This window comes from Bufo gargarizans, chromosome 2 (genome assembly GCF_014858855.1).
Source record: "Bufo gargarizans isolate SCDJY-AF-19 chromosome 2, ASM1485885v1, whole genome shotgun sequence".
NCBI classification, from domain to species: Eukaryota; Metazoa; Chordata; class Amphibia; order Anura; family Bufonidae; genus Bufo; species Bufo gargarizans.
Window position 1 is genome coordinate 143,086,828 of NC_058081.1, and position 144,179 is coordinate 143,231,006.

Sequence of the window (144,179 nt, forward strand, 5' to 3'; positions counted from 1 at the left end):
TTGGTGGGTGGAAATCCTGGCTGATCCACGCCTGATTCATCTTGACAAAGGTCAGTCTCTCCACATTTTGGATGGACAGGCATGTTCTCCTTGGGGTAACTATGGCCCCCGCCACACTAAACACCCGGTCTGATGCCACACTACTGGCTGGACAGGCCAGCTTTCCAGGGCAAACTCTGCTAGTTGCGGCCACAAATCCAGTTTGGCTGCCCAGTAGTACAGCGGATCTTCAATGTGGGTTGGCAGGGTGCTGTCCAAGTATGCCACTACCTGCTGGTTCAGGTCCTGCTCCAAGTCTACCTACTGCTGGTGAGTAGTTTCTTCAATATGCGGGTGAAGAAAGTTACTCATCAGCGACTATAGACTCAGGCTGCTGCTGATGGACCTGGTACTGCTCCTGCCACCCCACCCCTCCCCAGCAACCATGGCAGTGGAATGTGAGCGCAGAGGGCCCCCCCGATCAGACCTGCGAGAGGATGGACAATGGCACAGATAGGCAGCGGCCAACTGAGTACATAGGATGTCTCTATAGTAGTTCAGTTTGTCCTCCCTCTCAGCAGGTGTAAAAAAGGCCCCCATTTTGGACCGATAGCTAAGGTCCAACAAGATGGAGAGCCAGAAGTCATCCCTCTGCCGAATGGTGATAATTCGGCTGTCACTACCCAAGCAAGTGAGCATGCAGTGGGCCATTTGCGCAAGTGACTCGGAGGGACTCCCTGCCTCCATCTCCACTGCAAATAACTGCAACAGTGGAGTGCGTATATATTTTTATTTTTGTACTGAAATACGCCAGTAATCGCTTTCACCACAAATAACTGCAACAGTGGAGTGCGTATATATTATTCTTTTTGTACTGAAATATGCCTCTAAATGCTTTCACCACTAATAACTGCAGAAGTGAACTGCATATATATTTTTCTGTTTGTACTGAAATAGGCCAGTAATTGCTTTCACCACAAATAACTGCAACAGTGGAGTGCGTATATATTATTCTTTTTGTACTGAAATATGCCTCTAAATGCTTTCACCACATATAACTGCAGAAGTGAACTGCGTACAGTGCTGCCCATAATAATTTTTTATGCCCCTGGCAAATTTTGACTTAGTTACTTTTATTCAAGCAGCAAGTAATTTTTTCACGGGAAATGACATAGGTGTCTCCCAAAAGATAATAAGACGATGTACAAGAGGCATTTTTGTGGAAAAAAAAACATTTCTCAGCTTTTATTTACATTTGAGCAAACTTGCTGGTTGAATAAAAGTAACTTTAAGTCAAAATTTGCCAGGGGTATGAATAATTATGGGCAGCACTGTATATATTAATCTTTTTGTAATGAAATAGGCCTCTAAATGCTTTCACCACATATAACTGCAGAAGTGAACTGCGTATATATTTTTCTTTTTGTACTGAAATAGGCCAGTAATCGCTTTCACCACAAATAACTGCAACAGTGGAGTGCCTATATATTTTTATTTCTGTACAGAAATAGGCCACTAAACGCTTTTAACAAAAATAACTGCAACAGTGGACTGTGTAGATATTTTTCTTTCTGTACTGAAATAGGCCACTAAACGCTTTCAACAGAAATAACTTCAACAGTGAAGTGCGTATATATTATTCTTTTTGTACTGAAATACAGCACTAAACGCTTTCACCATATATAACTGCAGAAGTGAACTGCGCATATATTATTCTTTTTGTAATGAAATAGGCCACTAAACACTTTCACCACTAATAACTGCAGAAGTGAACTGCATATATATTTTTCTTTTTGTACTGAAATAGGCCAGTAATAGCTTTCACCACAAATAACTGCAACAGTGGAGTGCGTATATATTTTTCTTTTTGTACTGAAATAGGCCAGTAATCGCTTTCACCACAAATAACTGCAACAGTGGAGTGCCTATATATTTTTTGTTCTGTACAGAAATAGGCGCTTTTAACAAAAATAACTGCAACAGTGGACTGTGTATATATTTTTCTTTCTGTACTGAAATAGGCCACTAAATGCTTTCAACAAAAATAACTGGGCCAGTAATCGCTTACATCGCATATAACTGCAGAAGTGAACTGCGTATATATTTTTCTGTTTGTACTGAAATACGCCTCTAAACTTTTTCACCACATATAATCGTTAATTTCTAACGATAATTTGTTTTCCCTTAGTCTTAACAGCAGCACAGATGGGGTTAACTGCCCCTGTGGACTGGTAGGACCGGCGGAATTTTTAATGAGCCCAAGAACCAATAAGCGATCTTCAGCTCCCAGAAAGGGAAGAGATCGCCCCCCAGCCCACCGTGTCTTTAACAAGCATCATGTACCTAGTGTGGGATATTTGTGTGCTGCTGTTAGGACGAAGAGAAAACAAATTATCGTTAGAAACTAACGATTCCCTTACGTCCTACCAGCAGCACAGATGGGGAGATAGCAAGAAGAGACCCTAGGGAGGGTCCTCATTCCTGGCAGAACTAAGAACTGTCTGCCCAAAAGCCGAAAACTCTGCCACCCTAGCATCTATCCTATAATGGGAGATGAAGGTGGACTCAGAGCTCCAGGAAGCTGCCTTACAGATCAACTCTAAGGGGGGAAGACTTCTCTGCGCAACAGAGGTGGAGACAGCCCTAGTAGAATGGGCCCTTACAAACTCCGGAGGATCTAGAGATTGGGAGACAAAAGACTCCCTGATGGCTTCCTTGATCCAGCGACTAATGGTAGCTTTAGACGCTTTACGGCCTTTAGACTTACCGGCAAACAGGATGAGGAGATTCTCATCTATCCTGAACTCTCTAGATCTATCCACATAGACCTGGAGGCACCTCGAAATATCCAGCGGATATCTGGCTGGAGGAGGCTGAAAACAAAACTGGTAAAGAGATTACCTGGTTAATATTTTGGAAGGTTGGAACCTTAGGTCTGAAGTAGGGTAAAAATTTCAGGAGTACCCTGTCTTGCAAGAAAATGATGTAAGGATGAATTGCAGAAAAAGCTTGTAGTTCAGAAATCCTTTTGGCTAAAGCTACAGCCAGAAGAAAAACCTACTGAAAGATCCCACTGGGGAATCGGTTTCAGTATAGTAGGCTTTAGTCTTTCAGCTCCCTTCAGGAAGCGTTTGATGAGTGGGTCTCGAGAATGCGGCCTGTTAAGGCAGGCCGAGATGGCACATATCTGAACTCTCAAGGTAGCTGGAGAGAGACCTTTATCAAGTCCATCTTGAAGGAATTGTAATATCGCAGGAAGGGGCGGATCTGCAGACGCCACCTGTTTGGAATCACACCATGACATGAAGATTTTCATGATTCTGGAATAAGCCTTCTTCGTAGACTCTGCTCTTGAATGCGACAAAGTTCTCAGGACCGACTCGGAAAGCCCTTCTATGTTGGGAAGGGACTGATCAACCTCCAGGCTGTCAGGTTGAACCTGTGCAGATCTGGGCAGAGATGAGTGTCCCACGACACCAGGGTCTGCTCATGGGGGAGTCTCCAGTATTGTCCCCGACTCATCTGAATGAGCTGGGTAAACCAGGATCTCCTGGGCCAGAACGGTATGATGGCTATTACCGAGGCCTGATCCTGACGGATTTTCGTCAATACCCTCTGTATCATGGAAAACGGAGGGAAGATGTAAGCCAGCCTGAACCTCCACGGTATCGTCAGAGCATCTATCGCCAGGGGGTTGTCTTCCCTGTACAGGGAACAGAACCTCAGCACCTTGGCGTTGAACCTGGTCGCCATGAGATCCACCTCTGGCATACCCCATCTGTGAACTAACTGCCTGAAGATCTCCGGATGCAGAGACCACTCCATGGTCGGTAAACCTCGACTTAAGCGGTCCGCTATCATATTGAGGGAGCCTCGAATATGAGTGGCAGATAGATGGGAAAGGTTTGACTCTGCCCACCGAAGAATTACCCAGATCTCTGACAGAAGGGGCAATGATCTTGTGCCTCCCTGCTTGTTTATGTAAAGGACCGCAGTTATATTGTCTGACTGGACTTTCACTGCTTTGCCCCGGATCTGAGGGGCGAAGTGAAGGAGGGCTAGCCGGATAGCTCGCATCTCGCGAAGATTGGAAGAGAGACGCCGCTCCAGAGGAGACCAAGATCCCTGTACTGGGGATCTGTCCAGGTGAGCGCCCCAGCCTACAAGGGACGCGTCTGTAGTCAATATGAGCCAAACTGGTTGGGTCATAGACCTCCCTGCTGGCAGCTGGAACCACCATCTGAGGGAATTCCGGGTTTGACCGGACAGGGAGCACTGGGAATCTAGCCCCGCAGGGCTGCCGTTCCATAAGTGTAAGACCTCCGACTGAAGCGGACAGAGGTGCCATAGCGCCCAAGGGACTGCGTCCGCAGCCGCTGACATGAGCCCCAGCATCTTCATGAGAGTCCGGATGGAGACTCGACGAGGGACGTAAAGGACCCTTGCCAGATTCTGAATCCGCGCTCTCCTTTCTAGAGTCAACTGGAGGGACATCTCCACAGAGTCGACCACGAATCCTAATAATGGATTGAAGTTGATGGGCTCACATTCGACTTCTGCCAGTTGATAATCCAGCCGAGGCGGAGGAGAAAGGAGATTGCGATCTGAAGATGGTGTGTAAGGATCGGAACTGAAGAGGCTATGAAAAGCCAATCGTCCAGATAAGGAATAATAGTCAGTCCTTGAAGTCTCAAAGCTGCCACCACCGACAACACCACCTTGGTGAAGATGAGAGGGGCAGAAGAGATTCCGAAGGGAAGAGCGGCGAACTGAAAATGCCTGCGAACCCCTGAGATCTGGACCGCGATGCTGAGGAACTTCCGGGAGGCGGAATGGATCGGGATGTGGAGGTAAGCATCCCTGAGGTCCAGAGTAGCCATGACGTCCCCAGGTTTGAGGATGTGGCTGACTGACCTTATGGTTTCCATCCGAAACCTGGTTTTCCTTACAAATCGATTAAGGAATCTCAAGTCGATGATCATCCGGAGATCTCCCGTCTTCTTGGGAACCAGGAAAACTGGAGAATAAATCCCTAGGCCTCTCTCCCCTGCCGGCACCTCTTCCAGAGCTCCCTTGGAGATGTAGTCCTGAATGTAGGACTCTAGGATCTTTTGTTTGGCCGACCCGAAGTTTCGCGTAGCGATGAATCTCTCTGGGGGGGAGATGAGATCTACCCGGTAACCGGCAGAAACTATACCCTGAACCCAGGGGTCTGTAATCTGCTGAGCCCAAATGTGTCTGAAGTGGGAGAGACGGCCCCCCACAGGAATCTGGGGGAGGGGTACGGGAAAATCTAGAGGAGATATGGCAGGGGCAGCAGGGCTTATCCAAGAGCCTCGGAGAGGCCCATAGTCAGGAGGGTTTCGCCTCCTTGGTGGGTTTGCGGGGGAGTCTTGAGGAACTACGAGACGCCCCCCCCCCCAATCTCTGCGCCTAGCCTGCTGCCCTGAACGGCCTCCGCTCTTTGATCCTGTCTGGGGCGTCCCCGAAAGGGCTGCTGGGGGAGACTCTTCCCCTTCTTGTCGGAGAGTCCCTCCATAATTTTATCCAATTCGGACCCGAAGAGCCTATCCGGCTCGAAGGGGAGCCCACATAAATTAAATTTGGACGCGTTGTCCGCATTCCACGGCTTCAGCCATAGTGGTCTACGGGCAGCTGAGACCAGAGCCATCGTTTTGGCTGCCAGTTTCAACTGCATTTGGGTGGAATCACACAAAAAATCCATAGCGAAATTGACTGACTTGAAGGTGGTCAGGATGTCATCTCTGGAAACGCTCTGATCCACGTCTGTCTGGATTTGATTCAGCCTGGAGCGTAAGAAGGAGGCTACTTCAGTGGCCGCAATAGATGTCGATGCGGAGGCAGCGGCCGCCGCGTAACCCCTTCTAAGGGTGCACCCTGCCCTCCGATCTAGAGGGTCCTGCAGACTAGACCCATCGTCTGCAGGGACCAGAGTGCGCCTGGACAACTTGGCTATCGCCATGTCCCTTCCGAACGGAACCCCACGATTCCACCAAGGGTTTAGCCATCGGGTACATAAGCTTGAACTTCCTGGTGAGGATTGGACCTTTTTTCAGGCTTTCTCCACTCTGTGCGCATCACAGAGAGAAGGGTCTCATCCGCCCTAAAGACACGCTGTGTCCGTCCGGCGGGATCGGAGGACTCCCCCATGTCAACCCCATGTCAACTCACCATGTCAATATTACAATCGTAACAGGCCAAGTGCTTTCTTTTGGCCCCGGCCTTCCGCTGTTGATCCGATTCCCTAGGGGAAGCCATCACTGTAACAAAAAAGAGACTGGTCATAACAACCTAACAACACATAGTAAGGTGGAAAAACCGTCTGGGATGCCCACCAGCACTTGAAGAAAATAGAGCTGGAAGAAAATATCCAATATCAAGAATATAAGCCAAGCACAGGAACTCTGGAGCTAGCTTGTGCAAAGCAACGCAACCAGAGACTGAATGACAGGCTCTGGGCGTTTAAAAAGGGGGCCTCCAAGAGGTAAGCCCAGATCTCTAATGGAGCCTTTATTATAGACTCAGCTATAAGTAGGGTATCTCCCTTATCTGCCCTGACAGAGCAGGATCCTGAACAAGAAGAAAGACCGAGCGGTGAGAAGAAAAAAATCCACCGCTCGGGATATGAGAAGACCGGAAGTGACGTTGCGCACCTGAGCGTCACTTCCGGAAGATGGCGGCGCCGACGCCGGAACGGCGTCTGGCAACCGAAGTACCGCTGAGCCTCCGAAAACCAGGTCGGAGGAAGAGGGGAGGGAGGTCACCCCCCCCTGAGGTACACCAGTAAAAACAGAGCCGCAATAAGCTTCTTAGAAGCAAGGCAAAGGCAAGCCAATAAGGCAGAAAACAGAAAAAGGGCAATCTCCTATAACAAGAGAGCCCCTTTCAAAAACACTTCAGCTCCCGAAAGGGGAGCCTCACGCCAGTCCACCTGTCCAAAGGACAGAAAAAAACACTGTTGGCTGGGAGCGATCTCCTCCCTTTCTGGGAGCTGAAGATCGCTTATTGGTGCTAGGACTCATTAAAAATTTTATTCTTTTTGTACCGAAATACACTACTAAAACGCTTTCACCACATATAACTGCAGAAATGAACTGTGTATATATTATTCTTTTTGTAACGAAATAGGCCACTAAACACTTCCATCACATATACCTGCAGAAGTGAACTGCGCATATATTTTTCTGTTTGTACTGAAATACGCCACTAAACGCTTTCACCGCATATAACTGCAGAAGTGAACTGCGTATATATATATTTTTTTTTAGTACTGAAATGCATCACTAAATGTTTTTACCGCAAATAACTGCAACAGTGAAGTGCGTATATATTATTCTTTTTGTACTGAAATACGCCACTAAGCTCTTTCACCACATATAACTGCAGAAGTGAACTGCATATATATTTTTCTGTTTGTACTGAAATACGCCACTAAACTCTTTCACCGCATATAACTGCAGAAGTGAACTGCATATATATTTTTATTTTTGTACTGAAATACGTCACTAAACACTTTTACTGCAAATAACTGCAACAGTGACGTGCGTATATATTATTCTTTTTGTACTGAAATACGCCGCTAAACGCTTTCACCACATATAATTGCAGAAGTGAACTGCGTATATATTATTCTTTTTGTAATGAAATAGGCCACTAAAGCTTTCCCCACATATAGCTGCAGAAGTAAACTGCGTATATATTTTTCTGTTTGTACTGAAATACGCCACTAAACACTTTCACAACATATAACTGCAGAAGTGAACTGAGAATATATTTTTCTTTTTCCACAGATATAAGCCACTAAAGGCTTTTCAACATAAAACTTGCACCCCAAGAACAACTTGCTGGAATGACAGAGCTGTATAATGGCTATTTGGATCCCCAAATAATCTTTCCCTGCACTTGTAAATCGCATTTCTAGCACTGTCCCTAGCGCCTTATGAAGTCTCTCCCTGCACTAAGATGCTGTGCAATGATTCCTCCCTATGCTTTTTCTGCACTTATAAATCATTTTTTCAGGTTTTCGTTTGACAATCTGATTTTTCCTATTGCTGTCCCTAGCGCCTTCTCACGTCTATACCTGCACTCAGAATGCTGGAAAATGTCTGACTCCAAGATGGCTGTTGTATTTATAGGGCTGTGACATCACAGGGCTGGCTGCTGATTGGCTGCATGCATGGCATTATGGGTGATCCCGCATTACCAGAGTTTCTTTCTCTATGTCCTCAAGCAGCAGCCATTTTAGGAAAAATGCAATTCGTTACTACGAAGCACGAGGAAATTTGTTGCAAATCGAATTTTTCCTGAAATTCGGATCGAATTCCACTTCGTAAGCTTCGATTCGCTCATCTCTAATCCTGGTGACAGATTCTCTTTAATTTAAGACAAGGTGCATGCCTCATCATAAATTAAGCATATCCTCCTCAAGTCCATGGGCCTATAATAAAATATCCTCCAGTTTATAGCTGGCGTAGAATTAATTCATCATATATACCCCAGGAAAAAGGCATAATAGATTATAAAGCTCTTAGATCTGATGGACCTGCCCACTCCCCACCCTCACTATGTCTCCTTTTCGGAAAGTGGTCATGGCAGCATAGAAATTAGAATTGTGATTACATTTTGTAACAATGGCATTTAAAAAGTTGCAAACCAATGGTTTGCAAGTTTTTATGCCAATTTCTGGCATGTGTGCCACTATAAATGACCACAATTGTGTATAATCTTCCTTAAAGGTTTTGTGTCATGTCGCCATTTCTAAGGCGAGATGCAGGGGTGCACCACCAATGAGGCCAGGCAGCACCAAGTAGGGGCAAGAGGGAGGGCAGCGGAAGGGCCATGGGCAATGAGCGCTTTCATTGTGGCAAAGGGTTAGGTTAAAAAACTGGCATTGGAGGGACGCCATTTCAGTTTTCGCCTCAGGCAACATAAAGACTGGGTGCACCCCTGGCGAGATGGGACTAAGCCCCAACAAGGAGGCCAGAATATGGGAGCAGCCTGGCATTCTGATGTTTCAATGACTCCCATTGCAGTGCATGGGAGCTATGGAAACAGCATCGGATGCTGATGCATGCTGTGCTGCACTGTTTTTGTAGCTCCTTTGCAAGCTACAGAAAAACAGCACAGCGCCTGCCCGCTCAGCTGTTTCCTAGCCATCTGGTGGTCAGGGCTTAGTCTCATCTTACCTTAGTAACGGTGAGATGAGACAAATCCCTTTAAGTTCCCCTTCATAGGTGTCCACATATGATAAAAATCCCCTCCCCTATTTCTGATGCCTATTAGATGTACATGGAGGGGAACAAGATGGTGCATGAGAGAACAGTGAGGTAGTTCAAGCCAGGGAGGGTTTGGGCCATAGACCCTACAGGTAAATTTCCTGGTGGGCGATGCACAGAGGCCCACCCAAGCCCTCCTCACAGTTGCCAAAAGTGATACTCTCAGCATTAATTAATGCTAGGACAATATGACTTTTTACAGTGCATTACTATAAATGACGTCTTACATTTTCTCTGTTTATAGGAGAGAACAATGTGTGGCCCCTCGCCGCCTGGCATCCTGCTCTTTACATCATGGTGCTAGTTTTATTGCTACACTAAACTGGGTTGGCACTTTATGAAATGTTTTTGTAAAACGTTGTTTATACATCCCACATGGATTTTTAATAAAATTCTACTGGTGATGCAATTATAAGAATTATTCATGGTTCTTGGTTCTCAAATAAATCAGTTCATTAAAATCACATGAGATGCAGGTCTCAGACCTAGCAGGGGGCAGAACAGGGTTTGTATTTCACTTGAAAATATAGAAGCAGCAATTTCTGCAACAAAATCCACAACGTGTAAGTGCACCCTTACAGGAGCTCTGCGGTTGGTACTGTTACACAAGCGCATTGGCTAGCACCAGTTAAAGATACCATGGCTGCCACTGTCAATGAGACACTGCAATAATCTTGTAAATACTGATATGGACCTGTGTAATTGCTTGCTAGGTGAACCAACTTAAACTCAAGCTTTTTAAAAAAGTACCAGAGACCAAAGGGGCTGTACAAAATAAAAATGAAATAGGTATTTAGGTGCACTGTGATTGGTTGTGTGAGCTAAGGCCAGTTAGGGTCCATTATACTTGAATTTGCTTCTGGTGTTTTTTTTACCAGTTAAAAAAACACCACAATAATGCCTCATTCACACATCAGTGTTCGGTCAGTGATTTCCATCAGTGATTGTGAGCCAAAACGAGGTGCGGCTCTAAACACAGAGCAGGAGCAGATCTCTCCCTTATACCTTATGTCTGTGGAGGCTTCACTCCTGGTTTTGGCTCACAATCACTGATGGAAATTACTGACCAAAACACTCATGTGTGAATGAGGCGTAAGTGCTTGCAAGTGTTGTCTCACTCCAGCAAATGGCATTTATCATGTAGAGAAAGTTAATAAAAGGCACTTACTAATGTATTGTGATTGTCCATATTGCCTTCTTTACTGGCTGGATTCATTTTTCCATCACATTATACACTGCTCATTTCCATGGTTATGACCACCCTGCAATCCAGCAGTGGTGGTCGTGCTTGCATACTTTAGGAAAAAGTGCCGGCCTATGCGCACCCCCAACCACCAGAAAGGCCAAAGCTTTTTCCTATGGTGTGCAAGCACGGCCACCGCTCCTGGATTCCAGGGTGAGTGTAACCATGGAAACAAGCAGTGTATAATGTGATGGAAAAATCAATCCAGCCAGCAAAGGAAGCAATATGGACAATCACAATACATTAGTAAGTACCTTGTATTAACTCTCTCTACATGAAAAATGCCACTTGCTGAAGTGACACAACCCCTTTAATAAATTCCGCCTGATAAGTCTAACACCTCTGGTGGCAACTTATTTCCTTTGAGAGTAAAGGGATCAGACATGCCTAGTTCTTCTTTCCCCTGACATCATTTATCAGGGGAGAGTTGGCACACCCCAACACCATTTTATAAATTGCATATAATCCATATAAAAATTTACTTTGCAAATACATTTTTTACTTACCACATGAAGTTACATCCTTTAGCATAGTCTCAAATCATCAAAGATAAATACCCCAGCATTCCTTGCTGAATACATGTCTACACATAAGCATTCAAATTTTTACACCATGCACTAAGACATGCACTATTTTAAACGGAAAAGCCAACAGGTCCGTTAAAAATAAACAGATATGTGCATGGCCTCATTGAAATTTATGGGTCAGTTTGTTATCTGTTTTACAGATGGCACACTGAAAAAAAAATTGTCCACATGAGCCCTTATAAACCTTCTCCATTCCAGTGCCACTGATCACTACGCTTTGTTTTCCTGACGGCAGTAATGACTAGCCCATACACTGCACATAACCGCTGCAGCCGATTACTTGGCCTTAGTGGTCGCGCGCTGTATCTAACGGAGGACAGTGATTGGCTACAGAATTCACATGTTATATACGAACCCGTGATTGCAGCCAAACCATGACATCATAGCTGCAGTGGCTGGGAGGATAGGAGCAGCAGCACTGGAATAAAGGCGATCAGGATGGTTAGTTTTTTTATTATGGTAATATCTTCCCTTTTAAAAAAAAGAAAATTAACTCTGACAACTCCTTTTAGTTTTTATAATAGACACTGTAGACTGTATGAACAACTCTTCTTGGATGCAGTGTAGCACTGATTTGCAGTGCAGTGCAGTGATTTAGTTGGAGTTAACATACAATCTGTTGGTTCCTGTGTTATGGACTGGCCATAGACCTCACAGGAAAATTTCCCAGTGGTCCGATGCCCAGGGAGCCCTCAGAGCCCTTCTCATTGCCGCTGGCCAGGTACATAACAATCTGATGGTCTCAGCATTAATTAATGCTAGGAGCATCGGGTACTTATGGACCTGGCCACTAGCCTCAGGTGGCCTTATGAATTCAACTATGTCACCAACCTCAGGATGGTCATACAGTTGAATACTGTGGCGAGGGTGGCAGTACTTTGTGCTGCACTCTGCTGTTTGGTTCTGCTGGGACGGTATTTTGTGCTGCACTACACTATTTCTGCCCCCACCTATATCTATTTGTCCTGCCTTCTTGTTTTGGCCTTGCCTACTTATGTTGCTTTCTTCTGTCAGTTTGGACCTGTCTACAACGTGGGGCCACTTCTAGCCTTTTTTCCAGGGCCACTTTACATTTCCTGTCGGTCCCTGGAAAGCAGAGCATGATAAGTAATGCAATTTATTGAGGTACATGTCAGTTATACAAATTGATAACATTTAAAAATGTTATATTATTGAAAAATAATTTCTAAAAGGGAATTAAAGATGTGTAGGTGTTACCACTTTACATATCTCTCTTCCTCTGTCTATATACAGTAAATTGATATAGAATGCACCTTCAGACATCATACTATTGAATCTCATACCCATGACCAAAATAGCTATAGACACAGTATGGATTTTAATATAACTGTCTGAATACCATGCTCCATTATAACCTTCCATTATCATGTGTAATTCAGCTCACGTTCTCCTACCAACCATTTCAGTCATTATCACTTTCTCCGAGCTCAGACAACGTATAGATGCCCTGTTGATTCTTTAGGAAACATATGCGTCCCTTATTACCGGTAATCCCACTCTAGCACAGCTTGCTCGTTCTTTCTGGGTCAGAGGAGTCTTTATCCCACAATGACACATTCATTAAGTATATGATGTCCTGTCTTAAGATATTAGTGCCGATGTGAGCCACAACTGAGGCTGAAGTGTACATACTCATTATTTTACAACTGCTTTTGGAAATTATTCTTTTTGTGCAGGAGTTCAGTGCAGGTTCTCAGCAGGTGCCGCCATATGCTCTTATCCATATGATAAATGTAATGATAAAGGAGATGGCTTGTGAGAATGAACTTAACATAGCGAGATAAATATGTACATTTCATTGCATGAGTTACTTGCCAGGTACAGCGTATACCGTATTAGGGGGAATCATACATTATATATGTGAAGCCAATAAGAATCCCTGTTTGATAGGACAGCAGTGAGCTTTATTTAGCTGGTGACAATATGCTCTGCATAAGCATCAACATTTACAACATGATAGAGCCGCTGTACATGTAGCCTGCATGTTCCGCTGCAGCCAGGCATGGGATTCAGCCAGTTCCCTCAGGTCCTCCATATCCGGGTGTTAAAATTACAGCGGCAGCTGGAGATGAGCACTTCCATTCCGTAGTTTAGCTCCTTAGGCTTTTTAATAGTTGGGTGGTATGTGTGTGTAGTGTATATCTGGTGTATTTATGTATGTGTACCATGTATATGGTGTATTTATGTGTGTTTCATATATTTGGTGTATGTATATGTAAATATATGTCAAGATACCGCGTGTCTGCCGTTGAGTAGGGAACCTGTTGTTAAAAATTTGAATCCCACCCTTGGCTGCAGCAGCACGCTGGGAATACAATGTATCAATGCACAACACATTATTATTATTAATGGTGCATTCAGATACTGTAGGCCACATTGCTTAGTGTACAAGAGAACTTTGGATTAATGCTTGAACTGAGCCACAGGTGCAGGAATACGAATGTCTTGACCTTTTTCTAGTCTCTTCTCACAGTCAATAAGATAGTTCACTCCATCAATGACCAGTTGCACCAGTTCCACCTGCAGGGATAACACAGGGATTAGATAATGGCTTCAAACAGTAAGAAGGTTGGGGAGATACTTTTGGCTTCCAAATCAGCTTTCTGAACAAAGCTTAATCTGACCTGAAGGTGACACTGTAAATATATGATTAAAGTGCTGTGAGGCCTTACGTGTCAGGCATTTTGTGGTAAATCTCATTCAACCCATTCTGTAGCAGTCATGTTCTTAGTTATGCGGGTAGTAGAATGATTTCTTAAAGGATTTCATGTCAGTGTAAATGTATTCTTATTTGGGGTTATTCTGCTATGTAAACAGCTAAATAATCGTTTGCCCTGCCACAAAATATTATACCTCAGATTTTCCCAAACGGTCCAGGTTTGAGATGTCGAATGTGCTACCAACAGCTGCTGTGTCCACTCCTCCTGTTCCTCTTTTTTGTAGACGGAGATTTTCTAAGATCTTAGAGAAGCGTGAATCCTAAAAATGTACAAATACAGAAAATTTACAATACACGCATAAAATATTTATTAACATGTGGTACTCATAGGCTTTGTTAACTTTCATTCCTCATCAAATAGGGAGCAATGTTTATAAAGGCTCTTTTATAAAGGCCGAGGATCAGGGCAATTATCGGGGATGAGAATTTGTATGAATGCTCCCTTCTGATAATGGCCCCAAGTAAAGTTACTGCCGATCACCCAACGAAAGAGCAAACATTTGTTAGGTGAGCACATATTTAATATGGCATGCAAAATCATTGTTTCTGGGCAGCACATTGTCCTGTGTAAACAGTGATCTGCTGCCGCCAAACAATGGATCTGTATGGGGACGAACAATCACAGTAGCGATCAATAATCCTCTGGAGATTTGATGATTGTTGCATGTAAATGCAGATATCACCTTAGCTCAACTATCTGCTCAGTATCAGGAAAGTTACGCTCTTTCCTAATAATTGTCTGGGCATCAGACCATGTAAAGCAACCCTAGGATTAATGGGTTCCCAACTGCCAGACTCCCTGTGATCTGACTGTCATCAGAAAATTCTCTTACACACTGCAAGAAATGTGAAACCAACTTACCTTGCTCATAAGAGGTAGATTGATGTGTACACCAGCACGCAGGCCAGTGCCCAGGTTAGATGGACAGGTGAGGATATATCCCAACCTTTCGTTCCACATGAATTCCCAGCCTTTCTCCTGAATTAATTTCTCAACCTGCAGAGGGATCATTTAGAACATATCACTACCCGGGAATAAGTTGTGGCACATGTTTTTGGATGTCTAATGTAAATACACAAGAGCACATCATGAAATGTATTCACCCTAGTAATATCGACCGTACCAAATTAATAACATCAAGATGTCAATAGATGCATAAACACCAGATAAAATACATCATTGACACACAGATTATTGGCGTCTAGTGGCCAGTTAAAGAGTGTCAAGTGAAGAGAGTAGGGAAATAGCAACCATGTAACAGATATAAATGTATTTGTCTTCTTTAGAGTACATATAGGTTTTTTGTGACTTGCTTTTTTTTTTTTTTTTTTTTTTTTTTTTTTTTTTTTAACGCTGCATGTTGAAGCAATGGTATTTTTAGGGTTTTTTTCATCTCTCACCTCTATAGGGAATAAAAGCCCTTAAAAAATAAATGCCATTCAAACGTGCTAACTAAAAACACACACAGTAAAAACACACACAGTATGGCATAAATATCAAGTGGTTGGCTGTAAAAAAAAATGAATAAATTTGTGTGTAAAGGAAATCTTAGGGTATGTGCATTCTGCACCCAAAAACTGTGCCAAAAATGTTGCAATTCATCTCAGTTAATTTTGTTAATTAACACAGCTCAGTTTTTTTCAGCTCATGGTTTTAAAAATCGGGAAGTGGAAAAAAGAAGTCACATGTTCATTTTTGTGCGTTTCTGTGTCGAATATACATTGCAACTTCCCATTGAAATGAGAAAGATTAAAAAACACATCAGAAAACGTGTGAAAAACTACACAGGGATAAAAAACACAATTAAAAAAATACAAGGAATTCTGAAGCAGATTCCACATCAGTTTTTTTTAGCACACAAAAAACTCCACGATAACATACCCTTACCCTAAGTTCACACCTGAGCGTTTTACAGCGCGTTCAAACGCGCTGTAAAATGCTCAACACATGAAAACCAATGCTTCCCTATGGGAATGGTTCTCACCTGGGCGTTTTACAGCGCGTACGATCGCGCTGTAAGGCTGGGTTCACACTTGAGCGTTGCGCAAACGCGCGTTTTACGCGCGTTTTTGACGCGCATTTTTATGCGCGTTTTTGTAATAGTAAACGCGCGTTTGACGCGCGTTTGTGTGATTCACTACAGTGTCCTATGGCCACAAACGCCCCAAAAGTCGCTCATGTACTTTTTGGAGCGTCGGGCGTTTTACAGCGCGATCGTACGCGCTGTAAAACGCCCAAGTGTGAACCATTCCCATAGGGAATCATTGGTTTCTCCTTGTTGAGCGTTTTACAGCGCGTAGGAACGCGCTGTAAAACGCTCAGGTGTGAACCCAGCCTAAAACGCCCGACGCATAATCAAGTTCTTGAGCTTCTTTGGGGCGTTTTGACGCGCGTTTGTGGCAAACGCGCGTTTACTATTACAAAAAAAAGCGCATAAAAACGTGCGACAAAAACGCGCGTTTGAGAAACGCTTACCCTGCTTTCACACCTGAGCGTTTCTCAAACGCGCGATTTACGCGCGTTTTTATGCGCGTTTTTTGTAATAGTAAACGCGCGTTTGACGCGCGTTTGTGTGATTGACTGCAGTGTCCTATGGCCACAAACGCGCGTCAAAACGCCCCAAAGAAGCTCAAGTACTTGATTATGCGTCGGGCGTTTTACAGCGCGATCGTACGCGCTGTAAAACGCCCAGGTGAGAACCATTCCCATAGGGAATCATTGGTTTCTCCTTGTTGAGCGTTTTACAGCGCGTAGGAACGCGCTGTAAAACGCTCAGGTGTGAACCCAGCCTTAGGTGTGAAAGCAGGGTTAGGGTAATGTCGAGGTGTTTTTATGCAGTATTTTGAGCCAAAGTCAGAAGTGGGTTGGAAAGGAATGAGAAATATAAAGGAAGGCTTCCTGCGGGATCCACCTCTGGGTCAAATAATTGCATCAAAAACTGCCACAAAAAGCTGTGTATGACACCCCCTCAGGCTTCCATCACACAGTTTTTGGTCTGCTTTTTTTGTGTTGCAAAAAATGGCAGGTATTTCATGCATTTTTAAAAGTGTTTTCTGAGTGGTGTTTTGTTTACTCAGGCAATTTTTTAATAAGCATTTAATAGCCTACAAGCCTACAAGAAAACACATGAAAAAACACTTATACCCATAGAATCTTGTGTTTTTGAAAAAAATAAACTGTGGACCCCAAAAAATCCACCAAAAGTAAAGATATTGCAACAAACAAAAAGGCAAGTTTTGTAGAGAGGTTTATATTTCAGTGCTGGCTTTCTGCTAACATCTGGCCCTAATATTCCAATCCCAACCCCACCACAAAAAATGCATGGAACAATAAAAAATTCACAGCTTTTTCTAAAAAACACAATATGTGAAACCACACGAATGTGTAAAATTATCGATTTAATGATGAGCAATCTGTTTTCTCAAATGTTTCTTTATTAAATGGGTTTCCAGTACGTTTATACTAATGATCTGTACTTCGAATAGGCCAACAATATCTGAACAGTGGGAGTCCAATACCTGGAAGTCAGCGGTGGAACTACATAGTTCTGTCCGTTTCAATGGGAGTACAGCTGCAGTGATCAACTCTGTTAACAACACAATGGACAGAGCTATGTAGTTCCAGCATCAACTTTCAGCGCCAGACCTAGTGCAGAACAACTCATTGTTAGGCTAGGTCTACACGACGACATTTGTCGCGCAACATTTTGTTGCACTAATGTCGAGCGACAATTTTTATAATGGCAGTCTATGGTGTCGCACTGCAACATGCGACATGCTGCGACTGCGACGCGACAGTCGCAGAAAATCCATTCGAGACTTTTTGTCGCACAACAAATGTCGTCGTGTAGACCTAGCCTTAAGGGTGTGGGGTGTTGGACCTAGGGTTGGACGATATCAAAAATATTCCCACGATAACGATATTAAGAAATTTATCGCGATAACGATATATATCGCGATAAATGCCCATTTAGAAGAAAAAAACACTTGGGGCCACAAGGAGACGTTATACTGTATGGGGGCAGCCACAAGGAGACGTTATACTGTATGGGGGCAGCCGGGCAGCCACAATGAGGCGTTACACTGTATGGGGGCAGCCACAAGGAGACGTTACACTGTATGGGGGCAGCCACAAGGAGACGTTACACTGTATGGGGGCAGCCACAAGGAGACGTTACACTGTATGGGGGCCAGCCAGCAGGAGACGTTACACTGTATGGGGGGCCAGCCAGCAGGAGACGTTACACTGTATGGGGGGCCAGCAGGAGACGTTACACTGTATGGGGGGCCAGCCAGCAGGAGACGTTACACTGTATGGGGGGCCAGCAGGAGACGTTACACTGTATGGGGGGCCAGCAGGAGACGTTATACTGTATGGGGGGCCAGCAGGAGACGTTATACTGTATGGGGGGCCAGCAGGAGACGTTATACTGTATGGGGGGCCAGCAGGAGACGTTATACTGTATGGGGGGCCAGCAGGAGACGTTATACTGTATGGGGGGCCAGCAGGAGACGTTATACTGTATGGGGGGCCAGCAGGAGACGTTATACTGTATGGGGGGCCAGCAGGAGACGTTATACTGTATGGGGGGCCAGCAGGAGACGTTATACTGTATGGGGGGCCAGCAGGAGACGTTATACTGTATGGGGGGCCAGCAGGAGACGTTATACTGTATGGGGGGCCAGCAGGAGACGTTATACTGTATGGGGGGCCAGCAGGAGACGTTATACTGTATGGGGGGCCAGCAGGAGACGTTATACTGTATGGGGGGCCAGCAGGAGACGTTATACTGTATGGGGGGCCAGCAGGAGACGTTATACTGTATGGGGGGCCAGCAGGAGACGTTATACTGTATGGGGGGCCAGCAGGAGACGTTATACTGTATGGGGGGGCCAGCAGGAGACGTTATACTGTATGGGGGGGCCAGCAGGAGACGTTATACTGTATGGGGGGGCCAGCAGGAGACGTTATACTGTATGGGGGGTCACAAGGAGCGCAGCCGCAAGGAGCCATTACATACAGTTATAATGGGGTGCAGCAGTCACAAAAGGAAACATTACTTAGAGTATATGGGGCAGGGGGGCAGCAGCTGCCCCCTCCATGTCTTATGGCTACCTGTGTGACTGTGACATAAGTTGTCACCGGTGACCTGTCTGGCCAGTGTGCCGGGTGCCCACCATAATTCCTTCTTGTTGGTCAACCGTCATGCTCATCATGTCAAACAGTCATGGGGGAGCCGGGAGGTACTGGAGGGAGACAGGAGTGCAGGGACTCATGATGGCTCAGGAGCATGCAGCTAGTGGCACTGGTAGGCGGCGCAGCCAGGCATGAAGGACCGACTGAGTGGGCACTGGGCCTGGGCCAAGTCATATAACTGGGGTAATAGGCAGAAGTTAGAACTGTGGAGTGACATTTTACACCTTTTAATAGCTGCCCGTCGACAGTCACTCTAATCTCTTCTCTCCGCAGGGGGTGGGTGGGACGGGAGTCGGACGGAGCGTAGCAGGTTCTTCTCTGAGTCTGACTAACTTTCCCGCCACTCGCTGCTGCTGTAGTCTGTAAGTGTACTGCGCTCAGCTCTGCTAGTCTCGGCCTGGGGGCGTGCTGATTCCGACGTTAGAGTAGACGTCGGTCGGTGGGTGGAGTCGGAGACAGCGCATTCAGAACAAGCAGGAGGAGATATAGCTAATGATGGGTGGGGGCAGCGCAGCGGTGCCGCGGACTCTGTTTTTAAAGCTGTGACGTAACGAAATATACCGCGGTATTAGGAAACGGCGATATCGCCATATCGCTGTTTTTTTAATACCGCGGTATATCGAAAAACCGGTATATCGCCCAACCCTAGTTGGACCACAGACATTCAGATATTGGCCTAAGGCCTATTCTGAGGACAGACCATACAAAATAAAATTACTGGAAATCCCTTTCAAGGAGCAGAATTAGGCCTACGGAACCAGATATACCACCTGATGGGGATTAATCCTGCCGATTAAAAAAAATACCAGTCTTTTGAAAATTGGTTATTTTCACAAGCCCTTTGGTGCACCTCAGCTCCTCAGCTTTCGGCCTCTTTCACACTACCGTTTTTTTTTTCCGTTTTGCGGTCCGTTTTTTGCGTTCCGTATACGGTTCGTATACGGAACCAGTCATTTCAATGGTTCCGCAAAAAAAACGGAATGTGTTCCGTATGCATTCCGTTTCCGTATTTCCGTTTTTCCGTTCCGTTGAAAGATAGAACATGTCCTATATTTGGCCGCAAATCACGGTCCGTCGCTCCATTCAAGTCAATGGGTCCGCAAAAAAAACGGAACACATACGGAAATGCATCCGTATGTCTTCCGTATCTGTTCCGTTTTTTGCGGAACCATCTATTGAAAATGTTAAGCCCAGCCCAATTTTTTCAATGTAACTACTGTATACTGTATATGCCATACGGAAAAACGGAACGGAACAACGGAACGGAAACTGAACCACAACGGAAGCAAAAAAACGGAACAACGGATCCGTGAAAAACGGACCGCAAAACACTGAAATGGACATACTGTAGTGTGAAAGAGGCCTTCCAGTACTGGCAACAACCTCAGTGCACTGAAGCCCTCTTTTACATTAAGAGAAAAAAGTATTTTTTTCAGGTATCAATTTAATCCCCAGGATCAACCATAAAAGGCCGGATGCCTGGTTTAAATGGGTTGATTCTTCTAATGGGTGCTCTTTAACATTTTCCTTTACCTCTTTAAGACCCTTGCAGAAACGTTCAAAGACACTTTTCATGTTACCGCCTTTCTCCATAGAGATGACCCTGGTATGATCTTCTTCATTTATCCAAATAAGGAAGGTCTTCTCGTTATTGTGCCTGTAGATATGGATAGAAATTGTCTTGATAATTAAAAATGCATTTACTATTTGTGTCTAATGTATATGGATAACCCTATAGTAGACCTCCGGTGTAAAACTCTAGCATGGCTGTTCTGACTGACAAGCGGAGAATTGGCCGGACACAAACAGCAGCATGCAGCCGATTCTCTGCCTGTCTGCCATAATGCGTACGGATCTCAGCTGGACCACATTATACCATGGTTCTCTGCTGGAACAGCCTGCCAGAATTCAAACTGGAGGTGAGAAAGTAGCCTAAGGTCCCTTTCACACGAGCGTGATTTCCGCGCGGGTGCCATGCGTGACGTGAACGCATAGCACCTGCACTGAATCCGGCACCATTCATTTCAATGGGGCTGTGTACATGAGCGTTTTTTTTCACGCATCAGTTCTGCAATGCTTTGAAATCGCAGCATGTTCTATATTCTGCGTTTGTAACGCAGGACAGGCCCCATAGAAGTGAATGGGGCTGCGTGAAAAACGCATTGCATCCGCAAGCAAGTGCGGGTGCGATGCGTTTTTCACTGATGGTTGCTAAGAGACGTTGTTTGTAAACCTTCAGTTTTTTATCACGCGCGTGAAAAACGCATCAAAACTCATTGCACCCGCGCGGAAAAAACTGAACAACTAAATGCAATCGCAGATAAAACTGACTTGTTTTAGTGCCAAAATCGCAGCATTTTCACTGAACGCACCCTGAACGCATCCGGATCAAATCCGTCACGCCCGTGTGAAACCAGCCTAAGCCTGGTTTAGTAGAACTGCAGGAGGTGCAGATGTTGCACCTACAATACTAGGTCACGCAGGGCCCTGTTACAGCTATGTATAACCTTCAGGCTCAGACTGGCCCACAGAGGTACAGGTGAATCCCTCGGTGGGTCCGTGAGCAAGGTGGGCCCCTTGTCTTCCACCCCCTGCACAAGCGGCATATGAGGGTACTTTCACACTTGCGGCAGAGAGATCCGGCAAGCAGTTCCGTCGCCAGAACTGCCTGCCGGATCAGGCAAAACGTATGCCAACTGATGGCATTTAGTAAGACTGATCAGGATCCTGATCAGTCTTAAAAATGCCTGATCAGTCAAAAAAAATGCATTGAAATGCCGGATACGTCTTTCCGGTGTCATCCGGCAAAACGGATCCGGCATTTATTTTTTTCACCTTTTTTTCAGTCTGCGCATGCGCAGACCGGAAGGACGGATCCGGCATTCCGGTATTCTGGCACTAATACATTCCTATGGGAAAAAATGCTGGATCCGGCATTCAGGCAAGTCACCGGAGATAAAACCGTAGCATGCTGCGGTTTTCTCTTTTGCCTGATCAGTCAAAACGACTGAACTGAAGACATCCTGATGCAAACTGAACGGATTACTCTCCATTCAGAATGCATGGGGATATACCTGATCAGTTATTTTCCAGTATAGAGCCCTTGTGACGGAACTCTATGCCGGAAAAGAAAAACGCAAGTGTGAAAGTACCCTAACACAGTAGACTTACTGCATTACATATAGAGAGGCAGCGTACAGCACCTCCACCAGCCTAAGTTCATATAAAAAAATTGGTAGAATATTTTAAAAAACTACCCAGTTTATTATTATAGACAGGTTCGTGTGGCTGAGATGACTTCTAGGTACAGAGGCAGGTCAGCCAGTATCCTCCTTTCCAAGGAGGCAGCAGAGACCCCTGCAGAGACTGCTATGTAACCAGGTAATATTTGGATGTATTCCTATGGTGGGCTCCAGACAGCCCAGTCCAACACTGATAACCTTCATTTGTATGGAGGCCAAATAGGGCAGATAAAGACTCTTGTGAAACTCTACTGTACCAACATATGCAGAGTTCAATGTGGCATGTTCCATTGGATGCCATATGCGGATATGCTAGGCAACACACTGCAGCTCCATACGTCTGTGTATGGACTCTGAGATGACTTACTGCCCCTTATACTAACAAATAGTGCCTAAGGGTTCAGAAGAGGGATACTCATGCCCCTGTACTATCTGAGTGTAGAACAGTGACGCATTATAGTCAATTGACCAATTCAGTGTGCACTATTTTGGTCTGATTTTAGTGCAAGATTCACCCATTCCAGCGAATGGATCGCTTAAAAAAATGTACAGCATATAATGGACCCCATCCATGTGCGATCAAAAAAAAAACATCATCCTTTTTTCGAACATAGACGAGTTTTACATTTGTCATCTGAATCTCGCCAAGTATGGATCAGTTGGCTTTCTAATCATAGCTGTTCTCCTTCTGCAGAACATATTTACTGTGCATGGCTGGGGTGTACAGAAGGCTGCAGCTTACTGCAACAATAAGGACGCAATATACATCTTTATCATGCAACTGGAGAGAAATTCTCTAAGACATATGGAAAACTAAAGAGGATCTGTTACAAATATACAAGGTTCTCCTAACATACAGCAATGGTGCATACAGCAGCATCTCACCAGATTCCACGGGCATCAGGCCAGTCACGTGCCATCCCTGAAGCCGTTAGTAGTGGTGATACAGGCTTGTCAAAGAGGAAGTGATCCTAGAAAATAAAAATTGGTTAGTTTTTACTCTGTAAAAACTGGTAATTTTGTCATAAAGCAAGAAAGCTGCATTGTGTCGATAGAAGGTGTATTTCAGCATATTACAAAGAAACGAATATTGTATAATAAAAGCTTCCCATGAGGTCCCGATTTTTTTTAAATTTTCTATATTAACAAACATGAAGTGATTTAATTAATTTGTCTGTAGAAAGAAGAGGTACATCATGTCCTTATGTAGTTTACTTTCCTGTGCAAAAAATGTAATTATTTTTAAAACACTACTATTACAGTAGGTCAAGTTCACAACTTGGGTAATGTGTCAATTAGGTTCATGTTTTCTGCCATAGAAACGTTGCAAATATTGGTGCAAGGGCTGTTTTGTGCCAAAACCAAAAGTTGTGACATTATACATTTTCTGCCACACTTGGCACTTAAACAAAAAGGGCAAGGGTGGGCGCAGCTGGTGGGTCACTTACCCATATGTGCATGAAAAAACTGACCCACATTACGTCTGAAATCTACACATCTATAAATTTCTTCTTCTGCCTCAAAGAACTGCAGATGTGCCAGAACTATTACCTGGATTTATAGGTGTTGTATAGACATATAGTCATCGATGTAAACAATGGCTGCTTTTATTCTATTTATCTCTATATAAAGTGGTACGTGAAAGTTTGTGAACCCTTCAGAATTTTCTATATTCCCGCATAAATTTGACCTAAAACTACATCAGATTTTCACACATACCATAAAAGTAGATAAAGATAACCAAATCAAAAGTCAAAAATATTATACTTGGTCATTTATTTATTGAGGTATATGATCTAATATCACATGTCCATGAGTGACAAAAGTATGTGAACCTTTAGGATTAGCAGATAATTTGAAGGTGAAATTAGTGTCAGGTGTTTTCAATCAATTGGAAGACAAGCAGGTATGAGTAGGTGAACTGTTTTATTTAAAGAAGAGGGATCTATATTTATCTGGTCTTTATTGTTTTTGGAACTGTATCATGGTACAAACAAAGGAGACTTGTGAGGCCCTCAGAAAAAGAGTTGTTGATGCTCATTAGACTGGGAAAGGTTACAAAACCATCTCTAAAGAGTTTGGACTCCACCAATGCACAGTCAGACAGATTGTATAGAAATGGAAGAAATTCAAGAGCATTATTACCTCACCAGGATTGGACGACGCCAAAAGAAAGGCGTGTAATAGTTTGTGAGGTCACAAGAGAACCTATTGTAAACTCTAAGCAACTAAAGGCGTTTCTCACATTAGCTAATGTTAATGTCCACTAATCCACTGAACAGCAATGGTGTGCATGGCAGGAATGCAAGGAGAAAATCACTGCTGTACATCTGCAATTTGCTAAAGAATACCTGCACAAGGCTTACGTCTACTGGAACAAGTTTTCATAGACCAATGAGGACAAAATAGAAGCTTTTAGTTTAACTGAGAAGTGTTCTGTATCTCATCCCTTTTGAACCATGTTAATGGTAGGATCATTGTTTAGGTCTGTTTTGCTGCAGCTGCGCCAGGATAGCTTGCCATCATTGATGGAACAATGCATTCTGAATTATATCAGAGAATTCTACAGGAAAATATTAGGACATCTGACCATGATATGAAAATCAAGAGAATGTGGTCTTGCAGCAAGACAACAACCCTAAGCACACAAATCATTCTACTAAAGAATGGTTAAATAAGAATAAAGTTTTGGAATGGCCAAGTCAAAGTCCTGACCCTAATCCAATCGAAATGTTGTGGAAGGACCTGAAATGCACAGTTCATGGGAGGAAACGCACCGATCTAACATAAGTAAAGTTGTTTTGTATGGAGGAATGGGATAAAACTCCTCCAAGCCAATGTGCAGAACTAATAATTCCTAGAAACATTTAGTTGCAGTTATTGCTACACAAGGGGTCACACCAGATACTGAAAGCAAAGGTTCACATACTTTTGCCACTTATAAACATGTGATATTGAATCATTTTCCTTAAAAAAATAAATTACCAATTCAAATATTTTTTTATTTGGTTATCTTTATGTTTATCTTATTTTTAGGACTTTAACTTTTAGGAATTTATTATTTTGGAAATCTGATCTGGTTTTAGGTCAACTTTATGCACCACTGTATATTGTAATTGTTTTTTTTTATTTTTACTAGAAAAAATATCTGAGTACCCTATGTGTACTTGTACACGTAGTGTAGACTAGCAAAAAAGTATTGTGTAGAGTGTTAACGAATGGAAGATGCACAGCGTATAGGCAGCTCAAATGTAATTTGGTTCTCTGTAAAAAAGAGGCTCTCCATAAAGAAATCATCAGAAATGTGCCATCTTACATCTATTAACTGTTGCTGTTCTTTTTCTGTCATGTCACTCAGTCTGTAGTAGCGTCCAGTCAGGTCTCCAGTAAGACCACTGAGGGCATCAGCTGCCACTCGCTCCACTTCCCTCCTCTCTGCTCGGGTACATGCTGGAGGCAGGCTGAGACCTCTGATACTTCTTCCAGTGCGAACCCGAGATGACAGTACATAACGTTCATCAAAGTGGCCAGCTTTAATCTGCCAAGAATGAAAAAACAGACATAGGGTATTGTTAAAAGTTCACCAATATAATGCCTTCCAAAGCGATTTGATGACATGGGGAGAATAAAGCTTAGTCATGTGTGATTACAGTCATACAACATTATGATATACTATGCGGCACATTTATTAAGACCGGTGTTTAAAATTCCAGTCTTAATAAGCCACCATAGCTGGTGGTGAATCCGCCAGAGTTATTTAGAGGTGCCGGCCTCTTCATAACTTAGGCGGATCCTCCGCCAGTTCTAAGGCTGGGTTCACACCTGAGCGTTTTACAGCGCGTTCCTACGCGCTGTAAAACGCTCAACAGGCAAGAACCAATGATTCCCTATGGGAATGGTTCTAACCTGAGCGTTTTACAGCGAGTATGATCGCGCTGTAAAACGCCCGACGCCCCAAGAAGTACATGAGCTTCTTTGGGGCGTCTTGTCGCGCGTTCCCGTACATAGACTTTAGCGGGAACGCGCGACAATGGGCGTTCGCTTGTCTCTGTATGCGCGATTGCAAACGCCCGTACAATCGCGCATACAGAGCGCTCCATCGCGAACGCTCAGGTGTGAACTCAGCCTTAATGTAAGACTGCTTCTGAGCTGTCTTACATTTAGACCTTTTTCTACGGCTAAACCAGGCTTAGAAATTGGTAAATGAGATGGGCCAGCTGGCCTGTTCCCTTCCCCGCCCACGCCATTTTTTTTAGACCTAGTGTGAGCGGGGAGAAGTCGTAATGTGTGCCTGAAATGCGCCTAATATAGGCGTATTTCAGCTTAATAAACTACCCCCTGTGTGCATTTTCAAGATTATCAGTGAATGGAAACATGGTTGTTCATAAATGTTTCCATTCAACAAAAACAAGCACAGATCTTGAAAGCTGCAGAATAATTAATCTTTACTTTTGACTGGAAAATCTACAAATCTGCATTTTCTAGATCCACCTACTGTATGATGAATGAATCCACTGTGGTAATATTTAAGAAGAATTTAGCTAATAATACCTTGCTGGCATCTAAATCTGTGGGGTGTTTCATGGTTCTTGGATCATACCCGTTGTGTCGCTCCTTTATAACAGGATCAAAAATATCTGCAAACACCTGAAACATCAAGAGCACAACATTTAGAACAGTCTTGCAGATGCTGGGTTGCTGATCTTAGAGCATATCTGAATATATACCGTAGGTCAACATATCTGCATAATAAATGGTATGCTACATCCAGATATGTCAAGTTTACAGCTTTGCTATGATGTTTGCTTAGCTACAGTATATATACTTTGCAGAGGTTTGGGTGTGTTGGATAAATGCTTTAGAATCTCCTGATTTTCTTGCTTTGCTGGCTGTATAAAACTTTATTAAAGGGGTTGTCCGGGTTCAGAGCTGAACCTGGACAGCCCTCCATTTTCACCCAGGCAGCCCCCCTGACATGAGCATCGGAGCAGTTCATGCTCCGATGCTCTCCTTTGCCCTGCGCTAAATTGCACAGGGCAAAGGCATTTTTCTGAGTTCCGGTGACGTACCGGGGCTCTCTATGGGGCTGACAGGAACCCCGGTGACGTCACCGGCACTGATGGGCGGGATTTGGCTCTGCCCTAGCCAGTAAAACGGCTAGGGCAGAGCTAAAGCCCGCCCCTCAGAGCCGGTGACGTCACCAAACACACCGCTGGGCGGAGGTTACCGCCCGGCAGTGTGTTATTGAAAACACAAGAGCCCGTGCCCTGCGCGATCTAGCGCAGGGCACTGGAGCGCATCGGAGCATGAGATGCTCCGATGCTAAGCTCAGGAGGGCTGCCGGGGTGAAAAAAAGGGTATGTCCGGGTTCAGCTCTGAACCCGGACAACCCCTTTAAGTATATGGTGTACTTCACGGTATGGCTCTCTTCAAGTGCTAGAGACCCATAATGTACTCAACTCATCATCCTCCACCCTTTTCCTTCCCCTTTCACTCTTGCCTTTCTCCTTCCTTTTCTTTTGTTTTCTTTCCTTCTCCGCCTTTAGCTTTATAAACTATGGATCTAAGGCCAAGTGGGTCTATGGATTGTTTTTTTGGATACATGAAAACTGACTTGTCATATGTTTTTCCTGTGAACCCATATTGTACCTTCATGTCTCAGAATTGTCTTGATGCTATAAAGGGCGCCTAGTGTGTAGGCGTTTCTTTTGCTGTAACGTACTTCACATATTTTTCAAAATAATAAAATATGATTAAACATATATACTTTGCAGCCTGTTTATTATGAGCAGTAGGATATTTTATGTAGTGCGTATTACCAGACATTGGTGACACATCACCAATCACTGTGAGGTGTGAGAAAGAAGGCGGACATGAAATCATTCAGCTACTACTAGAGTATATAGTAGCAGACATAATCAGTTCTGAAATGTCATCTCAAAGACATTGGTACAAGAAGAAGCAAAACTGCTGCACTTGTGAGTTGTTCCAGGGTATAAGACATAAGATGGACTTAATGTTAGGTCTGTTAGGCTTGTTTCACATTTGTGGCACAGCCTTTCGGCAGGCTGTTCTGGCATTGAGTGCCGATAATCAGCCGGATGAAAAACGTTGCGTGCAGCAGTTTTTTTTTTCAGCCGAATTCCGTTGGACCCCAGGTAACAGGGCCGGCGGGAGTTTTGTTATCATCTGGCAATGCTGGATCTGTAGAACTCCGGCAGGCTGTTCCGGCAGAGAATGCTGTGCCGCAAATGTGAAACTAGCCTTATGGTATACAGATATTGGAAGCAGGTGCTAAAGAGAGGCAGGTTAGACTTTTAAAGATAAAGAGACATTGAATAACATATAATCTGAATCAGGGACCAAGTCAGATCTCAGTTTCTCATGGCACCATACAATCCCAGACAATACAATGAATAGAAACCTGACATTTTACCAGGGGTGTGTAGACTTTTTATATCCACTATAGATCCTCACCCCCATTCCCCTGCTATACACCCACAAACTGCTGTGGAATCCATTTCTGCTAAAGGCCTCTCCATCCTCCGTGTACGCACAAGAGTCCTCTCAATGCACTCTATGGTTGGTTTATGGGCGCACAGTAGGGGAATAGGGGTGCGTATTGACATACAAATGACTGCTCTGCAGTCAGCGGCAGGTGTCTATACATGTGTTACTGTACTTATTAGGACTTGCCGGAGGTTACAGATTCCCTTTAACCCTTTCATGACCAAGGGTCATTGATGCCCCAGTGTCCAGGTCAAAATTTACAAATCTGACATGTGTCGCTTTATGTGGTAATAGCTTTGGAACACTTTTACTTATCCAAGCCATTCTAAGACTGTTTTCTCGTGACACATTGTACTTCATGATAGTCATATATTTGAGTCAATATATTTCACCTTTATTTATGAAAAGATCCCAAATTTACAAAAAAAATGGAAAAATTCACAATTTTCCAAATTTCAATTTCTCTGCTTCTAAAACAGAAAGTGATACCTAATAAAATATTTATTACTTAACATTCCCCATATGTCTACTTTATGTTGGCATCATTTTGGAAATGTCATTTTATTTTTTTTGGATGTTAGAAGGCTTAGAAGTTTAGAAGCAATTCTTACAATTTTAAAGAAAATTTCCAAAACCCACTTTTAAAGGACCAGTTCAGGTCTGAAGTCCCTTTGTGGGGCTTACATAGTGGAAACCCCCATAAATGATCCCATTGTAGAAACTACACCCCTCAAGTTACTCAAAACTGATTTAACAAACTTTGTTAACCCTTTAGGCGTTCCACAAGAATTAAAGGAAAATGGAGATGAAATTTCTAAATTGCACTTTTTTGGCAGATTTTCCATTTTATATATATTTTTTCTTTAACACATTGAGGGTTAACAGCCAAACAAAACTCAATATTTATTACCCTGATTCCGCGGTTTACAGAAACACCCCACATGTGGTCGTAAACTGCTGTACGGGCACACGGCAGGGCGTAGAAGGAAAGGAATGCCATACGGTTTTTGGAAGGTAGATTGTGCTGGATTGGTTTTCTGAACGCCATATGTTTTTTGTTTTTCTGCCGATTGTCTTGTGCAGGAGCTCGTTTTTTGCAGAAAGTGTTGAGGTTTTTTATTGGTACCATTTTTGGGTACATAGGATCTTTTGATCATTCATTATTACACTTTATGGGGCAAGGTGACCCAAAAATTGGCTGTTTTGGAACAGTTTTCATTTATTTATTTTTACAGCGTTCATCTGAGGAGTTAGGTCATGTGATAGTTTTATAGAGAAGATCGTTACGGACGTGGCAATACCTAATATGTATACGTTTTCTTATTTATTTAAGTTTTACACAATAATAGCATTTCTGAAACCCAAAAAATTATGTTTTAGTGTCTCTATAGTCTGAGAGCCATATCTTTTTTATTTTTTGGGCGATTGTCTTAAATAGGGAATAATTTTTTGCGGGACGAGGTGACGGTTTGATTGGTACCATTTTGGGGGTCATAAGCCTTTTTGATCGCTTGCTGTTGCACTTTTTGTGATGTAAGGTGACAAAAATAGCTTTTTTGGCACTGTTTTTTTAATTTTATTTTTATGGTGTTTATCGGACGGGGTCCATCATGTGATATATTTATAGAGACGGTCGTTACGGACGCGGTGACACCTAATATGTGTATTTTATTTTATTTTTTCATTTTTTTATAGGAAAAGGCAATGTCTTTTTTTATTTACATTTTTTTATTTATTGATTTATTTTTACTTTTATTATTTTCACTTTTTTTTTTATCAGTTCCCTCTTGGATCTTGAAGATCCAGTGGGGCTGATAGTTGTACTATACTTTGCAATGCTCTTGCATTGCAAAGTATAATACTTCCAGATTGCCTGTAGGTGGCAGCACTGGACACCTTTGCCATGGCAACCGGACGCTTTTGCAAAGCGTCCGGTTGCCATGGCAACCATCGGGTGCTGCAATCACATCGCTGCAGCCCCGATGGTGGAGAGAGGGAGCTCCCTCCCTCTGTTAACCTCATGGATGCCGCGACCGCGGCATCCACGGGGTTACAGGAGAGTGTCAGCATAGAGCTGACACTCTGCTGATGGCGGCGGCTCAGGAATGGAGCCGCCGCCATCACACACAGAATGGGGAATCGGGGGCAGCGCTGGAAGGGAGGGGGGATAAGTCGGGGGGTACAAACTACAGGAGGGGCGGAGGGGCGGCTAGAAAATTAATGCAGGGGGCGGGGAGGGGGCGGATCGCATGGCAGGAAGTAGATGAGGGCACAGATCGGCGAGGCACAGTGGGGCATCATGGTCTTAAAGCGGCACAGATCGGGGGGGGGTGCATGAGGAACACTATCGGCTTTCAGGCTCTGATCTGCAGAGCGCAGATCAGAGCCTGAAACCGGCATTTTAACACTGCCGCGACCCGATTGGTTAGTCTGCACAGACTAACCAATCGGATCGATTGCCGGCAAGGGGCCACTCTGATTGGTCCCTTGCCGGCATTACTGCACTGTATGCTGTCCGTGACAGCAGCAGGGCAGGGGCAGAAGCTTTAATCCAAGCGCTTTGCAGCGCTTGGATTAAAGAGCTTGTTTGACGTTTATATACGTGGTAGCTGCACGGGGTATGTGCAGCTATCACGTATATATACAGATTGCGGTCCTGAAGGGGTTAACCTAGAACAGGACTATCGTAGAAGCAGTCATATATGACATGAAAGTCTAATTTCTTTCTAAACCTCTTTGTAAGGGCTCAATCACAAGACCGTATGTATTTTGCTTTATGCGCAAATACGAATAATGTCGGTATTTTTTATTTATTTTTTGCTGACTCATTGCCCCTAGAATCAGACAAGCTCTATCTTTTAGATCAGATAAACAACAACACACATGTACGTACATAACAAAATATTTTATTAATTCATCACAAAAAGACAAAACCTTGGACATAAATAGATATTTATAAAATTAGCAGCAATAAAGTGGCGGCACTGCGAATCAGCGCCCCACCAAGGTACCAATCTGGAACTATCCCCCAAGCACCCCTCACCTCTTAGCCTGAGTAAGCCAAATGGCTAAAGTGAGAAAATTTCTCATACACAGGCCAGGTGAAGGCATGAACTTTCAGATGATAGTACAATAGCATGCAGCATACATCCAACACCTAAAAAATTACAACCCCTTTACTTATTTCTATATGTGTTGTCCATGCTGGTTGTAATTTTTTAGGTGTTGGATGTATACTGCATGCTATTCAGCGGCTGTTGGGGTGTAATACCCACATATGGCATTCATCCACATTTACAATATGGCTAACATGGCAACAATTGTACCATCATCTGAAAGTTCATGCCTTCACCTGGCCTGTGTATGAGAAATTTTCTCACTTTAGCCATTTGGCTTACTCAGGCTAAGAGGTGAGGGGTGCTTGGGGGATAGTTCCAGATTGGTACCTTGGTGGGGTGCTGATTCGCAGTGCCGCCACTTTATTGCTGCTAATTTTATAAATATCTATTCATGTCCAAGGTTTTGTCTTTTTGTGATGAATTAATAAAATATTTTGTTATGTACGTACATGTGTGTTGTTGTTTATCGGATCTATAAGTTGGTGCTCACACCGGTTTTGAGAGGTATATCGGTTATAATAAAGCTCTATCTTTTGTAGACTAGACATACGGATACGGAAAGCACATGGATATCTTCTGTGTGCTTTCCACATCTGTATGTTTGTTCCGCAAAAGACAGAACATGTCTTATACTTGTCAGCAAAATGCAGACCACGGACCCACTGAAGACAATGGGTCAGCAGAAAAAAAACTAAATACAACACGGATGTCACACGGTGTCATCCGTATTTTGCGAATTGCAAAATACATATAGTGGCGTGAATGGCCCCTTAGGCATCATAAACAGCAATTTTATTCTGTGTCCAATATACATTTTTTGCAGATCGTATGCAGACCTATTGATTTCTATGGGTATGCAGAAAATGCAGACAGCACACTAATGTCATTGTGTTCTGCCCGTATCCGTGTGGCAGTTCCACAAATTATAGAACACAACCTATTCTTGTATGTTTTACAGAACAGAATAGCCATTTCTACTGATGGATGTGAGAAAACTGTGGAATACACATGACCAATATCCGTATTTTGCGGATCCGCAGTTTGTGGACTGCAAAATGGATACGGTTGTTTGCTTGAGGCCTTAGTAAATCTCTGAAGCTTTTATACAGTATGTACAGTGTATAAAAGTGATGGCTTAACAATTTGTTTTTCATTAACAACACTGAATTGATTAAATGTGCTGTAAATGACGGCTAAGAAGGGCCTCCATGACTTCTGCAGTGATAATGAACTAGACTTCTACAGTATATCAAGCTATTAAGATTCAACACCGTCAGAGAAAAGGACTGCTAATAATATTACATTACCGTTGCTTTAAAAAGCAAAATCGCATGTTGCTATGGATATTTCCTAAGAAGAAGAAAATTGTCGACTCAGGCAGCCAGTTACTTAAAGGATTCTTGTGATTATATCAACTTATTTCCTATACACAAGACAGGGGACAAATATTAGATTGGCGTGGGTCTGACCAACGGGACTCCAATTGATAATGAGAATGGAGGTCCCATAACCTGAAATGAATGGAGAGGCAGGTCCATAATGTGCACTGATGCTCCATACATCTCTATGGGACTACCAGAAATTGCTGTACTCACCTATCTCTGACAGCAACATAGAGAATGAAAGGAGTGGCACAGCGCAAGCTCAACCTGTCACTCCATTTATTACAGGGTATGGGGCCTTATGGTCCTTGGGCATCATTGATTGAATACTTATAACCTCTGCAATGTGACAATGGGATAACTTGATATGACCCAATACCCCTTAAAGACATCAGACACATCAGACTTAATTTGATGCTTCAACCAAAAATGAGTTTGTTGGGAGAAATTTAAACCTGGTGTTTAAATTTCTGCCAACCTTAGGCTACAACAACAAGCAATCATTTTAGCTGACTGATGACAGATGATCATCGTCTGAGAAGAATTTGGCCATAGTTGGATGTAAGATATTTCTTTAAAAGAGTGTTCCCAGAAAGAGCGGACCAAAGATCGTTTGTCCAATAATTACCCATATGGACTAAAGTGTGTATGGCTGCATTGGTGTAACGATTGTTCACAAGATGCTCATTCATTCAATGGTTGATCAATCGTAAACCTTCTATCTATTGTGTATGGCTACCTTTAAGGTACTTTCACACATGCCAAAACGAGGAGCACAGAGTCTTTCATTTATACGCCCCATCCCTTTATGATCAGGGCGGACTGGCCATAGACCCTACAGGGAAATTGATTAGACTGTGGTATTTGGTTCTGCTGGGGCAGTATATTGTCCTGCACTGTGGTGCTTGGTTCTGCTGGGACAGTATATTGTCCTTCACTGTGGTACTTGGTTCTGCTGGGGCAGTATTTTGTGCTGCATTGTGGTACTTGGTTCTGCTGGGGCAGTATTTTGTGCTGCACTGTGGTACTTGGTTCTGCTGGGGCGGTATTTTGTGCTGCACTACTGTATTGCTGACCTCACTTACTTCTGTTGTCCCTGCCTACTTATGCTGACCCTATCTACTTGTGTTGCCCCATCTTCTGTCAATTTGGACCCACCTACAACATGGGGCCACTTTTAGTTTTTTTCCAGGGATACTTTAAGTTCCAAGTCCACACCTATTTATGATCCACTCCTGACACTGCCTTCATACAGCATCGAAATGGCTTGTTTGAAATCAACCAAGTATACCATGATCATTTGTCTCCATTTGCTTTTACACCATATTAGCTGGGAGGTTTCAGTAATTCATATCCTGGCACAAATACCATACTCAAAAAGCTAGGCATTGTACATCAGTCAGCGTTACATCACTGCCTTCACCTTACTCTCTTACCTCATAGCATTCTTCATCTCCGGCTACCATGCCCACAGTTTTAATGAAGGGATGTCCAGGGTTATCTACACCAGTCTGAATACACTCATCCAGGGTGTAGCCATTAGGAGTGGACTTGTTGCAGAGCTTAGCGTAGATGGCAGGAGTCAGGTTACTTGCCATACAGTTATTGTGTTTCCGGAGGTCTGGGTACTCTGCACTATTGAAAAAGAAGGACAAGAAAAACTGAATACAATATGATGGTAGTAATAACCCTATCTATAATACTGTGTTGGTAATTTAACACACAATATATTACAAAATAGTTTTTTTTTTGTATTGCTGACCACCTTGTCTATGTATAATATTTGTGACCTCCTATAGTTATTCTGTCAGGAAACCCACTTGAGATACCTATGAGGCTTTTAGTAGATCCTGCCCATCCATGTATTAGATGGTTGGTCAGGCCGCAATCGCATCTACAGCAAGCTGATCTGGCTGCCTGATCCGACACATTGCCCACAAAGTTTTTTTGTCCAGGCAAAACCAAAGCAGCCAGATCACTGCCGGACCTTATTACAGTCATCCGCCTGTGAGCTATAGAATCTGGCACTGCTGGATCTGGCAAATCCAGAAGGCTGCCGTCTGCGGGAACAGCCTGCCAGAGATGTGAACGTGGTCTCACTGCAGGCAAAATGTATTCCTGGCTGCAGTTTCCACTGATCATAACAGCCAATTGGTTAGGGGTTTCTGGTTAAGGACCTGAAACAATCAGCTTATTTCGTTGATAGGTGGGATCTTCTCATTTGCAGGAAGGTTGGTGCTGCTACCAACTTTCCTGTTCACAACATAAGTCAAGAAAGTGTTTTTGTGCACCTGACAGGTGACGTTGCCACCTTCGTTTTAATGCTGTGCGGAGACCAATCTCAATACAGCTTCAAAATATATTGCCTCGGTTAACGCAAAATTAATTTCACCCAGTCGTGTGAGACTTCGGTGAATGAATTAGTATTCATTTCTACACCTTAAAAAAAACATTTAAAATTTGGAACCGAAATCCGGTTTGGTCCCAAACCTGACTTCAGATTCTGAATTTTAAAAGTTTTTAAGGATGCAGAAATAAAAACTGAATTCATTCACCAAAGTCTCATGTGACTTCAGCATTAAATCGAAATGTTAGAACGAATCGACTACAGATTTATGATCCAAAGCTCGATTCGCTCAACACTAGTGACTTCACTCCTCATTATAATTCACAAATTACACAAGAAAGTTAGTCGTTTCAATGTGATTTTTGCACACTGAATTAGCATCGATGATGGCTGTAATTTCTTTAGTTATTGTGATATCCCTGGGTAATACTTTTTTCAGGCTGCTTTCACACATTTTTGTTGTAATTTTTCTGCACTTTGTGGCATTTTTGCAGTATTTTTTGTTAGCTATAGATCTGTAAGAAATATGAAACGCACGATAGACAGGTGTTTTTTTTTTTGGTCTTTCTGGCTTCTTTTCAAAAATGCAGCGGACCTAATCAAGTGAATGGGTCCGCATCCGTAAAAAGGCAGTCCGCAGCACGGGCGCACACGTTTGTGTGCATGAGCCCTAAGGCTTTATTCTGGAATTTTTTTACTAGCAAAAAAAACAGCAGACAATATTCATGTGTAAAGACCCCCTATTGAGACATGTATGCACCTCCATTACCTGTGGATAGCTAGGTATGTTCTTTCTTTACTTGATGCATTTTATATAAAAAAATCATGTAGAAGATTGGACGACTGTCATTTCTGAAAGCACAAAAAGGGCAGACACAGAATCCTCCGTTCCTAATCTGCTTATTAATACAATGGTCACAGTGACCTCATTCCTTGGTTCGTGATATTGTAAAAACCCTAGTGCACTGCACCAATCAATACCAGGACACGAAGGGAATGAGACCAAGATCTTATGGGCACTATAAGTGGTTAATATTGATCAGCAGGAAATATAAAACACCTCCCATTACACAGCAAAAACTGCAAGTCGCACTGTGGAGGAGCCATTGCAGATGGGGATCAAGTATCAAGTGATTAACCTTTTATTTGCACTAATACGTTATCCAGCTCAACAGTCCACCTGGATTGGGATTAGGGATGAGCGAATCGACTTCAGGTGAAACATCCGAAGTCAATTTGCATAAAACTCAGTTTAAATACTAAACAGAACAAGTGCTCCGTACAGTATTAGAATGTATTGGCTCAGATCATCAGCACCCCATGAATGAGATTGGGGGTGCCAATATCTTGGCATGGTAGCCTAAGGCCTAATGAAGGCCCCCAAGCCTGCCCACAGTGTATTCCTAGCAGGCTGCACCAATCCGGTGGATGTCAATGTAGCACTAACAGAATAATACATTGCATAAGCAATGCAATGCATTATAGAACTGATCAAAAGATCACCTATTAAATTCCCTTGTGGGACTAGAAAATAGTTTAAAAAAAACATTTTCATTAAATAAAAGAATACACCTTTTTCCATTGAAAAAAAGCTTTTCAATGTAAAAAACTAGTAAAATAAAATCTCCACATATTTGATATTGCCGCATTTGGAATGACCTGCACTACACAATTATCATGTAATTTATTCGGTTTAAACCCCGTGAAAAAATAAATAAATAAAAAATGCCAGAATTGCTTTTTCTTGCTTATTTGCCCACAAAAGCAAAAAAGCTAATTAAAAAGCAATCAAAAAGGGTTATGTACCCCAAAATGATACCAATGGAAACTACATGTTGTCCCACAAAAATCAAGCCCTCTCAGAGCTCAATAGAAAGAAAAATGAAAAAGTTATGAGTCTTTGGATGCGAAAGTAGTAAAACGTAAAAAAAAAATAATAAATGTGTGTATTTGGTATCACTGCAATTGTATTGACTCAGAGAATAAAGTTATTTATGCTAAAAAATGAATGCCGCAAAATGTATAACATGAAAACTCAGTGGCAGTAAATTACGTGTACTCCAGACTAAGGCCATTAAAAACTACAACTTGTCCCGCAAAAAAAAAAAAAAAAAAAGCCCTCATACTGCTACATCGATAGAAAAGTTATAGCTCTTGGAAGGGGAGAATAAAAAAATGAAAAAAAAAACTACTTGGTCACTAACATACAAAATGCATGCAGTGGAAAGGGGTTAAATAACATGCACATATAACTGACCTGATCGTGCAGGGCCCAGGGCCTATGTTTATTAGGGGTCACCAAAGGTTATTTTATGGCAGTATTATCTTAGCACTATACGACAGTATTTTGTAGGCTGAAATTCTAAAAACAGTCAAGTAGAAGAAGACGGCCTACTTTACTTGTTGGCTGGAGCCCCTTTTCTATTAATAGTGCCTGCCTATGTCTATGGCTAACCTAATGTCCAGTTATCTACATCAGACTGTAAATAATGCACCGTTCCTGAATGTTCTGGATTTTCTTGCTTTGGTAAGTCACAGCAATAACACATTTTCTCATTACATTTTCCAATTCTCTCTCACAGGTGTTATTATGCTATTTTATACAGCATGCACTGATACCAGGGGGTATAGCTATAGGGGGTGAAGTAGTAGCACCCGAACCTTGGGCCTTGGTGCCTGAGTGAACCTAAAGGCCCCTCTGCCACATAAGATACCAGTATCATATATGAAAGGGAACATAGAAACAGAAATTGAGGGCAGAAAAAGACGCCCTGGTCCATCTAGTCTGCCCTTATATTATTACCGTAGTTGTCTTAGTATAGACCTGTGTATATCCCATTAATGTTTATTTTAATTACTGATGATTTCCCAACCACATTTGCCGGGAGTTTGTTCCGAGCTTCAACTACTCTTATATAAAAAAAAAAATCTTGACATTGGTTCTGATCTTCCCCTCAACTAAGTGGAAAGTTATTTTACAGATTTTGCATTGGGGTCCAAAACCTTCACGTTACACCTGGACAGATACTAAAGTTGGTTTTCGTGTGGGAGGGATCAGTCAATAATTTCAATGTGTATTGGGGCATCCCCACTGTTAGAAGGATCAGGCATGTTGGATTATAGCATGCCCGATCCGCTTTTCCCCAGGAGATAAATACCGCCAGAGCTTATCCCCCTCTCCTTATGGCAGGAAACATGCACCGTTGACTAATCCACACAAGAATGTTTCTGGGGGAACACTATGGAAAGTACAGCATAGGGAAAATATTAATATCAATGGATGCTGATTATTGATTATAGGATGTAATAAAGCACTCCTTTTCATTTTATGATTACCGTCTCACCAGACATCACTATAGAGTCTACCTCACAAGTTAATATAAGGTATGCTTGTTCTCTCAGGGGGCCTCAATGCCTTACCATGTGGCAGAAAATAGGATAAGGTGGTGAACTCCATAAGAAGCTTGCTGGCTCAGCGTTATTAAGCTTTGCCTGCTTAAAGCTTTGTATGAATACAGCCACGGTCACAATGACAATTTCAGGCAGCTTATTGTCAGCATATGTAGCATAATGATCTAGAAACACAGTATAAGGAACAAGGCACGTTCCCTAACAACTGTTTAATAATGGCGATTAACAATCCTATAGGAGGCAGATCAAACAGTACATGAAATCGCTGATGTGTGCAGTATACATGCGCTATACGTGCAAAACCCAGTATTCTGCAAACCTGGAAGAAATAACAAGGACTATATTTCTCTGTATTTCCAACAAAAATATAAATTGTGCAAATGCTCATTAATGTAAAAAGGGCAAAATTTGCCTATAGTGCCTCTTAGGAAAAACATAGAACACATTTTATTACTGGTTATGGAGTAAAGGGTGTTGATTCCCTTTGCCGTGTCCCTGAGATGCAGCAAGATGCAGAGCACAGGAGATGGATAGCTCTTATCTGCAGAGGTACCAGACCGTGTGCACGGCTGCTCAGAATTGAGTAAGCATTTCCCTAGGGCTATTACCAGCAATGATACATTATTTTATGTCATCTCGGTCTAAAGGAATGTATTGATCAGCAAACACAGACATAAAACAAATTGAAAAAATAAAAAAAACATTGTGCCCGTTACTATAAAGGCTAAAACACTAGCGCTAAAAAGGATTGCTTATGCCTCATGGTTTTGGTGGGATTCTGTTTTTAAGGTGCTCAAATTTTTGTATTAGATTTTTGTTAATAAATTCAATAGCTCTTGGCATCCCTTCCCCCAGCATGTATCAATAAAAACCCCATCCCCCTGCGTTCAGTGGGGCCTCTAGCACTGTGACAGCTAATTAAACTGAATGCACCTTTTAGATGTATTGGATCCTGCATTTATTAAACAAAAAACACTATTAAAAGAAAGAAATATAAAACAATTCCTAAAATTTGAATTCACCTGTAATTCCATTGTGAGTTCTTTTTACGACATGCATTTATACACCTTTGTATATGTATTCACCATATGTGTAAGTATCACAATAGATAATACATAGCTATACAACATACATACATGTTCTTCAAGGTACTACGCCCAAACAAACCCTCGCAGTTACCTTGCTGGATAGAGCCTCCTTTTCTTTTCTGAATCGGCACTGATTACTTCTCTACCCATGAGGTACCCAGCGGCTAGTGACCCAGCACCAGCCATTGCCAGAAGTCCAGCTGAGTGCCTGGATAACAAGACTTTTGTGAAGGTGCTGGCCATTTTTGCAGTCTTGGAGCTCTAGGATAGTGATGGAAGAAGGGACCGGACGATCTGCGGAGACACCAAGAACAAGAGATGGAGAGGACGTGAGAGATGACAGAGAAGAGAGCAGTGGCTGTGGGGGTGGACGTGATGTGAATAGAAACTGCTCAACACAACAGAAGAGATTACAGCAAGATGCAGTGAGAGCAGACCTGCCTTAGACCATAAAGCTGGCCTGCCCCTCCGCTCTCACAGACTATAATGCAATAGGGAGATTCCACAATGTGGTGGGACATTTAAAGCATGTAACAGCCATTATACACATCGCGTGGAGAACGCTGCAGTATTTCTATAGTGCATTTAATAATTCATTATAAAATTATATTCCCTGCATCATCGCGTTGTAGGTGAAGGGAATCTGTCATCATGCTGTCCTAACCATGGTTGGCATAAAACAATGTCAGGCTCTTTACAATGGACGCTACACACAGTATAAGGGCTCGTTCACAGGGCTCGTGAAGCCCGTGCTGTGCAGCGCAAATTGCGGTCCGCAATGTACGGGCACCGTCCGTGGAGCAGGCGCATGGGGATCGCAGACCCATTCACTTGAATGGGTCCGCGATCCTTCCGATTCACAAAAAGATAGAGCAAGTTCTATCTTTTTGTGGTGCGGAAGTATGGAATGGAACCCCAGAAAGCACTCCATATTGCTTGCGTAGTGTTCCGTTCTGCATCTCCGGATTTGTGGACCCATTAAAATGAATGGGTCCGCATCCGTGATGCAGAATGGCCACGGAACGGTGCCCGTGTATTGCGGATCCGCAAATGCGGTCCGCAATACGGCAACGGGCATCACACATTCGTGTGAACGAGCCCTAAGGCTACGTTTACATCTCCATTGTGAACCATATCCACCATAGCCTGATAATGCCTTGAACCACGGAACTTGGCCAGACCAGAAGTTGTGCGTGCAGGACTTTTAGTCTGGCCAAAACCCGGCATTTATGCCGGAAAGCAGTCAGATCTCTGTCAAATCCCATTACTGTCAATGGGGATCCAGCGGTTCACCGCATTATCTGGCTATGAGCAATATGATAGTTCACAGTAGAGATGAAAACGTAGCCTTAAAGGGAACCTGTCACCGGGACTTTGTGTATAGAGCTGAGGACATGGGTTTCTAGATGGCCGCTAGCACATCCGCAATATCCAGTCCCCATAGCTCTCTGTGCTTTTATTGTGTAAAAAAACGATTTGATACATATGGAAATTAACCTGGGATGAGTCCTGTATGTGAGAGGAGTCAGGGACAGGACTCATCTCAGGTTAGTTTCCATATGTATCAAATCGTTTTTTTACACAATAAAAGCACACAGAGCTATGGGGACTGGATATTGCGGATGTGCTAGCGGCCATCTAGAAACCCATGTCCTCAGCTCTATACACAAAATCCCGGTGACAGGTTCCCTTTAAAGAGGTTTTGTCACTTCAGAGAGTGGTATTTATCATGTAGAGAAAGTTAATACAAGGCACTTACTAATGTATTGTTATTACCTATATTGCTTCCTTTGCTGGCTTGATTAAATTTTTTCATTAAATTATACATTGCTCATTTCTATGGTTACAACCATCCTGCAATCCATCAGCTGTGGCTGTGCTTGCACACTATAGGAAAAAATGTCGGCCTCTCTGGTGACCGGGACTCGGTTCTTTATTTGTAGTCTGCTAGCACAGCCACAGTGATGGATTCGACTTCTCCACACCTAGCTCGGCTCAACTCCCTGTGCCTGGCTATTTTGTAAACTATGTTTCCCCCGATACGGATGACAGGTTCCCTTAGGATGTTACTTTTCTGCACTGTTAATGTATCAGCGCAGCAGTTTTAGTCCGGCCAATTCATGGCACATTTACCCGGAACTCTGGATTGTAGTTAATGGAGCTGTCAGGCATGCTGGAACCAGTGAGCTCTGGCAGGATGCTCCCTGCTAAAGTGGCCTGCCAGATCTCTGAACGCTAGTGTGAAAATAGCTTAAGCCACTGCACAACCCCTTAAATGTAAAATTCTGCAATGGTCTCATGTGTGAACAGGTGTAATGAATGAGCTTTGATGGAGAAATAAATAACTAAAAAGCCAGGAACAATTAATCCTTCCATCTATTTCACTGCTGCCCCTGAACAGTGCAGTCCTTTGCAGGAGCCCAGTTTGCCTTGGTTGGTCATACTGATCTGTTCTGTAAAACTAACAAATATCATGGTCGCTGGTAACAGTCAGTGAGAGAAAATGACTGCATGACATAAATCTTCTCCATCTGTCAGAAATCTATGAGATCTTCCAATTAAGTGATAGTCACCATTGCTGCTGGTGTAACGGTTATCGCTACAGAAGTGCTCCACAGGTTTTACACTAAAGATTCAGTATGGACAAGAATAACATGGAGACTTTACTGATGCCTGTGTGTTTGGTGCAACTAATCTGACGCTGTGATCCAGATACTGGTAAATATCTAGATAGTGGCGTCAATGAAAGGTCTAATTCGGCACAGAGGGAAACAGATGGGCGAGCGATCCTCTTCTCACTACTTATCTGGAATAACCCCCATATGTGACAATCAGAGAGCATCTGTGCTGTACGGATAGATTAGGCTGAGGTCATATGTGTATTGGATGACCTGCCAGGAGCTTCCATTGCAGATGCCGTCAAAATACGGCACAGGGTAGCGCAGCATGCTGTACTTTCTTGTCTGGTAAAATGTTGGGTATTCTAATGGAAAGCAAATCCCATAGTCAGTGCGGTCTTTTGGCAGGTGGTGGCTGTTTTCATCTGTAACGCCCCAGAGGTGCATTACCACTTCTGCACCTTGCTACTGTCTCCTATAGTTAACCACATGTCATCCTATGTATTAATTTCTAGGTCTTGCAAAGTGTGTATTCATATTTCTTGTTATGCAACTGTTTAAGTGTAATATGCCTGGTTCAACAGCAGGTGGCAGCATAAAAGTCAGAGCTATCTTACATAGGATGGAGCTTTCCTTTCCATTCTAACCCCCCATCCCCCCACCCCCCGTGGTGTGGTGGGTGTTTCCCCACTTGCTGCAGGGAGGGAGGAGTCCTAGTTTAGAGTGAGTTCAGCTTACCCCCTGCTAGGGGAAGGGAGCAGGAGCCCGTCCTTGTTGGACGAGCCCTGTCTGGGCCAGCTTGAGCACCTTCAGCTGGATCTGGAGAGCAAAGCAAAGAGCCTCAGAGACCAGAAGTAAAGTTCCCTGGACAAAGCTAGAGACAGACCAGATTACAAAGTATAGCCTATAGCTAAAGCTAAGTTCTACAGTTACCCTGTCAGCACAGCAGAGTCAGAGAGCGACTGATGTAGCAGAGAGGAGTTTGCCTGCTACTGTTCATGCCAACATGCCAAGACAAAGCCTGTAAATCGTTTGGCGCTTTGGAAAGCCACGCCTGGGGTTCCAGCATATCCATGTAGGAGCACCGTGACACATGCAACACCATTAAGTGACATTTAGGCCACCCTATACCACTCTCGCATTCCTACAACTGGGTACCATCAACTACCAGATCACTAAAAAGGGCCCTGTGCCCTTATTGCTTCACTGCAACTGGCGTCACAACAAATATGTACTTTAAGAAACCCCAAGTAGTGCGCCTGACGATGCTGCACATCCTTTGATGGAGACGGCCCTTCCATTATTTCAGTTGTTTATTTAACTGTTCCCTTCTTATAATGGATTGTTTTGTGATTATTGTAATCTACTTTGCTCCATAATTTTTTTTTTTAAATTACTAATAAAATTTAAAAACCCTTGTTTTCATTATTTGTCTCCCATACAGACGGTCCTGGATTCAAGATCTGGCAGTGACAATTTAAAAGAAGCGACAGAATGAAAGCTAAATTTTACAGGGGTATCCTCACTACAGTGTCTGTAGATGCACATCTGACATTGTTCTCCCTGTCTCCCGTATGTGTTGTGTTTGTAAATTTTTTACAGTTAACTTTATTAACAACATGACAACATCACCTAGAGATAGACAACCAAGTAAACACACACATACAGTGTGAATAAGTTGGTGTAATAGCCACAATAGTTTCCACCATTATGTAGTTATCCCATGGAAGCATCCTGTGTGCTGGCCCAGCGCATATACAATACTCACAAAAAGTTAGGGAGATTTGGCTTTCGGGTGAAATTTATGGAAAACATTAAAAGTTCACACTACAGTGATATTATATCATGAAAGTAGGGCATTTAAGTAGAAGCATGCAATGGTGATTTCCTCATCTCAAACAATTTATTGAAACAAAAGCCAACAACGGTGGTGGGTATACCCCTACAAAAAATGTCAATGTCTCAAAAGATTGCCATGTGGCCTTCGGCATCAATTACAGCTTGACAACAACGTCTCATGTGTTCACAAGTCGACTTATTGTCTGCTGAGGTATGGCATCCCACTCTTCTTGAAGAACGGCCCTCAGGTCATTGAAATTCTAGGGTACAGAATTATGTTATTCAAGTAGTATGGGCTTGTCACTGTACCCTTCACTAAGTGTAGGGCAGTTCTGTATTGACTAGACACACCTGCCGACACTGTAACACCACCACCACCAAAGGCTTGTCTGGTGACAACAATGGCTGATGACATCTCCAACATCTTTGGTGGCCATCATTTCTGCTCAGCGTGAATTGACTTTCATCATTGAAGAGCTCCCTGGCCCATGCAAGACCATGGGGACTGTGGTCAGATACCCTTGTAGATCATCTAGCATGCAGACTACTTTGATGTAAATGGTTTCAAATGGTCTGATGTGATACTTGGGTGCCTCTCACCTCCCTTAAATGAGCCTGGAGTTGTGTGGCATTCATCATTCGGTTCCACAAGGCATTGTTCACAATGAAGCTGTCATCAGTTTGGGATGTGGCCAAAATATGTCCACTTCTATGCCTTTCTGTGACTCTTCCACTGTTTCTGCATCTATTTTGCAACCTGTTGATGACACTCTGTGACACTCTAAGCTCAATGACCATTTTCGTCGGAGAACATCCTGCTTGGAGCCTCACAATGGCGAGGTACTGTTGATCAATTGTTAGGTGTCGTCTTGATCTCATAATGTCAAAATGTGAACAGCATTATGAGGAGGACTGTTTGAATAACAATCCTAATTGAACCAGAAAATTTTCATGAATTCATGGATCAAACACCTGTAGAGAATGTTGCCGTTCAGCTCCTTGTTAGAGAACAGCAAGTTGTTCAAAAAGTACTGAAACACTAAACAGTTGGAAATGTGCATTCAAAAGTTTAGAGAAGGTCACATCAAAGCCCCTTTCACACGTTTTCTGTGCTCGTGCAATGTGTGAACGCATAGCACACATACTGAATCCTGACCCATTAATTTCAATGGGTCTGTGTACATTAGCATGCATGTGAAAATCGCAGCATGTTCTATATTCTGGGTTTTTCACGCAGCCCTGGCCCCATAGAAGTGAACGGTGCCTCATTAAAAAACACACAGCATCCGGATGCAATCATGCACGTGAAAAACGCATCAAAACTGATTGTACCTGCGAGGAAAGAACTGAAACACTGAATGCAATTGCAGACAAAACTGACCGAACTTGCTTGTGAAATGGTGCAAGTTTCACTGAACACATCCTGAACGCATCCTGACACAATCCGTATCGTTCGTGTAAAAGAGGCCTAAGTTCACCTGTAAAGGTTAGGGCTCATGCACATGAACGCATTTTCTTTCCGTGGCCGCAATTTTTTATTATTTTTTGCGGACCGTACGCGGACTCAAAATTATTTCAATGGGTCTGCAAAAAAAAAAAAAAAAAGGAAGTTACTCCGTGTGCATTCCGTTTCCATATCCGTTTTAGCAACAAAAAAAAAACAACTTCCCTATTATTGTCCACATTACAGACAAGGATAATAATGTTCTTTTAGGGGCCAGCTGTTCCGTTTTGCAAAACACGGAATGAACACAGACGCCATCCGTATTTTTTGCGGACCGCAAAATACATACAGTCGTGTGCATGAGCCCTTACAGTGCATTTTAGGTTGATCCTGAAATTTCACCCACAAGCCTAATTTTTATGAGACAAGTTGTATTTTTTTTAACCCCTTCAGGATACAGCCATTTTTAACCTTAAAGGATAACTGTCACACTTAGACCCTAATTTCAATTTTCATATATATAGTTACTAATAACATGATATTCCAGAATCAGTTACTATTAGACTGACTTACCCCATATTTAATAAGATTCAGCCCTTAGCAACCAGTCTGCATAAAACTGCAATTTCACTATTCAGTTAAGATGGCCGCCACTGCCCTCACCCTGAGGCTAATCCCTCCTGCCCTTACTAGCCAGCAACAATAGCCCCCCAAAAGTGTCAGTAACCAGAGCCCTCCCCCTAAAGGGTTAATCTCCTGCAGCACAAAGGGGTTCTCTTACCACATGTTGCTTTCATTTATACACTGAGCAGACGGCAGATCTCCTTTCCCTGGTCTGAGCTGCTTCAACTCTGCCTTCTCCAGCTCTGCTGAGTGAGGGAGCGTCTGCCAAGCGCAGGGACAGGGAGAAGTGCACACAGCCCGGGCACTGTTATCAGCTGCTGGGGAGGACCTGGCTTTAATCATTTACTTACAGTCCCTGGCTGTCAGTAATGTGACCTTGCACGCTGCGTGCTTCTGCATCCTTCGTCCTTCAACAGAGAGACGGACCATGCCTAGCAACCATATTTTAAGCACAGGCAAAAGTAGGCACTACAGGGAACAAAACTGTGGAATTAAGGGGTAATTGGATACACAGTGAAAAGTTGAAATAGGGCCACCAAGGAGATATTAATCACCACAATCCAATACTCCCAAAAATATATATATGACAGTTATACTTTAAGGACCAGGCCAAATTTTGGAAATCTGACGTGTCACTTTATGTGGTAATAACTTTGAAACGCTTTTACTTATCCAAGCCATTGTGAGATTCTCGTGACACACTGTGCTTCATGACAGTGGTAAATTTGAGTCAATATATTTCACCTTTATTTATAAAAATCCCAAATTTACCAAAAATGTTTAATTGATCGGGTGTGCACAACTCTGGTGCCCGCCCAATCAGCATGATGCACGACTAGTACGTTAAAGATGGTCAAAGCATGACTAGTACGTCAAAGGTCTTTAAGTCACTTGCCGCCATGACGTACTAGTGCTTCGAGGGTCGTTAAGAGGTTAATGGCCCCATTTAATTTACCATATCTTGTATTGAAAAATTATTTGTGAGGAGAAACTGAACCCCCCCCTTCCCCACAGACAATTTTGTCATTATTTTTGAGGTTTTATTATTATGTTGTTCACTATGTCCTAAAAGCGACATGACAGCCATATTCTGAGGGTCAGTATTTATCACATTTAACTTTTTTATATGTGCGTCAAGATTTTTTGCGTCAACATTTTTTTGCGTCAATCATAACTTTTTTATATTTCTCTCTATAGAGCTCTGTGACGGCTTCTTTTTTTGTGGGGTGAACTGTAGTTTTTAGTGGAATCATTTTGGGGTACATATAACTTTTTGATAACATTTTATGAATTTTTTTGGGGGGGACAAAAGTGACTTGCGCATTTTTCTTCATGTATTCTGTTATGGGATTCTCCTCCTAGTAAAGTTGTTAGATTTCAATAGTTCCGAAATTTTGGGAACTGGCGATGTCTGTTTTGTTTGTTTATTTATTTTTAGATGTAAAATTAGGAAAGAGGTGATTTTAATTTTTAATATCATTATTAATTTTTTTTACTTGTTTTTGTTGTCATTTTAGTCCCCTTAGGGGACTTGTACATGCAATCTTCTGATCGCTTGTACCATAGACTGCAGTAGAATGGGCAGAATGTGATTCTGACATGCTGCCTGTGAAGCTGTGCCTCCCTCTGTCTAACCCCACAGATGCCACGGTGGTGATACTGACAGCAGCATCTGAGGTGTTAAATGACCAGAATCTGCATAACTGCAAATCCTTGTCACTGCCGGCGGGTATCAGCTGTATTATACAGCCGGCAACCTCTATCCATGGAGCGAGATCAGCGCATGAGCCTACTCCATACAACCACTTAACGCTGATCATGTACGTGATTATGAATTAAGGGGTTAAGCAACTGTTGGAAATAGCATTTCCACTCTTGAAAGAAAACCACATATTCTTTAGTTAACTTTTTGCTAACCTGTTATAGTCTTCAGTCCCACTAGCTGAACTGATAAACTGTTAAGCGAATGCATTATGCCAAATTACTGAGGAGTATATCAGTAATGCATATGACAGGGTTACTCAAGTAATTTTTGAAAATGCAGAGTATGTAGGGGGTGCCATGAGGAGAACTGCCATGGTCTGTAAAGTGGAAAAGACATCTTTTGTAAGCTGTTGCTACTTAAAGAGACAGTAAAAGTGTCTACCGTGCCCACACGCTTTCAATAGCGGTATCTCCCGATTCCCCCATACACACTCAGCTCAGCCAAGTGTATATGCGCTGTCAGTGGTGAGTAAGGAGAAAACTGTTTGCCAGGTATCTCTGGCAGGAACTTATCTCCTGGGAAATTGGGCATAGTTAATTACTTTCACTTCAGATTTATCATGCAACTTTTTAAAAAAGTTTCAAACTTGCTCCAGTAGTTGGGTGGTTTTAGAAAATAAAATAACTGGAGTATCATTTCTAGATAAAAGTGTTAGGTTTAAAGAAGCACTGAATTTAATAAATAATGGGGGGGGGGGGGGGGTAATCAAAACCAATGTAAAAGGAAACTGGCTTATATGCCCATAGCAATCAGCCTCTGAAATGAAAGATGTAATTTGGTTGTTATGGGCAATTAATCCAGTTTTCCTTTACACCAATTTTGATAAATCCTCCCCTCCTTGTGTGCCATTTGATAAATTTGGCGCAAAGCAAGCTAATGCAGACTGACGATAAGCTAAATATTACATAATACATTTTTTGGTCTTTTTATTAGTAAATTTATCCAAACAAAGCAGCATATCTTATTTCAAGGATAATGTGTGCATTATTTCTGTACCTCTATATGGCTCTGCCCCTTGTAAAAACACAAAATGCAAAAGGATCCAAACACATCAAAGCAAAAAATATGGAATCAAAATTCTAGGTGATAACATTAGACATATACAAACTTAATAAGTTAATATTTTATCGTGGTGAAGCCAAGATCTACATATCTGAGGGCTTACTTCAAATGTCGCAATACGTCATTATTGTAGTTGTTATCTTTATAGATTCTGACTCAATCTAAATCAATAAAGTAATAAGGTCGTATCTACGTGTGCATCAAGATTCTCATGTTTCCATAAATACAGCCTCACTAGTAACATGGGCAAAGATCATCTGGCTTTTAAGGCTTTTAGTGCTTATTACACGACCGTATGTATTTTGCGGTCTGCAAAAAACAGATCTGCAAAAAATACGGATGACGTCCGTTTGCATTCTAAATTTTGCAAAATGGGACAGCTGGCCTCTAATAGAACAGTACTTTCCTTGTCCGTAATTCAAACTATAATAGGACATGTGTTACGAACCAGCAGGTGTGCACCCACTGTGCCATGTGTCCTACCTCTTCTAAGGGAATTGTCTAAGTGAACCCCTTGATCTTCATAGTACCCCTGATGGTGGGGATAGACTTTCCCGAGTGGAGGGAACACCAGGTCGCTACCTCTTGAGGAGGATAGGCACACGAGGCAGCTGGTCCAGGCAGACCAAGAGGTACCTGAGCAAGGTACCAGAAAAACAGGCGTTGTCAGCAGGCTGAGTTGTAACCAGGAGCAACAGTGCAGGACCGAAGTATGAGGCAGAGGTGAAGTCAAACAGGCAACAGGTCAGAGCAGGCGGCACAGGTATTGGTCAAGCAATCCGGATCGGCAACAGGAGAGTCAAGGCAAGTAGACAGGGATCAAACAGGTAGCCGAGTCCAGGAATACAAATACGAGTCAGAAACACAAGCAGATATCAGGAACCTTAGCAGGACACAAGGACCTTGACACTGAGGCATCTGGGAAGAGGGGTGAGCCACTTAAATATGTGCAAGAGGGCTAGGATTGGTCAGCGAGGTCACATGATCGAACCCATAAAGCACAGTAAGTTACACGAGCCGGCCTTTAAGGAAATGCTGCAGGAAACAAGCAGCAAGCATGCTGTGGCCAGGGCTGAAAGGAAACACTGGCAGTAGATCACCACTGAACATGGCGCCCGGGACCACGGCGGTAAGCAGGGGAACAGTGGCGCACATCAGCCGCTGTTATAACATGTTCTCATTTTTTGCAGAACGTACATACGAAAATGAAATGCACACGTAGTAACTTCTGTTTTTTTTGTGGACCCATTGAAATGAATGGTTTTGCATACCATACGCAAAAAAAAAAAAAAAACTGAACGAACATGAACTCTTAGGAAATGGATCCTGTTAAAATATGCACATAATTTCCTAGATAGATAGATAATAGATTTGTGTTTATACACAGCAGCCAATCTGAGGAGGCAGAGCTATGATGGGGGGGGGGGGCAATGATTAGACAGGAGGTGTGTCTCAAACTACTTCAGACTCCCTGTAGGCACTGTATGTAAGTTGTAGTCACAGATCACAGTACTGCCCTAATTGGGATAAGCTAAAAAATAGCCAAAGAACAGAGAAAATTTTTTTTATACCGGTTAATCATCCCAACATTTTTTAACCCAATACTGAAAACCTGGATTAATGAATAGGGTATTATGCATACATCCATACTACAATTTCATCTTGCATACTTACCAACATTGCAGTTAGTAAATTGAAAACAAGAAGACCCTGCCCCTGGGAATTCCCCCAAACAATGTAGGAGTCCTGTTTATGGGCAGGACTTAAATAAGGGACAGTCACTGCAAATTCAGGAGTGTTGGCAACTATGAACTTATAAAGAGCCCAAGGGTATTAAAGTGTATATCCAGAACCAGTTGCCAAAGTACTGTATTTTTCAACCAGACACACTTTCCCATAAGATGCACCTAAGTTTTAGAGAAGGAAAATAAGAAAAAAAAAGACCCCCAATGATCCAATATCATATGTCTATAAAAAGTAAAAGTATGTGAATCTTTAGGTGTCTTCAATCAATGGAATGACAATCAGGTGTGAGTGGTTGACCTGTTTTAATTAAAGAAAAGGGATCTATTAAAGTCTTCACAAGACATGTTTGTGGAAGAGTATCATGGCACGAGTGAAGGCCATTTCTGAGGATCTCAGAAGAAGAGTTATTAATCAGATAGACTGAAAAGGTTACAAAACCATCTATAAAGAGTTTGGACTCCACCAATTCACAGTCAGATTGTGCACAAGTGGAGGAAATTAAGGACAGATATTATCCTTTCCGGTGTGGTTGACCAAACAAAATCATGCAAAAAGCAAGGCATTGATAGTCCACAGGGTCACAAAGGAGTGCATCAGAAGGATACTGAACAACAATGGTATGCATGCTAAGAGAAAGCCACTGCTCTACAAAAAGAACATTACTGCCTATCTGCAGTTTGCTAAAATTACCTGGATAAGCCAGAAAGCTATTCAAACAATGTTTTTGGGATGGATTAGACCAATAGAAGTTTATGGTTTAACCCTTAGGATACCAGAGGTTTTTTTGTTTATGCATTTTCATTTTTCTTCCCTATCTTCCTTGAGCCATAACTTTTTTATTTGTCGGTTTAAATAGCTGTATGATGGCTTATTATTTGCAGGACAAGTTGTACTTTCTAATGCCACCATTTAATATGGCATACAATGTAGCGGGAAGCGGGGAAGAATTGTAAAAAAAAATGCAATTCCACCACCGTTTTATGTGTTTTGTTCCTACGGTGTTCCGTTTGCGGAAAAACTGACTTATGCCCTTCATTCTCTGGGTCAGTATGATTACAACGATACCACATATGTGTAGGTTTTTCATGTTTAACTAGTGTACTAAATGTAAACTTGAATTTTTATTTTATATCACCATATTCTGACTCCCATAACTTTTCTATATCTACTGAGCTGTGTGGGGGCTAGTTTTTATTGACACCATTTTGGAGTGTGTGTGACTTTTTGATCACATTTTATTACATTTTTTTGGGTAAGAGAAAGGATGAAAAAATTGCAAATTTGCAATTTTCACCCTTTTTCCCATTATGTCATTTGCCACTTTATATTTTAATAGTACGGGCATTTTCGGTCACGGTGATACCCATGATGTTTATATTTTTTGTTATTTATGTATTTATATTTTTATTCTACAGAAAGGGAGGTGATTAAACTTTTAGATTTTTGTATTTTTATATATATTTTTAAAGTTTTTTTTACTTTTTGTTATGATTTTGAAGCTCGTATTTAAGCCTACAAAATCCAATTTTTAGTTTTTAATTCTGAACATTCATGGATTGTTTACATACATTTAGTGGTCAGAATTTCTTATGTTGGCCTGCCACCAAAATAAGAATTGCATATTAAATGCCCTGGGTCTCTTCAGTGAGACCTAGCACATTTTAATCAATTACCGGCATCATCCTCATTAGACGCAGAGGATGCCAGTAAGAAACCTTTTTTCACACTTTAGATGCCATGATCTCAATTGATCACGGCATCTAAAGGCTTTAAATACCGCTAGAGATGAGCGAATTTCACTGGGATAGCGCCGCCCCTGTCATTGTACCCCTCAGATGCCGCGTTCATACATAATTGCGGCATCTGAGGTTTTTTTTGTATCAAACTTACCGCCTCCATTTGCTCGCAACGGCCCGGCTGCCGCCATCTTGCTTGAAGATCTTGGCCGAAATCCTGTGCCGAAATCCTGTGCCGTCATCACAATGGCTGGCCGAGATCTTCAAGCAAGATGGAGGCTGGCAGCTGGTCGCAAGCAAATGGAGGAGGTACCGTAAGTTAGAATTTTTTTGTTTTTTATACTATTTCAGGTTAAATCGATTCGCTGACACGAAGCACGAGGAAATTCGGCTTCTAGGCGAATCGTATTGATCATGAAATTCGGATCAAATTCCACTTCGTGGGATTCGATTCGCTCATCTCTAACCTTGTCTCTGCTGTTTGAAACACGTGCGCGTAGGCGCCATGTTTGCCCATCACTCCAGTGCCATGTATGGCGCTGGTAGCGAAGGGGTTAAATGAGAGGTGTTATGTTTGGAGAAAGGAAAACACTGCTTTCCAGCATAAAAACTTATCCCATCTGTGAAACACGGTGGTGGTAGTATCATTGTTTGGGCCTGTTTTTATGTATCTGGGCCAGGATGGCTGGCCACCATTGAACAATTAATTTTGAATTATACTAGCAAATTTTAAAGAAAGGTGTCAAGACATCTGTTTTTGTGCAGCATCTCAATGGAATGTGCGTCATGCAGCAAGACAATGACCCTAAGCCCACAAGTCGTTGTACCAAAGAGTGGTTAAAGGGGTTCTCCGGGAATTAAGAAAATGAAAATACTTAAATATTACTTTATTATAAATATATTCCCAAATACATTTCATTAGTTATAATGGCTCATTTTGGCTAGGGAGCAAAGATTAGGAGAAACAAAATGACCTCTGTCCTATTAGTACACACAAAACCTGTCCTGTGTTCAGTGCTGTAAAATTACTGGCAGCTCCCATTCCCTGCTATACCACAGTTGCTTGGCTGTTCACATAACTCTGGGTGGTGCTTGCAATGGTTATTTTGATCCATGAGCGGCTGAGATGGAAAAAAATAAACTTTTAAGGGGGCTTCTGGGCGTTCCATATTGATTGCCTTATCCTCAGGGACTGAGCTACACATAGGTCATGTGACCAATGAATGTGGCCTCACAGCAGCCTCTTCAAACAGCTGATTTGTGCGGGTGTTGGGAGTCAGACCCCCACTCTTGACACCCCCACAAATTAGCTGTTTAATAAGGCCACTGTGGCCTCTTCCTAGGCCACTGGTGTCATGTTTATTGGGCACCATGATCTACACTGGTAAAAGGGTAACAATGTTTTGAACTTTTGACTTTTAGGCTCCATATCTCACCATCCACTACAGCTTGGAATGTGAGACTAACATAATTTTATAGACAATCGTCTTGGCTATCGCATACATAAAATTGGCCTTGCAACTAATTAACATATGATTAGTTATGCAGATTCTTGGTCATGTAACTGCATTGTTACTGTTTTGCTTGTGGTGGTGGATTTTTTTTTTTTTTATTTTTTTTATTGTATACTACAAATTACTAGCTCAGTGTGTTATTAGGTTGATTCCAAAGTGAAAGGTCATTGGTTCGAATGGAGGAGCAGTAAAAGAGAAACAACATCATCCATCTCATTGATAGCGGTATCTCGACCAAGAAAATTGCCAAACTGCAGTTTGGTGGAGGAAGCCTGATGATACGGGGTTGTTTCACAGCCAAATGCGTTGGATATTTAACAAGGATCGATGGTGGTCTCAATGCTGAGCTATATGTGAGTATCCTACAAGACAAGTTACTTCGTACACTCCAGTACTTTGGGTATGAAAAAGACTACATAGTGTTCCAGCAGAACAACGACCCGAAGCATATGTCGAGATTGGCGAAAAAATGGTTCAATGAAAATGAAGTAGAAGTGCTGGATTGGTCCCCACAGTCCCCAGACCTCAACCCAATCGAACACTTGTGGGTAGAGTTGAAAATTTTTTTATCTGGCCATCTGTATTGACGCGGGAAGTGTCTAACATGACTATCTTTATTATATAACCTTGGACACCCAGATATCATATGGCTGCCCATATATATATACAGTCATGGCTGTAAATGTTGGCACCCCTGACATTTTTCAAGAAAATGAAGTATTTCTCACAAAAAAGTATTGCAGTAACACATGTTTTGCTAAACACATGTGTATTCCCTTTGTGTGTATTGGAACAAATGCAAAAAAGGGAGGAAAAGCAAATTGGACATAATGTTACACCAAACTCCAAAAATGGGCTGGACAAAATTATTGGCACCCTTAACTTAATATTTGGTTGCACACCCTTTGGAAAAAATAACTGACATCAGTTGCTTCCTATAACCATCAATAAGCTTCTGACACCTCTCACCCCAAATTTTGAAACACTCTTCCTTAGCAAACTGCTCCAGGTCTCTCTTATTGGAAGGGCGCCTTTTCCCAACAGCAATTATAAATTTTCTCCACAGGTGTTCAATGGGATTTAGATCTGGACTCATTGCTGGCCACTTCAGAACTCTTTGAAGTGGCGCTTTGTTGCCATTCATTTCTGGGTGCTTTTTGACTTATGTTTGGGGTCATTGTCCTACTGGAATACCCAAGATCTCGGACGCAAACCCAGCTTTCTGACACTGGGCTCTACAGTGCAACCCAAAATCCGTTGGTAATCCTCAGATTTTATGATGCCTTGCACACATTCAAGGCACCCAGTGCCAGAGGCAGCAAAACAACCCCAAAACATCAATGAACGAACCTCCACCATCTTTCACTGTAGGTACTGTACTGTGTTCTTTTCTTTGTAGGCCTCATTCCGTTTTGGTAAACAGTAGAATGATGTGCTTTACCAAAAAGCTCTATCTTCGTCTCATCTGTCCACAAGACGTTTTCCAAGAAGGATTTTGGCTTACTCAAGTTCATTTTTGCAAAATGTAGTCTTGCTTTCTTATGTCTCTGTGTCAGCAGTGGGATCCTCCTGGGTCTCCTGCCATAGCTTTCATTTCATTTAAATGTCGACGGATAGTTTGCACTGACACTGATGCTCCCTAAGCCTGCAGGACAGCTTAAAGGGGTATTCTCATCAAGCTGTTTTATACTTACCTGCTCCCGGCGCGCTGTACACTTCCTGGTTTTGGCAGGGGGCGGGCTCCATCTTGATTAAAGTCTTCTCCCGGCCGGGCCGCGAACTTAACTGAACGCGCACGCCGCCGTGCATGTGCCCTGGTGACTTCTTCCTGGCAAGTATACTATACTGGCCAGGAAGAAATCACCATAGCACATGCGCGGCCTCGGCGTGCGCTTTCGGGACTGCGCGCGGCCGGTCGGGAGAAGAGAAGAAGTAGTCTGCGCAAGTGGGGCCACCGCGATTCCTGAGAAGAACTCAGGTAAGTATATGTTCATTTTTTTCTAAGGGGTGGGAATTAGTTAATTAAATATATTTAGAAAAACGATCACTGTTAAATCATTAACAGATTTAACAGTGATCATTAAGATGGGAGTAACCCTTTAAATATCTTTGGAACTTGTTTGGGGCTGCTTATCCACCATCCGGACTATCCTGCGTTCACACCTTTTATCAATTTTTCTCTTCAAGTCCACGCCCAGGGAGATTAGCTACAGTGCTATGGGTTGCAAACTTCTTGATAATGTTGTGCACTGTGGACAAAGGCAAATCTAGATCTCTGGAGATGGACTTATAACCTTGAGATTGTTGATATTTTTCCACAGTTTTGGTTCTCAAGTCCTCGGACAGTTCTCTTCTCCTATTTCTGTTGTCCATGCTTAGTGTGGCGCACACAGACACACAATGCAAAGACTAAGTGAACTTCTCTCCTTTTTTATCTGCCTTCATGTGTGATTTTTATATTGCCCATACCTGTTACTTGCCCCAGGTGATTTTAAAGGAGCATCACATGCTTGAAACAATCTTATTTAGCCACAATTTTAAAAGGATTTTTCCACCCCATTTTTGGAGTTTGGTGTGACATTATGTCCAATTTGCTCCCCCCCCCCTTTTTTTGTTTTGTTCCAATACACACAAAGGAAATAAACATGTGTATAGCAAAACATGTGTTACTACAATACTTTTCTGTGAGAAATACTTAATTTTCTTTAAAAATGTCAGGGGTGCCAACATTTACAGCCATAACTGTATCTACAGTGGGATGCAAACGTTTAGGGCAACCTTGTTAATCGACATGATTTTCCTGTATAAATCGTTGGTTGTTACGATAAAAAATGTCAGTTAAATCTATCATATAGGAGACACACACAGTGATATTTGAGAAGGGAAATTAAGTTTATTGGATTTACAGAAAGTGTGCTATAATTGTTTAAACAAAATTAGGCAGGTGCATAAATTTGGGCACTGTTGTCATTTTATTGATTCCAAAACCTTCCAAATTATTGGAACTCAAATTGGCTTGGTTAGCTCAGTGACCCCTGACCTACATACACAGGTGAATCCAATTATGAGAAAGAGTATTTAAGGGGGTCAATTGTAAGTTTCCCTCCTCTTTTAATTTTCTCTGAAGAGTAGCAACATGGGGGTCTCAAAACAACTGTCAAATGACCTGAAGATGAAGATTGTTCACCATCATGGTTTAGGGGAAGGATACAGAAAGCTGTCTCAGAGATTTCAGCTGTCTGTTTCCACAGTTAGGAACATATTGAGGAAATGGAAGACCACAGGCTCAGTTCAAGTTAAGGCTCGAAGTGGGAGACCAAGAAAAATCTCGGATAGACAGAAGCGACGAATGGTGAGAACAGTCAGAGTCAACCCACAGACCAGCACCAAAGACCTACAACATCCTCTTGCTGCAGATGGAGTCACTGTGCATCGTTCAACCATTCGGCGCACTTTACACAAGGAGATGCTGTATGCGAGAGTGATGCAGAGGAAGCCTTTTCTCCGTCCACAGCACAAAAAGTGCCGCTTGAGGTGGGCAAAAGCACATTTGGACAAACCAGCTTCATTTTGGAATAAGGTGCTGTGGACTGATGAAACTAAAATTTAGTTATTTGGCCCTAACAAGGGGCGTTACGCATGGAGAAAAGAGAACACAGCATTCCAAGAAAAACACCAGCTACCTACAGTAAAATATGGTGGTGGTTCTATCATGCTGTGGGGCTGTGTGGCCAGTGCAGGGACTGGCAATCTTGTCAAAGTTGAGGGACGCATGGATTCCACTCAGTATCAGCAGAAATTAATTGAAAATCTGTGGTGTGACTTAAAGAGAGCTGTCCATGCTCGGAAGCCATCAAACCTGAATGAACTAAAGATGTTTTGTAAAGAGGAATGGTCCAAAATACCTTCAACCAGAATCCCGACTCTCATTGGAACCTACAGGAAGCGATTAGAGGCTGTAATTTCTGCTAAAGGTGCCCATATTTATGCACCTGCCTAATTTTGTTTAAACAATTATAGCACACTTTCTGTAAATCCAATAAACTTAATTTCCCTTCTCAAATATCACTGTGTGTGTCTCCTATATGATATATTTAACTGACATTTTTTATCGTAACAACCAACGATTTATACAGGAAAATCATGACAATTAACAAGGTTGCCCAAACTTTCGCATCCCACTGTATATTATCCACTTCTATGATGTTAACTGTACTTCTGTTTGTTATATACTTGGATAGTGAGATATGGAGCCTAAAAGTCAAAAGTTCAAAACATTGTTACCCTTTTGCTCGTCAGTGTATATGCAGCTCAGTCCCATTCAAGTTAATGGGCCGGGGATACAATACCAAGCACAGCCACTATACAATGTATGGCACTGTGCTTGATATGCTTTAAGGAGGTTGCATCACTCAAGGGAGCACTGCAGCCTCTTTAAATAACGATTGCTTGATAGGTGGACCCACCGATCAGATATTGACGACCTATGGAAGCGATGTGCCTAATCAAGTAAACCGTGATAAATGTCAATAAAATAAGGCTATTCTCATGGCGCTGTAATAGGCTCTATTCCAAGTCTCTTTCAGCAGATCATTCATATTTGACACGATGAATAGTGCAACATGCAGCGCTAATATTCCTGTCAAAAAGACAGACACCACATTAGGACCCATGATGGATGACTATTAGTTTTGAAATTACATTCTGCAGTAGCAAACATACAGGAGAATACAACATCACATACCTATTACATCCAGTGACATCTCCTCAACTTCTCTTTTTCCTCAACTTCTCCATTCAGGCCAGACCACCATGATGATTTATTTCAGCTCATCTCTGCAGAGTGTGCCACACAGACATAGGTTTCTACTTTTCCATCATCCTCCTCACCTTCTTAACAGCCAATCTTCTCACCCCAAATACTGTGCCTGCTATGCTCATCAATGCTACCAAATTCTATACGGCAGAAACCAATAGCCCCAGATAATGCTGTCATCAATTACTTGCACACAGTGTCATGAACAATACTTACACCCAGCAAATAGTGTCCCTGACAGTAAAAGTGTTGCAAACATAGTATTCCCCCAAAATAATTGTGCTAAACTGATACTGTGTAGGGTGCCCCCCCCCCCACAGTAATAGTCCTTACAAAAGTCCCACCAATGGTAATAATTATTTTCCAGAATGCCCTCATTAGTAATAGTGTCTACAGTTATCCGATAGTAATAATATCGCCCATTGTGCTCCAGGAGTAATAATGTCTACATATCGCATATAGTAGTAATACCGTTCCCTATAGTCCCCTAGTAGTAATAACGTCCACCATAAAGCCCCTAGTAGTAATACTGACCCAACAGTGAACCCAGAAGTAATATTTCCTGCCTATAGTATCCCCACTAGTACTAATTCCCCCCTACTACACCAAGTTGGAATAAAGCCCACCATAGTGCCCCCAGTAGTAATAAACCCCACCACAGTGCCCTCCAGTAGTAATAAAGCCCATCATAATGCCCCCAGTAGTTTTAAAGCCCCTGTAGTGTGCCCCAGTAGTAAATATGCCCCCTTATAGTGTCTCCAGTAGTACTAATGCTCCATATAGTACCTCCAGTAGTAAAATAAAGTCAATAGTATTAAAGCCTCATAGTGCGCAAGAGTAGTAAAAAAAAATGCCCCCTTATAGTGCTCCCAGTAGTATTAATGCCCCCACAGTGCCCCCAGTAATAATAATAACCCCCTTTTAGTGGCCTAGTAGTATTCTCCAGTTGCCAAAGTAAAATAACAAAGACAAATACTCACCAACTCACCCTGCGGTGCATACCCCTTGGGGTACACGTACCACAGGTTGAAAAACACTGATCCAGAGGATAGTTTATCAGTATTCTACTCCTATGAAAACCCTTTAATGTTCCTGTTCCAAAAAGTAGAACTATAAAAACAGATCCCAGACAGGAAAGAAGAATGAAAAGAAGCTTTTCAACTATGTTTTTAACATGAGGATTTGTATCCTGCAGTTGTATCCCCATTGTATTCAACAGAGAGAAAGCAATCTCAATGAAAAAGACATCATGGCATACAGGGAGTGCAGAATTATTAGGCAAATGAGTATTTTGACCACATCATCCTCTTTATGCATGTTGCCTTACTCCAAGCTGTATAGGCTCGAAAGCCTACTACCAATTAAGCATATGAGGTGATGTGCATCTCTGTAATGAGAAGGGGTGTGGTCTAATGACATCAACACCCTATATCAGGTGTGCATAATTATTAGGCAAAATGGGTCAAAAGAAGGACTTGACAGGCTCAGAAAAGTCAAAAATAGTGAGATATCTTGCAGAGGGATGCAGCACTCTTAAAATTGCAAAGCTTCTGAAGCGTGATCATTGAACAATCAAGCGTTTCAGTCAAAATAGTCAACAGGGTCGCAAGAAGCGTGTGGAAAAACCAAGGCGCAAAATAACTGCCCATGAACTGAGAAAAGTCAAGCGTGCAGCTGCCAAGATGCCACTTGCCACCAGTTTGGCCATATTTCAGAGCTGCAACATCACTGGAGTGCCCAAAAGCACAAGGTGTGCAATACTCAGAGACATGGCCAAGGTAAGAAAGGCTGAAACACGACCACCACTGAACAAGACACACAAGCTGAAACGTCAAGACTGGGCCAAGAAATATCTCAAGACTGATTTTTCTAAGGTTTTATGGACTGATGAAATGAGAGTGAGTCTTGATGGGCCAGATGGATGGGCCCGTGGCTGGATTGGTAAAGGGCAGAGAGCTCCAGTCTGACTCAGACGCCAGCAAGGTGGAGGTGGAGTACTGGTTTGGGCTGGTATCATCAAAGATGAGCTTGTGGGGCTTTTTCGGGTTGAGGATGGAGTCAAGCTCAACTCCCAGTCCTACTGACAGTTTCTGGAAGACACCTTCTTCAAGCAGTGGTACAGGAAGAAGTCTGCATCCTTCAAGAAAAACATGATTTTTATGCAGGACAATGCTCCATCACACGCGTCCAAGTACTCCACAGCGTGGCTGGCAAGAAGGGGTATAAAAGAAGAAAATCTAATGACATGGCCTCCTTGTTCATCTGATCTGAACCCCATTGAGAACCTGTGGTCCATCATCAAATGTGAGATTTACAAAGAGGGAAAACAGTGCACCTCTCTGAACAGTGTCTGGGAGGCTGTGGTTGCTGCTGCACGCAATGTTGATGGTGAACAGATCAAAACACTGACAGAATCCATGGATGGCAGGCTTTTGAGTGTCCTTGCAAAGAAAGGTGGCTATATTGGTCACCGATTTGTTTTTGTTTTGTTTTTGAATGTCAGAAATGTATATTTGTGAATGTTGAGATGTTATATTGGTTTCACTGGTAAAAATAAATAATTGAAATGGGTATATATTTGTTTTTTGTTAAGTTGCCTAATAATGATGCACAGTAATAGTCACCTGCACACACAGATATCCCCTTAAAATAGCTAAAACTAAAAACTACTTCCAAAAATATTCAGCTTTGATATTAATGAGTTTTTTGGGTTCATTGAGAACATGGTTGTTGTTCAATAATAAAATTAATCCTCAAAAATACAACTTGCCTAATAATTCTGCACTCCCTGTATTTCTGTGTCGCAGGCAGGAGCTCTGACTGCATACCTGTAATCAGGAGTCATATTCTTTATGCTCTATTAATTATTAACATGGCACACCCAAGTAGTTACAGTGTTTAACTGCACTGAGTCTTAAGGTGCCTAGACACATTAAATTAACAATGAATTTGTCAAGGTCAGCCAACAATGGGGGTGTATGGGGGCGTTGAGACTCTTTCCTAATGTCCAAGGAAAGAAGAATCAGGCATGTTTGATTTACAAATGTCCAATCCAAATGTTCTCATGGGAGACAAGCTGCCCCATATGGCTACTGTTACAGCAGCAGCTCGGGGCCGCCACTGCTCTGCTTTTCTTTTCCAGCAGTCCAGACCCGCTTTCCGCTGTCTTCTTCATGTTGGGTCTAGCTGTCTGTTTTACTCCTTCCATGCAGACTGCGACCTGCCTATCGGCACAGACCTCTATTACTCTGCTTGTAGGGCATGTGCGCTTCCTCCGTTTCGTAAAGGACCAATGTGCACATAACCTAATCTTCACTAGCCTGGCAACTCTAAGGTTCTTCGCTTGCTAGTTTCTGCAAAGGTGTGCTGTATTCTTTTGTCTGCCCATGTTCTGACTTCTGTCTGTTTACTGGATTTTGACCCTTTGCTGCAAGAGGTAGCGGGTTGGTGGTTCCCCTGCAGCAAAGTCCAAATCCTTTTACAGGGGTTGAAGGGTTAAAACCAGGGGTCTGCCAGAATAGCAACCTTAGTACTGGCCCAATGTCAAATCTGTTGGTTGACATAGTAGTTCCACACCCAATGTCCTAACAGCTACCTGCACACATTGTGAATGATCCATGGTTGCAGATTTTCATGTGGAAAACCCACAGTGTAATACAGTACCAGCAAAGTGAATGAGATTTGTCAAATCTCATGTACACTGCATATTTTTACGTGTGGGAATTGACCTGCTATGCAGATTTTGACATCTGATGCATGCCAATTGCTTACGTGGATTTTTAGTGTAGATTGCAAAGCAAGGGGTCAGATTGGGGTAAAAGCTGATCAAAATCTTCAACAAAATCCACAAATAACACATACAGATTTTGGTGCAGAAACCCAGACAAATATGTACGAAAATCTGCATTAAAATTCTGTTTTGAAACTTGCAGCCATGTGCAGATATCTTAAATGCCTGGCAGCAGCTTACTCTTCTCTCTACTGAGAAGACATGTATATTCAGCTGTGTGTGCATGTGTATAGGGGGCCAAGAATAATAGATCTTGGCTGAACACTAGTTTGGCTGACAGAACTCTATGTCCACCCCAGAAAGTTTAAAAAATGATTAGTTTATACTATGAAAAATGCTAAATATCTTTATAACCAAGTAATCAATGGTGGTGTCTACTCTCTGGGAGATATTCATACTGACAAGTCTTTACCAATGTAGTTATATAGCGCCTGACTGCGGAGAGTGGTAACATGTTACTAGAGCCAGCAGCACACCTACCCAATCACTAGCACTACCATTGCAGCCCCGCCAAAATAGTGCTTTTCTCTGCATTTTCAAACATATTATTGTAGATGTTTTTAACCCTCAGTGATTTTCACTGAATTCAGTAATGCTTGTAAGTCTAGATGAAGCATGTCACTTGTCTCTGACACTATATGATATTTCACAGACAACAAGCTTCTTAACTAGAAAATAATACACCACTAGAGCCACCAAATAGAATCAAACCACCTCAAAATAAAATTACGTGTGGAAACAATACTTGGAAACTGTAGTCAAGGTCTCTGATTTGACCTATCATAGTATGAATGAATCCTTTATGAAAGTAAATTGTTTCGCAATGCTTATTTACTGCCAGCATGCAAAGGTTAGGAGAAAGTCAGCACACAAGCTGTATAAACTCCTTAATATATTTCATTAAACAGCAAAGATAAAGGAAAAAGGATATGAGAAATCATCAGCCAATGCAATATAACAAATCATCCTCCTTGAATTCATGTATTAAGAAGCAGTTTTCAGGCCTGTACCCCCTACCTGGTGACTGCCCTGTGGTCTGGATGGTGCCTTTCTTCTCGGCAGTACAGACTGACACAATCTGTACACTAGGAAGTGCCTTTAGTATCTGGAGACTTTCCTCTGTGAACTACGGGAGCATTGTAACCCCTCCCATGATAAACATTGTCACATCTTATCTCATATACTACCGCCTGAGCTCTGACCCTTGGACCTTCTAATATTAAGTCGTTGAAGATCAGATTTCTTGCTTACCATGGTCTTTTCCCTATATGTCAGTATTTTCCCTATATTCACAGGAGTGGGGCAGAGAACACATTTTTTCTCTTCCTTCCTTCATTGCATTCCAAAAAATATAAAAATACTTTTTTATGAAGTCATAATCAACTGGGCAAAAAATTATGGACAACTAATATTTTTTACAGACTGAAAAACCAGAATAAATAATTAAGATTATAAGTGATGCATGTATACCTGTCAGGACTCTGCCAGGCAATTACTGTGAAATGTTTAAAGGGGTATTCTTATCTCGGCCTTTCATAGCTGTGATGAGTAGTAGATGAGTGGGCTGTGGGCAGAGGTAGGTGGAGTTACAGAAACATCTGAGCCGCCTGCACTCCGCTGATTCCATATCTCACGTAGCAATGAATGGGAGAAATGCAAACAGCATAGCACAAAGGGATGTGCTGTTTCCAGAACTCGGAAGCTATCCTCTCCATTCATTGCTATGGGAGTTACAGACACAGCAGAAAACAGATGGCTCGGGTGTTTTCATATCTCCAGCCACCCTCGGCCGGCACTAGTGGAAGTAGGGGAAGCAGTGCTACAGGGCCTGAACTCAGAAGGGGCCCACCCAGGAGGAGGACTAAAAGATTTTATTGTCATGGCCCCCTCAACAGTATTATACAATTACATTATAAGCAGTGAAAGTATATATGTATTGTGACATGACATACAGTAGGGATGTCCCGATACCGATATCGGTATCGGGACCGATACTGGACATTTGCAGAGTACTTGTACTCGTGCAAATATCCCCGATACCACTGCCGATACCTTCTGGCCGCTTGCGGCGGCGCTCTCAGCAGCTCGGCGTGGGGGAAGGAATTCTGTGACTCGCATTACCGGCACCCGACCTCTGAGAGGACGCTGTGATCTGCACAATTAACCCCTTAGATGTTCTTCAGTCTTCTTCCACTCTGCATTGGTGGCAGTGGGCAGTGCGCCCCCCTCCCCAGTATTAATCATTGTATGTTAGTGAGCAGCATTATACTCACGTGCGCCGTGGCCGTCGGGCGCTCCTTCTTCTCATAGGTCTGTGCGGCGCATTGCTAATGCTATAAGCATCGGGTTTGCACTGCCCTCCCTATAGTTTGAGAAAGATGACAATATGAAGAACATGTAGTTTGTCTTGACATAACTATATATAGCACCAGGATGTCATTGATTGGCCCTTTATGGACCACAGTAAAGTCTCACATAACTTCTCCTTTGGGACCACACTACTATACTACATGCTGTCATGTGTACTTTATGTGGTCCAGGGCCGATTACTATTTAAGTAGACCCTTGAATTAAAAAGAATATACATGTTTGCAAACACTGTAATTATACAATCTATTTTTACAGTCAATCTTACTTTTAACACTTTGTTGGGTGGATGACAGGGATGGCCATTCCAGATACACTGCAGTAACAACTTCATCCCAAGCTTTTTTTCTTTTAACACGATCTGCATAGCTGACATCTCTGCTGTCCCATATACATGGTCTTTCCTGGACAGCAGCAATGACTGTTTCCTCATCAATTTCGCGTCGGGACACAGCCATTCTGGAAAATAATGACAATATAGATGTTATATTTATATAACCTAACGCAAAAAAATATATGCATATACTACTTTCAGATACTTTTACTGAAAATAACCCCAAAATGCATACACTACTCAACTACATACACACATTCAGCACCACTGCATACACTACTCAACTACACAGACAGCCACCTCCAAGATAACTACAAATACAATGTGCATCAATTACAGACAATCCAAGTCATTGTCTGCAAACCTTATTATACATCAACCTATTTATCACAAATTGAAGAAATATATTGTTTTGAACCATTTACAACACTGTTAAGTAAGTGTTAATAAAGCTGACTAAATTAAATCACATTACAAACACCAGCTCACATTACATTATTGGGGCAAGTATAGGAGAAGTAGCAGGAGGAGAGACAATAGGTCAGGCCACCCTCATTAGGAAACAACCAGACACAGACTACTATAGTAAAAAAAAATGAACCAAAAAAACATGACTGAGGGCAAAAACTTTGATTATCCAAACTTATGAAGAGCAAAATTTATGAACTGTATAAGAAATATTATCATATACATAAGCTGGTCCGAGATACAAAAGGTAAACATTTAAAATACATGGAAAGAAACACAATGGGAACTTTATAGGCTGACAAATATGGATTCCACAGTGTGTCTTTCACTTGTAAGTAAAACAGTAGATAGGTGAAACAAAAATACACATGCTATACCTGGAACTGTAAATGGTTAAAAATATGTCTGACATTACATACATTACTTGTTCATTACATAACTAATAAAATATACTATATTTTCGCACAAAACGTGTTTCTTACACTCTGTTTATAAAAAAGGCTTCACAAAACATACCGGGCACACTTGAAGGGGTAATTTCCTCTGGCAAGCACAAATGTGACAAAAGCTTCCTCTCCAAATCCAAAATGACATCTGAAGAATGAATATCCCATGTGGCCTTTTTATAAACTTGAGTCTGGTGCAAAAATCAGACACCCAAACAACGGTTGGTCGCATGTATGTCGCACTGAAGTCGCAGTCGCACGCGATTCCCATTGAAACCTATGGCCGAAATGTCGCATGCGACATGCGCCATACGACAGAAAATCCAACAAAATCTCATTTGTTGCGACTGTCGCGTCGCAGTATGTCGCATGTCGCAATGCGACACCATAGACCACCATTCTAAAAATTGTTGCGCGACATTGGTGCAACAAAATGACGCTCGACAAATGTTGTTGTATAGACCTAGCCTTAATCATTGAATTCAGTCCCATTGCCGAAGCAGTATAAACTCCAGCACCTAGCCATGCAATCTGCCTTTAAAGGGGTTGTCTCACTAAAGAAAATAACATTTATTATGTATTGTGATTGTCCATATAGCTTCCTTTGTTGGCTGGATTAATTTTTCCATCACATGAAGCACTGCTCGTTTCTATGGTTACGACCACCTTGCAATCCATCAACGGTGGCCATGCTTGCAAACTATAGGAAAAAGAGCTGACCTCTCTGGTGGCCAAGACTGTGGGACCACACATAGGCTAGTGCTTTTTCCTATAGTGTGCAAGCACGACCACCGCTGCTGGATTACAGGGTGGTCATAACCTGGAAACGAACAGTGTATAATTTGATGAGAAAATGAATCCAGCCAGCAAAGGAAGCAATATGGATAATCACAATACATTAGTAGGTGCCTTGTATTGATTTTTTCTACATGACAAATGCTGTTTGCTGAAGTGAGACAACCCCTTTAACATCAGCACAAAAACTTTCTGCTAGGAGCTTCGTGGCATTGGTTTCCATGGCAGAGCAGCTGCATGCAAGCCTTACATCGCTATGTACAATGCCAAGTGTTGGATGGAGTGGTGTAAAAGATGTCGCCACTGGACTCTGGAGCAGTGGAAACGTGTTCAGTGGAGTGAAGAATCACACTTTTCTATCTAGGAGTCTGGCTTTGGTTAATGCCAGGAGAATGGTACCTGCCTGACTGCACTGTGCCAAATGTAAAGTTTGGTGGAGAAGGGATAATGCTATGGGGTTATTTTTTTGTTGTCTTAGGCCCCTTAGTTCCAGTGAAGGGAAATCCTTTTGCTTCAACACACCAAGACATTTTGAACAACTGTATGACACCAACTTTGTGGGAATGGTTTTGGGGGAGGCCCTTTTCTGTTCCATAAAGACTGTTACCCAGTGCACAAAGCAAGTGAAGTGCCCTAGAGCAGGGGGTGGACATGGTTTGTTGTTAAATGTATTATTATCTAATGTGTGCCCATGTTGGCTGTGTGTGGATGGCGTGGCCAGGGTTGGCAGTCCTGGCTCGGCCCTTGCGTCTTTTCTCACGATTAACCAGCCGTTGGTCCCCCTCTGGTTTCCAACCAATATTTGTCCCCTGTCCTGTGAACAGGGCATAATGTCTTCTGAACAGAATAACCCTTTCAGAAAATAAATGTAATAATTGATCTGCCACTATTCCCACATGTATTTTTGGCATCAGAACTAGACATATGTTATATAGCATGGAACTGCATTCAACAGCAAAATCAAATGTAGATAAGATAAAAATGAGATTTACTGTCCCTTTAACTAAATTCTCACTTTTATAGTGCTTGACTAGACATAAAAAGTAATAATCCAAAGTCTACGCAAGTGTAAATCAATTATTTATCTTCTCATATCGCAAAACTGATAAAGAAACATACAATTTGATCATATGTTGTATTTCTATGTAAATGCTGTATTACTAGAATATTTTACTTTTACCACACCTGTTGGTTAGATTTCCTTGTCTTAAAAACGTATGTTCTTTATTCTTCTGCTTTGAGTACTCCTAATATTATATATATATATATATATATATATATATATATATATATATATATATATATATATATATATACAGACGTGGACAAAATTGTTGGTACCCTTTGGTCAATGAAAGAAAAAGTCACAATGGTCACAGAAATAACTTTAATCTGACAAAAGTAATAATAAATTAAAATTCTATAAATGTTAACCAATGAAAGTCAGACATTGTTTTTCAACCATGCTTCAACAGAATTATGTAAAAAAATAAACTCATGAAACAGGCATGGACAAAAATGATGGTACCCCTAACTTAATATTTTGTTGCGCAACCTTTTGAGGCAATCACTGCAATCAAACGCTTCCTGTAACTGTCAATGAGACATCTGCACCTCTCAGCAGGTATTTTGGCCCACTCCTCATGAGCAAACTGCTCCAGTTGTGTCCGGTTTGAAGGGTGCCTTTTCCAGACTGCATGTTTCAGCTCCTTCCAAAGATGCTCAATAGGATTGAGGTCAGGGCTCATAGAAGGCCACTTTAGAATAGTCCAATTTTTTCCTCTTAGCCATTCTTGGGTGTTTTTAGCGGTGTGTTTTGGGTCATTGTCCTGTTGCAAGACCCATGACCTGCGACTGAGACCAAGCTTTCTGACACTGGCTAGTACATTTCTCTCTAGAATTCCTTGATAGTCTTGAGATTTCATTGTACCCTGCACAGATTCAAGACACCCTGTGCCAGACGCAGCAAAGCAGCCCCAGAACATAACAGAGCCTCCTCCATGTTTCACAGTAGGGACAGTGTTCTTTTCTTGATATGCTTCATTTTTTCGTCTGTGAACATACAGCTGATGTGCCTTGGCAAAAACTTCGATTTTTGTCTCATCTGTCCACAGGACATTCTCCCAGAAGCTTTGTGGCTTGTCAACATGTAGTTTGGCATATTCCAGTCTTGCTTTTTTATGATTCGTTTTCAACAATGGTGTCCTCCTTGGTCGTCTCCCATGTAGTCCACTTTGGCTCAAACAACGACGGATGGTGCGATCTGACACTGATGTTCCTTGAGCATGAAGTTCACCTTGAATCTCTTTAGAAGTCTTTCTAGGCTCTTTTGTTACCATTCGGATTATCCGTCTCTTAGATTTGTCATCAATTTTCCTCCTGCGGCCACGTCCAGGGAGGTTGGCTACAGTCCCATGGATCTTAAACTTATGAATAATATGTGCAACTGTACTCACAGGAACATCTAGTTGCTTGGAGATGGTCTTATAGCCTTTACCTTTAACATGCTTGTCTATAATTTTCTTTCTGATCTCTTGAGACAGCTCTTTCCTTTGCTTCCTCTGGTCCATGTCGAGTGTGGTACACACCATATCACCAAACAACACAGTGATTACCTGGAGCCATATATATAGGCCCAATGGCTGATTACAAGGTTGTAGACACCTGTGATGCTAATTAGTGGACACACCTTGAATTAACATGTCCCTTTGGTCACATTATGTTCTGTGTTTTCTAGGGGTACCATCATTTTTGTCCATGCCTGTTTCATGAGTTTATTTTTTTACATAATTCTGTTGAAGCATGGTTGAAAAACAATGTCTGACTTTCATTGGTTAACATTTATAGAATTTTAATTTATTATTACTTTTGTCAGATTAAAGTTATTTCTGTGACCATTGTGACTTTTTCTTTCATTGACCAAAGGGTACCAACAATTTTGTCCACGTCTGTATATATATATATATATATATATATATATATATATATATATATATATATATATATATATATCCATCCATGAAAAAGGTCAGGCAGCACTCCTCAATATGCAGCTGTAGCTGTGTAGGTGCCCGCAGTAGTCCCTCGATGCAGGACAGGGTAAATAGCACAGAAAATCCGCAGCACTCCTTGATGTAAAAAAATGTGCATCGACACAATTCTAACATTTTTGGCTCTTTACAACACAGACTGTCAGCTTTAATTTGAGGGTATTTATATCCAAATCAGGTGAACGATGTAGAAATTACAACAGTTTGCATATGTGCCTCCCACTTAAGGAACCAAAAGTAATGGGACATAATAATAATCATAAATCAAACTTTCACTTTTTAATACTTTGTTGCAAATCCTTTGCAGTCAATTACAGCCTGAAGTCTGGAACGCATAGACATCACCAGACACTGGGTTTCATCCCTGGTGATGCTCTGCCAGGCCTCTACTGCAACTGTCTGCAGTTCCTGCTTGTTCTTGTGGCATTTTCCCTTCAGTTTTGTCTTCAGCAAGTGATGCATTTCACTTGCTGAAGACAAAACTGAAAGGAAAATGCCACAAGAACAAGCAGGATTCAGGTCAGGTGATTGACTTGGCCATTGCATAACATTCCACTTCTTTCCCTTAAAAAACTCTTTGGTTGCTTTTGCAGTATGCTTTGGGTCATTGTCCATCTGCACTGTGAAGCGCCGTCCAATGAATTCTGAAGCATTTGGCTGAATATGAGCAGATAATATTGCCCGAAACACTTCAGAATTCATCCTGCTGTTTTTGTCAGCGGTCACATCATCAATAAATACAAGAGAACCAGTTCCATTGGCAGACAAACATGCCCACGCCATGACACTACCACCACCATGCTTCACTGATGAGGTGGTATGCTTAGGCTCATGAGCAGTTCCTTTCCTTCTCAATACTCGTCTCTTCCCATCACTCTGGTACAAGTTGATCTTGGTCTCATCTGTCCATAGGATGTTGTTCCAGAACTTTGAAGGCTTTTTAGATGTCATTTGGCAAACTCTAATCTGGCCTTCCTGTTTTTGAGGCTCACCAATGGTTTACATCTTGTGGTGAACCCTCTGTATTCACTCTGGTGAAGTCTTCTCTTGATTATTGACTTTGACACACATACACCTACCTCCTGGAGAGTGTTCTTGATCTGGCCAACTGTTTTGAAGGGTGTTTTCTTCACCAGGGAAAGAATTCTTTGGTCATCCACCACAGTTGTTTTCTGTGGTCTCCGGGTCTTTTGGTGTTGCTGAGCTCACCAGTGCAATTGATCTATTTAACCCCTTAAGGACCGGGCTCATTTTCACCTTCAGGACCAGGTCATTTTTTGCAAATCTGACCAGTGTCACTTTATGTGGTGATAACTTTAAAACGCTTTGACTTATCCAGGCCATTCTGAGAAAGTTTTTTCGTCACATATTGTACTTCATGACACTTGTAAAATGGAGTAAAAGAAATAATTTTTATTTTTTTTTAAATACCAAATTTGCCAAAAATTTGGAAACATTTGCAGATTTCCAAGTTTTAATTTCTCTACTTCTATAATACATATTAATACCTACAAAAATAGTTATTACTTTACATTTCCCATATGTCTTCTTCATGTTTGGATCATTTTGGGAATGGCATTTTATTTTTGGGGGGTGTTACAAGGCTTAGAAGTTTAATAGTAAATCTTGAAATTTCTCAGAAATTTTCAAAAACCAACTTTTTAAAGGACCAGTTCAGGTCTGAAGTCACTTTGTGAAGCTTACATGATAGAAACCACCCAAAAATGACCCCATTCTAGAAACTACACCACTCAAGGTATTCAAAATTGATTTTACAAACGTCGTTAACCCTTTAGGTGTTCCACAAGAGTTATTGGCAAATAGAGATGAAATTTCAGAATTTAAATTTTTGGGCAAATTGTCAATTGTAATCAATTTTTTCCAGTAACAAAGCAAGGGTTAACAGCCATACAAAAGTCAATATTTATGGCCCCGATTCTGTAGTTTACAGAAACACCCCATATGTGGTCGTAAACTGCTGTACGGGCACACGGCAGGGCGCAAAAGGAAAGGAATGCCATACGGTTTTTGGAAGGCAGATTTTGCTAGACTGTTTTGTTTGACACCATGTCCCATTTGAAGCCCCCCTGATGCACCCCTAGAGTAGAAACTCCAAAAAAGTAACCCCAGTTTAGAAACTACGGGATAGGGTGGAAGTTTTGTTGGTACTAGTTTAGAGTACATAGGATTTTTTGTTGCTCTATATTACACTTTGTGAGGCAAGGTAACAAGAAATAGCTTTTTTGGCACCTTTTTTGTTGTTGTTATTTACAACATTCATCTGACAGGTTAGATCATGTGGTATTTTTATAGAGCAGGTTGTCATGAACGTGGCGATACCTAATATGTATTAAAAAAAATATTTATATAAGTTTTACAAAAAAAAAAAAATCATGTTTTAGTGTTTCCATAGTCTAAGAGCCATAGTTTTTTCAGTTTTTTGGCAATTATCTTGGGTAGGGTATGATTTTTGTGGGATGAGATGACGGTTTGATTGGCACTATTTTGGGGTGCATATGACTTTTTGATCGCTTGCTATTACACTTTTTGTAATGTAAGGTGACAGTTTTTATTTTTTATTTTTTACGGGGTTCACCTGAGGGGTTAGGTCATGTAATATTTTTATAGAGCCAGTCGATACGGACGCGGCGATACCCAATATGTATACTTTTTTTAATGCAAGTTTTACACAATAACAGCTTTTTTAAAACAAAAAAAAATGATGTTTTAGTGTCTCCATATTCTGAGCCATAGTTTTTTTTTTTTTTTTATGCGATTGTCTCAGGTAGGGGCTCATTTTTTTGCGGGATGAGGCGACGGCTAGATTGGTAATATTTTGGTGGGCCTACACCTTTTTGATCGCTTGCTGTTGTACTTTTTGTGATGTAAGGTGACAAAAAAAATTGTTTATTTAGCACAGTTTTTATTTTTATGGTGTTCATCTGAGGGGTTAGGTCATGTGATATGTTTACAGAGCTGGTCGATACGGATGCGACGATACCTAATATGTCTTTTCCCTATTTTGTTTTTCCAATTTTTGGAAAAGGACGCTTTTTTTTTTACTTGAAACTTTACATTTTTTTTGTAAAACTTTAATTTTGGGCCTCTTAGGTTTCCGTACATGACAGGTCCCAAGCCTTGGAATGGCTTGGGGCTGCCATGGCAACCATCGAGTCCCTGCCACAGCAGCGCGGAGACCCGATGTATGAGGTGAGGGAGCGCAAACCTCTCATATGCCGCGGTCAACCCCTGGATCTCTGCTTCTGATCGGGGGACCACACGCGGGGGGGGGGGGGGGGGGGATGAGAATCACAGGACGAGAACGCTCGTCCTTTAGCGCTAAGTGCCGGCGATTGAGGATGAGCATTCTTGACCTGGGTCGTTAAGGGGTTAAGAATGTTCCAAACAGTTGTTTTGGCCACGCATAATGTTTTTGCTATCTCTCTGATGGGTTTGTTGTGTTTTTTCAGCCTAATGATGGCTTGCTTCACTGATAGTGACAGCTCTTTGGATCTCATCTTGAGAGTTGACAGCAACAGATTCCAAATGCAAATAGCACACTTGAAATTAACTCTGGACTTTTTATCTGCTCATTGTAATTGGGATAATGAGGGAATAACACACACCTGGCCATGGATCAGCTGAGAAGCCAATTGTCTTATTACTTTGGGTCCCTTTAACAAGTGGGAGGCACATATGCAAACTGTTGTAATTCCTACTCCGTTCACCTGATTTGGATGTAAATACCCTCAAATTAAAGCAATGTCAAATGCATTGTGGTGATGTATAGAGCCAAAAATCTTAGAATTGTGTTTATGTCCCAATATTTATGGACCTGACTGTATATATACTGTATGGACGACAGTATTAGGACACCTACACATCACACCAACAATAGATTTTATGACATCCCATCTCAAGCTATAGGCATTAATATAGAGTTAGTCCCAGTTCCCCCTTGCAGTTAAAACATATTTTGCAACTCATTACAGATGAGCATTTGTGAGATCAGACACTCATTTTGCGCACATTTTTCATCAAACGTGTGTCGGGCCCATCTACAAAAATGTGCGCAAAGAGCGTCTATTTTTTTCATTTATAGTAGTTATAATACCATTTTAATTTAGTATAATCCCTATTTCCCAGTTTTATTGTTTGTATGTGAAATATTGGGTTGCCATATCTGTTTTTGTTTGCTTCCTGCATGCTAGCTTTATGGATGTGCACCTGCGACTATGAATGTGCTAGTCTAAATTTGCTTGTAGTAATCGGATATTGATGACCTATCCTGAGGATAGGTCATTAATATAAACTCCCTTCATAACCCCTTTAATGCTAAACACATAAAGCTTTACTGATTGCAAAATATATTTACATCTTAACATGATTATCGATGATCAATTATCATTGATGGAAAAATAAATCCAGCCAGCAAAGGAGACAAAATGGACAATCACAACACATTAGTAAGTGCCTTATATTAACTTTTTCTACATAATAAATGCCATTTGCTGACATGAGACAACTCCTTTAAAAAATATGTATTTACATATACCAATAATTCCTTATCGTCTAGGAGTTCCCAACTTCCCTTTTCACATCTTAATGCCTACACTCTACAGTTTGACTAGATTTCCACATAATATAAACTATTAATATATGACAGAAGCTATCATTTCAATAAACAGGTAGACAATAAATGCCAAAATGTTGCCATGCGTGTAGAAAAAAAAAAGATGAGATTAAAATTATTATTTCAAGCCAAGTTCACACGTGCGTCGGCTGAGTAAAAAATTCAAAAATAGTAGACAAATAAGTCCTGCACGTATGACTGTTTTGTCCTGTAAAACAACTCCCTAACAGAATGTTGGATCCCATTATCCCATTTTGTTTACCAAAATACTTTTTGATCACATTTTATGTAATTTTTCCCCCCAGAAAATGAGTTTTTTTTTTATTGTCCTTCTTTTAGACAGGTTAGGGGACTTGAACAGTTATTCAATCACCTGTACCATAGACTGCAATAATTTACTATTGCAGTCTATGGGATTTTACAGGCAGGACCTAATAGGCAGTTATCTCTGATCTCGGGTCACTGCCAAGCTGAGTCTGCTCCATAGACCACTAATGTATATTTACGTGGAGAAGTCTTGAAAGGGTAAAATACATTTTATAGTTAGTGAAGTAATATGCATTGGGTTCGTATTTGCATAAAAAAGTGGTTTAGTCGAAACACTATTTATTAAACTTTTTACAATTTTATCCAATACCAATAAATTACTGAGAAAGGGGTGTGGCTTTATAGTGTCATGCAATGCAACTTATTTACATACTGATGCTTTTCTGTTCATAAATGTGGTGGTAAACTTACATGGGCCATGTTGATGAATGCAACACATTCAGCATAGAAAATGAATACTGGTGTCCTCTGAAGTCCACCATTATTAATGAATTTGCCCCATTATATATTTATATTCTATATCTATATTATTATATATTTACGGTATATTTACCTAATGCGGATAGAAGAAAATAAAAATTACAAATAGAACTAACCTCTCCATGAGTTGCTTTATTTTATTTTTTACTATTTATATGTTTCTTATGCAATTATTGCATATTACATAAAACTATATTTACTGTTACAAGGAAAAATTATAAGTTACTATTCAAGTGTTCACCCTTACAATAAGTCATAGTGAAAAAGTATCACCACATCTTGTCACTATAGTAGCAATCACAAATATTGATTTACCTGCTTAAATCAGTATCAAAGGTCAGCACTTTAGTCCTGCTACGTGAGGACTCGCACCTACAGTTCTTAGTGCTAAGCAAGTCTACTTCCAAGGAAATCTGGTTGATTAGTGTGACACGTACACAATAAAAGGAAAAGCACAGTCAACATGCAGGAACTATTGCTTAATTTTAGGCCTTATGCACACAACTGTGTCTGCTTTGTGGTCCACAAAATGTGGACACCTTCTGTGTGCATCTCACACCCAATATGAACAAGAATAGAACATGTTCTATAATTTGGTAAAAGATTTGTCAATTGGAGAATGTTGCTCAGCCATTAGTGTTGCATATAAAGTGGACACTCGTTTAGCTCATTGTGGTCTTCTCACCACCGCCTCCACAGGGCCCCATTCCAGCCCCAGTGAACCCTTACCAAATTGAGTAAAACAGGCATGTCTGAGCTGGAAGTATCTATGCAGGCAATGTTGAGGTAAATTAAATTCCTGCTTCAGACTATTAAAAGACTTGAATATATCCTTGTCATAAAGTTGTGTGAGATACTGCAAACCTTTCTGTGGCCAAAATTCCAAGTCTGTCAAAGAGAAAAATTCTGGAAAATCTTTATTCCTCTGTATCAACACATATGGTGACCATCTCTCTCCATCATCCTGAACTGTATGTAAGCTCACCCACTTAACCCAGATCACCACTGTAGCAGCAATAGTAGGGGTATAATGGCGCACTGCATAGGCTCCCTTCCTATACACTAGGTTCGTAAGGGCCTCATAAGATCCCACCAGAGAAGCTTCCAACACCACCGCTGGGTTGCCTGCATCAGCTCTGATCCACCATGTCGCATAGCTCAGCTGTAATGCCACATAGTAGAGGGAAAGATTCGGCAGCACCAAGCCTCCCCGCCCATACAGCGCCTGAAGGGTATGTCTCGCTATTCTGGGACAGAGTTTGCACCACAGAAAGGCAGTAAACATCTTATCCATCCAACAAAGTGTCTCTTCGGTAGTGTCAGTGGTGCTGCTCCATAGAGATATAACATTTTAGGCAGGAGGATCATCTTTATAACATTAACACAGCCTATCAAAGTCAGTGGCAGATTCTCCCATGCTTCGATTTTCCAAGCAATATATGCCATGGTGGGAACTACATTTAGCAATACTTTGTAGAGCCACCTTTTGTGGCAATCACCCCATATAGACTCCCTGATCACCCCCCTGTCATTGATCACCCCCCTGTAAGGCTCCATTCAGACGTCCGTATGTGTTTTGCGGATCCGATCCATGTATCCGTGGATCCGTAAAAATCATACGGACGTCTGAATGGAGCCTTACAGGGGGGTAATCAATGACAGGGGGATGATCAATGACAGGGGGGTGATCAATGACAGATAAATATCTTGGTCAAATGCCAACTTTGTATAAAAAAAAAATGGGAAAAGTTGTCTTTTGCCAAGATATTTCTCTCACCCAGCATGGGTATGTAAAATGACACCCAAAACACATTCCCCAACTTCTCCTGAGTACGGCGATAACAGATTTGTGACACTTTTTTGCAGCCTAGGTGGGCAAAGGGGCACACATTCCAAAGATCACCTTTCGGATTTCACCGGTCATTTTTTACAGATTTTGATTTCAAACTACTTCTCACGCATTTGGGCCCCTAAAATGCCAGGGCAGTATAACTACCCCACAAGTGACCCCATTTTGGAAAGAAGACACCCCAAAGGTATTTCGTGATGGGCATAGTGAGTTCATGGAAGTTTTTATTTTTTGTCACAAGTTAGTGGAATATGAGACTTTGTAAGAAAAAAAAAAATCATCATTTTCCGCTAACTTGTGACAAAAAAAAAAAAGTTCTATGAACTCACTATGCCCATCAGTGAATACCTTAGGGTGTCTACTTTCCGAAATGGGGTCATTTGTGGGGTGTTTGTGTCTGGGCATTGTAGAACCTCAGGAAACATGACAGGTGCTCAGAAAGTCAGAGCTGCTTCAAAAAGCGGAAATTCACATTTTTGTACCATAGCTTGTAAACGCTATATGGATGTCGTTTTTTTAGAAAAATTTTACAACTTAAAGTGAAAAAGGTCATTTTTTTTGAAAAAAAATCGTTACATTTCAATTAATAGCCAAAAAGTAAAAATGTCAGCAGCAATGAAATACTACCAAATGAAAGCTCTATTAGTGAGAAGAAAAGGAGGTAAAATTCATTTGGGTGGTAAGTTGCATGACCGAGCAATAAACGGTGAAAGTAGTGTAGTGCAGAAGTGTAAAAAGTGGCCTGGTCATTAAGGGTGTTTCAGCTAGGGGGCTGAGGTGGTTAAGCACTGAATGTGTAAGACTGGGAAGAGTCTGAGATTATCTACTTTCAGTTTCCATGGAGAGATTTTGCAGACTACAGCAGACTCTATGGAACCGTTGCATGCATTCATAACAATGCTCTTTGCTGAGCATGTATATAAAGCATGTCACAGTACTGCAGTGATGGGCCTGAGATTTTCAGCCTAGGATCCAGCTTGTAAATGAAACCTGAAGTGTGCCCATACCCTTAAATGCAGAATTTGCACTGGATTTGTTACACCCCCCCCCCCCCCCCGCACCCCATTGCAATCTACAATGAAGATACAATATAAACCATACAAAATCACATCAGACCGGCAGTCTTATATACTGGCAGAGTATTTGTTTAAATATTACGGAGAACAGGTTTGCAATGGCAAATAGAGTGCACAATAATTATAAATGAAAAAATTCTATGTTATTTATTAAAGGGGTTATCCAACCCCTATAATGCCTGCAAAAAATACCCGGACCCCTCATACTTACCCCGCTCCCCGACACCAAGGTCCCTTTTGATGCCCACACGTCATGCTAGGGAGGCTCGTTTCCGTCGCAGCCTGCTACTGGCTGACTCCCCACCCGTCGCCGGATGTTTTGATCTGCATGATGGGGAGATACAGATGCAGTGGGCATCAGAATTGATGCGGGTGCTGGGGAGCAGGGCAAGTATGACCAGTATGAGGGGCTGGGCATTTTGGGGGGTGTTATAGGGGTTGAATAACCCCTTTAATTAAATAAACCCCCTAAAATCATGCAAAGCCATGAGTGATATAATTAGAGATGAGCGAATTAAAGTTGACAAAGTGAAATTCAATTTGAATTTCGATAAAAATTTGATTTGCACCGAATCCGAATTTCCTCACGCTTCGTGGTAACGAATCAAATATTTTCCTAAAATGGCTGCTGCACATGTGAGGACATGGAGCAAGGAACTCTGGGATCACGGGATCACCCATAATGCCATGCATGCAGCCAATCAACAACCAGCTAGCCCTGTGATGTCACAGCCCTATAAATATACTCAGCCATCTTGGATTCTGCCATTTTCCAGTGAAGTCAGTGCAGGGAGAGACGTCAGCAGGCGCTAGGGACAGTGCTAGAAAAACTTCATTGTGCTAAAAAACTATTTACAAACTGGATTCCAAAAAAGTTGGGACACTAAACAAATTGTGAATAAAAACTGAATGCAATGATGTGGAGATGGCAAATGTCAATATTTTATTTGTAATAGAACGTAGATGACAGATTAAACGTTTAATCCGAGTAAATATATAATTTTAAAGGAAAAATATGTTGATTCAAATTTTCATGGGGTCAACAAATCCCCAAAAAGTTGGGACAAGTAGCAATAACAGGCTGGAAAAAGTAAATTTGAGCATAACGAAGAGCTGGAAGACCAATTAACACCAATTAGGTCAATTGGCAACATGATTGGGTATAAAAAGAGCTTCTCAGAGTGGCAGTGTCTCTCAGAAGCCAAGATGGGTAGAGGATCACCAATTCCCACAATGTTGCGCAGAAAGATAGTGGAGCAATATCAGAAAGGTGTTACCCAGCGGAAAATTGCAAAGACTTTGCATCTATCATCATCAACTGTGCATAACACTATCCGAAGATTCAGAGAATCTCTGTGCGTAAGGGTCAAGGCCGTAAAGCCGTACTGGATGCCCGCGATCTCCGGGCCCTTAAACGACACTGCACCACAAACAGGAATGCTACTGTAAAGGAAATCACAGAATGGGCTCAGGAATACTTCCAGAAACCATTGTCAGTGAACACAATCCACCGTGCCATCTGCCGTTGCCAGCTGAAACTCTACAGTGCAAAGAAGAAGCCATTTCTAAGCATGATCCCTGGCGTTTTCACTGGGCCAGGGATAATTTAAAATGGAGTGTGGCAAAATGGAAGACTGTTCTGTGGTCACGATTCAAAGTTCTTTTTGGAAATCTGGGACACCATGTCATCCGGACCAAAGAGGACAAGGACAACCCAAGTTGTTATCATAGCTTAGTTCAGAAGCCTGCATCTCTGATGGCATGGGGTTGCATGAGTGCGTGTGGCATGGGCAGCTTGCACGTCTGGAAAGGCACTATCAATGCAGAAAAATATATTCAGGTTCTAGAACAACATATGCTCCCATCCAGACGTCATCTCTTTCAGGGAAGACCCTGCATTTTTCAACAAGGTAATGCCAGACCACATTCTGCATGCGTAGGAGAAGGATCCGGGTACTAAAATGGCCAGTCTGCAGTCCAGATCTTTCACCTATAGAGAACATTTGGCGCATCATAAAGAGGAAGGTGCAACAAAGAAGGCCCAAGACGATTGAACAGTTAGAGGCCTGTATTAGACAAGAATGGGAGAGCATTCCTATTTCTAAACTTGAGAAACTGGTCTCCTCGGTCCCCAGACGTCTGTTGAGTGTTGTAAGAAGAAGGGGAGATGCCACACAGTGGTGAAAATGGCCTTGTCCCAACTTTTTGGGGATTTGTTGACACCATGAAATTCTGATTCAACATATTTTTCCCTTAAAATGGTACATTTTCTCAGTTTAAACTTTTGTTCCGTGATTTATGTTCTATTCTGAATAAAATATTAGAAGTTGGCACCTCCACATCATTGCATTCAGTTTTTATTCACGATTTGTATAGTGTCCCAACTTTTTGGGAATCCGGTTTGTACAAGTGCAGGGAAAGATTATTTAAGCTGTAAGGAAAGCATAGGAAGGAATCATTCTACAGCATTTATGATGAACAGGGTTCAGTAGGGGAGGTTACAGCCTGGGTAATAGGAACAATTCTAGTACACCTTGCTGCACTGACTGGGAATCCAAATTGCCAATATACTGGTCTGTAATTCCAGCAAACAGTTCTTGTTATTGGGGTGCAAGTGCTGTTTGATACAGCCATTAACTAATTTTAGCCATTAACTAAATATTTCTACGTCTTATTTGCCCTTGTGCGGTGCAGTTATATGTTCTAAAGCATTTTTTGGCTTGAATTAGTCTGAAAAAAAGGGCTTATTAGCCGTTGTGTGGTGAAGTGCGAAAATTACAGCCCTTTTTGTTGTGTATTAGTGGCAAAAGTAAAATATATTTGCCGTTCAGCAGTGAAGTTATATTTTCTAAAGCCTTCTGTGGCCTGTTTAAGTGTAAAAAAAGTAAGGGCCTATTTGCCGTTCAGCAGTGCAGTTATATGTTCTAAAGCCGTTTTTGTCGTGTAATATTGGAAAAATATAAATATATTTGCCGTTCAGTGGTGCAGTTATATGTTCTAAAGCCCTTTTTGCTGTGTATTAGTGGCAAAAGTAAAATATATTTTCCATTCAGCGGTGCAGTTATATGTTTCTAAAGCCTTCTGTGGCGTGTATAAGTGGAAAAAAATAAGGGCCTATTTGCCGTTCATCGGTGCAGTTATATGTTCTAAAGCCCTTTTTGTCATGTATTAGTGGCAAAATAAAAAATATATTTGCCGTTCAGCGGTGCAGTTATATGTTCTAAAGCCCTTTTTGCCGTGTATTAGTGGCAAAAATAAAATATATTAGCTGTTCAGCGGTGCAGTTATATTTTATAAAGCACTTTTTGTTGTGTATTAGTGGCACAAAAAAGTATTTGCCGTTGTGTGGTGGAGATAATTACAGCCCTTTTTGTCGTGTATTAGTGGTAAAAAAAAAAGGGCTTATTATCCATTGTGTGGTGAAGTGAGAAAATTGCTGACTTTTTTGAGGTGTTTTAATTTCCTTTTTATTTATTTATCTGATCTAACAGTATATCAGACAGAGAAGTGCCAGGCCCAGAACAGGGGAGTGGAAGAGGCCTAAATGTTTCTGGCGCAGGCACAGGTTGCAGCAGAGTAAGGGGGCATGGCAGCAGGAGTTGCAGCGAGAGGCCTGAGTTCCCAGTGTCATCTACCGGTCGTGTCTTGATCAGCAACCCAGCGGTTCTTGAATGGTTGACTCGGTCATCTCTGTTTTGGATCCACAGTTTGTTTGGCATTAGCAATACTGATGGATTACTGACCAAATGCTGACCGAGTGAAGGCAGATGCTCAACAGACAGGATCAATTTTTTGGGGTTATTGTTCTGACGGATCAGAGGAAGGGCAAAATAATCATGTGGAATCAGCTGACGACTGTGTAAAACGAGTGTGCTTCTTGGCGCTAACATCGATCTTTAACCACCTCAGCTCCCCTAGCTTAAACGCCCTTAATGACCAGACCACTTTTTACAATTCTGCACTACACTACTTTCACAGTTTATTGCTTGGTCTCACAACTTACCACCCAAATGAATTTTACCTCCTTTTCTTCTCACTAATAGAGCTTTCATTTGGTGGTATTTCATTGCTGCTGACATTAACTTTTTTTGTTATTAATCGAAATTTACCGAAATTTTTGCAAAAAAATGACATTTTTCACTTTCAGTTGTAAAATGAAAAATAAAAAAATACATATAAAATTTTCTGTAAGTTTATTGTTCTACATGTCTTTGATTTAAAAAAATGGTTTGGGTAAAAGTTATAGCGTTTACAAACTATGGTACAAAAATGTGAATTTCCGCATTTTGAAGCAGCTCTGACTTTCCGAGCACCTGTCATGTTTTCTGAGGTTCTACAATGCCCAGACAGTAGAAAAACCCCACAAATGACCCCATTTCGGAAAGTAGACACCTTAAAGCATTCACCGATGGGCAAAGTGAGTTCATAGAACTTTTTATTTTTTGTCACAAGTGGAAAATGATGATTTTTTTTTCTCACAAAGTCTCATATTCCACTAACTTGTGACAAAAAATGAAAACTTCCATCAACTCACTATGCCCATCACGAAATACCTTTGGGTCTCTTCTTTCCAAAAATGGGGTCACTTGTGGGGTAGTTATACTGCCCTGGCATTTTAGGGGCCCTAATGCGTGAGAAGTAGTTTGAAATTCAAATGTGTAAAAAATGTCCTGTGAAATCCTAAAGGTGCTCTTTAGAATTTGGGCCTCTTTGCCCACCTAGGCTGAAAAAAAGTGTCACACATCTGGTATCTCCGTACTCAGGAGAAGTTGGGCAATGTGTTTTGGGGTGTCTTTTTACATATACCCATGCTGGGTGAGAGAAATATCTTGGCAAAAGACAACTTTTTCAATTTTTTTTATACAAAGTTGTCATTATAGAGAGATATTTCTCTCACCCGGCATGGGTATATGTAAAAAGACACCCCAAAACACATTGCCCAACTTCTCACGAGTACGGCGATACCACATGTGTGACACTTTTTTGCAGCCTAGGTGCACAAAGGGGCCCAAATTCCTTTTAGGAGGGCATTTTTAGACATTTGGATTCCAGACTTCTTCTCACGCTTTAGGTCCCCTAAAATGCCAGGGCAGTATAAATACCCCACAAGTGACCCCATTTTGGAAAGAAGACACCCCAAGGTATTCCGTGAGGGGCATGGCGAGTACATAGAAGTTTTATTTTTTTGGGCACGAGTTAGCGGAAATTGATTTTTTTTTTTTTCTCACAAAGTCTCCCTTTCTGCTAACTTGTGACAAAAAGTTCAATCTTTCATGGACTCCATATGCCCCTCAGCGAATACTTTGGGGTGTCCTGGCATTTTAGGGGCCCTAAAGCGTGAGAAGAAGTCTGGAATATAAAGGTCTAAAAATTTTTACGCATTTGGATTCTGTGAGGGGCATGGTGAGTTCATGTGAGATTTTATTTTTTGTCACAAGTTAGTGGAAAATGAGACTTTGTAAGAAAAAACAAAATATAATATAAAAATCATTTTCCGCTAACTTGTGCAAAAAATAAATAAAAAATCTTCTATGAACTCGCCATGCCCCTCAAAAGTAATCTTTTTATAGCGCCGCAGCGATTTTACAGTGTTTTTGCAGTGATCAGAAAAAATAATATTTCTGTCACTGCGGTGGGGCGGACTGAACGCAAGTGTGCGCACAAGATCAGGCCTGATCGGGCGAACACTGCGTTTTTTGTAGAGCCTATAGAACATGTCCTATTCTTGTCTGCAATTGCGGTGTCCGTGTTTTGTGGATCCATGGATCGGCGGATCCGCAATACACATACGGACGTCTGAATGGAGCCTTCCAGGGGGGTAATCAATGACAGGGGGGTGATCAATGACAGGGGGGTGATCAGGGAGTCTATATGGGGTGATCAGGGGGTTAATAGTGACAGGGGGGGGGTGTAGTCTAGTGGTGTTTGGTGCTACTTTACAGAGCTGCCTGTGTACTCTGGTGGTCGATCCAAGTAAAAGGGACCACCAGAGGACCAGGTAGCAGGTATATTAGATGCTGTTATCAAAACAGCGTCTAATATACCTTTTAGGGGTTAAAAAAGGCTGTAGATCCATTTGCTTACCTGCAGTGCCTGTGTGCATGCGTTCACAGGAAATCTTGCGTGATGACGCGCCGGCGCGTCCAGGAGGAATTACAGGGCCGCCGCAAAGACGCATCCCTGCGTGCGGCGGTCCTGTAGACGTTAAGGCTGAGTTGATACTTGAGTTATTTGGTCAGTTTTGGCCCCGTGACTGCCCAAATAAGTGAAGTGTGCAGGGATTCTAAGAGCGACGTCTATCATCTGCATGTCATACTGACTCACAGTATTATTTCACTCCCTATGCGTGTTACTGCAAGGCACAGTGTTCTACACCACTATAAATGCTCTCTGCAGCAAGGAAATAGCAGTTTTTACCACGATTCGCCGCAAATAGATTCGGATCAAACCAAATTTCGCTCATCTCTAGATATAATGTGAAAGATAATAGAATTAATACAAATCATGAAACTATAGAATCATGTCCTAACTCTAATCCTATTATTCTCCACTATATGTGCACATGATAATTATCTTTCATGGGCACCTTTTGGTAAGGGTGCATTCACACGACCATATGTATTCTGCTGTTCTCAAAACGCGGATCCGCAAAATATACGGATGACGTCCGTGTGTTGTCCATGTTACATCTTTTTTTTTTCAGACCCATTGTAACAATGCCTATTCTTGTCTGCAAAATGGTCAAGAACAGTACATGTTCTATCTTTTTTGCGGGAATACGGAAAAGATATATGGATGCCGAAAATAATCAGCATTTTTCACGGCCCATTGAAACTAAAATTGTGGATTGGATGCGGACCAAAAATATGGTCGTGTGAGTGGGGTTTAAAACAATAAAATATTTAAAAAAAAAATATGGAAAAGTCCACATACATTGATGTAAATTATCTAGAAAAACCAGTACAAAAATCCGGTACAAAACACTTACTTACTATGGCATACAAGGCCGTCCCCTACATACCTATACCCTGATCTCCCTATACCTTCACACATTCAATCTCCGATCCTCACAAGACCTCCTTCTGTACTCTGCTCTTATCACACATTCCCACAATCGCCTCCAAGATCTCATGTGGCCCCTATACTCTGGAACTCTCTGCCGCAACATATGAGAACCTACCTCTACAGAACAAGCCTACAACCTACAGTAACCCTGTTGCCACTATAATGCCATGACCAGCTTTACCCTAACCTACTGTGTCCTTCTTCCATACCTTGTAGATTTGTAAACCGTTGTGGGCAGGGTCCTCTCTACTTCTGTACCAGTTTGTAAATAGTCGTTCATGCTTATTGCAATTGTCTGTATTATATATGTTACCCCTTTTCATGTACAGTGCCATGGAATGAATGGTGCTTTAACCCCTTCAAGCGACAGCTAGTTTGGACCAATTTTTCAAATCTGACGTGTCAGTTCATCTGGTAATAACTTTGGAACGCTTTCACTTACCTTAGCCATTCTGGGATTGTTTTCTCGTGACACATCATACTTCATGTTAGTGGTGAATTTGAGTTGATACTTTTTACCTTTATGCATAAAAAAAAAAATCAAAAATGTGCAGAAAATTTAGAAAAAATTTGCTATTTTCAAAATTAGAATTTCTTCGCTTTTAAGACAGATAGTGATAACTATTTTATAAAGTATTACTTTACATTCCCCATATGTCTAGTTTATGTTGCCATCATTTTGTAAATGTAATTTTTTTGTTTTTAGGAAGTTTAGAAACAAATTTTTAAGAACCACTTTGTGGGACTTACATAGTAGAAACCACCTATAAATTACCCAATTTTAGAAACTACACCCCTCAAATTATTAAAAACTGATTTTACAAACTTTATTAACCCTTTAGGTGTGCCACAAGAATTAAAGCAAAATGGAGGGGAAATTTTAAAATTTCATTTTTTGTGCAGATTTTCCAGTTAAATACAATTTTCCTGTAACACAGTAAGGGTTAATAACCACAAAAATATAAAATAAATAAAAAATTATTACCCTTATTCTTAAGTATACAATTATAATGAAAAGGAGGTTAAAAGGGGAGCAAAAATAATAAAATATTTATTGGTGCTCAAAAGGGAATAGGGGTGAAAACCAACCTATCAAAATCATAGGACACTGAATCAAAACAGTCTGTCCAGATGGTACCACCTGTACACGAGTGGGCAGGATACCTTCCACCTAGAGTATGTTGGAAGCCTGCTGAGGTGTACCAAACAGACAGACGGACAAATATATATAAAATACGTGTATATCACCACCGCACTATAAATCGGATATGATCCTACCCAAGGATAAGAACTACCTAACAATGTATTAAATCTGTGCTGGTGGGGTATAATGAGGGTGGTATGCCCTATCCGACTATATCAATGTTGAATATCAACATCCACATAGGAAATACCACCCGCAGCAAACTGAACAAATGGCCAGTGAACCGTGATGTCACTGGGCAGTCACGGCTAGTGCAGGAAACGGCAGTACGCTATGCCATCTTTCCAACACTAACCACAAGTGGGTGCATCAATGGCGCAAGTGGATACTGCTGCTGACAAGGATACAATCGGCAGACAGCCCCCCTGCATGTACTCAACTGCGGCTCTACGCGTTTCCGTGCACATTACCAGTGCACTTCATCAGGAGCCTGCGTAGCGAGTGATTACACCTACACTGCCTAACCCGATACCCTAATCTGGGGATCAGCGTATTAAACAACAATGTTAGTGAGTGACAGCGAGTCCTGGTGTGAAACACGGTGCACTGCTTTTGACCAACAAGCATCACAGTGCCGAGGTCTTATTGGTCAAAAGCAGTGCACAGTGTTCCACACCAGGATTCGGTGTCACTCACTAACATTGTTGTTTAATACGTCCTTTTCATTATAATTGTTCGGTTTAATAATTAGGGACGTGTACCTCTGATACCTTGTTCTAGTATTTTATTCTTAAGTATACAGAAACACCCCATATGTGGTGGGAACTTGCTGTATGGGCACACAGCAGGGTGGAGAGGGAAAGGAGCGCCATATTGTTAATGGAGGGCAGATTTTGCTGGAATGGTTTTCAGGGGCCATGTCACATTTGAAGAGATGCTGAGGTACCCCAGAAAGTAAAACCTCAAAAAGTGACCCCATTTTGGAAACTACCCCCCTCAAGGAATAAATCTAGTGGTGAAGTGAATGTTTTGATCTAACAAGGGTTTCATAGAATTTAGAAACACATGGCTGTGAAAATGAAAAATGTACTTTTATTTCCAATATAAAGATGCTTTAGCCCCAAATTTTTCATTTTCACAGGGGTAACAGGAGAAAATGTATGTAGTTTTTTATATTTTACTACTTTTTCAGCATAAAATCACTTTTGTGTTAAAGTAAAATAAATGATATTTAGCATCGCTATATACTGAAGTCCATAAATTTTTTCACCTATGTAGCTGTGTGGGAAGTTTTTTTTTTTTTGCGGGACGGGCTGTAGTTTTTATTGGTATAATTTTGGGGTACATAAGACTTTTTTATCACTTGTTATTTTTTTTGGGGGGGGGGAGGTGAGGTGACAAAAACAGCATTTCTGTCATTGTTTTTAACATTATTTTTTACAGCGTTTACCGCGCAGGATTAGTAACATGATACTTTTATAGATCAGTTTGTTATGGATGCGGTGATACCAATTATGTGTATTTTTTTTATATTTTTCATTTTTTAATGACTTATGAATGAATGGATGTGAGAAGAGAGTAATTATTTTTTTTTTTTTATTTATTCAGATTTTTTAACCTTTTTTTTACACTTTTTTTTTATCAAGACCCATTTGGATCTTGAAGATCCAGTGGGTCTGATGCCTATACAGTGCATTGCAATAGTCATCTATTGCAATGCACTGTATAGTTAGTTCTACACTTACACTAAGGCTGATCAGACCCTCAGGGTCTGATCAGGCTTACGTACATGGCAGCCCAGACACCTTTGTAAGGCGTCTGGTTGCCATGGTAACCTTCGGCGGCGGCCCAAATGAAGAGAGAGGGAGCTCCCTCCCCCTCAACCCCATGGATGCCGCAGGCAGCTACTGACCGCAGCATCTATGGTGTTAAACTGCCCAGATCGGTGCCAGCACTGATCTCAGCCGTAGTAGCAGAGTGTCAGCTGTAAGTTACAGCTGGCACTCTCTGCTGATGGCAGCGGCTCCATTCTTGAGTAGCTGCCATCATAGACAGCACAGAGGATCAGGCTGCAGGGAGCATCTGGGGGTGATGGGGGACAATGGCAGCATATAGGGGGCACTGAAATTATCAGGAGCACTAGCGGCACACAGGGGGTCCTGTCTGATCTCCAGCCTGAAACCACCATTTTGTCACTGAAGCACTCCGATTGGTTAGTCTGAAAAGACTAACCAATCAAAGTGCTTGACAGTAAGGGACCACTCTGACTGGTCCGTTGCTGGCTTCTCGGGTGTTTCTTCTCTCAGGGAGAGAGGAGACTCCGGGGTTGTGAGACTTTATAGTGTCACAGCCCTGGTAAGCAGATTTGACGCGACTGTACATCCAAATGCACTAAATTACCTGCAATTTGGAAGTACGGTTACGTCCAAATGCGTGACGGGGTTAATAATTAATAATAATGATAATAACGTATACTGCTGTAGTCCTATATTCATTTTACATATGATATTATTATATAATTGCATGATTTTCCTATCTTATGACGTAAAGTCATGATTTTATTAAAGACACGGAGGCGAGTATTGCTATCTCTTTCTTTACTAAAATCGTATAGCAGCAAAAAACGAACAAATCAATCAAAGTGGAAACCATGGCAACTGACTCCTCCCCACTGTGCCAGTATAACAGTCCTAGTCACTGTCGACTCCTCCTCTTTCTTTGATGGTGATAGTCCACTGGAAAACTGATCTTGATGATTAAAAGTCCATAGAAACTGAAGATCAACCAACTCTTTAACCGAAGAATAAAAACTGGAAACTGAAACGATAGCAGCAGTTGGAAGTAGTAAATTCATCCTATGAAAAGAAAAAGAGACAAAAGGTAGAAAAAACGTCTAAATGAAGGTAATAATTATCAGTTACGCATTGCAGTATACATATAATACTGTAACTGTCAGATGTAGATATAATATAAAAAACCCCAGTTATTCAAATCCCAAAACCTCAGGGGGGGAAATAGGGTGGGGCAATACTCGCCTCCGTGTCTTTAATAAAATCATGACTTTACGTCATAAGATAGGAAAATCATGCAATTTTATTACATGACACGGAGGCTCCTATTGCGAGTTCAAAGCTGACTTACCACAGAAGAAAAAACATGAACCGGAGGCCGGAAATAGAATTCACGAAAGGTAGAAACTCGTGACCAATCCGCTAATTTCATAATGTCCTCCAAACGGGCGCCTGCCATAGTCATTGAGGTTGCTGAAGCCCCTCTAGTGGAATGTGCGGTGAAAATTTCCGTATTCACACCTGCCAAGGACATAACCCACTTCACCCAGCGGGCTAGAGTGATTGTTGATACCGGTCCAAAAGGGCGACGGTATGATAGAAAAAGCTGAGGACAATTAGGTGAGCGAAAAGGGAGAGTACGTACCTCATATTCCCGAAGGCAGGTCACTGGACAGAGGGCAGGGGAGTCTGGAAAACATGGATAAGAAACGGACCTGATACTAGTCTTGGTACGTCGTGTGATGTTGAATACAACCCCATTGGGAGTGAAGGATCTGGCGTCGTAATCTAAAGCGCGGACGTCGGATACCCTCTTGCAGGAGATCAAACAAAACAAGGAAACCAGCTTAGCCGAAAGCTGGCGAAGGGTAAGGTCCGTATTAGAAGGCCAGGAGGAAAAAAGGGACAGAACAGAAGAGACATCCCACGTAGAGGAAAAACGAGGTCTGGGTGGACGGGAAAGACGGGAACCTCTAAGAAGACGGCAAACAAGGGGATGCTGACCTGCCGGGCACCCCCCAAACCCGTGGTGAAAAGCGGAAATAGCAGAGCGGTACAAGTTGATGGTACGGTAAGCTTTACCGTCCTCAAAAAGCGAAGTAAGAAATTGAAGTACGTCTGTTACAGGGGCTGAAACGGGATCCAGGTGCCTAGCCAGGCACCAATCAGACCAAGATCTCCAGGCTGACCGATAAGACCGTCTGGTCCCCGGAGCCCATGCCTCGTCCAATAGGCGTCTAGCTGAGTCCGAAATTCCAGTGATGTTCCAGGGTTCCCTGAAATTCTGCACGCCAGAAGTTGGAGGGAGCCTTCGAGGATAAGAGGATGTCCGAGACCCGAAGGATCTAACAAGAGGTCCGAGAAGATCGGAAGAAGTAGGGGACACTGAATTAAGCACTCCAGAAGTTGGGGAAACCACGACTGGGTGGTCCAAAAAGGGACTATAAGAACAAGATCCGCTCCCTGAAGGCGGGTTAGGGTTAAGACCCGTGGGATCAGAGCGAACGGAGGGAAGGCGTAGGAAATGTGACCTGTCCAATCTTGAAGGAAGGCATCTACCGCCTCTGCGTCTGGATCCGGACGCCAGCTGTAAAATCGTGGAAGTTGGGAGTTCAGGCGAGACGCAAAAAGGTCTAGATAGAAAGAACCCCAACGGGATGAAATGGATGAGAAGACTGTGGTGTCTAATCTCCAATCGCTGGAGTCCGACAGAAAACGAGAGCTCCAGTCCGCATGGGTATTGTGTAGGCCCGGTATATATTCTGCCGACACCGTGATCTCCCTGGCAAGGCAGAAAGTCCAGAAATCCCGCGCTAGGTGGGATAGGGTTGTAGAATGTGTGCCTCCCATGGCATTGACATACCTGACTGCAGAGATGTTGTCCATCCGTAATCTGATGCAAGCCTTGGTCAGGTTGCTCGCGAAACTGCGAACTGCAAAAGAGCCCGCCAGTAGTTCTAAGGCGTTTATGTGAAGGGTCGACTCCTCTACCGACCAACGACCTCCAGTAGACACACCGTTGCTGTAAGCTCCCCAGCCTAGAAGGCTGGCATCTGACTCTATCGTGATGTCCGGACGGGGACGAAAAATCGCCTTCCCATTCCACACTTCCAGGTTGTGGATCCACCAAGACAACTCGTCTCTGGTGTCTTTGTCCAAGGTGATCAAATCCGCGTAGGATGCTCCCGATTGAAGGTGGGCAATCTTGAGCCTCTGCAAGGCCCGGTAATGTAGAGGAGCTGGGAACACTGCTTGGATGGACGAAGAGAGAAGGCCTATTATACGGGCCAGGTGGCGTAGAGAGACTTGTGGAAGAGAGAGGGCATGAAGGAGCTCCTTGCGGATGGCTCGCACTTTGGAAGGAGGGAGACTGAGGGTCTCTGTGGACGAATTGATGGTGAAGCCTAGAAACTCTATGGACTGAGCCGGAGTCAAAGTCGATTTCTCCAGGTTGAGAAGAAAACCCAGTCGAGATAATAGGTCCATGGAACATTGCAGATGTGTAAGCAGGACGGAAGGGCACTGGGCCATGATGAGGATATCGTCTAGATAAATAATCAGACGAATCCCTTGACTGCGGAGACAGGAGATGACCGGCCGTAGAAGTTTGGTGAAACACCAGGGGGCCGAAGAAAGTCCGAAAGGTAGACATGTGAATCTCCATATCTCCGAGCCCCAGAGAAAACGAAGAAGATCTCTGGACGACTCGGCTACCGGCACTGTCAGGTAGGCATCTTTCAGGTCTAGTTTGACCATCCAGTCGCCATGGAGTAGCAAGTCCCTGAGAAGGTGAATGCCCTCCATCTTGAAGTGCCGATATCGCACGAAAGCGTTTAGGGCCCTAAGGTTGATCACGGGGCGCATTTGACCTCCTTTTTTGGCCACCAGGAACATACTGCTTAGGATTCCCTCCGTGGATACGGGAGCTCGCTCTATGGCACCCTTCTGACGTAGCGCCGTCAGTTCCTGATGTAACAGCTTGCGCGTTGAGGACGGGAGGACTACAGGATGTGGGGGGGGAATTAGGATCTGCGAGCAAATCAGTTCTATGTGGAATCCCCGTACAGTAGAAAGAACCCATGGGTCGGTCGTGATGGTTGACCAGACATGGGAAAAAATACGGAGTCTGCCCCCTACCCAAGGGGTCAAAGAAGATGTTGGAAGTCGACTTACCGAAAGGGCGTCGGTTAGATGAACCCCTTGGTCCACGGGAACGCCAAGTTGATCCTCGGGTGGGGAAGAAGGCGGGTGGCTGTCGGAACTCTTGAGTGTAGTGACGATAGGGGAAGGAGCCTCGACCCGAACCACGGGTCTGGAAGGAAGGACGGCCGGACAGGCGGCCCCTGGAGCTGCCGGCCCTGTGAGAGACCCTACCCTGGAATACTCGTTTCATCGAGGTCTGGGCCTTGTCAAGGGCAGTGAAGGCTCCTACGAACCGGGACAGGTCCTTTATAAAGGAGTCCCCAAACAGTAATCCCTGGGCCTCTTTACCAGCCTCTGTGAGAGCTAAATTGGAGAGTTTGGGTTCTATTTTGAAAAGAATCGCCTTCCTTCTCTCTATGGATAGTGACGTATTAACGTTGCCTGTTATGCACACAGCCCGCTGAACCCATCCCCGGAGTTCCTCCGGATCCACCAGTGAATTCTGGGATTTGGCTGACTCAGCCATCTCGAAAATTTTTGTTAGTGGGCCCAAAAGGTCCAATAGTTTGTCCTGACAGGACTTTAATGCTGACTCTAAACCCTTCTTTGGGTTCCAGCCCGATTTAGCGAGGAATTGACACATTTTCGGGTCAACGATAGGTGTCTCGCATACTTTATTTGGAATTATGGGTCTGGGGCACTCCGCTTTCATTTTATTGCGCGCCTCCTTAGACAGGGGCTGGCGCACTCGGGCTTCAAGGTACTTTGCCACATGTGAGGACGGGAGCCACTCTGCAGACCTTGGGTGGTGCAATGTATCGGGATCAAATAGGGGTTCACCCTCGGGATCTAAAATGGCTGAAGATTCTATAGGAACCTCCGTGGAAGCAGACCGTGGCGTGATAGATCTGGAGGATGGACCTGGAAGGTCCGAATCCAAAAGATCGTCCTCCTCCAAGTCCTCAAATTCAATAGAATTATACTGAGCCTCCTCATCTGAGTCGGGTTCAGAGCCCGAAACAAAATCTTGTAGCGCTCTAGCGCTTTTCCACTGCCTCGCCTTTTCTGCCTGGCGGGCATAGGCTCTTTTGCGTGAACGGGGCACGCCGTCTTGGGTGGCTTCAGTTCCACCAGTCTTAATGGTTCTGGAGGCAGGTAGTAAGGTCTCGGATGGATGGGACCTAGAAGTTTTGGAGGAGGAGGGGCCGGCCATAAGGGCTTCAGAAATTGAAGTGGATATGGCCGTGGACATAGACCCCATAGCAGCCTGGATAGCTGCAGTCACTGAACGCTGAATAGCTGAAGTTTGTGCCTCTACAGACATGGCAGCTTGTTCTTGTGCATCAGAGGGCACCTCTACCATTTCAGGGTTAGATTCACACCCACCCATATTCACTTTGAACATTGTATCAAAGACAGGGTATTATCAATAGAGCCTAATGTGGCTTAACGAAAACGGTCTAATATTAATAGGGCCTAATGTGGCTTATTAACAAAGGGCTAATTATTAATAGGCTGATATTAATAGGGTTACAAGCAGTAAATATAGCTCAATATTCAAGCAAAAAACTCTAAATTCTATTTCTCTAAGAGGCAGCAGATATTCTGAGGTGAACTGTAATGCTCCGGCAGCTCCTCTGAGGAGAATCGGCGCAAATCTCGCGAAATCCCGCGAGATCACGCTCGATTCAGAGCAGAGAGAGGGATGCGCGCGAAAAGACGTCTGAGGTAAAATGGCGGCCGAAATCTCGCGAGATCTCGGCCGCCCAGAAGGAAGCAGAAGCGGAGCGGTGCAGAGGTGGCGGTGGGTGACGGGAGAGTTATGGAGCGGCGAAATGGCCGCACAGGGAGTGGGGACAAACCCAGCAGCGCTATAGGTGGGAAATGAAGCCTAAAAGGGAAGAAAACTTGTGCCTATGGGAAAAAGCAATAAGGGAAAGGGTGGGGAGGAAAAACACACCTCACCATAATGAGGACTACAAGGAGGCATAAATATATATATATATATATATATATAACATATAATATATGACATATACTTAATACTAATAATAATAATACCAATAATAATACTAATAACGCTCAGCCCACAGACAATAAGACCACTGTACTTATCTGTGAGGAGAGCAGCAAAGAAAGAGGAGGAGTCGACAGTGACTAGGACTGTTATACTGGCACAGTGGGGAGGAGTCAGTTGCCATGGTTTCCACTTTGATTGATTTGTTCGTTTTTTGCTGCTATACGATTTTAGTAAAGAAAGAGATAGCAATAGGAGCCTCCGTGTCATGTAATAAAATCATACTGTATTCCCATAAAAAAATTATACATATGTGCTTATTTGTAGTTTATTTTCCCATGCTGCAGTTATAGGATATACTGTATATCCACCAGTTCACACACAGAATCATATTCACATAACCTTAGTGATAATATACATAAACCAAAGTCCATCCAAACATCTAGTTAATCCAAGATGTATGACTCAATACCACAAAGGACAGATTATATGAAGGACTTTATGTAACCAGTCCTTTGTGGTATTGAGCCATAGGTAGCCAGATCTTGGTTTAACTAGATATTTGGGTGGACTTTGGTTTATATGCAATATTGCTAAAGTGAATATGTTTATGTGTCTGAACTGGTGGACATAGGAACAGAACCAGTAAATAAGCGCACATGTATATTTTTTTTGGGGAGCACAGTATGATGATATAATAATATTACATATCTAAACTGACTATAGTACTGCAGCAGTATACGTTTTTATAGATAATTTACGTCAATGCATGTGATCTTTTCTATGTACTTTTTAATATACTTTTATATTTTATTGTTCTTACCACGAAGGCCCTGTGTTAGATAATTATCTTGTTCACATATACTGAGAATAGGATAGGATTATGGTTAGGACAGGATTCTATATTTGCATCATTTGTATACGGTAAATTGTATTATCTTTTACATCATGTTTTTTGTATGATTTTAGGTGGCTTATTTAATTAATAACATTACGGTAAATGTTTTCATGTATAATTATTGTGCACTTTATTGGGTATTCAAGACCCAACTTCCAAAATATTTGAATATGTACTCTGCCAGTGTGTAAGAGTACCTTTCTGAAGAGATTAGTATGGTTTCATTCGAAAGGGTTTGTTCCATGAAAAATAGTCTACAGTTGTCAAACCAGCACCTGGATTTCAATACTTTTGTAATTGCATGTCATTAAAAATTCAGTATAGCCAGTGAGCTATTCAATAAGGGTCCAGTCACACAAATTGCGGATCCGCAAAACACGGACACCGGCAAAGTGCGTTCCGCATTTTGCGGACCGCACATCGCCGGCACTCTCATAGAAAATGCCTTTTCTTGTCCAATCGGACATGTTCTATTTGTTTGTGGAACAGAAGTGCGGATCCGCAAATGCGGATGCAGACAGTACATTCTGGCCCCATTAAAAATGAATGGGTCCGCACCTGTTCCGCAAAATTGGAAGAGTGAAAGGACCCTAAAACGTGCGAAAGGACCCTACAATGTAACTGTTTAGCGTCACCTGCTCTTTTTCTTATTTCTTTGTCCTGCTCACTGAGATGGCCGCACATGCTCAGTTTCATCTTTCAACTACCTCCTGAGCTGTGATAGGAAGAGCCGAGACACGCCCCCTGAGCTGAGATAGGAAGAGCTGAGACACGCCCCCTGAGCTGTGATAGGAAGAGCTGAGACACGCCCCCTGAGCTGTGATAGGAAGAGCTGAGACACACCTCCTGAGCTGCAGCAGTAGAGACACTTCCGCTGAGCTCTCAGCTTGATATAAATCTAGCAGAACAATGAATGGAGAGATCTCTGGATCTATGTGAGGTACAGGGCTGGTTCTAACTTTGTTAGTAAGAGGGTGCCATGTACTATATGATGTCAGATTTTAATTTTTTACATTATTATTGGAATATCCCCTTTAATTCTGGTTTCGGACAACTAGAGAGACCTGAGCACATTATAATATATATATATATATATATATATATATATATATATATATATATATATATATATATATATATATATATATATATATCCATCAATTAGGTGATAAGGTGAAGCCACCTGTGCTGGTTTTGTAAAATTCAATATATATTGAAATGCTGCAGATTTTTAAATCCGCACACCATATCAATTTAAGTGCAATTTTCATAGCATGTAGATGACATTTGTTAAAATCTTATGCACTTTGCTGGTACCGTATTAGGCTACAAAGGGATTTAGATACTAACATAACACCCAAACAAAAGTTTAAGTAAATTACAGAATTCCAGTACAGAATATAACAAATAAAACATGGGCGCTCGCCGTCTTTGTGCCACATGAATTTTTTTTGACAGGTTTAATCTTCCAACAAAAAACATAAAATTCTGCAGTTTTCCCACTGGCCACTAATAATAACAACAACAATAGGTGCCACTTCTTGGTCAGTACAGATAAAAGATGAGCGACTCAGTTTGCACCAAACCAGGTTCGGTCCAAACTTTGCTATTTTCCAGACAGCGGATGAACCCAAATATTTTTAGGTTCTTTTCGGACGAATCCACTAAAACAGTGCACAGCACATGTCAGAGGGAAAAAAAGCACTAGGGAATTGGAAGAAAGGTTCTCATATTACCCTGAGAGGAAGTGGGGGTGGGGGGGTTTGCTCTGATTGGCACCCAGGATTACAGATACCTATCAGAAAAAATATATATACCAGACCGCATATAATATCAATTTTATTGACACAATACATAGAAAACAATCCATACATAGAAAACAGATGCAGGGAAAGGCAGAATCCACAGGAGGAAGACACAAGGGCAGTGAATCATTATAACATCCACATATAAATAACAACAAAGTGCAAGTGCATAGTGCACTTTGTATGCATCAGACAATAACACGGAATCAGTTACCCATTATGTGCTTCCTCCAGGATGGCGCCTACCCTGACGCGCATTTTGGCGAACCTTCGTCTCGGGGCCCCTGTGCCTTGTGCTGTCACGTAGCGGGGAATGCAGGCGACTCCTTGGGATTCTCGCTGTCCCGGTGGACACCTGAGCAGCTGCTTCGGGCAGGGACAGTACATGTCTTTCACGGTCCACTGGGTCAATGTTTATTGCAGCAGTGGAGAAGCAGCACCCCAGCAACATGGCCAGGTCCTTTTGACCTCCTCCCACCAAATCATTAGGCTGGCTCCCACAGCAGGCACTTATCTGCCTCCTCCACGGACATGGTCTCATCCCCAACAGCAACAGGGAACATCATTGCTTGTACTACCCCTCCTTCCTATCAGATGTTTAAAGTCACGCGTTGACACTCCCTCGCCGAGAGTAGCCACATCAGGGAGCAGTTGCAGCTAAAGTACATCAAGCAGCAAATATCCCTCTTGCTTTCACCCTACTGACTTCAACTGGGCAACAATGGGCACAACATCCTGGCTGCCCTGAACCTGGGGGAAATAACACATGCTCCCTGCATGGCCTTTTACGTGATGAGGAATGCTCTCCTGGACTTGCAGCGTCAAGATGGTATGCAGCTACAGCGCTTAATCTGCCGATGTTCCAACTTGCTAGAATTCAACATTGCACATGTTCGAGCATCTATACGAGGTCATGCATCAGACTGCCTCAGCAGGGAGCATGTGTTTGTTTCCAGGTCGGACAGTGGCAGCTCATGCCATTCATGCTGCAGTTGGCCCCCATCCCCCTCATATGTATTTTTGAAGAGATGCTGACACTCATGTAACAGATGGCCCTATAGCTGTTGGGGACCCGCAATAAGAAAATCCCATAGGGGAGGAAGAGGAGGTGCTGCCACTTGAGGAGGAGCAAGAGGAGTCTGAGTTGGAGGAGAAAAAAGATGATGACGGTGAGATCAGGCCATGACACCCAATTGTCTCAGTGTCGGACAAAGGTGGAAAGAACTGGCTCCTCCAGCACACTGGAAAGAATTGCGACCTGTAGACTTGCTTGTTTATGCAGTGAAAGGTGGTTCGTGATAGTCTGATAATTACTGGATAGACATGCTTTTGGACCCTACTTATCAAGGCAAAATGAGGGAAGTTTTCAAATTACGTTATTACCAGGAAACACTGTGTACGCAGCTTGCCGCAGCTCATTGCGAGCAGCAGTCTGACGCCAGAGTGTCTGAAAAAGGGAGGTGCCCCTCACCCACCCCCACCCCGCTGTCACGAACAGCAGAAGCTGTAGCAGCAGAAGCAGCCATTTCAGTCTCCTCAGTGTGATGGAGCAGCTTTTCCATGTGCCGTGTCATCAAGCTGACAGCTCCCGCCTCAACGCCCAGGCTCAGGCTTACCTAAACTCTGGACAATCTCTGGCGCATACCCTGTTCCTTGACCCCATGTAAATACAGGCAGGGCAGGCAGACAGTGGCCTAAACTGGCACAGCACTCTCTCTTTTTACTCGCCCAGCCTCTAGTGTAATCTCGGAGAGGGTGTTCAGGGCCGTCTTTAATATTGATTGGATCCTGGGCAAGAATTTACTTGGGCTCCCTGGATCCCGCCTTTCCACACCCTAGCATGCAAGGCGCTGAGGCGCGAAACGGCCGTAGCCACGATCCTTGTTGCCTGCGCTATGCCAAGTCCACCCCAGGTCTGCAACAATAATGTTTGATGTCTACAATAATGATGTCTGAATAAAGAAGCAACTTTGTTGGCAAGTGCCGCTCACATTTGTTTTCTCCTTCGTCACATAAGTTGTGATTTGGAGGTAGAGCACCATTGGTAGTGAGGAAAACCCGGCATCGGAGGTTTTTTGTGTCTTGGGAGAAAGCTTTGGGCAGTGCCACCCCGTTGTGCTCTTTAGAAAAATGTGACTTTCTGAATTCAGACATTAGTGCCGGCCGCACAATAGATCATCCAACGCCACCCCCCAACCCCCCCCCCCTCTTTAGGTATGAAGCCGGTGTGCGCATTATCCATTCTTTCTTTCTGAATTCAGAGGTACTGCCGGCCACACCACAGATCCCCCAATCACCCCCCCCCCCCCCCTCGAGGTGAAGCCGGTGTGTGCATACATTGACAAAAAAACAACAACTCCTTAGCTACCTCTAATTACTTCTTCCGCTCCATACTTGCGGGCTGCCCAGGCGTGAGTTCGTTGCACAATCTCGTCGGCGCGTGCTCCCGCGAGATCCGCAGTGGGAGTTCACCAGTCTCGCGGGATTGCGCAACGAACTGACGCCTGGGCAGTCCACAAGAACAGAGGGGAAGAAGTAGTTAGAGGTAGTTAAGTAGGTTTGCTGACATTAAGTGCAGCGCAACCGCACTTAACATATAGGGAGGGCCCGCCGCTGCACTTAAAAAAAACACTTGCGGGGCTGCGGACCCTCCCCGCCGCCGGTCGCGCAGTGGCCAGTGGGGCTCAAGAGGCAGCTGCCTTGGGCCCCCCAGGCAGGGCCATCTTTAACAAGGGGCAAAAGGGTCAGCTGCCCCGGGCCCAGTTGCTCCTGGGGGCCCAAGGCAGCTGCCTCTTGAGCCCTGCTAGCCACTGCCCCGGGTGTCATGCTGTCAGCTACACAGGGGGTGCTGCCATGCTTGCCGGCACTCCAGGCAGCGTACTGTGAGAGCTGTGATTCTCTAGGACCTTAGATGACATCATCACCATGTGACCAGTAACCTAGCAATATTACTTGCCACATGGCTGAGGTCATCAAGGTCCTTTCTACCAGGAGTGTTGCTGTAGAAGTTTGCCTTAACTGTAGAGCTTTTTTTTGTGAAGATTACATCAGAAAAAGGTGACAGGGGCTGTTATTCTAATATACTGTAAACTACTGTGGGGGGCTGTATAATGTATACTGTGGGTGCTGTATATTGTGGAGTGCTATATTGCTGTTCTGTATACTGTGGGGGGCTGTATACTGTGGGTTTTGTATATTGTGGAGTTCTATACTGCTGTACTGTATACTGTGGGGGGCTGTATACTGTATAGTGTGGGGGGCTGTATAGTGTGGGGTGCTGTATCGTGTATAATTTGGGGTGCTGTATACGGTGAGGTGCTATACCGCTCTACTGTATACTGTGAGGTGTTGTATACTGTGGGGTACTGTATAGTGTGGGGTGCTATACTGCATACTGTGAGTTGCTGTATACTATAGGGTGCTATACTGCATACTGTGGGGTGCACTGTAACACTAGGGTGAACCGAGCCCTGGTCTCCTTCCTACAGAGCGGTGCCCACTTCCAGCCTGAGCCCAGCTGCACAGAGCACTGATCCTGAGCCGCTGGAGTCTTCAGAACTGGAAGTATTTACAGTCATTCACTGTACTCTACTAGATGTGTAGATTTTTTGTGTGTGTGCTGTGGTGGAGGGCATGATTGCCTGCTAAGGTGTGGGAAGGCGGGATCCAGGGGGCCCAAGTAAATTTTTGCCCAGGGTCCAATCAATATTAAAGATGGCCCTGCCCCCAGGAGCCCCCTTTTGCCCTGTGTTAAAGACGGCCCTGGCCGTGGGGGTGTGGTGACACCTAGAAGGACCAAGTTGTCCTCCATCAGTGTCCAAAACATCACTTTTGTCAAAATGAACCAAGCCTGGATTGGGGAGGATTTTCACACTCTTCTGGCTGAGGCTGATGAATAGATCTGGCCTTGCTGGTGGAACTCCACCTTACTACTGTAGCTATCTGCCTGCCTGTCTCCATCATGCCATTGCTGCCACCTGCCAACCATCATCTTCTGTAAGGCTGCTGCTGACTCCATCATGCCATTGCTGCGACCTGCCAATCATCACGTTCTGCATAGCTGCTGCTACTGCCTCCATCATTCCACTAATGCGACCTGCCTACCATCAAGCATCACGCCTCTGCTGCAACTTGCCAACCATCACGTTTTGTATGGCTGCTGCTGCTTTGATCATGCCACTAATTCTACCTGCCAACCATCACGTTCTGTACGGCTGCTGCCTCCATCATGCCATTAATGCGACCTGACTACCATCAAGCATCACACCTCTGCTGCAACTTGCCAACCATTACATTTTGTATGGCTGCTGCTGCTTTGATCATGCCACTAATGCAACCTGCCTATCATCACGTTCTGTACAGCTGCTGGTGCCTCCATCCTGCCACTGCTGCAACCTGCCTACTATCACGTTCTGTAAGGCTGCTGTTGCCATCTGCATGCTGCGAACTGCCTACCATCACGTTCTGTACTGCTGCTGCTGCTGCCATCGTGCCACTACTGTGACCTAACTAGCATCACATTCTGTATGGCTGCTGCTGCCGTCTCTATCTTGCCACTGACGCCATCATGTCATTGCTGCGACCTGAAGACCATCATCTTCTGTCAAGGCTGCTGCTGCCTCCATCATGCTGATGCCTTTCTACCATGTAACATATAGCTGCTGCTCCTCACTGCTAATCCCCTACTGCAACCACCAGTAACGCAAAGCATCTACAACCACTATCATTACTGCTACTACTACCCATAGACAGCCTTGTATGTTCCACGCTATGCTGCTCCAGTGAAAAGAGACGAAACGTAAAAGTATACATATTAGGTATCGCTGCGTTCGTATCGACCGGCTCTATAAACATATCACATGACCTAACCCCTCAGATGAACACCATAAAAAATAAAAACTGTGCTAAATAAACAATTTTTTGGTCACCTTACATCACAAAAAGTACAACAGCAAGCGATCAAAAAGGAGTTTGCCGACCAAAATAGTACCAATCTAACCATCACCTCATCCCGCAAAAAATGAGCCCCTACTTGAGACAATCGCCCCAAAAATAAAAAAAAACTATGGCTCAGAATATGGAGACACTAAAACATCATTTTTTTTTGTTTCAAAAATGATATTATTGTGTAAAACTTACATAAATAAAATAAAAAGTATACATATTAGGTATCGCCGCGTCCGTAATAACTTGCTTTATAAAAATATCACATGAGCTAACCCTTCAGGTGGTGAATACCGTAAAAAATTAAAAACTGTGTAAAAAAAGCCATTTTTTGTCACCTTACATCACAAAAAGTGTAATAGCAAGCGATCAAAAAGTCACACGCACCCCGAAATAGTGGCAATAAAACAGTCATCTCATCCCGCAAAAATCATACCCTACCCAAGGCAATCGCCCAAAAACTGAAAAAATTATGGCTCTCAGACTATGGAAACACTAAAACATGATTTTTTTTGTTTAAAAAAAAAAAAAAAAGAAATCATTGTGTGAAACTTACATAAATAAAAAGTATACATATTAAGTATCGTCGCGTCCGTGACAACCTGGTCTATAAAAATATCACATGATCTAACCTGTCAGATGAATGTTGTAAATAAAAAATAAAAACGGTGCCAAAACAGCTATTTCTTGTTACCTTGCCTCACAAAAAGTGTAATATAGAGCAACCAAAAATCATATGTACCCTAAACTACTACCAACAAAACTGCCACCCTATACCGTAGTTTCTAAAATGGGGTAACTTTTTTGGAGTTTCTACTCTAGGGGTGCATCAGGGGGGCTTCAAATGGGACATGGTGTAAAAAAAAAGTCCAGCAAAATCTGCCTTCCAAAAACCATATGGCATTGCTTTCCATCTGCGCCCTGCCGTGTGCCCGTACAGCAGTTTACGACCACATATGGGGTGTTTCTGTAAACTACAGAATCAGGGCCATAAATATTGAGTTTGGTTTGGCTGTTAACCCTTGCTTTGTAACTGGAAAAAAATTATTAAAATGGAAAATCTGCCAAAAATGTTACATTTTGAAATTGTATCTCAATTTATTTTCCATTAATTCTTGTGGAACCCCTAAAGGGTTAACGACGTTTGTAAAAGCAGTTTTCAATACCTTGAGGGGTGTAGTTTCCAGAATGGGGTCATTTTTGGGTGGTTTCTATTATGTAAGCCTCGCAAAGTGACTTCAGACCTGAACTGGTCCCTAAAAATTGGGTTTTTAAAAATTTCTGAAAAATTTCAAGATTTGCTTCTAAACTTCTAAGCCTTGTAACATCCCCAAAAAATAAAATATCATTCCCAAAATGATCCAAACATGAAGTAGACATATGGGGAATGTAAAGTAATAACTATTTTTGGAGGTATTAATATATATTATAAAAAGTAGAGAAATTGAAACTTGGAAATTTGCAATTTTTTAAATTTTTTGGGTAAATTTGGTATTTTTTTATAAATAAAAATGAATTTTTTTTTACTTCATCAAGTTGTCACAACCAGACAGCTGAGAAGCTCTGACAGAAGCCTTTCAGAACCTCCTCCTTGAGTTTTCTTTGTTGTGGTGTTCAGTTCCTCATCTCGTTAGCCTCTCTCAGCTGTCATGTAGTTGGACTGATTGCTTCCCTTTAAATTCCTCCCCATAATGCATTACTGGGCGGCTTATACTTCTTCCTGGAGTGTGTGTGCATGCTGATCCTATTTTCCAGTCTGCTACTAAGTTAAGTGCTGTACATTTATCTGTTATTTTCTGTTTGCTGGATCCCAGGTGACCCTGACTCCCTCAGTGTCTGGTGTAGGGAGCCGGTGGTCGTTTCCCCTCACTATTGTAGGGTGTTCAGGTGTTATATAGTCGAGGTATGTGGATATGCAACCATCCACCTTTGGGATTTTTGCATAGGCTGAGCAGCCAGGGAAAGTGCCAGGTCTTGTGCAGGGGTCTCCCTTTTGGTTCCTTAGCTTTGGATCCAGTGAGTCATATATGCATGTTGCATTGTCTTGTTTCCTGTACACCGTCCGTGACACAAGTACAACATGTGACGAAAAAACAATCTCAGAATGGCCTTGATAAGTCAAAGCGTTTTAAGTTATCAGCACTTAAAGTGACACAGGTCAGATTTGCAAAAAATAGCCAAGTCCTTAAGGTGAAATAGGTATGAGTCCTTAAGGGGTTAAACAATATGAGGGGTGTAGTTTATATAAAGTTATTTCAGTACTGAATGGGTTCCTAAAAAAATGGGTTTTGGAAATTTTCTTGAAAATGTTAAAAATTGCTTCTAAAATCCTGAGCCTTCTGAATAAAATGATATTTCTGTCAACATAAAGTAGACATATGGTGAATTTTTTTTTTTTCTATAACATAACGTATAATTTGTCACGAGAAAATAGTTTCAAAATGGCTTGGATATGTAAAAGCATTCAAAAATTATTACCACATAAAGTGACCTATGTCAGAATAGCAAAAATAGGCCTGGTCAGGAAGGTGAAAACTGGATGTGTCTTAAAGGGGTTAATTTATGCAGGCGGGTGTGGACCCACTATGCCACTAACCGGATATACCCTGAAGGCGCGTGACTAAGTAACTACCTGGTCTTCACTAGAGCCTCTGATGGTGAGGATAGGCCTTGGGCCATTAGGGTAATTACCAGGTACCACTCCAGAGCAGTCCCCTGGTCAGTGGCAGTGTCAGAGATACCGGTACAAAGCACTGAGAGAAAAAGACGTGGTCTGGAGTCAGGGCAGGCAGTGATCATGCAAAGTTTGTAATCGAAGTCCAAGATCAGGGGCAGGTGGTAATCAAGTCCAGTCACAGTAAAGTAGAAACTTCCAAACACCTTCATACAATGAACTAGACTGGCTAGTGACCAAGATTTCTCAGGCGCCTTCTTGGGGCAGGAAGTGCCTTTAAATAGAAACATAGAAACATAGAATGTGTCGGCAGATAAGAACCATTTGGCCCATCTAGTCTGCCCAATATATCTGAATCCTATGAATAGTCCCTGGCCCTATCTTATATGAAGGACGGCCCTATGCCTATCCCATGCATGCTTAAACTCCTTCACTGTATTTGCCGCTACCACTTCTGCAGGAAGGCTATTCCATGCATCCACTACTCTCTCAGTAAAGTAATACTTCCTTATATTACTTTTAAACCTTTGCCCCTCTAATTTAAAACTGTGTCCTCTTGTGGTAGTTTTTCTTCTTTTAAATATGCTCTCCTCCTTTACCGAGTTGATTCCCTTTATGTATTTAAAAGTTTCTATCATATCCCCTCTGTCTCGTCTTTCTTCCAAGCTATACATATTAAGGTCTTTTAACCTTTCCTGGTAAGTTTTATCCTGCAATCCATGGACCAGTTTAGTAGTTCTTCTCTGAACTCTCTCTAGAGTATCTATATCCTTCTGGAGATATGGCCTCCAGTACTGCGCACAATACTCCAAGTGAGGTCTCACCATTGTTCTGTACAGCGGCATAAGCACTTCACTCTTTCTACTGCTTATACCTCTCCCTATACATCCAAGCATTCTGCTGGCATTTCGTGCTGCTTTATTACATTGTCTTCCCACCTTTAAGTCTTCTAAAATAATTACTCCTAAATCCCTTTCCTCAGATACTGAGGTCAGGACTGTGTCAAATATTCTATATTCTGCCCTTGGGTTTTTACGCCCCAGGTGCATTATCTTGCACTTATCCACATTAAATTTCAGTTGCCAGAGTTCTGACCATTCTTCTAGTTTTCCTAAATCCTTTTCCATTTGGCGTTTCCCTCCAGGAACATCAACCCTGTTACATATCTTTGTGTCATCAGCAAAAAGACAAACCTTACCATCGAGGCCTCTTGCAATATCACTTATGAAGATATTAAACAAAATTGGTCCCAGTACAGATCCCTGTGGAATCCCACTGGTAACATGACCTTGTTTTGAATGTTCTCCATTGACTACAACCCTCTGTTGTCTGTCACTCAGCCACTGCCTAATCCACTCAACAATATGGGAGTCCATGCTCAATGACTGCAGTTTATTGATAAGTCTTCTATGTGGGACAGTGTCAAAAGCCTTACTAAAATCTAGATATGCGATGTCTACTGCACCTCCACCGTCTATTATTTTAGTCACCCAGTCAAAAAAATCTATAAGATTTGTTTGACATGATCTCCCTGAAGTAAACCCATGCTGTTTTTCATCTTGCAATCCATGGGATTTTAGATGTTCCACAATCCTATCCTTTAATAGGGTTTCCATTAATTTGCCTACTATTGATGTCAGACTCACTGGTCTATAGTTGCTCGATTCCTCCTTACTACCTTTCTTGTGAATGGGCACGACATTTGCCAATTTCCAATCTTCCGGGACGACTCCTGTTACTAATGATTGGTTAAATAAATCTGTTAACGGTTTTGCCAGCTCACCACTAAGCTCTTTTAATAATTTTGGGTGTATCTCATCAGGCCCCTGTGACTTATTTGTCTTCACTTTAGACAGCAAACTTAGAACATCTTCCTCTGTAAAGACACATGCATCAAACGATTTAATAGTCATCCTTTCTAGTGGAGGTCCTTCTCCTTTTTCTTTTGTAAAAACTGAACAGAAGTATTCATTAAGGCAGTCGGCTAGCCCTTTATTCTCTTCTACATACCTTCCGTCCTTTGTTTTTAATTTAGTTATTCCTTGTTTTAATTTCCTTTTTTCATTTATATATCTGAAGAATGTCTTATCCCCTTTTTTCATAGACTGAGCTAGTTTTTCTTCTGCCTGAGCTTTAGAAGTTCTTATAACTTGCTTGGCCTCTTTCTGCCTAATCTTGTAGATTTCCTTATCTTCATTGCTCTGGTTTTTTTTTATAATTACAAAATGCTAGCTTTTTATTTTTAATGATTTGGGCCACTTCTGCTGAGTACCACAGTGGTCTCTTCCTTTTTTTGCTTTTACATCCTGCAACCCAGCCATAGGCTGAGGAGATAGAGGGCGTGTATGTGCTGCCTCACAAAAGGAGGAGAGACATGCCCAAGCTCTGGCACGGAGCGCAGATACAACAGTTTAAGCTACCTGCTGCCCTTGTCAGCATGGCAGAAGAAGGGAGCAAGGGAGCCCTGGGCCCGTGCCCGATTGTAGGGGCAGAAGCACAGGCACGGAGCGCTGGGCTAACAAACTGCAATATTGTTTCTGTTTAGGCCATGCTTCTCCACTTCACCCCTCCCACTAGACGGTTCTAGAATAGTTAGAAACTGTATAAAGGAGAGCAGTCAGCCCCTAGTGTTCTGCAGTCAGGGAACAGTACTTAGAAGAACAGACTCTGCCTCTGCCAGACTATTTGAGTAACCAGAAGAAGCTGACATGGAGATACTGAGCCACAGATCCTGGGCCACCAGCCCTTTGGCCAGGGTACCAGCCTTCTAAGAAAGAGGGGGACAGCTAGCTCCAACATTCCTCAGAAGAACTTTCTGCTACTACAGGGGAGACTGGAGAAGCCAGCTCAGTGCATTGATTGTATTCTTTTGCACTTGGGTTCCTACAGTAAAGAAGCACACTGGTTTACTGAAAACCCCAACTCTCTGGACATATTTCCCATTGGTGTGCACCACTCCTTACCAGCAATATGTGGTGACATCTTGACAGGGTGTCCGTCGGACCCAGTGTAGCGTTGATGGCCACTTCAAATCTGGCCACTGCAGATACAGTACATATACTGAACAGATGTTACGTTGCAGCTTTAAAGGGGTTGTCCGGGTTCAGAGCTGAACCCGGACATATCCCCATTTTCACCCAGGCAGCCCCCCTGACTTGAGCATTGGAACAGTACATGCCCTGATGCTCTCCTTTGCCCTGCGGGTGGGCTTTAGCGCCCACAGGGCCATCAGAGCTGGTGACGTCACCGAACACACCGCCCGGCAGTGTGTTATGATAAAAAAAATCTAGCGCAGGGCAAGGGAGAGCATCGGAGCATGAGATGCAACACTGCTGTATGTTCTGTGATTCTGGGGTCACGGAAGTGGCAACTTGTGAGTTGCTCTGTGACTCCATTCAGTTCAATGGCTGCAGTGCTACACAGTGATCGCAGCCAACATCACCATGTAGCCCCAGACTAATAGCAACTGTCCCATGATATTGATATATTTGTGATGTGGCAGTCGCTTGCTCAGCATTTTCCTATACGCTGGTAAAGTTAACTATTACATAACAAAACTCTCTGCATAGCCCTAGTTTTATTCTAAGCATTCGTCAAATAGGAAGTTTAAAATAAGCCAAGAAATATCACATTGGTAACTAAAGAAGAAAAGCAAAGGAGGAAACAGAAGCAACTGGTCCCTGGTGGTTTTGCAAAATCTACCGCTCTGTTCTTTGTTATAATGAAAAAAAGAAATCTGGGGGAGATTTATCAAAACTGGTATAAAGGAAAACTGCTTTAGCTCTCAAAAAGGTGGAATCGGATTGGTTGCGATGGGCCACTAAACCAGTTTCCTTTTATACCAGTTTGATAAATCTTTCCCTCTGTTTCTAAAAGCTGTATGTAGTCATGTCTCTCCATAAAATAAAAAAACATGTTCGTTAATAGGAAAATATTGTAAACCTTGCTGTAAATAATGAGAAGTTCTCTACCATAATAGTAATTAATATACAATGTGGGGACTGTAATGAAACGGACAGACAAATGCAAAAAGTAAAAGCGCCATCTACTGGTTAAAGATGCACTGATAGCATAGGTTTTAACATACCAGTACTGTGCACTTTTTCTCAGGCAGGTAAACTATATAGATGTGTCTGTAAAGAAATACTTGCTGATTATTTAGATCCTGAATTACTATGGGTGAAACACATTTTTCAAAATGTGTTACCTGTACAGTTAGCAGGTGAAAAAAACATTGTGAAACTGCGGCAATTTGCTCTAGGACATGCTCAGTTTTGATATACAGCAAAAATATGGTAGAGCAAGTAAATTCAGAAATCTGCAGCATGTCAATTCTTTCTGGATTTTTTGTGCAGATTTCACCACCACTGCTATCCTGGCTGCAACATGTCATACAACTAGTGTCGCCGTGTAGCTGTACCCTTAGGCTATGGCCACACGGTCAGATTTCTGCATACAGTATTGGAAGCCAAAATCAGCAGCGGATCACAAAAGGAGAAAAAAAGTTTAAAGGATAGTAAATACGTCTCCTGGTTTTGGCTTCCAAAACTACTTCCAGAAACCTGACCGTGTGGGTCGTACCCTTACTCCTAAACTGAACAGGTGAAATTTTTAGTGATGTAACTACTACAGAGTAAGGGTCCATTCACACGTCCGTTGTTTCTTTCCTGATCTGTTCCGTTTTTTGCTGAACAGATCTGGACCAGATCTGGACCCATTCATTTTCAATGGGTCCTGAAAAAAAATCTGACATTGTGCTGTCCGTTTTTTTTCAGGACCCATTGAAAATGAATGGGTCCAGATCTGGTCCAGATCTGTTCAGCAAAAAAACGGAACAGATCAGGAAACAAACAACGGACGTGTGAATGGACCCTTAACCCCTCCAATCTGCTGTTCAGAAGTAGCTCCAGCGCCGATTTCACAACATTTACCGGCACATGCGCAGTGCATATCTCTGTGTCTCTGCCCACAGTGGCAGAACACTGCACATGCCCAGGTCCGAAGGTGATTCGCAAAGGGGCTACAGGGAAATATGATGTCACAGAGACACAGAGCTGGCCGGAGATTACTGAGAGGTGGAATTAGGTGCGAGTAAGGCTGGGGAACCTGGCACTTTCAGCAAACTCTCCGCCCATGTGCACTTACAATGGATCATTAGCATGTCATAAAACCAACTTTTGGGGCGATTTGGAGCATCTGAAAAACTAAACACAGGCAACATCTGTGTCATGTCTTTGTGCTCCACTGAACTATGTGATCAGTTTAAAACCAGTCTGGTTAGTGACAGACTCCCTTTAATGCTAGAAGAGGTATGGTCAGGGGTGCACCTAGACTTTCTGCTACCTGAGACGAAAACTGAAACGGCACCCCTCCACCATGCCAATTTCTTCGGCCCTACTATTAAAGACATATTTGGAAAACATTACATACAGTGCTACAGAACATACACGGTAATACACTGCCACATACCTCTCACATCCAGTGATGTCTCCTTTGATGTAGATGTGCTCTTTCCTCATCTTCTCCATTCAGACCAGACCGCCATGATTATCTCTTGTCTCTGCAGAGTTTGACAGCTACTTTTCCATCATCCTCCCACCTTCTGAACACAGAATCCTCCCACCTCTAATACTGTGCCCACTGTGCTTCCCAATACTAGATAATTCCCCTGAAAATACTATTACCACACAAATAGTTCCACTTCAATAATTATTGCCACACAGTGCCACAAAAAAATAACTGTGCCCAGCAAACAGTGTCCCTGACACTTATAGTGCCGTAAACATAGTGACCTCCAAATATAACTGTGCTAAGCTGATACTGTGCCAGGGTGCCTCCCAATGTAACAGTCCTTCCAAAAGTCCCACCAATAGTAATAATTCTCTGCCAGAGTGCACTATGTGGTAGCAGCGCACCCAATAGTAACAATGTCCCTCATTTTGCGGCCTGCTATTGGTATGTGCCACAAATTATATTTTGCACTAATTAAAGGGAGATTTTTATACGTTTACTTCTGGCCTCATTCTTCAAACTACATTTCTTCTGCACTGATCTCCAGGGAGCGAAGGCCTAAGGGAGTACACCAAGACACAATACCTCATCAGGACCACTACCACTCCCATCCTCTGCACTGGCTAGTCAGGGGCTTACTGCACGGGCACATAAGTGTCATCATACTGTGTGTAGAGGCACTAGGGGACATACAGTGGGGCAAAAAAGTACTTAGTCAGCCACCAATTGTGCAAGTTTTCCCACTTAAAAAGGCCTGTTATTTTAATCATAGGTATACTTAAACTAGAGACAGAATGGGGGGAAAAAATACAGGAAATCACATTGTAGGATTTCTAATGAGTTAATTGATAAATGCCTTGGTAAAGTAAGTATTTGGTCACTTACAAACAAGCAAGACTTCTGGCTCTCACAGACCTGTAACTTCTTCTTTAAGAGGCTCCTCTGTCCTCCACTCATTACCTGTATTAATGGCACCTGTTTGAACTTGTTATCAGTATAAAAGACACCTGTCCACAACCTCAAACGGTCACACTCCAAATTCCACTATGACCAAGACCAAAGAGCTGTCGAAGGACAGCAGAAACAAAATTGTAGACCTGCACCATGCTGGGAAGACTGAATCTGCAATAGGCAAGCAGCTTGGTGTGAAGAAATCAACTTTGGGAGCAATTATTAGAAAATGGAAGACATACAAGACCACTGATAATCTCCATCAATCTGGGGCTCCACGCAAGATCTCACCCCATGGGGTCAAAATGATGACAAGTACGGTGAGCAAAAATCCCAGAACCACACGGGGGGACCTAGTGAATGACCTGCAGAGAGCTGGGACCAAACTAACAAAGGCTACCATCAGTAACACACTACGCCGCCAGGGACTCAAATCCTGCAGTGCCAGATGTGTCCCCCTGCTTAAGCCAGTACATGTCCGGAGCAGTCTGAAGTTTGCTAGGGAGCATTTGTGTGATCCAGAAGAGGACTGGGAGAATGTCATATGGTCATATGAAACCAAAGTAGAACTCGTCGTGTTTGGAGGAGAAAGAATGCCGAGTTGCATCCAAAGAACACCATACCTACTGTGAAGCATGGGGGTGGAAACATAATTCTTTGGGGCTGTTTTTCTGCAAAGGGACCAGGACGACTGATCCGTGTAAAGGAAAGAATGAATGGCGCCATGTATCGTGAGATTTTGAGTAAAAACCTCGTTCCATCAGCAAGGGCATTAAAGATGAAACGTGGCTAGGTATTTTAGCATGACGATGATCCCAAACACACTGCCCGGGCAACGAAGGAGTGGCTTCTTAAGAAGCATTTCAAGGTCCTACAGTGGCCTAGCCAGTCTCCAGATCTCAACCCCATAGAAAACCTTTGGAGGGAGTTGAAAGTCCGTGTTGTCCAGCGACAGACCCAAAACATCACTGCTCTAGAGATCTGCATGGAGGACTGGGCCAAAATACCAACAACAATGTGTGAAAACCTTGTGAAGACTGACAGAAAACGTTTGACCTCTGTCATTGCCAGCAAAGGGTATATAACAAAGTATTGAGAATAACTTTTGTTAGTGACCAAATACTTATTTGCCACCATAATTTGCAAAGAAATTCTTTAAAAAAAAAAAATCTGACAAATCTGATTTTCTGGATTATTTTCTCTCATTATGTCTCTCATAGTTGAGGTATACCTATGATAAAAATTACAGGCCTCGTCCATCTTTTTAAGTGGGAGAACTTGCACAATTGGTGGCTGACTAAATACTTTTTTGCCCCACTGTAATACTACTTTGGGGGTACTAGTGGGGTATTATACAGTGTAGGGGCCCTAAGGGGGCTGTGCAATAGGCACTAAGGGGTTATTTTTACTATGCGTGGGGCCCTATTACTGTGTGTGAGCACAAAGGGGACTGGTGGGGATTGGGAAAGTATAGATAGGGAATGGGCAGTGTTAGAGGCATTTGTATTAAAGGGGTTTTCTCACTTACTTAATTTTTTGTTGTAAATGACACAGTAAGGGTTTGGGAGGCTGTTGAATGGGTTCATCCTTAAAGGGGTTGTCCCTCTTCAGCAAATACCATTTATTATGTAGAGAAAGTTAACCACCTCCGGACTGCCTAACGCAGATGTGCTGTCCGGAGGTGGCAGCGCTGCGCAGAGTCACGCATATACGAGTCATCTCGCGAGATGCGAGATGACGCGAATATGCGCCCGCGCAGTTCGCGCCGGCATTTCGTTCAGGACTATTTCGTCAGCAACCTGCCAGCCGTGATCATTGGCTGGCAGGTTGCTGATTTTTAAAAAATCCAATCAGAGAGCCGAATAACAGATCATATTTGTAAATATGATCTGTTATATGGCTGCCTGCTCCTCTGCTGGTTCTTTTCGTCGGTTGGATCCAGCAGAGGAGCAGGCTTCACAGTGAGTACACCAACACTACACACTTAGCCCCAGATCACCCCCCTGAACCCCAATTAACCCTTTGATCACTCCTGTCAATCACAAGTGAAAAGAAAAAAGTGATCAGTGCAAACTGTCACTTTTTTTTTTCACTGGTATTGACCGTTAGGTTTCAGTATAGTTTAGGCCCCTTGGTTAGGTAGTTTAGGGATCGGTTAGCGCCCAGCCCACCGCACCGCAGTCCGTTATTCGCTGATTAGCGTATCGCTAATCAGCATTTGTACTTTTATAGTATCTGGAAGTGATCAAAACTGATCACGGTCAGATCTATAATTGTACTAGTGTCACTTTAGTTCTCCCTCCACCCAAAACGCAGTGTTTGCCCGATCAGGCCTGATCGCTCGCCCACATGTGCGTTCGCCCACACCCGCCCCACCGCAGTGACAAAAAAAAAATTTTTTTTTGATCGCTGCACATTCAATTTACACGCACTGCGGCGATAAAAAAATCAGTTTTGATATTTTTTATCAACCGCAGCGGCCTCCGGTACTTCGCTAGCCTCCCCTTTGTAAGACAGGCTTGCTTTTTTTTCTTGGGTAGTCTCAGGGAATACCCCTAAATTTAGTTGCCCACATGTCTAACAGGCTTCTGACCCAGTCAGATGAGGAGTGGGAACCCTCATCTGATGAATCCAGCGGGTCAGAATACGAACCTGTAGAAAGCAGTGGCTCTCTGACCCAAAGTTCGGACGAGGAGGCTGAGGTCCCTGATACCACCAGGCGTACCCAGCCCCGTGTCGCTAGACCGCAGGATCCGCTTCAAGAGCAGCAGAGTGGGGCTGGTGCTGTCGGATTACGTGGTGAGGCATACACCAGCAGCCCAGCCCTTCCTGGACCTAGTACCAGCACTGCCGTACAACCTGGTGAAGTAGCGAGCACCAGAAGGGCAGTTGAAGCTGGTACGGTGGCACGTGCAGTAGTGACCCCGTCGCAGCCACCGCAAAGACGTGCCCATAGAGCCCCTAGAATCCCGGAGGTGCTGGCAAACCCTGATTGGCAGTCCCCAACTTCAGCCGCACCTGTAGTTTTCCCTTTCACCGCCCAGTCTGGAGTTCGGGTTGAGACAGCTCAGATCGGTTCGGCCCTGGGATTTTTTGAGCTGTTCTTGACTGCGGAGCTTTTAGACTTAGTTGTGGCAGAAACAAATCGGTATGCCACACAATTTATAACCGCTAACCCGGGAAGCTATTATGCCCAGCCTTTCCGGTGGAAACCAGTCCAAGTTTCCGAAATTAAAACTTTTCTGGGCCTCCTCCTCAACATGGGCCTGACAAAAAAGCATGAATTGCGGTCATATTGGTCCACGAACCCGATTCATCACATGCCCATGTTCTCTGCTGCTATGTCCAGGACACGATTTGAGGTCATCCTGCGTTTCCTGCACTTTAGTGACAACACCGCCTCCCATCCCAGGGGCCACCCTGCTTTTGACCGGCTCCACAAAATTCGGCCCCTCATAGACCATTTCAACCTGAAATTTGCAGATATTTATACCCCAGAGCAAAACATCTGCATAGACGAGTCCCTAATACATTTTACCGGGCGCCTTGGCTTCAAACAATACATCCCAAGCAAGCGCGCCCGGTATGGGGTCAAATTGTATAAGCTCTGTGAAAGGGCCACAGGCTATACCCACAAATTTCGTGTCTATGAGGGAAAAGATCAGACCCTGGAGTTTGGGACTTGGTGTCACCCTTATTCGGCAAGGGGTACCATCTTTATGTGGACAATTTTTACACAAGTGTGGCCCTCTTTAGGCATTTGTTTCTAGAACGGATTGGCGCCTGTGGTACCGCGCGAACTAGTCGCGCGGGCTTCCCCCAACGGCTCGTTAGCACCCGTCTTGCAAGGGGGCAGAGGGCCGCACTGTGTAACGAAGAACTGCTCGCGGTGAAATGGAGAGACAAGCGTGACGTTTACATGCTCTCCTCCATTCACGCAGACACGACAATACAAATTGAGCGAGCAACCCGTGTCATTGAAAAGCCCCTCTCAGTCCACGACTATAACCTCCACATGGGAGGGGTGGACTTCAATGACCAGATGTTGTCTCCGTATTTAGTTTCCCGCAGAACCAGACGCTGGTATAAGAAGGTGTCTGTATATTTAATTCAATTGGCTCTGTACAATAGTGTTGTTCTCTACAGTAAGGCTGGGAGAACTGGATCCTTCCTCAAATTTCAGGAAGAGATCATCGAGAACCTCCTGTACCCAGGAGGTTCCGTGGCCCCATCCACCAGTGTAGTTAGCCGTCTACACGAGCGACATTTCCCCAATGTCGTTCCTGGTACCTCAACCCAACCGTCACCCCGAAAAAGATGTTGTGTCTGTAGCAGGAGTGGAATAAGGCGTGACACCCGCTATTTCTGTCCTGACTGTCCTGACCACCCTGCCCTATGCTTTGGAGAGTGTTTCCGGAAGTACCACTCACAGGTACACTATTAGCATAGGCATCATCTCACCAGGATAGGCACACAGGGCTATTAGGGCCCATTCACTCACTGCTGCTGCAAACGTCTCCTTTCACATGGGACAAAGTGCATAACCAGGGCCGGTGCTATCATAAGGCAGACCAAGCGGCTGCCTTAGGGCGCACCCTGGGGGAGGGCGGAAAAATGTGACATGGAGGGGAGAAATGTGATATGGAGGGCTAATGTGACATAGGGGGGTGATTTGACATGGAGGGGGAGAAATGTGACATGGGGGGCTGATGGCTGACATTGGGGCATAATGGCTTACATGGGGGGATAATGGATGGGGGCTGATGGCTAACATGGGGGGCTAATGGCTGACATGGCTTCATGATGGCTGAGATGGGGGGCTGATGGATGTGGGCTGATGTCTGAAATGGGGGTCTGATCTGAGGTCTGATTAACATTGGGGGTCTGATTGCTGGTCTGACCTGAGGTGTAATGGAAAAAAAAAAATCTTATTATCCTCCTCTAAAACCTAGGTGTGTCTTAGAGGGCGAAAAATACGGTCCTCAAACCAGCGATTGTATGAAGCAGAGAGAAGATACCAGGACCACACAGAGGAGAATCCAGCTGCTGCAGACGGGACCCGGGCCAGGTGAGCTGCGAGGGGGGGGGGGGGGGGGGGGCGCCAAAATGTAGCTTCGCTTGTGTTGGCAAAAATCCTTGCACCGGCCCTGTGCATAACGCACTTCGCCACATCTTTGGGCGATTTGCGCTTTGCACATTGACCCATGGGGAAGGAGAGGTTTGTTCTATAAAAGGTAAAAAAAACAAAAAAAAAAAAAAACACACCAGTAAGCAAACACGTTAATGTTCAGTTCAAAAAGTTTAAGTTACATGTTCTGTTGCAAAGTTAATCTAATTATTGCGTTGCGGCCTGGTTTTTTCTTTTTTTTTTTTTTTGTCTTTTTACCTTCCAGGTGGACCAACCGATTGACCAGCTGCAGCACCGATGTGCATTCTGACAGAAGCATTGCGCTGCTGTCAGATTACACGCAAGTCGGTGTATGCGGCGCTGCAAGACGGGATTTTCTCCTCTGCAGTAACAGATATGTTTGCCGAGGCATACGAGCTGAGGAGGAGGCGGCGTTCCTATGCTTTGGCAAACACTTTGTATATATATAAAAAATAAAATAAAAATCCCGGCAATGATTTATTCATCCACATCGATTAATGCGAATGGAGAAATCTGGTTTGCCAGGGCATACGAGCTAAGTGGGTATGGATGTAGGGCGGAGCTCCAATGTCCTGGCAGACGCCTTTCCCCTCCATTTTTTTTTTTTGGCAGAGATTTTTTCATCCACATTGATCAATGCGAATGAAGAAATCTGTGCCGTTCATTTTTTTCTTTCAGCCCAGAGGCTGAACGGAAAAAAAAATCTCATTACCTGTATGCTCAATATAAGGAGAATAGCAGAAACTCCTAATGCTGGCCATACATGTAATGATTGCGGAGACCCTCAAATGCCAGGGCAGTACAAACACCCCACAACTGACCCCATTTTGGAAAGAAGACACCCCAAGGTATTTGCTGAGGGGCATATTGAGTCCATGAAAGATTGAAATTTTTGTCCTAAGTTAGCGGAAAGTGAGACTGTGAGAAAAAACAAAAACAAAAAAAAAAAACAATTTCCGCTAACTTTTGCGAAAAAAAAAAAATTCTATGAACTTGCCAGGCCCCTCATTGGATACCTTGGGGTGTCTTCTTTCCAAAGTGGGGTCACATGTGGGGTATTTATACTGCCCTGGCTTTTTAGGGGCCCTAAAGCGTGAGAAGAAGTCTGGGATCCAAATGTCTAAAAATGCCCTCCTAAAAGGAATTTGGGCACCTTTGCGCATCTAGGCTGCAAAAAAGTGTGACACATCTGGTATCGCCGTACTCAGGAGAAGTTGGGGAATGTGTTTTGGGGTGTCATTTTACATATACCTATGCTGGGTGAGAGAAATATCTTGGCAAAAGACAACTTTTCCTATTTTTTTTTTATACAAAGTTGGCATTTGACCAAGATATTTTTCTCACCCAGCATGGGTATATGTAAAATGACACCCCAAAACACATTCCCCAACTTCTCCTGAGTACGGCGATACCAGATGTGTGACACTTTTTTGCTGCCAAGGTGGGCAAAGGGGCACATATTCCAAAGTGCACCTTTCGGATTTTGCAGGCCATTTTTTTTTTACACATTTTGATTGCAAAGTACTTCTCACACATATGGGCCCCTAAATTGCCAGGGCAGTATAACTACCCCACAAATGACCCCATTTTAGAAAGAAGACACCCCAAGGTATTCCGTGAGGGGCATGGCGAGTTCCTAGAATTTTTTATTTTTTGTCGCAAGTTAGTGGAATATGAGACTTTGTAAGGAAAAAAGAGAAAAAAAAGAAAATCATCATTTTCCGCTAACTTGTGACAAAAAAAAAAAAAATTCTAGGAACTCGCAGTGCCCCTCACGGAATACCTTGGGGTGTCTTCTTTCCAAAATGGGGTCACTTGTGGCGTAGTTATACTGCCCTGGCAATTTAGGGGCCCAAATGTGTGAGAAGTACCTTGCAATCAAAATGTGTAAAAAATGGCCTGCAAAATCCGAAAGGTGCACTTTGGAATATGTGCCCCTTTGCCCACATTGGCTGCAATAAAGTCTCACACATGTGGTATCGGCGTACTCAGGAGAAGTTGGGGAATGTGTTTTGGGGTGTCATTTTACATATACCCATGCTGGGTGAGAAAAATATCTTGGTCAAATGCCAACTTTGTATAAAAAAAAAATAGGAAAAGTTGTCTTTTGCCAAGATATTTCTCTCACCCAGCATAGGTATATGTAAAATGACACCCCAAAACACATTCCCCAACTTCTCCTGAGTACGGCGATACCAGATGTGTGACACTTTTTTGCTGCCAAGGTGGGCAAAGGGGCACATATTCCAAAGTGCACCTTTCGGATTTCACCGGTCATTTTTTACACATTTTGATTGCAAAGTTCTTCTCACACATTTGGACCCCTAAATTGCCAGAGCAGTATAACTACCCCACAAGTGACCCCATTTTGGAAAGAAGACACCCCAAGGTATTCTGTGAGGGGCATGGCGAGTTCCTAGAATTTTTTATTTTTTGTCACAAGTTAGTGGACTTTGTAAGAAAAAAAAAATAAAAAAAAAAATATATCATCATCATCATTTTCCGCTAACTTGTGACAAAAAATAAAAAGTTCTATGAACTCACTATGCCCATCAGCGAATACCTTAGGGTGTCTACTTTCCGAAATGGGGTCATTTGTCGGGTTTTTCTACTGTTTGGGCATTGTAGAACCTCAGGAAACATGACAGGTGCTCAGAAAATCAGAGCTGTTTCAAAAAGCGGAAATTCACATTTTTGTACCATAGTTTGTAAACGCTATAACTTTTACCCAAACCATTTTTTTTTGCCCAAACATTTTTTTTTTTATCAAAGACATGTAGAACAATAAATTTGGCGAAAAATTTATATATGGATGTCGGTTTTTTTGCAAAATTTTACAGCTGAAAGTGAAAAATGTCATTTTTTTGCAAAAAAATCGTTACATTTTGATTAATAACAAAAAAAGTTAAAATGTCAGCAGCAATAAAATACCACCAAATGAAAGCTCCATTAGTGAGAAGAAAAGGAGGTAAAATTCATTTGGGTGGTAAGTTGCATGACCGAGCGATAAACGATGAAAGTAGTGTAGTGCCGAAGTGTAAAAGTGGCCTGGTCATGAAGGGGGTTTCAGCTAGCGGGGCTGAAGTGGTTAATATAAGGCACTTACTAATGCATTGTGATTGTCCATATTGCCTCCTTTGCTGGCTTGATTAATTTTTTTCATCACATTCTACACTGCTCGTATACAGGGGGTTACAGCCACAGGTTATCAGGGTTGGCCGTGCTTGCATACTATAGGAAAAAACTAACTCTAAACTGTTCTTCAATTATGACGACTCCTACCCTGGATACCTGAGGCCCTGAGAATCCCTCACAAAAGGAGCTGAGGAGAGGCGCCCTGTTCTTCCAGAACATGGAAGAACAGGAGTCTCAAAAGGCCTAGAAGCAGGGAAAGGAAAAGACCATATGCAGCAAGAGAATCGGCAGGTAAGAAAACAAGACAACACACTTACCTGCCGCTGCCACCACAACTGGAACCCGTGAATACGTACCGGAGCCCTAACAACAAACGGGACACCATACCAGCAACTCGCACAGGTATCCAGCACACCAGACTCCGCTAGGACCCCCATGCCGCAAGGTGCATGGCATTTCCAGGCGGCACTGCATACAGGCTTGAGGTTCAATTAAAACACACCAAATCAAATCCCCACACCAAACATACAACACATGTAAGGGAGGGAAGACATTGCTGGAGACCTCGATGTCCCACTAGGAGGACCTCAATCTCGGAAAAAGAAATATAAAGACCAGGAGCATAACTCTAGCACACACCATGGCTGGAGTACCACTGCCTCCTAGCCTCTAGCCACAGGTAAGATGAAGCACCTAGTGATCACGCCCAACAAGGTCGTTAACCCCTCCAGCACCAGACAGAGGAGGAAAAAACTGACAGGGGAAGTGCACACACCAGCATAAAAAGCTACACGTTGCCGCAGGCAACAACATGCAAGACAACCATGTCACGGCACACACCACAAAGGCCGTGACACTGACCCCGCATGCTGAAACAGGCAACAGCAAGCGTGGCATAAGTGTCACAGTGCACACCAAAGGCCGTGACAGTAAGGTTATGCACATTGGTAGGTATAATGCAAATCACAATACATTAGTAAGTGGCTTGTATTAATTTTATCTACATGATAAATGTCTTTTGCTGACGTGAGACTGCCTTTAAAGGGGTTCTCTAGGAATGAAGAAAATTAAAATACTTAAATATTACTTCATTATAAATATATTCCCAAATACCTTTCATTAGTTATAATAGCTTGTTTGTCTAGGGAGCAATCATTAGGAGAAACACAATGGCCGCCGTCCTATCAGTACACATAAAACCTGTCCTAATCACACAGGAGGACGAGTTACTTCACAACACTGAGATAAAGAGCTACATCCTCCTCCTCCCTACTTGTCAGGGATTATGATCCTGAATACAGATGAGAACTTTATCTCTGTTGGAATTGAGTTCATGAGCAGCAGCACTTGTATGCAGTCTCCATTACCACAGCCCCACATTACCACAGTCTGTCCTGTCCGTCCTCACTCCTCTCTGTACTTCATGTCTCGTCATGAACTCCATTGCCACAAAGATTCAGCTAACTATCATATTAAACTGTATTGAGGATCATAATCCCTGACAAGCAGAGATGAGGCAGCTCTTTACCTCAGTGTTGTAACTTGTCCTCATGTGTGATCAGGACAGGTTTTGTGTGTACTAATAGGACAGCGGCCATTTTGTTTTTCCTAATCATTGCTCCCCAGACAAAACGAGCCATTATAACTAATGGAAGATATTTGAGAATATATTTATAATAAAGTAATATTTACGTATTTTCATTTTCTTTATTCCCAGAGAACCCTTTTAAGGATACAACTTCTATAGTTATCAATAAATATCAATATAATGATGCTGTCACCCCTGCCCCGCATCTATATTTTTGTAACTCTTGGGGGGTGGGGTTTAATGTGCAACACATTACATAGCTCTCCACCAAATTAGTACAGCTCTATTACTGCACCTTTTTTTTTTAAGGTCAAATTGGGCACAACACAAGCTAATACCATACTGCTACACCTTTTCACTATTGCCTTGTCTATATAGCCTATTTTTTTTAAAAAAAATCTATAAAATTTGCGTCATTTTCTTGGAAAAAAAAAATAGCTGCCCAAAAACACTAAACAGAAATAAAGAGAACTGAGGCGCTTCCACCGTCCTCACTACACATCTGTCACAGTGCGAGACGTCACTACAGTGTGCGCATGCGCACCACTCTATCAGCTACAGGTCTCTAGTGCTAAGCTTGGGTTGCTGAGGGCTACTTTAAGCGCACGGCACAGCCAAACATGCTGGTTTTCTTGTTATGCTTCTTCTTGCTTCTGATTGGTAAATCCTGCTAGAAGGTCATTTTCTATTGGCTGCCGTTTCTTGTCCGTCTCATAGTCTGGTTAGGCTGCGCCAGGCGGAGGAGGCAGGTTAGTGAATAGAGGCAATTGCCGGTGTAAATGATCATAATAATAGCAACACAAGAGGCGGGAGTGTAACGCGAGTCAGTGGCGGCGGCCAGTGCGGGCTGTGACTCCCCCCACCGTACCGTGCACTGGGCGTCATGTCATACAAGTTCTCCCATATAAACAAGCTGTATTAGGTGCCTTGTCACAGCAGAAGCCCCCTGCGGGGTGTGCCCCTCCTGGCGGAAGGCCTCTCATTGTCACTGCCCCGACAGCTGGCAGGGAGGAGCAGTGGTCATTACCTGCATCCTGCCACCTTATCAAGCCTAGTGCTGGCGCCATCTGCATTGTATACTGGTGAGATTCTGCAGCTTGAACAGTCCTGCAGCTATCTAACATGCTTTGTATTTGTGTGTCATCATTTTTAAAATCTCTGCTTGCTGTCAGTGAAGGTGCCTAGACAAGAATGATCTTCTTGTTGAATGTTGTATTCACCAAGCCCACCAGCAGCGGTCTGTAAAGGGGACATGACCATGAGACGCAGCCTGGGGTAGTTCTGTAGCTCTGCGGTCAGTGCTTGCCTTGGGACTACTGCATGCTGTGTATTGTACTTCAGTATGACGAGTATTAGTGAATGTGCCTAACCGGTCCTAGTAATGTCCTGGTTGGGCTATGTTCCCATATGTCATGTGACCTGACTGAGAAACAGGCTGCCAGAGTTCACCGCGCCCATAGCCGGATAGGGCCATGCACCAACGGATCCCTATTGACTACAATGGCATCTGGCCCCTTTGCAGGATAAATGATGGTTTTAGGCCTCATGCACACGACCGTTGTTTCATTCCGTGTCCGTTGTTCCGTTTTTCAATGGGTCCGTTGAAAACTCGGCTAATGCACCGTTTGTCATCCGCGTCCGTGGTTTCAGTCCGTCAAAAAAATATAACCTGTCCTATTATTTTCACGGAAAACTGCGGACCCATTCAAGTCAATAGGTCCGTGAAAAAACGCGGAGGCACACAAGGTTGTCATCCACGTCCTGATTGACAGGGCCAGGCAGCGCTCGCCTCTGTCTGCCAGCCCTGTGCTCTGGTGAAATCTCGTGCTGTTCAGAATTAGTCACAGGCGCGGTGAGGGAAAGATGATCGCCGGCTGCTAGCTTCCTTACTGCGCCTGCACCGGATACTGAACGGCGCGAGATTTCTCCATAGCATAGGGCTGGCAGACAGATGCGAGCGCTGCCTGGCCCTGTCAATCAGGACTTCGTGGGAGAATGGAGCCTCTAGGAGCAGGAACAACGCCCCCCTGCTCCTAGGGGCTAATTAGCATATGATAAAAGTTCGATTTCTGGAGTAACAGGGGCATAGCTAAAAGTAGGAATAGGCTAGTTAGGTTTAGCTGACATTAGCGATGTGCTAATGTCGGCTAGCTGAATAGGGTTAAATCTGGTGACAGAAACCCTTTAGGCTAGGTCTACACGACGACATTTGTCGCGCTACAAAAAGTCGCGCGACAGATAGGGCGCAACAGTTGTCGCGCGACATTTTGTTGCATCAATGTCGCGCGACAATTTTTATAATGGCAGTCTATGGTGTCGCACTGCAACATGCGACATGTTGCGACTGCGACGCGACAGTCGCAGAAAAATCCATCTTGAATGGATTTTTTGCGACTGTCGCGTCGCAGTCGCAGCATGTCGCATGTTGCAGTGCGACACCATAGACTGCCATTATAAAAATTGTCGCGCGACATTGGTGCAACAAAATGTCGCGCGACAAATGTCGTCGTGTAGACCTAGCCTCAAGATCAGCCATGTGAACAAACCCTAACACAGCTAATTGTAGGCGAGCCCTGGAGATGTGCATTAGTCCCAGACATGGACCTGCCGCCTCTCCTGACATATACACTCACCCAAAGAATTATTAGGAACACCTGTTCTATTTCTCATTAATGCGATTATCTAGTCAACCAATCACATGGCAGTTGCTTCAATGCATGTAGGGTTGTGGTCCTGGTCAAGACAATCTCCTGAATGTCAGAATGGGAAAGAAAGGTGGGCTACAACAGCAGAAGACCCCATCGGGTACCACTCATCTCCACTACAAATAGGAAAAAGAGGCTACAATTTGCACGAGCTCACCAAAATTGGACTGTTGAAGACTGGAAAAATGTTGCCTGGTCTGATGAGTCTCGATTTCTGTTGAGACATTCAAATGGTAGAGTCCGAATTTGGCGTAAATAGAATGAGAACATGTATCCATCATGCCTTGTTACCACTGTGCAGGCTGGTGGTGTAATGGTGTGGGGGATGTTTTCTGGGCACACTTTAGGCCCCTTAGTGCCAATTGGCCATTGTTTAAATGCCACGGGCTACCTGAGCATTGTTTCTGACCATGTCCATCCCTTCATGACCACCATGTACCCATCCTCTGATAGCTACTTCTAGCAGGATCATGCACCATGTCACAAAGCTCGAATCATTTCAAATTGGTTTCTTGAACATGACAATGAGTTCACTGTACTAAAATGGCCCCCACAGTTACCAGATCTCAACCCAATAGAGCATCTTTGGGATGTGGTGGAACGGGAGCTTCGTGCCCTGGATGTGCATCCCTCAAATCTCCATCAACTGCAAGATGCTATCCTATCAATATGGGCCAACATTTCTAAAGAATGCCATCAGCACCTTGTTGAATCAATGCCACGTAGAATTAAGGCAGTTCTGAAGGCAAAAGGGGGTCCAACACCGTATTAGTATGGTGTTCCTAATAATTCTTTAGGTGAGTGTATGTTAGTAACTACCAGTACTTCTATTCCCTGTGTAGTAAAGATTCTGGAGCATTGTCTGCATTGTGCCATTCCTCCTAGAAAACTATGAATAAGTGGACCCCCGGGCATTACCATGTGGGGGTCCCTACACAGCCTAACACTGTCCAGTCAGTCCTGACACACGGCAAAGGTAACACCCAGATGGTAATTTTATTTATACATACCTAGGATGATTAACAGAGGAACGGCAGAACTCAGTTCTAAGACAAGATGCTTCAGAATTGTCATCTTTTTGGGCCTTCAGACATTTTTTTTTCTTCCTTCAGTTGACACGCTATGTGATATCGTCTTGATTTTTGCAGGGCAAATTGTATTTTTTTTTATTTCGACTGTTTGGGGATATATACTGTATAATTTATTGTTTACATGTTATTATTGCAAAAACTGCAGTTCTACCATTTTTAACACCATGCATATATACTGTAGAGCTTTTCATGATGATATGCCATCACTTTATGATTGCTGGTGATCCGGGCGCTGTGCTCGGCTGTTTCCATCTGTGCCATAGACTTTGAATGGAGTGACATGGTGCACAGCCATGGGTTCCTCTTCCTGGCAAACGGGCATTTGGACGCCACTGATCTACCATTTATCAGCTATTCAGTTGGTGGGTGATAAATGCTTGTGACTGGAGTACCCTTTTAAGCATCATTTACATAAAGCTACCTAATGCCAGTTCATTCGTACACAGTCAGGTGCCATTGACAGTGATGGGCGGTTGGTTGTTTTTCACACAGGGGGTAAGATCTGTACTGCCCCACTTGCAGTCCAATAATACGCTGCCTGTAGGTCTAGTTGCCTGCAACATAGTGTCAGTCATTTCACTTGAGAGTTGGTTCCAAGCCACGAGTGGGCTACAGCCACGTACAGTCGTCAGGACTAGTGTGAGGCGAGCTTGTGGTTTCATGTTCGGCGTACATGGTTCGAATTCGGGTTGTCTAAGAATTCCATTGTGGATTCCACTACCGCCGACCATCACATTCTTAGATAACCCGAATCTGAACCTTGTACGCCGAACTTGAAACCACAAGTTCACTCAGCACTAGTCAGGTGCCATGTTGTAGCTTAGTCATAATGAGGCATATTTAACCCTCTACAGCTTAGTGCTAGAATAGATCTGCAAAGTTTATCACAGTGGCTCATGCTGTATGACAAATTTGGCTCAATGTGGTGCGTTAAAGCCACAAACCCCTTTCGTGTAAGCTGCACACCTTGTATAGCATGGAACAGAAATGGTGTGTCCTTTCAGTGAACGTGGCAACTGGGTTTACATTGCAACTGCTTTTAGGTGAGTTGGAGAATCGCTTCCAGTTATGGCTGCATCATGGGTTAAAGGGGTATTCCGGTTGTTTAAGTTATTTCCTATCCACAGATCTATCTCCCATAGAAATGAATGTAGTGGCTTCACAGAGTACACTGAAACAGCCCTGCGAATCACAGCGGCACCCCAGCGCTGACTGAACCAGGCTCCCACTGTAACGGCTGGCATTAAAGATTATTATTCTGGTGCCAATCGCTTAACACCCTAGATGCCATGGTCAGTAGTGGCAGCGGCATCTAGGCAATTACAAGGAAAGGGCTCCCTGTCGCCATTGGCTCCCCACAAACGCAATAGCATGGTGCAGATGTGGGCAGCTGAGGGCATAACATGGCTGTAGGTTAATAAATAGTTAATAAAGTTTATAAACAAAATTAAATAAAACCACTGAAGTTAATAAAGTTTATTTAAAAAAATACTTTTTTCCATAAAAAGTGGTTTTATTTAGTAAAAGTGGTAAAAAAAACACGCGCGCACACACACGATCTCATACCCCGATCAGCTCAATCCACATAATAAAGTTATATCGCCTTGTGAACAACATAAAAATGCAAAAAAAATTGTTTTCCTGTTCATACCCATCCCCAAAAAATAAATGTTTCAGTCCCATGTACCCCCCCCCCCCCTCCAAAAAAAAAGGTATCGAGGAAAACTGGCTCTTGGAATGTGGCGAAATACAGAGATGTGCTATTATTGTGCGTAAGTAGTAAAAAAAACATAAAAGTACATTGGTATCACCGTAATCGTAACTCTGGTTATGCCGCACTGTGAATGTCGTAAATTTAAAGTGCAAAAAGAAACTTAATTACTTTTTCTATTGCGACCCAAAAAAAGGTAAAAAGTTACATGCACTTCAAAATGGTGTCACTTAAATTACAATATGCCCCACAAACAAAAATCTCTCATATTGTAACAGGGTGGCAATATTTTGCCTGGTATCTTCCTTTATTTTTTGTTGCAAATATGCTGAACAAGTAGCTTTTGCTGCATCGCAAATTACAACACAGTGAGGGTTTGGGGGCTAAGGAATGGGTGCATCCTTAAAGGGAACCTGTCACCGGGATTTTGGGTATAGAGCAGAGGACATGGGTTGCTAGATCGGCGCTAGCACATCCGCAATACCCATCCCCATAGCTCTGTGTGCTTTTATTGTGTAAAAAAACTGATTTGATACATCTGCAAATTAACATAAAAGAGTCATATCTTACTTGTGTGACCAGAGAAGAGTCATATTTTCAAGCTTTGACTCATCTCAGGTTAATTTTCATATGTATCAATCGGTTTTTATACACAATAAAAGCACACAGAGCTATGGGGACTGGGTATTGCGGATGCGCTAGTGCCAATCTAGCAACCCATGTCCTCAGCTCTATACCCAAAATCCCGGTGACAGGTTCCCTTTAAAGTAGTTGTCCCACTTCAGCAAATGGCATCTATCATGTGGATGCAGTAAATACAAGGCACTTACTAATGTATTGATTGTATATATTGCCTCCTTTGCTGGCTGGTTTCACTTTTCCATCACATTATAAACTGCTTGTATCCCGTAGTTATGACCACCCTGCAATCCAGCAGCAGTGGTCGTACTTGGATACTATAGGAAAAGGAACTGGACCGGGTAGTGTAGGGCATAGTGAAGTGCTGTTACAGCGCTTACTATGTTTGCTGTGCGCAGCTCCATTTCCCCGCTGTGCCCCCCGTACTGGTTTCCCGCCTGGTATGTAAATCCATACCATTGGTACAGAGAGGGGGAGATGGCCGTGTTTCTCAATGTTCGTCTCCTTCTCCCTGGCTGTGACGCTCTCCGCTGCCATTGGGCGAGAAGGGAGAAGGAGACGCCTCTTGAGAAACACATCCATCCCCTGCTCTCTGTACCGATGATATGAATTTACATACCAGATAGGAAACCAGAACGGGGGATACAGTGGGGGAAGATAGTAAGTTCTGTAACATCACTGCACTATGCCCTACACAACCCGCTAGTTATATGATAATGTCCGTACCCGTGAAAGGTTCACTTTAAAGGGTTTGTCCGGGCTTTTAATATTGATGACCTATCTCCCGGATAGGTCATCGATATCAGATCAGGGTCCGATCAGCTGTATGAGTAGACGGCGCACACAGTGTGCATGTGCTGTCTCTCTTCCTGCTGTGCTGCTTCTTTGCCATAGACATAGCAGAATATGGCGACGCAAAGAAAACAACATTTTTTTCCAAATTTTTTATTTTAGTATTAAAACATCACTGTAATCATACTGGTCCGTAGAATGAAGGGAACAGGTTCTGATGGGAATGCCGTAAAAATGGAACCCATAAAACAATGGCGTTTTATTTTTCCAAATCCACTCCATTTGGCATTAATTTACAGCTTTCCAGTACATCGTACACAATATTAAATGGTGTCATTAGAAAGTACAACTTGTCCTGCAAAATAACAAGCTCTAATATAACTATGTGAATGGAAAAATAAAAAAGTTATGGCTCTGGGAAAATGCAAAAATGGAAGATCGCCCGGGGTAAAGCGGATGTTTCTGTACAGAAGGAAAACTTAAGACTTGTAGTTTGTACCTTGAGACTGAATCCATTTCACATTAGTCCGAGGAGTTCAGCTCCACCTCATTCAGCAATAATGGCATCTACGACCGGACGCCCTATAAAATAGGAGCAGGAAGGAAGCTTCTCTGGCACATTTAGCGTGTATGATGGGGCATTGTGGCCTTTTCCATTTTTGTAGACTGAAGACGTTCTCCTGGATGATTAATTACACAAGCTAAAATAGATCTGTTCTAGGCTTTGCGGTTAGAATGGGAATAGGAGATGTAACGGTAGATCTGCTGTAAGGAAAGGGACAGCTGCTGGCTATGGCAGGGACCTAAGCTTTTATTAAACTCCGAGCTGGTGCTGAAGGAGTTAAATGCCATTCTGTGCCCATCTCTTCCTTATAACGTGAAATCACTTCCTGCATTACTCCATTAGAAGGGCACTTGGACAAAGACCTATTGTCAGCTAGCCATTTATTTTCAGGTACAGCCAGATGAAACCAGAGCAGCCCAGCACCACGATATGTGCTCCGTGACAGACGCCCGCCTTTTATTTGCATGCTATTTTTCACCTGTGATTTGTTTCTGGCTTCTTTGTGTGTGATGTGAGACATATTGGTGTCAGGAAATACACAAATGGGGCACAGAAGCTTTGCCTTAACATTGGGGCGGTCTGCAACACTTATGGGGTCATTTATCAAACTGGTGTAAAGTAAAACTGGCTTAGTTGCCCAAAGCAACCAATCAGATTCCACCTTTCATTTTCCAGAGGAGCAGTGAAAAATGAAAGGCGGAATCTGATTGGTTGCTATGGGCATTGAAGCCAGTTCCACTTTATACCAGTTTGATAAAAGACTTACAGCAGTTCATTTAATAAGTGTCCACACTGGACGGATCCGCTGCGTGCATCCAGTCAGCAGCGTTTTACAGTAGCAGCAAAGTGAATGAGATTTTAAATTCACCTTTTGTGCGGATTTTAAATCTTCAGCATGCCAGTTTATGCTGCGGAGTTTCACCCTTTGCAACGCATAGGGTAAAATCCACAACAAATCTATTGTAAGGACTCATGCACACGACCAGATCACATTCAGACCCATTCATTTCAGTGGGGGCCGCAAAATATGCGGACAGCAAACCGTGTGTTGTCAGCATCTGGGTTGCTGTTCCGCAGCCCTGCGAAAAAAATAGAACATGTCTTCTTCTTGTCCGTTTTGCGGACAAGAACAGGCAGTTCTAATAGAGGGCAGGACATACCGATCTGCAAAATGCGGAACGCACACTGCAGGTGTCCATGTTTTGCGGATTGGCAATTTGCGGACCGCAAAAAATGGCTACAGCCGTGTGCATGAGCCCTAACACTTGTGGATTTTGCTGTAGAAATTCTGCCCCATGTGGCCGTAACCTAATAGAACAACTAAGGGTAGGTCCAAATGGGATGGATAGAATTGCTGCGGATTTCACCTACCGATTTGTGCAGGTTAAAGGGGTTGTCCGGGTTCAGAGCTGAACCCGGACGTACCCATAATTTCACCCAGGCAGCCCCCCTGATGTTGGCATCGGAACATTACATGCTCCAATGCTCTCCCTTGCCCTGCGCTGGATCGTGCAGGTCAAGGGCTTTTATTATTTACAATAACACACTTCTGGGCAGCGGCTACTGTCCAGCAGTGTGTTAGGTGACGTCACCGGGTTCTCTGCTGGGTGGAAGCCTCTGCCTGGCAGCCCCAAGGAGAGTGCAGTACGTCACCAGAACTCCAGTTCTGGTGACGTAATTAAGCGCAGGGCAAAGGAGGGCATCGGAGCATGAACTGCTCCAATGCTCAAGGCAGGGGGGCTGCCTGGGTGAAAATGGTGATTCAGCTCTGAACCCGGACAACCCCTTTAAATATGCAACAAGTTACAGAAGCAAGGGAATGGGATTTTAAAGTATTATCCACATGCTGCGGAAATTTAAGGGGTCCAAGCTACTAATACTGATGACCTCTCCAGTATTTATCATTAATATGCAATTAGTGGGGGTCTGACACCCTTCACCCCCACCAATTAGCTGTTCACTGCAGCCTCAAACACTGGTACGAGCTCTTGAATATAACAGAAAATACAGCGCCTTTCAAAGTGCAGTGGTCGTGCTAGGTTAATGCAGCTCAGCTCCCATTGATGTGAATGGCAGATGAGCTGCAATAACTGCTTCACTTTGAAGTTCCAGGGTTGGAGGCTGCAGGGAACAGCTGATTGGTGGGGGTGTCAGGTCCCCACTGATTGGATACTGATGTATCCTGAGAATAGGTCATCAATATCAGGAGCCTTTCAGTCTTGTGGGATAAAAACTGACCCCAGCATTAGTGTCGTGTGTGTGTGGACCATTGTAAAATGTATGAATAATATTAAGGGGCCATTCACATGTCAGTCTGTGTTTTGTGGATCCATAGCTCTGCGCATCCGCAAAACACGGACATCGGCAATGTGCGTTCTGCATTTTGCGGACTGCATATCGCCGGCACACAATAGAATATTACTATTCTTGTCTGCAATTGCGGACAAGAATAGGGCATGTTCTATTTTTTGGGGGAATGGAAATGCGGACCCTGAAGTGCGGGTCCGCATTTCCAGGTCCGTGCGGCCCCATAGAAATGAATGGGTCCACAATTCCGTTCTGTAAAATGCGGAACAGAATTGCAGACGTGTGAATGGACCCATACAGTATAAAAAATAATAAATGTTACTAAAACACAGAAAATCATTGCTTCTGCTGTGCTCACATCTATGTTGGAGGCTCGAATGCAGACTGTATGAGGGCTTATTTTTAGCGGGACAAGTTTTACTTTCTAATGCCACCATTTAAGGCTACTTTCACGCTAGCGTTTTTGCTGGATCCGGCAGGGTTCAGCAAAAACACTTCCGTTATTCAGCAAAAACGCTTCCGTTACTGATAAAACAACCATCTGCATCCGTTAGGAACAGATCTGGTTGTATTATCTGTAACATAGCTAAGACGGATCCATCATGACGCGCAATGCAAGTCAATGTGGGATGGATCAGTTTTCGATTGTGTCAGAGAAAACTGATCCATCCCCATTGACTTGCATTGTGGGTCATGGCGGATCCGTCTTGCTCCGCATCCCAGGATGGAAAGCAAAATACAGCATGCTGCGGTTTGCTCTCCGGTATGAGAACGGAATGCATTTTGGAGCATTCCCTTCTGTTCAGTTACGTTGACAATGAATGAGGACAAAATTGAAGCGTTTTTTTCCGGTATTGAGATCCTAGGACTGATTTCAATACCAGAAAATATAAACGCTAGTGTAAAAGTAGCCTAATATGGCATACAATGTAGTTGAAAGCGGGGACTACATTTTAAATGGGGTGGAATTGGGAAAAAAAAACGCAATTCCTCCACTGTTTTACATTTTTTCTTTTTTCCCTACGGCGTCCCCTTTGTGGCAAAGCTGACCCATGTCCTTCATTCTCTGGGTCAGTATGATTACAGCAATACCCCAGATGTATAGGTTTTTTATGTCTAAATAGTGTAAAAATAAATGTAAACTTTGAAATTTTCTTTTTTTTTTTACATCACCATATTCTGACCCCCATAACTTTTTTTTATAGTTATGTCTACTGAGAGGTGTAGGGGCAAATTTTTTACGGGACAATCTGTAGTTTTTATTGATACCATTTTGGAGAGTGTGTGACTTTTTGATCACCTTTTTGGGGCGAAATCGGCCATTTTGACCCTTTTTCCGTTACGCCATTTGCCGTATTGGAAAAATATTTTTATATGTTAATAGTATGGGTGTTAAAAGACACGGTGATTCCCATGATGTTTATATTTTTATACTACAAAAAGGGGGTGATTTAAACTTTAATATTTTTTTAACAGGTTTTTTTTTCTTTTTATGGTTTTGTAGCTCATGTTTGAGGCTACAAAACGCTGTATTAAAAAAAAAAAAATCTGTACCATTATGTTTATTATATATCCATAAGATTCCATATTGGTACAGAATTGCTTATTTCTTATGCTTCTTAAGAATTGCAGCTTCAATACCCCGGGTCCCTTCAGAGAGACCCAGCGTATTGAAATCAATTACCAGCATCCTCATTGGCCACAGAGGATGCCGGTAAGAAGCGCGGCAGTCCATGGTGTCTGCTGCAGGCGGGATCAGGCGCCATGTCTGCCCATCGCTCCACCGCCGTACATGTATGGCGATTGTAGCGAAAGGGTTAAAACTCCCCCCCCCCCCCCCCCCCCCCTAGCAATGCGGGTACATGCACTGAACAAAAATATAAATGGAACACTTTCGGTTTTGCTCCCTTTTTTCATGAGCTGAACTCAAAGATCTGAAACATTTTCTACTCGCACAAAAGACCCATTACTCTCAAATATTGTTCACAAATCTGTCTAAGGCTCCATTCACACGTCCGTTTTGCAGATACACTGAGCCGCAAAACACGGAAAGCAGCAATGTGCGTTCCGCATTTTGCGGACCGCATATTGCCGGCACTAATAGAATATGCCTGTTCTTCTCCGCAATTGAGGACAAGAATAGGACATGTTCTATTTTTTTGTGGAACGGAAGTGCGGATCCGCAATTCTGTGTCCGGGCAGCACATCATGCTGCCCCATAGGAATGAATGGGTCCGCAATTCCATTCCGCAAAATGCAGAACGAAATTGCGGACGTGTGAATGGAGCCTAAATCTGTGTTAGTGAGCACTTCTTCTTTGCCGAGATAATCCATCCCACCTCACAGGTGTGGCATTATCAAGGTGCTGATTAGACAGCATGAATATTGCACAGGTGTGCCTTAGACTTCCCACAATAAAAGGCCACTCTAAAATGTGCACAGTTTTGCCTTACTGTGGAGGGGTCCGAAAACCAGTCAGTATCTGGTGTGGCCACCATTTGCCTCACGCAGTGCAACACCTCTTCGTCCCATAGAGTTGTTGATTGTGGCCTGTGGAATGTTGGTCCACTCCTCTTCAATAGCTGTGCAAAGTTGTAGAATATTGTCAGGAACTGGAACACGCTGTCGTATACACCGATCCAGAGCATCCCAAACATACTCAATGGGTGACATGTCCGGTGAGTATGCTGGCCATGCAAGAACTGGGATGTTTTCAGCTTCCAGGAATTGTGTACAGATCCTTGCAATATGGGGCCGTGCATTATCATGCTGCAACATGATGTGATGGTTGTGGATGAATGGCACCACAATGGACCTCGGGATCTCGTCACGGTCATGCCATCAATAAAATGCACCTGTGTTTGTTGTCCGTAACATACGCCTGGCCATACCATAACCAGGCCACCGCCACCTTGGGCCACTGGATCCACAATGTTGATGTGAGAAAACTGCTCACCCACATGATGGCACACATGCTGTCTGCCATCTGCCCTGAACAGTGAAAACCGGCACTCATCCGTAAACAGAACACCCCTCCAACGTGCCAGGCGCAATTGAATGTGAGCATTTGCCCACTCAAGTTGGTTACGACGACGAACTGCAGTCAGGTCCAGACCCCGATGAGGAAGACAAGCATGCAGATGAGCTTCCCTGAGACGGTTTCTGACAGGTTGTGCAGAAATTCTTTGGTTATGCAAACCGATTGTTGCTTCAGCTGTCCGGGTGGCTGGTCTCAGACGATCATGGAGGTGAACATGGTGGATGTGGAGGTCCTGGGCTGGTGTGGTTACACGTGGTCTGCAGTTGTGAGGCCTGTCGGATGTACTGCCAAATTCTTTGAAACTCCTTTGGAGATGGATTATAGTAGAGAAATCAACATTAATTTCATGGGCAACAGCTCTGGTAGACATTCCTGCAGTCAGCATGCCAATTGCACGCTATCTCAAAAGTTGTGGCATTGTGCTGTGTGATCAAACTGCACATTTCAGAGTGGTCTTTTATTGTGGGAAGTCTAAGGCGCACCTGTGCAATATTCATGCTGTCTAATCAGCACCTTGATATGCCACACCTGTGAGGTGGGATGGATTATCTCAGCAAAGGAGAAGTGCTTACTAACACAGATTTAGGCCTCATGCAAATCGCAGATCCGCAAAACACTGTATGGCAACCGTGCGCGTTCCGCAATTTGCGGAACGGCACAGACAGCCTTCAATATAAATGCCTATTCTTGTTCGCAAAGCCCGGAAAAGAATAGGACATGTTGTTTTTTTTTTTTTTTTTTTTTAGCAGGGCCACGGAACAGAGCAACGGATGCGGACAGCACACTGAGTGTTGTCCGCATCCTTTGCGGCCCCATTGAAGTGAATGGGTCAGCATCCGAGCCGCCAAAACGGCAGTTCAGATGCGGACCCAAACAACGGTGCATGAGCCTTAGGCCTCATGCACACGACCGTTGTTGTGTTCCGTTCCGCAAAATGGGGTTCCGTTGTTCCGTGATCCGTTTCCGTGTGTCTTCCTTTATTTTTGGAGGAGCACCAGACATGAAGCAAAGTAAAAAAAAAAAGTCTAAGTCAAGTTTGCCATGCAAATGATAGGAAAAAAAACGGACGCGGATGACAATCTTGTGTGCCTCCGCATTTTTTCATGGTCTTATTGACTTGAATGGGTCCGCAAACCGTTTTCCGTGAAAAAAATAGGACAGGTTATATTTTTTTTTTATCACGGACGCGGATGACAAACGGTGCATTAGCCGAGTTTTCAACTGTCAATGGGTCCGCAGAAAAACAGAACAACGGACATGGAATGAAACAACGGTCGTGTGCATGAAGCCTTAGACAGATTTGTGAACAATATTTGAGAGTAATGGGTATTTTGTGTTTGTAGAAAATGTTTCAGATCTTTGAGTTCAGCAAAATGGGAGCAAAACCAAAGTGTTGCGTTTATATTTTTGTTCAGTGTATGAACATGGGACCAACACAGATGCCGTCAGCTGCCAAGCACACATGTAACAGGTCAGCCAGTTTCATAGGTACAAATCTGCTGACAGATGCCCTTTAATTTTCTTGTTCACACAAGCAGTATCACTCTCGTTTGTGGCACGTGGCCCAGCTTGTACATTGGTTCTTATATTGGTGCCATGATTAGCAGTATAGTGTATTTTTCTACCTAATAATAAAAAAATGGACACTCAAAAGCAACCAAAACTAGCTTTGACTCCACAGTCCTGGTTAGAAGCCAGTGAGATCTGTTACAGACTGGGGCCGGTGTGAACAGAGCCTTACCATTTTATGTAATAAGGGTGTTGTCCTCATTACCTGCAGATGTAAACAGCAATTTATATCTATAAAACAATTAATTGCAAGTTAAAAACATAATAGCTCGGTTTATGTTGTAAACAGTTACATCAGTATGGAGTGCCTGGTCAATCGCTGCTGTACACACCGTTTTGTCTTCTAGTCTGCTTGCACTGCGATAATGGTTAACCCACATTCCCCTCTTCAAAGGATGCATATATTGTCTTAATTCATTCCAGGGCCACTGGTTTATACCCAAGTAACCTATCTGACCCTTTGAAAATCCATCACAGCCCTCTAATGTAAAGGTGCTTTATAAAGTAGACTCCTGGACTCTCTGATATTTTTAGTTACTTTATCCTCCTTTAGTAAGTTCAGATTTCCTTTGTCTTATCTACCATTCTGTTTTCCCATTGTCTTATAAATTGCTATGGATTATGTATTACTGTGCTGCGCTGTGGTATGTGTTGTTGTAGTGGCAGTATTCTGTGCTGCGCTGTGGTATGTGTTGTTGTAGTGGCAGTATTCTGTGCTGCGCTGTGGTACTACAACAACACATACCACAGCACAGAATACTGCCACTACAACAACACATACCACAGCACAGAATACTGCCACTACAACAACACATACCACAGCACAGAATACTGCCACTACAACAACACATACCACAGCACAGAATACTGCCACTACAACAACACATACCACAGCACAGAATACTGCCACTACAACAACACATACCACAGCACAGAATACTGCCACTACAACAACACATACCACAGCACAGAATACTGCCACTACAACAACACATACCACAGCACAGAATACTGCCACTACAACAACACATACCACAGCACAGAATACTGCCACTACAACAACACATACCACAGCACAGAATACTGCCACTACAACAACACATACCACAGCACAGAATACTGCCACTACAACAACACATACCACAGCACAGAATACTGCCACTACAACAACACATACCACAGCACAGAATACTGCCACTACAACAACACATACCACAGCACAGAATACTGCCTCTACAACAACACATACCACAGCACAGAATACTGCCACTACAACAACACATACCACAGCACAGAATACTGCCACTACAACAACACATACCACAGCACAGAATACTGCCACTACAACAACACATACCACAGCACAGAATACTGCCACTACAACAACACATACCACAGCACAGAATACTGCCACTACAACAACACATACCACAGCACAGAATACTGCCACTACAACAACACATACCACAGCACAGAATACTGCCACTACAACAACACATACCACAGCACAGAATACTGCCACTACAACAACACATACCACAGCACAGAATACTGCCTCTACAACAACACATACCACAGCACAGAATACTGCCACTACAACAACACATACCACAGCACAGAATACTGCCACTACAACAACACATACCACAGCACAGAATACTGCCACTACAACAACACATACCACAGCACAGAATACTGCCACTACAACAACACATACCACAGCACAGAATACTGCCACTACAACAACACATACCACAGCACAGAATACTGCCACTACAACAACACATACCACAGCACAGAATACTGCCACTACAACAACACATACCACAGCACAGAATACTGCCACTACAACAACACATACCACAGCACAGAATACTGCCACTACAACAACACATACCACAGCACAGAATACTGCCACTACAACAACACATACCACAGCACAGAATACTGCCACTACAACAACACATACCACAGCACAGAATACTGCCACTACAACAACACATACCACAGCACAGAATACTGCCACTACAACAACACATACCACAGCACAGAATACTGCCACTACAACAACACATACCACAGCACAGAATACTGCCACTACAACAACACATACCACAGCACAGAATACTGCCACTACAACAACACATACCACAGCACAGAATACTGCCACTACAACAACACATACCACAGCACAGAATACTGCCTCTACAACAACACATACCACATCACAGAATACTGCCTCTACAACAACACATACCACAGTGCAGCACACTGCCTCTACAACAACACATACCACAGTGCAGCACACTGCCTCTACAACAACACATACCACAGTGCAGCACAGTAATACATAATCCATAGCAATTTATAAGACAATGGGAAAACAGAACGGTAGATAAGACAAAGCAAACTGGCACCTAAGGGTACTTTCACACTAGCATTTTTCTCTTCCGGTGTTGTGTTCCGTCACAGGAGCTCAATACCGGAATAAAACTGATCAGTTTCATCCCCATGCATTCTGAATAGAGAGCAATCCGTTCAGTATGCATCAGGATGCCTTCAGTTCAGTCACTGTACGTCTTTTGGATGGAGAAAATACCGCAGCATGCTGCAGTTTTCTCTCCGGCCACAAAAAATCCTGAACACTTGCCGGAATGCTGGATCCGGTATTAATTTCTATTGAAATGTATTTGTGCCGGATCCGACATTAAGTGTTCTGCCAAAACGGATCCGGTTTTCCAGTCTGCACATGCGCAGACCTTGAAAAATGCAAAAAAATAAAATAAAATACCGGATCCGTTTTTCTGGATGATGCCGGAGAGACGGATGCGATATTTCAATGCATTTGGATCCGTCTGACAAATGCCACCCGTTTGCATCCAGATTGACTGATACGGCAGGCAGTTTCGGCAATGGAACTGCCTGCCGGAATCCTCTGCCGCAAGTGTGAAAGTACCCTTAATCGGAATACTTTTGTAATTGCATGTAATTAAAAAATTTAGCATAACCACTGAGTTATTCAATAAAATTTCTCTGTATAGCGCCACCTGCTGGTTTTTCTTATTTTTGTCTATCTCACTAAGCTAGTCAAACGTGCTCAGTTGACATCTTCAACCGGCACCAGCCATATGTCCTGTCTCAGGATAGGTCATCAGTATCTGATCGGTGGAGGTCCCACACGTAGGACCCTCGCTGATCAGCTGTTTGAGAAGGCAGCCAGTGGCGTCACGTTCATGTGTCACGTGGCTTAGGAGTCGCTCTGCCCCATTCAAGTGAAAGGGGCTGAGCATGATACCAAGCATAGCCGCTATACAATGTATGACGTATGGGGCAGTTTATTCATATTCATGATGCATCTTAATAGTGTATAAGCACAGTGCCTGTTCCAGGATCTGCATCTTACCCCTGGCAGGGGCAGACTGGCCATAGAAGCTGGCCCTTCTATGATTGTCGGGCATCCCGGGTGTCGGACCCCCACCGATCAGATCATTGTAAAAAAATAAATCTCTAAGTTTTGCTGCTTTGGCCTGTGCCAGTATCTACAGAAATACAATACGTTCCTAGTTACGTCTGATAATTGCCATTCTCTGCAGGATTTGGCATAGACAGCAGGGCTAAAGTAAGTGATCTGATGTAATGTACTGCTGATAAAGTGGAGGATGCCAACACCTGTGCCCGCTCATCATCCTGAGGACATCCCTCCTCCCCACATATAAACATTATATGGGGCAGCAGCCCGATATGGTGGTGGTCAGCTGCTAAAGCGAATGCAGTGCAATATCATCGCCTCCTAGGCTGGCAGAGTAGCAGACAACACTGACGTAATCCCTCTTCTCCTCTCAATTGCAAAATCATTGCCACAACATATCCTTTTCATTGTCCTTCTTATTGAAATGCTGGTTGCTGTGCACACAGGAGGGCGATGGAGTGAACTAGAAAAGAATCGGAGCTTTGTGCCGTTCTTTGGATGGGAATCATTTGCCGGAGCTCCCTGTACTAGGTTTGTAATATAAAGAAGGCAGACAACAGAATTCATCACATGTTAAACACAGTGGGTGCTCTTGTTTTTCAGATTTCTATCCAGCTGAAGTAACCTACACTGATCTCAAGGGATTGTCTGATTTTAGGCTCCCATGCACACTACAGTATCTATTTTGCAGTCCGTAAATCGCAGATCCGCAAAACATGGATCCTGGCCGTCTGCATGGCATGCCCTAAATATATATATATATATATATATATATATATATATATATATATATATATATATATATATATATATATATGCAGCAGGCTGAATCCAGCCTGCTTTTGTGGGAGGGGCGTAGGGGGCTTCTTAAGCCCAAGCCGCCCAGCTCACCGGGTGCACGTCCTCTCTCGCATGACGCTGGTAGGAGGAGCTGCACCCGTCACTTGCATTTACGGCCCGAAAGCTGCCTGCACGTGCAGCGGTTTCTGCACGCCAGAACCGCCAACTCCAAGAAGGTAAATCCCCCCCCCTCCGGTAACCTCATCCCCGTCCCCCACCCTCCTCAGCTCCCGCCCGTCCCCCCGCCACCAGTCTCCTCCGCACCCCGCCCGGTCACTTGCCTCCTCTCCTTCCGCTTCCGTCTCGCCGGCTTGCGCTCCAACCTGGAGCGCATCACGTGACCGCGGCTCGGCGTCCCGGAAGTCGGCAGGAGCGGGCGCTTCAGTCTCTGGCCCCGGCTCGTCCTCCTCTCGCTCCCAGCGCTCGTGGATGCACGGATATCCACGAGCGTCGGGGGATTCCCCTAGCTTCAGCGGCACTCCCCCCCCCTCGGACCCAGCCGGACCGCTGCCGGTGCCGTTGGTCGTGGGGGAGGATAGTGATAGCACTGCAATTGCAAAAGCGTGAACTAATTAGAGCCGAGTGGGGCTTCGGGTGGGCTGCTGAATGTCAGTGTCTACAAAATGTGTCCCGATGTGGCTTCTTGCCGATTCATTATGTATTCTCTAGGCCTTGTTTGGTATTGTTTTGTGTTGACACCTGGCGTGGATGCATGGATATCCACGAGCGTCTGGGGGGGAAAAGGGGGGGGGGGGGGCCTGGATGACAGCCCAGCTTGCTGCCTGGCGTGCCCCTGCCCAGGCCGGTACCCCGCTCCCGACCGCGGCAGGGAGCCAGGGAGGAAGGGAGAAAAAAAAAAAAAAAAAAAAAAAAAAAAAATGTTTCCCAACCCGTCCACCCTCCACTACTTTTCTGTCCGCAGGAACGCCCTGCTCTCTTCTCATCTCTTTCCGCTCTCTTAAAAAAAAAAAAAAAAAAAAAAAAAAGTTCACAGGCAAGGCCTGTTTCCATCCGACATCGCCTGGCCGTGTCCTATCTCTCTCTTTTGTTTTTCCGCTCGGGTCACGCAACCCAGGTGTCTTCAAGGTGGTACGCCCACCTCGCATGCCCACACCTACCCCGGGCCTGGTACGCCCAGGCCCCACTTTGTCCCAACGGTCTTCTTCACAGGTACGCCCTGAACCGCCCCTCAACCCGTCCACCCAGGGTCGCCGGGCTCACATTTCTCTCAGCGTCCCCTCGCTACAACCCCATCGGTTCCGCAAGGACGCAACCCCACCCACGTGTTTTTCCACTCCTTGGCTCGCCGCTGCAGCAGTCAAGCGCCATCCCCCGGCTCCGGCCCGGTCAAATGCCAGGAAACCTCTGGTCTCGCACCAGTTGCGCTTTCCTTAAATCAACACGTTCGGTCTTGTCCTTTCAGGTGACTAAGCTACTCCGTGAGTGCTCCCTTGGAATCCTTTGGCCCCTTTTTTTTTTTTTTTTTTTTTTTTTTTCTCGTCCAGGTAAGTAGCGGCCACGATTCACTATTCCGGCCGTCCGGCACAGCCAATCGTGGCATCATATACTGTTCTTTTCAGGTGAACCAGGGATAATCTCGGCTTCGCCAGGTCTCTTCCGTCCCCTCTGTTCACGGCATTAACAGCTCCAGCATCTTAAGGTAAGGTTATAAACCACGCCCAGTAAGGGGACCTCGCGTCCTCCGGCCTCGCCCCGACGCTGGGCACCTCCGTCCCGCCACGCGCTTCTCTCTGTAATACCACCCGCACCCACCTCGCTTCCCCCTCCAGCTTTCCTTTTCCCTCTTCGTTTCAGCTCCAACATGTCCCACGTGTCCGACATCGAGGACGCTCTATCGATCGTGGAGTCTGCGGTATCGGAACGGGCAAGTCGCTCTTCTTACCGGACATGGACCATCCCCAAGATGATTGCCGAGCTGGACAAGCGAGGAATCCGCCATTCGGCCACAGCCCGAAAGGCCGAATTATATCACCTATTGTTTCCCGAGCCATCTACAGGGTCCACGGAGCAGATCCCCATGTCGACCATACAGCTGTCACTAACGCAGCTACACGCCACCATAAACAATTTGTCCAGTTCCATCTGTGACATGAATACCAGGCTCCAGGCAGTCGAAAGCAGGGATGCTTCACCTGCCGCACCCTCCAGTCCCGCCCCTGGTCCTTCCACTTCCCAGCCCTCTTCCTCAGGTAGGTTGTCTGGGCCGCCCGAAATAGCCCCCTCCTTTTTCGTCCCCGAAAACCTGCGCAGGGACATTCTCGCAGGCAAGGACGTGAACCTGGCTGCGGTCCTCATCTCCACGCACGACACGGTGGAAAACCGGACCATCGCTTGCGGGGACGTGTCCGTAGTCCTGAAGGCCAAAGACGCGAGGTTGAACAAAAAACTCTCCATCCCAGAGTTCGTGCTCGCGTTCAGCCTCTACCGCGACATCATCTGCGCAGCACACCCAGCCAGAAGAGAGGAGCTGGACGCATATTTATACAGGGTCACGGAGCTTGGGCACAAATATGGAGGATTTGCATATTACGACTATCACCGGTCATTTTCGGCGAAGGCAGCTGCAGCCCTCGCCCAGTTCCAGCATATTACCAACTGGGCCTCCCTCGACATGGAGCTATTCTGCAGACACTTTGCAGGTCTCAGGTCTCCTTTTTGCTCCTTCTGCCAGTCAGTCCTGCACGCCTCCGATTGGTGCCCAAGCTCCCACGCCTCCCCCCTGCCAAAACAGCAGCCGAGCACTTCGGCCCCCCAGAAACCGGGTCCGCTCCTGGACAAATTGGGTCGCCCCATCGTGTACCTGGGAAAAAACCAGTTGTGCAACAACTTCAACTCCAGCTTCTGCAACTATAGCAAATGTAAGGCGCTCCACATTTGTTCCACCTGCTTCCGGGCCCACCCCCAGTCCACCTGCTCCCAGCGCTCGGCCAAAAGCTGACTGGCCGACATTAATGTCCCCCTTCTCATCTCCCTCCTCAATACCCACCACGATCCCGCCTTCGTCCAATTCCTGCATTCCGGTTTTTCATCAGGCTTCCACACCGGCCTGGTCACCCTGCCTCGGGATTCCTGGGAGACCCCCAATCTCATGTCAGCCATGACGGACCCGGCCTCGGTGGATTCCCTTCTGCAGGTCGAGCTGCAGAAGGGTTTCATCATAGGGCCTTTTCCCACCCCTCCCTTCCAAGTCTACAGGGTGAGCCCCATTGGGTTGGTCCGCAGCAAAAATTCCAATAAAACCGATTAATATATGATTTGTCAGCGCCTCATGCATCCAGCACCCCGAGCCTCAACTCGTTGATACCATCGGAAGAATACTCCATGCGCTATTCTTCCCTGGACGAAGCCATCCAACTCATCCTACAGGTAGGGGCAGGGGCTTGGCTCTCAAAAGCGGACATTTCGGACGCTTTCAAGCTTCTACCAATCCAGCCCCACCTCTGGAGGTTTCAGTATTACTTTGCCACCCGCCTCACGTTCGGGTCAAAGAGCAGCCCCTGGCTCTTTGATCAGTTCGCCCAGGCCCTCCGTTGGATCCTGGTAAACCACGGCAACTGTCCCAGAGTCATACACTACCTGGACGATTTCTTACTGGTCGAGAACCCAAACCACGTGCCCGACAGGTTGGAAAGCCTCCTCTGCATTTTTTCCGCCTTACAGGTCCCAGTGGCGCCATCAAAGGTTGACGGCCCTAGC

The 144,179-nt window shown here is 43.3% G+C and overlaps 2 protein-coding genes across 4 annotated transcripts in view; one reads left to right on the forward strand and one right to left on the reverse strand.

Annotated features, from left to right (window-relative positions):
* Nucleotides 1-13,008: 13,008 nt before the first annotated feature.
* CKMT1A (creatine kinase, mitochondrial 1A) lies at nt 13,009-64,202 on the reverse strand. Its single transcript, XM_044283246.1, has 10 exons — nt 64,113-64,202; nt 40,233-40,435; nt 34,732-34,930; nt 26,836-26,931; nt 25,601-25,822; nt 23,170-23,255; nt 20,576-20,699; nt 14,708-14,842; nt 13,980-14,105; nt 13,009-13,646 (listed from the first exon to the last, which is right to left on the reverse strand). Exons 2-10 carry the CDS (start codon nt 40,382-40,384, stop codon nt 13,530-13,532), a joined length of 1,257 nt encoding a protein of 418 aa, XP_044139181.1. The 5' UTR covers nt 40,385-40,435; nt 64,113-64,202; the 3' UTR covers nt 13,009-13,529.
* Nucleotides 64,203-122,461: 58,259 nt separating this feature from the next.
* PPIP5K1 (diphosphoinositol pentakisphosphate kinase 1) overlaps nt 122,462-144,179 on the forward strand; it is a 254,458-nt gene continuing 232,740 nt past the window's right edge. The window contains exon 1 of one of the 3 annotated variants that reach the window (XM_044279548.1): nt 122,462-122,483. The gene's annotated coding sequence lies outside the window, so the exon portion shown is untranslated. The other 2 variants (XM_044279550.1, XM_044279549.1) reach the window with 2 other exon arrangements.

Bases quoted from the DNA above. Each gene is read 5' to 3' on its own strand.
- CKMT1A (XM_044283246.1), bottom strand. From the start codon at position 40,384: ATGGCCAGCACCTTCACAAAAGTCTTGTTATCCAGGCACTCAGCTGGA. The intron at 26,932-34,731 runs GTAAGAGAGTAA...TTGATGTTTCAG, and splicing joins GAGATGAAGAATGCTATGAG to GTGTTTGCAGATATTTTTGA. The intron at 23,256-25,600 runs GTAAGATGGCAC...TTTATTTTCTAG, and splicing joins AACAGCAACAGTTAATAGAT to GATCACTTCCTCTTTGACAA.